Genomic DNA, 121,896 nt, shown 5'->3' with positions numbered 1-121,896 from the left:
ACCGCTATATCTTGTAAAATTCAACATTGATTTCTGCTTTCATTTGGTAGAGAGTTTGGGGAACTGAAACCTCTCGTTTGGTAGAGAGTGTGGAGAACTGAACCCTCTCGTTTGGTAGAGAGTGTGGGGGACTGAAGCCCCTCGTTTATGTTTGCTCTATGTGTTCCAAAATCTCCATAGTTCGCTTTCATAAATTATATATTTTTAACTTTGGCATTGTGCCAGAATCCACAGTGAAGCTTTTCCACACCCAGGATGACTCCCTGTATGCTTATCAAATATAGATCCAAAGAGAAAGTAGAAGTATGTGTACATGAACCAACCCGCTAAACCATCCACACGTACCTCCTGTTTCAGAACAGGTCTAGTAATTGTAAACAGACTGAACAGCTGAAGAAAACAACGGTTTGTGGAACATTTCGCTGGACTTTTCTCAAGTTTCTTTTTGAATTATTCAGTTTTTGCTGTTATTTCAACAATTTATCATCATACAAAAAACTACAAAGCTGTCCATGACCAGGTAAGAAATTTATCTTTCAAAGAATCTGTTCCACTGGTACAAGTCTATGAAATCATGTGCATTATCAGTTTAGTCTTGTGAATGAATGAGTCATTGTAAAGGGCTCACAGAATTTGAGGTATGGGTCTGGGTCTGAGTTTAGGTCTGGGTCTGGGTCTAGGTCTGAGTTTAGGTTTGAGTCTGGGTCTAGGTCTGAGTCTGGGTTTGAGTCTGGGTTTTGCCAGGAGGACCTGACCTGCCTGACTGCACTGTGCTGACTGTAGTTTGGTGGAGGAGGGATCATGCCAGTCTAGACTTTATAGTTTCACTGAAATCTTAATGAATCTTAATATTAATGCTTCAGCATACTAAGACATTCTGGGCAGCTTTGACTGTGTCCCAGTGCACAAATCAAGGCTTATAAACACATGCATGTAGAGTGAGTGTGTGTGTGTGTGTGTGTGTGTGTGTGTGTGTGTGTGTGTGCGCATGCGTGTGCATGCGTGCATGTCCGAGAGAGTGAGTGTGTGCGTGCATGTATGTGAGTGAGTGTAAGTATATGTGTGTGTGTGTGTGTGTGTGTGTGTGTATGTACAGGGTGTATAACCCTATGCTTTTCTCACATTCCTGGTGAACTTTCAGGTAGCATGAAAATGTCCTCACGACTCATCTGCACCAAACTGCTTCTGCTCCTCTTCATCATCCATGCCAGTGTGCAAGCGTTCACTATCATCTCATCATCTTCAAATACCCACCAGAACATCACAGTGGCGGCCATCTTACAGAAATCAGCTGAGGTCTGTTCATCCTTCATCACGCAACAAGGAGGAAACTTTGTTCAGGTGAGACAGCAGTGAAGATACTGCAGAGCGTACTCTAGTGTGGAACAGTACACACAGTGAAGATACTGCAGAGCGTACTCTAGTGTGGAACAGTACACACAGTGAAGATACTGCAGAGCGTACTCTAGTGTGGAACAGTACACACAGTGAAGATACTGCAGAGCGTACTCTAGTGTGGAACAGTACACACAGTGAAAATACTGCAGAGCGTACTCTAGTGTGGAACAGTACACACAGTGAAGATACTGCAGAGCGTACTCTAGTGTGGAACAGTACACACAGTGAAGATACTGCAGAGTGTACTCTAGTGTGGAACAGTACACACAGTGAAGATACTGCAGAGCGTACTCTAGTGTGGAACAGTACACACAGTGAAGATACTGCAGAGCGTACTCTAGTGTGGAACAGTACACACAGTGAAGATACTGCAGAGCGTACTCTAGTGTGGAACAGTACACACAGTGAAGATACTGCAGAGCGTACTCTAGTGTGGAACAGTACACACAGTGAAGATACTGCAGAGCGTACTCTAGTGTGGAACAGTACACACAGTGAAGATACTGCAGAGCGTACTCTAGTGTGGAACAGTACACACAGTGAAGATACTGCAGAGCGTACTCTAGTGTGGAACAGTACACACAGTGAAGATACTGCAGAGCGTACTCTAGTGTGGAACAGTACACACAGTGAAGATACTGCAGAGCGTACTCTAGTGTGGAACAGTACACACAGTGAAGATACTGCAGAGCGTACTCTAGTGTGGAACAGTACACACAGTGAAGATACTGCAGAGCGTACTCTAGTGTGGAACAGTACACACAGTGAAGATACTGCAGAGCGTACTCTAGTGTGGAACAGTACACACAGTGAAGATACTGCAGAGCGTACTCTAGTGTGGAACAGTACACACAGTAGCTACATATTATAGTTATTATATAATAACACCTTCGAGATTCTTACCATTCTACATACTGATCTAGCCAGTAATGGGCGTACTGAAGACCTCTGAATTAGAGTTACATCTTCTGCACTGGTAGGATTGCTTTCTAGATAAGACCTCACAGTCATCAGCAATGTGTGTGAGAGACCAGCAGGGATATGGAATCTTTTATCACATGAGTCACGTCTTACTGCTGCTCTGGGAGTATTGCACAGGCATAAACACTGTCATTATATTCATACATGTGTGACCGGTGTGTTTCTGCATTGTGTAAAATCACTAGTCACATGCAATCTTTATAGGCGATCTTCTTTTGTTTGACCAGCCACTCCTGTAAACACATAGCAAGAGCATAGAACAGTGCTGCAAACTCACTCCAGATCCTCTCTCCCATGATATTAAAATTAAAAGGGCGGTGCACACCTTGCTACACATACCTGTAAACACACAGCAAGAGCATAGAACAATGCTGAAAACTCACTCCAGCTCCTCTACAAGCATAATAAGAAAAATGAGCAAAGCACAAATAAAATGTGCCAAATGTAAATGTGCCATATTTTGTCAATTGTGATTTTTACACCCCCATCAAAATTTGTCCTCCGCTTTTAACCCATCTGTGCAGTTAGAACACACAAACACACACACACACACACACACACACACACACACACACACACACACACACACACACACACTAGTGATTACTAGGGGGCTGTGGATCACACGTGCCCAGAGCGGTGGGCAGCCCTAGCCCGGCGCCCGGGGAGCAGTTGGGGTTAGGTGACTTGCTCAAGGGCACCTCAGTCATGACTTCATGTCTTTGTAAAACATTTCCCCATCACCACCATAACTGAAACCAAATGCCTTCATAAAACTGAATACTTAAACTGGGTGGATAACAGAAATAGCGACATACCGCTCCTGAGATATTAAAATGAAAGGGGGAGAGTTCAGATGGGTGGACACTATTTATACTGGGGGGGGGGCAACTGAAAGGGGAGGAGTCTGGATCCCACATATTCACAAGTAGATAAACAGATAAACAAACATAAATACAGTACATTTTGTGTAATTACACACGAGTGACAGACCAACCTGGTTAAATGATATGTCTGTAGGCCTATATGGTGATTAAAATGGTTTTTAAATTGTTTTAATTTATTTAACGTAAATTAACAAAATGCATTTATTTTTTAGTTTTTCAATAAAAAATAAAACAATGAAATGACAAAAGGATGAATGCGCGTTTGTCAGAGTTCTGATATGTGGGGTTGTTTCTGTGCAGCCCAACGTCCTCACTCCAGGGTCGGTAGCGGAAGCATGCCAATCCCGAAAATCAGCTGCCTCACTAACAAAGGCCATCGTATCCATAGCTGGAAATAACGCTTTGGTTGATGGAATGCACGTCTTCGATCCAGAGTACCATTTTGATGATGAGAGCTTTGTGCAAGCACAGAAACTCATCACAGATGGAGTGGCCACAGTGAAGGCATCACTTCTGCTGAAGAACTATGACACAGCAAGAGAGAAGCTAGGCAAAACGCTGCACACGCTACAGGTGCCACGACACGTCTACACAACACGTCTACACAACACACGCAAGGCGGGAGCAGCACTGTGGGGAAATTATCTATTGTGTTTGTTCATATGTGACTGACATTATTTTCTTTTGAAGGATTTCTACAGTCACAGTAACTGGATAGAACTGGGCAACAGATCACCAAACCCAAACCTTATTAAACCAAACACACCTATTGGAAATATTGCAGGTATCAATATACTGCATATCATGCATTATTGACTGTGTGTGTGTGTGTGTGTGTGTGTGTGTGTGTGTGTGTGTGTTTGTGTTTGTGTTTGTGTGTGTGTGTGTGTGTGTGTGTGTGTGTGTGTGTGTGTGTGTGTTTATATGAGCAAATATGAACAACATGTATTTCCTGGCTGATTCAGATGTGAACACCGAGACATGCAGCAGTTGTGGAGACAACTGCACAAACAACATTCTGCCGACGGTCCTGGCCCAGAACACACTCACCTCAGGATATTTCAACATGCTCAGCTCCAACAAACCCAAAGGTATTATTAATCTGCTGTCTGTGTATTGTAAGGGCTCCAGCACCAGACCACTACCGACCACCAGAGGGAGCCAACAAGCCAACGTAAAATGGACACAGATTCAGTGTTATATCGCCGGTGGATGGCGCCAGAGCTAGCGAACTAGTAACGTATTGAATCATATATGTGGATCTGAGGTAAATAAACTGGATTTTTTTTTTCGGCGTGAGATATCGGAAGTGTGGCGTGAGCGCGTGTGAAAACGGTCAAATGCGTGTGTCTCACGCTCAATGCATGAGAGTTGGCAACCCTGGGTCTCGAGTTGCGTTTCATGTCTTGCCACCATTCTCCTTCTCTCTGACTCTTTACTTATTCGAGTTCTTACCTCCTGCGCCACTTCCTGGCCTTCCTCAAGTTTTCCTCCTGCTGTTATTTTCCTGTCCCTTTCTGGTTATGTTTGGGGAGGGTTATTTGGTTTTTGCGGCGTTTATCTGCCAGGACAAACATTTATTGGTTTGTTGGCTTTACATGTTGTTTTCCGCATCATTTCTGTTTGCATTCTGTATTTTTCTCTGGTGCATTTCCACGGTTGAGCTCTGTTTTGCACGTTGAGTTTTCCGCGTTTATTTGCTGTTTGTTTTTCCCTTTTTCCCGCCCTCTGCCACGGTGTTTTTCCTGTCAGTCTCGCTTGTCGGAGAGATTTATTTTGTTCTTTTCGTTGCAGCCGGCACTTGGGTTCTCGTTCACCTCTAAACCCGCAGTGGATTCCGCTGTTGGATTCCACAACATGACATTTCAGTCGTGAATTCACTAATCAGATTGATGGGGATTTACATTAAAAACCAAGTGCTACCAGAAATCCTGCCTAGCTATCATGCCTGCTCCCAAAACAATGTGTTACCATAATAATGCACAAGGTCCTAAATATCTATCCACAATGAGTAGGGTGAGTTAAACAGAGACGTGCGTAAACCACAGAGACATGCTAAACCAAGTTAGTAACCCACTCCATGGTGAATTATGCCAAACCCCATTTGTTGCTCTAGCTGTCCTGTAGCATTGCTTATAGGTAATAACACAATGCAGCGAAATAACAAATAAAAAACCCTCAATGCATGATGGGAGAAAGACACAGGCCCCGCCTCTCCTACACCTCTCACACACCACGATTGCGGAGTCTTAGTGACGGCCGTCACAATATGTTCATCATATAGATATAAATATGCACAATTACAATTACCACTGCCAGATGTACATATTTTCCTAACTGAATGAAATTCACTAGGAAAGTGCAGCCATGGAGGAACGGCTGACAAAACGAGTTTTGTGGAGCCCAAAGGCGGCATCAACAAGGACAGCACCAGCTCCCCACATGGCAGCCTCCATTTTGTGGCAGCAGATGTTGCCATAGCAGCCACGAAGGACCTGCTGCAGGACATTAGAGAGACATCAGGAGACAAAGAATTTCTGAGGTACATGAGGAAACATAACATTACATTACGGGTGTAAAACAAGGTTAAACTGATACTGGACCAGTAAAACTGGCAATTGTTTTAGTGAAGTTCCAGGTGAAATGCATAAGTTGGAGATAAAGAACACTAGTTTAGATTTAAATCGATTTAGACACTCATGCACTGTCTCTTCCTCTTGTGTTTTATATGCCAGATTGATGGGCATCTTTCCGTCATCCTCAGGCCTTTGTTTCGTGATTGTCACCTCAGTGAGTACAGCAGATCTTATCAGTGAAGTCAAAAGTCTGACTGCCTTCATCATTGACAGCAGACAGGGCACCACAAATGAACCTTCATCCTACATCCTTGTCCCATTCAGTGACACAGGTGAGGAAAGATGGTTGGGGTTATGACCCAGGTGGGGATGACGGATGATGATGGGGTGGGTTATGAGGTATGGTTCTGGGTGGTGACGGGGTAGGTTATGAGGTATGGTTCTGGAACCTGGAACAGGTGGGTGGTGACAGGGTAGGCATGGTTCTGGGTGGAGCTGGGGTAGGTTATGAGGTACGGTTCTGGGTGGTGACGGGGTAGGTTATGAGGTATGGTTCTGGGTGGTGATTGGGTGGGTTATGAGGTATGGTTCTGGGTGGAGCTGGGGTAGGTTATGAGGTACGGTTCTGGGTGGTGACGGGGTAGGTTATGAGGTATGGTTCTGGGTGGTGATTGGGTAGGTTATGAGATATGGTTCTGGGTGGTGATTGGGTAGGTTATGAGGTACAGTTCTGGGTGGAGATTGGGTAGGTTATGAGGTATGGTTCTGGGTGGTGACGGGGTAGGTTATGAGGTACAGTTCTGGGTGGTGATTGGGTAGGTTATGAGATATGGTTCTGGGTGGTGACGGGGTAGGTTATGAGGTACAGTTCTGGGTGGTGATGGGGTAGGTTATGAGGTACAGTTCTGGGTGGAGATTGGGTAGGTTATGAGGTACGGTTCTGGGTGGTGATTGGGTAGGTTATGAGATATGGTTCTGGGTGGTGACGGGGTAGGTTATGAGGTACAGTTCTGGGTGGTGATGGGGTAGGTTATGAGGTACAGTTCTGGGTGGAGATTGGGTAGGTTATGAGGTACGGTTCTGGGTGGTGTTTGGGTAGGTTATGAGGTACGGTTCTGGGTGGTGACTGGGTAGGTTATGAGGTACAGTTCTGGGTGGTGAAGGGGTAGGTTATGAGGTATGGTTCTGGGTGGTGATGGGGTAGGTTATGAGATATGGTTCTGGGTAGTGACATGGTAGGTTATGAGGTATGGTTCTGGGTGGTGACGTGGTAGGTTATGAGGTATGGTTCTGGGTGGAGATGGGGTAGGTTATGAGGTATGGTTCTGGGTGGAGATGAGGTAGGTTATGAGCTATGGTTCTGGGTGGTGGGGTTAGTGTCAGCCATATATAGAGAGAGCAAGCAATGTCAACAGTTCAGAATTCATGATCATCTCATGATCGTATCAATTTAAGTTCCATGAAGTTCTTGGAGTGCAGTTTGAATATGTAAATGTAAAAAAACAATGTAAATAAATAGCACACACAAGTGTCTTTTGGAAATAATCACTTCACTTTGAGGACTAGGTAGGACTATCTAGCCTTTCCCTGGTGTCCTCTGTCCTTAAATGTCCTCCAGCTTCTTGTAGGATCACCAAAATGCTATGAAGGATGTTAAAGAGGAGCGTCCTCACAAGGGAGGCACCAGGACAGTTTTTTTTTTTACAAAATAAACGCTCATTGGTGCTTCCATAAATTAAACTATGGTACTTGCTATTTGAACTGAAAGTTGCTTGGTATGACAGTTAGCTAGTGGCCACAAATAACCACTATGTTTTGTAATGCAATTAGCCTCAAATATTATATATTATATCCCCACCATCTAGGGACTTTTTCCTTGGACCCATATGATTGTTAAAACTTGTAAATCCTGTAAAGCTGCTTTGTGACAACATGTGTTGTGAAAAGCGCTATACAAATAAATTAGATTTTATTTGATTTGATTATTATATAATGTACACACCCTGATCATCTCAACTGATGGTTCTGGGGTGTAGACTCAGGTGACACCACTTCAGAGACCCTCCCCTTACATTACAGCATCCTGGCTACTCTCTCTACACTATTTGTGGTTAGGTTAGATAGGGGGTGTAGTATTGAACCTGAAACTGAGATGCTGACCTGCTGTTTAGAGTGTTAAGAAGAATGTTAATGACTCTGTGAGTTGATGCTCATACAGGTTTTGGACCATTGACACAAACAACAGACTTTCGTGATTTCAATAAAACAATCAATGCTCTCTCAGCCAGCGGAGGAGGAAACAGGTCTGAAATGAGTCTTTCTGGACTCTGGGTAAATGTCATTCATTACATCAGGGGAGACTCCTAGTTTAATGACATAGTTGAAACTGAAAATATAAAAATAAAAATGAGGTAGTCAACAAATATTAAAAAGTGATTTTGTAAATGGATTTATTTAAAGTTATTGTGAAATGTGGATTAAATAGAGTGTGACTGCAATGGTTCTGAAAGTTTAGTCCCTTATAAGCAATTCTAACATGAGCCTGATGATGGATGGTCTGTCAGACTGTCTGTGTGTACTGATTGTCTGTGTCTGTCTGCCTGTGTCTGGTTGTTCGTCTGTGTGTCTGATGGTCTGTCCATATTGTTTGCCTGTGTGTCTGGTTGTTTGTGTATCTGATGGTCTATCCGTATCTGTCTGCCTGTGTGTCTGATGGTTTGTCTGTGTGTCTGATGTTCTGTGCATATCTGTCTGCCTGTGTGTCTGATGGTTCGTCTTTGTGTCTGATAGTTTGTCTGGGTGTCTGATGTTCTGTCTGTATCAGTCTGCCTGTGTGTCTGGTTTTTCGTCTGTCTCTGGTTGTTCCTCTGTGTGTCTGATGGTTTGTCTACGAGTCTGATGGTTCGTCTGTGTGTCTGATGGTCTGTCCATATCTGTCTGTATGTGTGTCTGGTTGTTTGTCTGTGTGTCTTATTGGTTTGTCTACGTGTCTGATTGTTTGTCTGTGTGTTTGATGGTTCGTCTGTGTGTTTGATGGTTCGTCTGTGTGTCTGATGGTTCATCTGTGTGTCTGATGGTTGGTCTGTGTGTCTGATGGTTTGTCTACGTGTCTGATGGATCGTCTGTGTGTCTGATTGTCTGTATCTGTGTCACCCAGCTGTATCTGATGGTCTGTCCATATCTGTCTGCATGTGTGTCTGGTTGCTCGTCTGTGTTTGGTTGTTCGTCTGTGTGTCTTATTGGTTTGTCTACGTGTCTGATGGTTTGTTTGTGTCTGATGGTTCGTCTGTGTGTCTGATTGTCTGTATCTGTGTCACCCAGCTGGCTCTAGCAGCAGCACCTGCAGGGTCTGAGATCTTTCTATTCACCAATGCAGAAGCGAAAGATGTCGAATTGAAAAGCACCGTTCTTGCACTGATTGAGAGCATGAAGTTCACAGTGAGTGTTCATCTTCAATCATAACCAACAGCTCCATCAGTTCACTGAAAACATCAATGATATTGAAATCAGGTGATTAATGTAACATTGGCCCTGGTTGGAATAATAAAGAGATGATAAACAGAAGGGGATGGGGACATAGATGAGTTCTGTAGAGGTTTAGGTACGATATTTACACACATCATATACACACCGATAACCAAAATACAAACACAATAAGTATGAGTGTGGGTGGCTGAGTGTGGGTCGCTGAGTGTGGGTGGCTGAGTGTGGGTGTATGATTGTGGGTGGATGATTGTCACAAACTGGAACCTTTTGCAATTTATTGATGCTTAAAAGACCCAAAAATAATCACCTTAACAGTTTTAACCCTCTACATGTGCACCACAAAATAAACTTCAGCTGCTTTCATTGGACATCAGGTGAACGTTATGCTGACCAATGCTTTGAGCAACACTGGCCTCTTGAATCCAGTGAACCAGCTCTATGAGGACTTGGCTTTGGCCTCTGGAGGACAAGTCATGGTGCTCACCAAAGATCTGCTGACCAACGTCACCACCTTCGTGTCCAACTCCACCATTTCTGCCCTGGTAATTGTACTGATATACAAACGTGGTTTATGAAACGTTTAGTGTGTTTTTAAAAGCAGACATGTATGATATAATAAAAAATGGATTTAGAAGGAAAGAGTGCAGCAGTAACCATGGCTACATGAGCTTTGAGTAGACTGTAAATGTTCACTGGAACATTACTGGGTTTACTGGAACATTACTGGATGATCGATTCGACTGTGCAGTGTGAATCACAAGTCCATTTTATATTTCAACTACAATCTTATTTTAGCTCTTCTTATAGACACAGCATATATAAAATAATATATGCAAGAAAATACATATTCACTGACTATTTAAAACCCTAAAATTTATTACTGTGACACTCACCTGTATGCACAGTAGAACTGACCTCTCGGTGCCTTTGTGATATGTAGTAATAAATAATAGCAGATCATTAACAATAACCTGCTTTTGTTTTCTCAGGTGAATATATTTCAGGTTGTGAGAAACCCTGGCAGAGAAGAATTGTTTTCCTTTGTGGTGGACTCCTCTGTCACAAACTTGCAATTCTACATAAGGGCAAATTCAACAAATTTCACCATCACTTCTCCCTCTGGTGATCTGGTTTATTCTTTCTAGCACACTTTGCTAAAACGTTTTTATGAAATATTTTCACACATCAAATAATGGCTACTAAACTAATGATGCTCAGTGAAAGTTTGAAGAACAGCAGATAAATCCATGTGCTGATGCAGTAATGTGTGCTGTGTAACTACAGTTGGGTTCTCCTCCGTTTACAGAACAGTCCCAGAAGAGTCAGGAGATCTATGGTTCCCTGGGTGTGATTCTCACTATCGGAAACATCTACATAGTGCAACTCAAGAACTCCAGCCAAGCAGGACGGTGGTTCATCTACTTCAACTCATCTCAGTCCTACACTCTCAAAGTTATTGGTACAAGTTAAAATTCACCTTTCATGGGCATTCAGTGACATTTTATATCTTTGTTTGTGTATTAGCACTGTATGTATTTACAGGACTTTTGTGTGCAGACGTGTTTGGATATAGAAACTTTGGGTACTTCACCAAACCTTTGAATATATCTACATCTCTTATGACAGTATATATGAAATGTTATAGGAGGTGGAATCTTTGTATAAATAACATGAAATTCCCATCTCACTGTCCCCTGGTCATTTTCCTTGAAGCTTGGGTCCTCTACCAGAAGCCAAGGAGCTTGAGTCTCCTGTGTTGTATCTCAGCTGCATCGACAGCACCTTTCTGGATGTAGATGTTTGATGATGTTCCTGTGATCTGCTGGAGCCATTCTCTCAGGATCACAGCCCCTATGAGGGCTGTTGTTTCCTTCACCTTCCACATTTTTATAGATAGACGATAACGATAGAGGATAGGATGTTGGCCACTGGGACTCCCGAGGCAGCTGATAGGTATCTGCAGGCCAGGCGTGCGGCGGCTCAGGCAGTGGCAGAAGCAAAAACTCAGAGCTGGGAAGAGTTTGGTGAGGCCATGGAGGAGGACTATCGGTCGGCCTCAAAGAGATTCTGGCAAACCGTCCGGCACCTCAGAAGGGATAAGCAGTACTCTGTCAACACTGTTTACAGTGCGGGTGGGGAGCTGTTGACCTCGACTGAGGATATTGTCGCAGGGTGGAAGGAATACTTTGAGGATCTCCTAAATCCCTCTGTCATGTCTTCCATGGAGGAAGCGGAGACTGACGACTCAGTGGTGGACCCGTCCATTACCCAAGCCGAAGTCACTGAGGTGGTTCGCAAACTCCCCAGTGGCAAGGCAGCGGGAGTGGATGAGATTCGTCCTGAGTATCTTAAGTCTCTGGATGTGGTGGGGTTGTCTTGGTTGACACGCCTCTGCAACATCGCATGGCAATCTGGGACAGTTCCTCTGGAGTGGCAGACTGGGGTGGTGGTTCCACTTTTTAAAAAAGGGGACCGGAGAGTGTGCCCCAATTATCGGGGTATCACACTTCTTAGCCTTCCTGGTAAGGTCTACTCTAGGGTACTGGAAAGGAGAGTTCGGCTGATAGTCGAACCTCAGATCCAAGAGGAACAATGCGGTTTTCGTCCTGGCCGTGGAACACTGGACCAGCTTTATACCCTTCATAGGGTGCTCGAGGGTTCATGGGAGTATGCCCAACCAGTCCACATGTGTTTTGTGGATCTGGAGAAGGCATTCGATCGTGTTCCTCGTGGTATTCTGTGGGGGGTGCTCCAGGAGTATGGAATTGGGGGTCCTCTACTAAGGGCTGTCCGGTCTCTGTATGATCGGAGCAGGAGTTTGGTTCGCATGGCCGGCAGTAAGTCGGACCTGTTTCTGGTGCATGTTGGACTCCGTCAGGGCTGCCCCTTGTCACCGGTCCTGTTCTTAATTTTTATGGACAGGATCTCAAGGCGCAGCCAAGGGCCGGAGGGAGTCCTGTTTGGAGGCCACAGGATTTCTTCTCTGCTATTTGCAGATGATGTTGTTTTGTTGGCAGCTTCAGGCCAGGACCTTCAGCATGCATTGGGACGGTTTGCAGCCGAGTGTGAAGCAGCTGGGATGAGAATCAGCACCTCTAAGTCCGTGGCCATGGTTCTCGATCGGAGAAGAGTAGCTTGCTCCCTTCAGGTGGGTGGAGAAGTTCTGCCTCAAGTGGAGGAGTTTAAGTATCTCAGGATCTTGTTTACGAGTGAGGGAAGAATGGAGCGTGAGATCGACAGACGGATTGGTGCAGCTTCCGCAGTAATGCGGTCGCTGTACCGGTCCGTTGTGGTGAAGAAGGAGCTGAGCCAAAAGGCGAAGCTCTCAATTTACCGGTCGATTTACGTTCCTACTCTCACCTTTGGTCATGAGCTTTGGGTAATGACCGAAAGAACGAGATCGTGGATACAAGCGGCCGAAATGAGTTTCCTCCGCAGAGTGGCTGGGCACACCCTCAGAGATAGGGTGAGAAGTGCGGTCACTCAGGAGGAGCTCGGAGTAGAACTGCTGCTCCTCCACATCGAGAGGAGTCAGTTGAGGTGGCTTGGGCACCTGTTTCGGATGCCCCCTGGACGCCTTCCTAGGGAGGTGTTCCAGGCATGTCCCCCTGGAAGGAGGCCCTGAGGAAGACCCAGGACACGCTGGCGAGACTATGCCTCTCGACTGGCCTGGGAATGTCTCAGTGTTCCACCCGAGGAGCTGGCTGAGGTGTCTGGGGAGAGGGAGGTTTGGGTTTCCCTGCTCAGACTGCTACCTCCGTGACCCGGCTCCGGATAAGCGGTAGATAATGGATGGATGGATGGATGGATGTTACTATCACCTGGGATTGCTACATCTATCACTACAGCCCTCATCTGCTCTTTGTCTATCGTTACTATGTCCGGAGAGTTAGCCAGTCACACAGCACAGCTTAGTTGTTCTCCAGTATTTTTGTGGGTGTATCCCACTCTGACCATGGATCACATACTTGCGCATATTTGGCACAGATGCTTCTCTTTACTATTACTATGCTTGCTAGCATTTTGTATCCCACTGTTATGTGTTTGATTGTTTCAGGGGTATCATTGAACTGAGCTTGTTCATGTGCTGTCATGAGTAGTGCCACCTTGTCATGAGTAGTGGTCTTTCAAACCACCTTTTTTCTAGTTATTTTTCTATATCAGCCACTTCCACTATTTGCCGATGGTATGTACTGTGCAGGGGTTTGTCTTCACCCTTGATACTTCAGGATCAAGACGTCAGTTAATAATCCAGGACTGGATCGATCTGTTAGCAGCTAGCTCATTTGCGCTGCCAGGTACTCATGGAATGCAGTCTGAAGGTATGGACCATGTCAGGACCTGGAGCTCTTCAGCTCTTCACAGCTGTCCAGTTTCTTGGGCATCCTCCTCTAAATTCTCTTGTACTTCTTAAAGGGTACAGCCAAGGGTACAAGGCTTCCTTTATAGACAGCTGTGATGGCTTCAGGTGCCTTCTGCCATTCTGCAGTCTAAATGCTCTACGTGTTGCAATTATCTTGGCTTCCAACCTCTTTCTCCACAGAAGACCCTTGACGATGTTCATCTTGTATCCAGGCATCTGATGAATCACTGTTGCTGTGGTATACATGAGATTTTTGGTCACTGTCATCTTCCAGCTGTCTTTCGAGTAATCACTTTGTCCTGGTAGTGTGAACATCTGGTGTTCTGCAGTTTCAGATGTGCCTCTTTGTTGTTGGGCTTGGTGCATGAACTCATTGGGTCTTGGTTCCCAATTTGGAGGTGTCGTGATTGAGAGCTCCCCTCTAATCTGTGTTCTGGTGTCCTTTTGCTGTAGCATTTGTGATGTACTCAATGTGTTCTGACAGCAGTTGTTGGTACACTGAGCTGCTAGATGTTTCAATCGTAGTCTTCAGTGATTTGTGACCGATTCATGAGGGACCTCTTGACAGTTCCACAGCTTTGCTCTGTCCAAGGTCTTCCCAAGGTGATAGACATCGCAGTTGCCTTGACAACACATTATCAAAAATGTGGAACTGTCAGTTGGGCCTCAAGGACTAAGAAACATTGGTCCAGTAGATGTTGGGTTTTAAATTCTCTGAATTTTTCTTCTCACATTAGGTTGTTTGTGTTAGGTGTGTTGTGTGTGTGAGTGTATAGATATTATATATCTGCTCTTCTAATTTTATGGATGTACTGACGATTAATTATATTATTTTTCTGCTTCCAGGTCAAAGTGCAATAGACTTCCAGTTTAATTTTGTGACAGTATTCCAGAACCCTCACCCAGGCTACACGGTGTTGAACAGCAGACCTCCTACTGGTGAGTCCACTGTGACGGAGGAGACAGGAGGCGAGATGGGAGCTGTTAGGTCTTTAATGTCCAAAACCGCAGAAGATAACAAGCACTACAGCTCACCAGCAAACAAAATGGAGCAATAAGCACTGCGATAACGGCTCACAGCGTTTAAGAGCAAAAATAGTAATGAATTTTAGCACAGCAAAGAGAGTCCTTAGGAGACACACTCAGGGCATGTAGCATGCTGGCTCGGGGCTTGATGAATACACAACACTGAACGGCGGGACCTGTGAGTATTCAAGGAAGAAAGTAAAAGAACAGGTGCAGGTGATAATGAGGGGCGTGTCAGTATGTGGGGGACTGGAAGCGAGAGAGTGGCAGTGTGGAGGTGTGTCGGTGAGTGGGCGTGTCCCATGTGCTCTGGGACCAGCCTACTGTGATGTCATCACTCACATCTGGACCATTTGTTGTGTCCCAGGAGATCCAGCAGTTTCCTCTTTCCATATTAGTTCAAGGCCTCTTATAGTAGTAGACATCAGGATATAGGAGCAACTCGGGAGTTCTCAAGGTGTCTGGATATAGGAGTATTTCAGGAGTATTTCAGGAATTACATAATGTGGTTTTTACAGCAACACTTTAGTCTCCAGTAGGGGTGACCTGCAATAGTCGCTGATTCGACTATAGTCGACTAGACCCCCTAGTCGACTATGAACGTCATAGTCGAATGTACCATTCTAACTGCATGGGGGTACCCAAGGATGCAGCTAAGCATTAGTTGTTACATGAAATGTCTTTGTTTTCGTTATATATAGCCTTTTGTCAAATAAAATCATCCTAATTTCTGTTAATAAATATTTAAAAATGATGTTTGCACATTAACAATAGGCATCTTCCTTACTACACATTAATAAATCACAAGCTGCAGTTGCACAATCCAAACGAGAGGAGCTGAACACGCTACAGAAAACGCAGCATCTGCCGAGATTATAATGGCTACTAAAAAACTTCAAAAGTATTTTGATAAAGATGAATCAAACAAAGTAAAGTGTAAGTTATGTCATCAACGTCTTTCATTTCACACGACAACAATCAACATGGCATACCATTTAAAACGCGTAAGGTGAAAAAAAAAACAGTTCAGCCGTTTGTTGTTTCGGTCGTGTCGTGTCGTCTCGTCGCATATTTTGGACATTTTGCACAGTGCCTGTCTGACAGTTCGATATACGCACTGCGCACTGACAGTTAATGTTCTCTAACGTTTCATAAAAAATAAGTAAATAAATAAAAGCTGAATAAAGGCAACCTACCGTATTTATTCATTTATCTGAGTGTTTTAGGTTTTTACTTTGAAGAGGAAAAAAGTCCTGAATGAGAACGGGATCCCGTTTACGGTGCTCAAAAAAATTAATAATAAACCCGATTCGACTTTTAGTCGACTAAAGGGAAAAGCTGACGAATCAGATTCGACTATGAAAATCCTTAGTTGAATACACCCCTAGTCTCCAGTACAGCTCAGATAAAAAAAACTTAATACAAAACAATTTTTATTGTCTCTCCCTCTCTCTCTTTATGTCTCTCTCTCTCTCTCTCTCTGTATGTCTCTCCCTCCCTCGGTAGATGGAAACATCACTTTGTTGCTCTCCATTCTTGGTTCTGGTGTGGTGAAGCCTACAGATGTGTCCCTGGTTGAGGCATTAGACTCCACAGTCCACACAAGCGTTCTGCGGGACGTTGGCAATGGAGACTATTTGGTGACAGTGAGCACAGTGCCTTTGGGAGCGTTTTATGTCCGTGTCATAGGATACACCAACTCTTCATTGATCTCAAATAGTACCATATTCCAGAGGCAATACTTTGGCCTTCTCAGAACCTCCAACATTACCGTCACTGTGAGTCAAAACCTTGAATTCTGAAGTTCACTGATAATGACACATGGCACAGAGAACTGTGTTCTTTATTCCCCTAATGACACAAAAGATCTGTGTTCTTTACGCTGCTAATGACACAAAAGATTGTGTTCTTTACTCCCCTAATGACACAAAGATCTGTGTTCTTTACGCTGCTAATGACACAAAAGATTGTGTTCTTTACTCCCCTAATGACACAACGATCTGTGTTCTTTATTCTCCTAATTACACAAATATCTGTGTTCTTTACTCTCCTTCTCTCAGGCTTTAGGAAATGATACCTGGGCTCCTGGGACATTGTTCACACTTCCGTTCACTGTGGCAACAAGGAGCGGTTGGCAGAATTACACCATTACTGCCAGAAACAACCTCCAATTCAGCATGACCTTTCCCAGCTCCCTGACAGCAGGGGGCGATGGTGTTGCCAATGGTACTGTGTACCTCACTTCCCCGACCAATGTTAAGCCTGGGTCAGAGGTGATCCTCACCATCGAGGCAGCACTGACAGGGGGAGATGACTACAACTACGCTGTTCTGCGCCTTGCTGTGTCCAAGGGAGTGGCGCCCTCTGCTGGCCTTGTTCACAGCCTGTGGATTAGTGGAACTGCTCTGTTTATCAATATCTTACTCAATATTCAGATATAGTGCAATTGCTGAGATGTTTGGTTTTATTTGACCGAACACTATGTTCTCCTTTGCTCTATAATTACTATATGACAGATTTAACCATTTGATCAGATTGAACTATATGACAATTGAATTCTGCTTTTGATTCTGTATATGTAGACCAGATGACCTGATCTGAGAAAGCATATTGATTCACTTAATCAAGTCCACCTCGCTAAAATGTGTTATAATCTCTAAAGCATAGTTTGATTGTACTTCGTAAATAAATTTGATTATTTTTAAACAGCTTCAGAGAGAGGTATACAGGACTGTACTTAGGGGTGGGCGATATGGTAAAAATATCATATCACGATTTTGTTTTTTCAGGATCACGATTATGGTTGATCGCGGGGTTTTTTGTACAATGAAACTAATCTCCAAATTTTTAAATAAAAGCACTAAAAAAATAAACAATTTTGGCTAAATCAACTTTTTGAACAGATTTTAATGTGTGCAATTTTAACACTGGTTAAAAAAGGTAAACAAATAACTGTGCTTAAAGTGCTTAAGGTAAAAAACTTATTGTAAACAGCCAAGGCATCACTTATTTAAAAAGTGACTTATTTAATCCTGAAAGAAACTGTAATATTGAGTAATATAAGAATAAAAATAGAATGTCAAATACAAAAATGCTAAGATACAGTGCATAAGTGCTTAACAAAATAAGCACGTACAAAGTAAGCCATATAGATAAAATATACTGATTTTAGACTTATAGTGTGCATGTGAGCACAAAAAATAAATTTTTTGAGCATAAAAAAAATTCATTTGAAAATATGGTTGTAAATTGATCATTTAATACAATGTAAACAAAACATTTTAATATATAAATTATTGTAGATGAGCCTCAACAGTTTAATATTTACTTTGTGAAAATTTATTTTAATTGTATTTAATTTGAGGTTCCTTTAATACAATGGGTATTATTAATTATCATTATTTTAGTTTATACTATAGTTTTACTAGTTTCCTATTATCAATTAAATGAACCATCAGACTTAAACACGGTTCTGAAGTGCAGCTGGACCAAAGATCACTTGTTGTTGCAAAAAAAAACTGACGTTTCGAACTGTTTTCTATCTTGGCACGACATTCTGAGCACATCCGAGGCACGGCCGTGTTGCAGAAGTATTTGCGGCTGGGTAACTCGTATCGCGGGTCAATAACTTTAATGAGGTTTTGAAAGCCCTCGTTTTCCACTATTTTTAAAGGGACCATGTTTTTTGCAAAGTAAAACGTTACAGCTTCCTTGTTTTCTCGTATGGAGTGCCTCTTTCAAATACCTGTGTTAGCGTTATTTGTTTGGGTCTGTAGCGTTAGCCTCTGCTAGCTGCGATGTATTTACTCTTTTGGCTACTTGACTTTCCGCGTATTGTTTTGGATGTCGCCTTTTTAGATAGTTGAAAAGGTTTGTCGTGTTACCATCCGATGTAAGAACAACCTCTGTGCAAAATTTGCAGAGAACCGTTCTTTGTCACGTCGGCTTGTGAAAATCCGAACCGATGACCAACTTTTTTTTGGGACCAACTCTTCAGCTGTGTTTTTGTTCATGGCATTCCACTTGCTTGTGAAAAGGGAGTGGGTACGTAATCAAAGATGCTCCGGGTTTTTCTCCGGGAGAACTAGCAAATTGTGTGCAGTGGCTGAGCACAGAACTGCTGTAGCAGATAGAATTTGCTTAACAATCCAGCGATTATAATCCTTCACGATCTATTATTGTCATATCGCTCACCCCTAACTGTACTGACCCCTCCTCCCCCCCATCATCCTATCAATCACCCATCAGCCTGTCAATCATACATGTTCCTGTCAAAATTAACCAATATATTTAATTATGTTTTTAAATAACTTTATAACAATTTTGATCTTCATCTCTGGTTCTCAAAGAGTTCCGTGCTACCCAAGCCCCCAACTCATGACCTACACCCCTAGTCTCACACACACACAGACACTCCCTTAGATCACTTCTGTCAAAATGATAAAAAATTAATAAATGCCTTGATCTTAAACTCTTTCTGACTCTTTCAGAATGTCTAGGACCACTACCGTCAAAATGAGTTACAATTATCAGATGTGTATACTTTTGGGGTCTCCTTTATTGTTCTTAAACTCAGTCTGTGACTGTTTCATTCCCGTCAAAAATGATTAACAATTAACAGTTGCCTTAATCTTCACCTCAGACTATTTCAGAAACCAAACCCCTACCCACACCGAGACCCCTCCTGTCATACACAACAAATGTGTATACTTCCACCCCACCTCTCTAGCTCATCACAGAATAGAATACTCACTTAGCCACAGTTAGGACTTCTGAAAGTATGATTTTAAAATGAATCATCCTATTGCTACATACATTGCTACATTTAATTCCTAAACCTGCCTCTTTTCGAGAAGAATCTTTCTCAACTAGCCAGTCCTGGGCAAGCTTTCAATCTCCTTCTATTGAGCCAGGTTTTTTTGTGACCCTTAAAAACAGGAGGGCACTTTTGGCAGAAAACCTGACGATCAAGAGGGAAACGTTTTCTTGGAGGAAATCTTTCATTGAGAAATAACTCTGAATTAAATAATGTGGTCAGCATGCGCGTGTCCGAACAATGTTCCACTGGTAAAAGAAGAATCAAAGCAGTTGTCTGGGGAGACACCCACGTCACTGAGTATCTTACAGAGAGAGGAGAACTACTGTATCTGACTTTTAAGGAGTACGGACTGAAAAGTCAAAGGGATCCACACCACATATTCAACATCCAAGCAGGTTTGGTCTCTGAGGAAGAAATAGACCTCTGTTTGTCAGGTTTGGTCTCTGAGGGAGAACAGACCTCTGTTTGTCAGGTTTGGGCTCTGAGGACCTCTGTCAGGTTTGGTCTCTGAGGGAGAACAGACCTGTTTGTCAAGTTTGGTCTCTGAGGGAGAACAGACCTCTGTCCGGTTTGGTCTCTGAGGGAGTAGTAGACCTGTCAGGTTTGGTCTCTGAGGGAGTAGTAGACCTCTGTCAGGTTTGGTCTCTGTCAGTGACTCATTAACGTAAATGCTCTGCACCTGGCACAGGTGTCGGGGAAAAATGCTGTGGTGAAGCTGGAATACCTCAACTGGTACCACATGCTAAAGTATTTCAGTTGTTGATAATCTGTTAAAGATGATGACGGATAAAATGGATATAGAATCTATAAAGGCTAATATTTACGACATGTGTAACATTAGCCTTCTGAGCAAAGGAGAAAGAGACAGGGCTCTGCATGAAACAAATGAAGACTCTTGACGAACAAGACTCCTCCCACACATTTATATATTCTTAGCTATAAATGAGCTAAGAATAGTTGACCAATACGCAACAACCAACATGACGAGCCTAGAGGAAGAAGAGGATCTTGCAACGTCTCCTACTACAAGCTCTTATGACAATGAAGCAACTCTTTCAACTCTTTCAGGCCTGGAAGATAAAGTGAACCGACCCAAGAAGCATGCTTAAATTTTAAAAAGACTGATGATGTGAACATTTATGATAAAATATGATAAAATTATCAGCACGAAGATGCTAAAGATCATTCGAGCTGTGACCGGAAACCTGCTGCATAGTTATTGATTAGGATATTAAGCAAAACTGCAACAGATGCTCTGTTGACCATACTGTAAAATAGTGATGCGCGGATCGATACTGAAATATCGATTCCATCGATACCAGGTCTTTATGTTCTAAAATCGATTTTCAAATCAAAATATCGATACTTTTGATACTTCAGTCATTTGAGGTAATGCAAAGCACTAACAGGAACACTGTGGAAGTAACTAAAATATTGAGATCTTGTCTAAATTATATGCGGTTGGTGGGAACTACTTTTTCTTCCGCCTGGGTCAGTGCATAATGCGTAAGTACTGCGGCATGCTCACACAGATGCTCACTCAATCTACTACGGCGCTGTACGTACGCTATGGCGGAATGCAAGAGAAGTCATGTGTGGAGCTATTTCAGCCCCACAAACAGCCAAGATGCTGTTTGTGATTTGTGTACAAAAACTATAAGGAGTTGTGGCAACACAACAAACCTTGTTAAACACCTTAGGGTAAACCACAAGGCCCAATATGAGGCTTTCATGCTTAGGCGGACAGAAGAGGAGAGCACTGTGTCAGATGCTGCTAATGCTAGGGCAAGACAGACATCTCTAGCGGAGTCCTTCGGCTTCGGTGCCGCAGGTAGACACTATCCAGGTACAGAGGGAGAAAATGTGAAGCCTTAAGCAGCACTAAGCGATGTTACTGTTTAGAGTTGTTCAAATCAATACCATAAATATGGTTATGAAGTAAATAACGAAATAAATAAATGATTCAACAAAAAGCTGCATAAGTTTAGCTTAGAGTAAAAAATATGTGCATCACTGGGTGATTTATTCAGACAAGGTTTGCTAACGAATTGACAAGTATTTATAATTGATTACATAAATTACATATACAAGGTCTTTTCAAAGGCAGGAGAGGTTCTGAGCAAACAATGGAACAGACTAAAGGGGAAAACTGTAAATATGATATTGTTCCTCAACAAAAACCTGTAAATTAAGTGTTATTTAGATATTCAGTATGTTCATGTTAATGCAATATTTCAGGAGTTCTATATAATTAAACACTAATTTATTTTAATTGTTTTATTATTTTACTTATTTAATTTTTTTTTGCATGTTTGAAAACAATTTGTGTGAGGGTTCTCTGTTTTTTCTGTTGAATTAGTTCTGTTATAGTGTAAATGAGGCTGCTACCTCAATATACTTTATTTAAAATAAATAACATCTTGTATTTTTTTTATGATGCTATGACTTGAAATACACTACTTTTTTTAGATTTACGAGACACATTAAGTGTAGTTGCACAAGGTATCTGTATCGGATCGGTATCACCGATACCAGCCTGAGTTTTACTCAGTATCGGATCGGAAAGGAAATCGCTGGTATCGAACATCACTACTGTAAAAAAAATCTGTAAAATTTACGGTAAAAGACTGGCAGCTGTGGTTGCCAGAACTTCACCGTAAAAAAATGCTGACAATGTAAAAAACACTACGGTATCTTTTTTGACAACCGTAAATTTAATCATTTAGAACTGTTCTTTTTACGGAAAATGACTTTTTACAGTTTACAATAATACGCTATAAAATTAACAACTTTTTATAATAAACCTATTTACAGTGAATCATTTTAAAAACAACTGTTTTACTGTTTATCTCTATGATGAATACATTACAACCATTATTATTTTACAGTATTTTATTGTGAAGTCCAACTTCACAGTAAACTACTTGTAGGCTGCCATCCATCACTCGGGCCGCCCAGTTGTTGCCGCATTTTAAGACAACAAGGCACTTTTATTTAAATTGCCTTAGAATCATAATAGAGCATAATAGAGACAACACGTGAAACATGAGGGCAGGTCATTAGCACTGTAACATTACAAAAACACGGTAGGTAGACTCAGACAATGTACAACACTAAACGAATACAGGGTGACTTAACCTAACAAAACACATAATCAAATACATAATCAACAACAGCATGTCGTAACACTTACACATAACGCGTGTCAATAACGGAACCGCGGGGGCTCATGGGAAGTAGCCCCGTCCCCAAAGTGGACCGACGCCACAATTTTCCAGACTTAAGCAGAAAAGCCTTAAATTTTCTCAAAAATCAGCAGTGCGCCTTGTGTGTGCACTGAATTCAAAAATATGTCCCTGACACAGATACGTAATGTGTACAGTACATACGCTGGCAGCGATAAACTAATCAGAGAACATTACGTAAAACGTAATTGAGTAAAGAACAGCAGGAGAAGCGTCTCTACAGTCACCATTCAACTGAAGGCAGCAATGATAGCGCAAGACTTGAATATCGAAAACTTTTAAGTGCATCTTACGGTCCAGAAAATACGATATTCCTTATATGTATAAATATTTGACCCATATTTACAAAGACAATTTCTAAGACGGCAGTACATTGTCCTATATTTCAACATGCTTTAACTTACAGCACTGGCCATATTTTTAGCATTGTCTTTCTGTAGAAATCAAGGTGCGATTTTGCTGATTGATGAATGGTTTTCACTATAAATTGAAATGTAGGCTACTCATCAGCAAAATCTGTAATTTAGACTGAATATTTTTTTTAATTTTAGGGTAATTCCTTGTTTACTACATTACGGAATTTTCCAATATATTTTACCTAAAATATTGAAATTAACATAAAAAATTTGTGCTTTCTACATATTATGACTGTAAAAAATAATTTTATATAGGCCTACTGTTTATTTTTTAAAAGTAAACTATTGCATCTGATAGTGATATACTGTTTTCTACTTTATGATCTTTTACTGTTGCTATTTTATAGTTTATTACCGTAAATTCAACAAACATTTTTTACAGTGCACCCCAGAAAATATCAACACCAATGCCTGAATGACAATGACAAGAGATATTTAACCTGACTAAGCTGATTAAGAAAGTGCTCAAGCCATATAAACACGCATCCCTGTCATTTGCCCGGGGAGCATTGGTTGGTACAATGTCCCCACGGAAACCCTCCAAACTATGAACTCTTTCCTCAAACTTTAAATTTTTTGATGAAAAAATTAATTAATTTATGAAAAAGATCTATAAAGAAATAAAACATAACTCTAAGCAAGTTCATAACTTTGATTCTGTTTGCTGCGGCCAACACTGCATGTTCTTTTTATGTAAAGAGCTGAAGGAAGATCTTTTAATCAAGATATATCAAATTATACAGACAATGTAAAAATCAATGATAAAATGGTTGTAGGATTTGTCAAATATATTGGACATGGGGCATTGCTGGGCACAGCCCGAAGGAGATACATGGGTTCATTCTCCCATGGGCCCACCACCTATGGGAGTAGGGGTGCATTGTGGATTGTGCGCTGGCCGAAGGAGGGGGCCTCGGCTTACCGATCCTCGGTTACTGAAGCTGGCTCTTGGGACACGGAACGTAACGTCTCTGGTTGGGAAGGAGCCTGAGCTGGTGTGTGAGGATGAGAGACACCAACTAGATATAGTTGGGCTCACCTCAACACACAGTTTGGGTTCTGGAACTAATCCTGTCGAGAGAGGCTGGACTTTATTCTATTCTGGAGTTGCCCAGGGTGAAAGGCGAAGGGCTGGAGGGGGCTTACTCATAGCTCGCTGGCTCACTGCCTCTGTGCTGGGGTTTTCCCTGGTAGACAAGAAGGTTGCTTCCTTGCTCCTTCGGGTAGGGGAACGGGCTCTGACTGTTGTTTGTGCTTATGCAGTTAGGAGTACCCGGCCTTCTTGGAGTCCCTGGAGGGGATACTGGAAGGTGCCCCTTCTGGGGATCCCATTGTTCTGCTGGGGAACTTCAATGCTCACGTGAGCAACGACAGTAAGAGCTGGAAGGGTGTGATAGGGAGGAATGACCTCTCCAATATGAACCTGAGTGGTGTTTTGTTATTGGACATCACAGTCTGTCCACAACAAACACCATGTTCAAGCACAGATGTGTCCATAAGTGCACATGGCACCAGGACACCTTAGGCCACAGCTCGATGATCGATCGACATGTCCCCCCCACTTTTTCAAAAGCCGGTTTTGGTCCCCCCCCCCCAGTTTTTACAGTTAAAACCAAATATTTAAATAGCGACAAAGCCATGTCCCCCCCCACACTTTTTAACAGTTAAAAAACAAATTATTTGTTTAGCACTAGGACCATGCAGAAAACTACCGTTCCGAGCTCCGCTCCAGTAACACTTTACTCGTGATCGTGGAAGCAACTCGAAGTTAACTCGACAATGTCAGCAGGGAGAAAGATAAGAGGCAATATATGGACACATTTCTCCTTTGACTTTGAGAAAAACAAGATGGTTTGTAAACCATGTGGGACGATGATGTCAGGAAAAATACAACAAATGAAACAACCTCTGCAGGCTATGGCATTGCTGTTTTTACGGCTCCCAGTTTTATATACTGGTCGATTTTTTGTTATCGTTATGCTAACTAGCTAAGTTCAGGTCAATAAAGTTGTTTGCAAACCTGTTTTTGTATATATTGCACAAACAAACAATAATATTCTGTAACTGGTTAATAAATGTTTCATTTTGTGCAAGTGTATATAAATGACTATTACACCATTTATATTTTAGTCAACTAAATTCTTAATAATTAGTTGACTAAAACTAGACTAAAACTAAAAACAACTCCAATGACTAAATTATGACTAAAACTAAATGACATTTTAGCAGGGGTGGAAAGTAACTAATTACATTTACTCACATTACTGTAATTGAGTACTTTTTATGAGTAATTTGTAATTTTCTGAGTAGTTTTTGAAATGTGTAATTTTTACTTTTACTTGAGTACATTTTGACCCAAGTAGTTTTACTTCACTACATTTGAATGCCCTCACATTACTGAGTAAAAAAATATTGATGGTGAAAAATTAAATGCGGGCAGAAATTTAAACTTCTGAGTCCCAGAAATGAAGGCCAATTGCGCGGCCTTGCCTTGCGCGCGCCCTTTCCATTGTCTCATAATCAGGTCGTAATCTGCTGCAGTTTTTTTCCAAAAGGATGAGATTGTTCTATCTATCAGGTTCTGTGGAATCCTGTGGGCACTTTATTTTGAATAGTTGGATCCTGTGAGCGTTTTAAATAGTGGAATCTTGTGCACATTTTGTTTTATTTTGAGATGTGGGATCCTGTGGTCATTTTATATTTTATTTTGAGTTGTGGCAACCTGTGGGCATTTTATTGTGAATAGTGGGATCCGGTGGGCACTGTATTTTGAATAGTTGGATCCTGTGAGCACTTACTTTTAAATTGTGGGATCCTATGAGCATTTTTAAATTTTTGATGTGGGATCCTGTGGGCATTTTATTGTGAGTAGTGGAATCCTGTTGCATTTTAGTTTGATTTGTGGCACCTTGTGGGCACTTAATTTTGTGTGCATTTTGTTTTTTGAATAATTTGTAAATTAAATTTCTTTATTCTTATCATAGTGTTGTCCGTTGGACAATAGGACTGAAAATTGTTTGCACTTTATGGTACAGGTTGTGACTGTCCTTGTGCTGTGAGGAAGTATGTTCCTGAGCCCAGCTGATCTTTTTGCAAGTATGGATGTGCACTTAAATACGCTTTGAAATTGATTAAAACAACTTGTGCTGAATTTGGTTCATGATTCATCCATGCATTAAATAACTGAAAGTAACTAAGTAACTTTTACTCAAATTACATTTTAAATGAAGTAATTTTGTACTTTTACTCGAGTAAATTTTGAGATGGGTAATTTTACTTTTACTCTGAGTAGATTTTAGGCAAAGTAATGATATTTTTACTCAATTACAATTTTTCAGTACTCTTTCCACCTCTGGATTTTAGTCAAAAGACTAAGACTAAAACTAAATCAAAAATTGCTGTCAAAATTAACACTGCGCAGGTGGAAACACTAAGGACAGGGGTGTGACAGACAGAGGGAACTATGGCAACGGGGAAACAAGGCGGGACAAGGGAGGAGGGCGGAGTTGGGCATGACAAAAACATAGATAATACTACTAGGATAGCTTTTCTACATCCCCGCAACATTACCAAGTTAAGAAATGCATTATCACAGTATGCAGAAAAATTGGACACACGTTTGTTAGCTCTAGACTAGACTACTGTAACTCATTACTGTCAGGATGCTCATATAGGAATCTCAATAAACTTCAAATAGTTCAAAATGCACGGGCTTGCTCCTGATTACCTCCAGGAACTTCCTATTATCAACCCCCACGTCCACTAAGATCACAGGGTGCTGGCCTCTTAATAGTTCCAACAATTAATAAGGTAACAGCATGGGGAAGAGCCTTTTCTTATAAGGCCCTCCAACTTTGGAATAACCTTCCAGAATGTGTCTGGGACTCTGACACAGTCTCAATCTTTAAGTCTAGGTTGAAAACGTACTTATTTAGTTTAGCGTTCAATAACTAATTTGCCCCCTTAGATAAAGGTACAGATCCAGGGGTTCACGGGTGAAGGCTTTTATGTCACTGCTCGTGGTCACTCAAGTTTGTTGACAGTGCAGTGCATGGATGCCAATGTCTCAGAATGCTGCCAGGTCTGTGTTACCTTCTGGTTCTGCCTTTTTAGCAAGGCTGTAATAATTTAATTTAATGCCGGAGATGCTACTACATTCTAGAAATGTTTAAATTTCATCTGTCTCGCATATGATCCCATACAGAGCTAATTTTCCGTTGTACTTTTCCATATTGCTGCCCGCCTACCTGAGAAAAACTGAGACAAGAGGAGACTTTTCCTGTGGTCCATCCTGGGCCAGCCACCTCCTGCCTAACCAGTTATGATGACAGATCAACCCACTGCCCTAAATAACCAGTGTGGATGGAGGATAAACCCACTACCCTGGACCCTCTCACCACCACAAATTCTCCTCTGCTATGACTACCATTCCCAACCAAGACGTTTAGGACTGAATAGGAATTACATAGAGAACTCATGTATATAAATACACACCAAGATGAGATTTATTTAACCTGGAGGATGGGTTCCCCCCCTGAGTCTTGGTTGCTCTCAAGGTTTCTTCCTCTTGCTCTTGGGAGTTCTTTCTTGCCACTGTCACCCTTGGCTTGCTCACTGGGGGCTAGGACTTGGACACTTGTAAAGCTGCTTTGTGACAACAACTGTTGTAAAAAGCGCTATATAAATAAATGTATATATATCAGTCACATGCCGCTAGTTGGCTTATACTTGACGCGGCGTGACCGGCGCGAGGTTCCGCACGGCAAAAATGACGCAATCCGCCTATGTGCAAGGGCTCGAATTTTTTAACTTTCCGCATGCCGCGCTTCAGCGCAATGAACAAAGTCATGTTTGCAGGGTTCATACACCTTTAAAAGGTGGAATTAAAGCACTTGATCGTCACTTTCAAGGTCCATTTTCAATATTTTCCAGCACCTTAAGCTTAATTAAGCTACATATCTATACATATACTCGAAATTATACGAAATCATTTGCTTTTTTATGACATTATTGGTGCTACGGTCACTCGCGAAAGTACAACTGAGCCTTTAGTTGCAGTTGTTCTTCAATGGGTTTTTTTATAATTTTGAGGCTGTGTATTTTTTTGTTGTTTTTGTACTGTATTAGACAAGAAACATGAGTCCCGAGAAAGACAGCAGAAAAGCAGAAGAGGAAAATTGTAAGAACAATAGAGTTGAAAAAGGCGATCATAGAGAAATCAGAGAGATGAGCTCATTATTAGTATCAGTTAAAAGGTAATTCAATGCTAATACAAATACCAGTATCCCATCTGTTGCGCATGTTTATAATAAACCTCTGACAAAACAGGCTATTGTTTATAGTGTGATGGAAATTTGGTGATTTCCATTTAGATCAGGCTTTCTTAGTATACGTTAAACACATTAGAAATAAGGTTTTTACATACGTGTGTTAATCATGCCACTGAAGCCATTCTGGTGGCTTCAGTAGGCCTCAGAGATGTGTTTATGTGTGCCTGTCTGGGACATTTAATCTGATGTTCCTCTGGATGTTCCTAAACTGACCTCGCGGGAGACGCATAATCTCAGCTTGGAAAGGACTACGGCGACACTCAGTCTGCCATGCCATCACGAGGATGCTGAGCAGGGAGGGGGCACGCATCATATGCATCTGTCAAATCAGAGTTGATGACTCCTTACTTTGTCCAATCATATTTAGTTAATAACCGTGTGTTCACCTCGTGGACACCGTGTGTATTGATGATCAAGGGTATAAAGGATGAGAGTTCGGAATGGGGAATTAGCTCTCTCTGTGACAGACACTTGGGTGTTTGTAACTGAGATCTCAATTATTTTAATCCACGGTATGTTTTAATAAATCATTGTACTTATTATCTAACCCAACTGCTTCTGACTTATTTTGTACTCACCATTGAAGGGTTTCAGAATTTCTAAGACATTTTGGCACCCCAGATGGGACTCCACGACTGAGGACGGCACACCTGAGGGAGAGACTAAGCGCTTAGCTCCTGAAGGCCTTACTTCAGTCAGCCAACGACAAATTCCGTTGAGCGGGACTCGCAGGTGTGTGTGCCTCCTCGGCGTCGGAGTTTTCCCAGGAACAGACGAACATTTAAGTTAACTAAACCCTGGTGAGTACAAAGTGTTGATATAAACTTATTGCAGAGGTTGGGACTTCTCTCCTGGTGCGTGTATACACGGTTATGGTTATCGGGCGGGGTAACTGAATGATTAAGTGTTTCACCCTCGGCTAGGAGTCGAGGAGCAGAGTATCAGGGAGAGTGAGAGTCAGGTTCTGCGTGAGTGTGAGTGTTGTGTGAGAGTTGTCATTTTTTTTAATCCACGAAGCAGCAAAATGGGCGGATGTGGTAGTAGTCATACTGACAGGGAGGTCAGTGAGATACTGCACGCACATCCTAGAATAAGGTACATGAAAGAACGGTATGGGCCCGAAAGTTTAAAACAATTTCACATGTGGGTTACTAAATGTGATTTCCCAGAGGAAGGGAGTTTTAACATGAACCGAATTGCAGCATTAAAACGAAGTCTGATAAAAGAACAATATGATGGGTTCAAGGTAAACTGGGAAGCTTTTGACTTGTGGGAGAGGGAGGCGAAACGGCGGGATTATAGATTGCAAACACAAACTAAATATGAAGTTCAACGGGAACTTAAGAATCTCCAGTCTGTTGAGTGTGTTGCAGATCCAGACCTGGACGGATGTCCCAGGCGACCCCCAACCGCCCTGACGGCCCCACCCAACCCCACCGACGTCAAGCCCCAGGAACCAGTCAGACGGAACAAGCCTCCTCCAGCACGTCCAATCAGCCCAGTGGCTATGCACACAAGATCGCGAGACGGGCAAGACACAACTGCCGGACCAAGCCAAGGACGGATGGTCCACGTCAGCGAGCCGCCCCTGTCCCCTCTTCCGGAAACAACCAATGATCAGGTGATGTGCCCAATGGTAGAGGTGGCTGGTCAGGATGGGCCTATGCTTGTTATGAGAACATGGACTGTTGCAGATTTACAGGAAGTGGTGAAGCAGTTCAAGCTCCCTGGTGACATTGGGGGGCGTAAGTTTGCACATGAACTGGACATGTTTTGCCGTGAGTTCAGGCCGACGTCACATGAGCTGCGACGACTCCTGGGCCTGAAACTGGGAGTAGAGGTTACAAAGATCCAGATGGACTGGTCAGTCAAGAACATTCAGTTGGTCAACAGTGAGTGGTCACATGAAGGTAACAAACCGTATCGGACAATGTTACATGAACTATGTGCAGCAATACGGGATGCCTTTCCCCTTGTTATGGATTTAACCAAAATAGCTATTTGTAAACAAAATGACTCAGAGACTGTGCAGGAGTTCCTGTATCGACTCACCCAGGTGCATGATGCTCACTGCGGCATGGACAAGCCCGACAGGATGGACAACGGGCCAATCACACCCTATGAAGCTCATTTGCGGAATGCTTTCATCAATGGACTAAAGCCGGAGATTTCCGAGAAGCTCAAGGACACTTGCATCACGTGGGAGACAGCCAAGATGGAAGTGATTGTGCAACATGCTATCCACGCGGAAAGGCGATGGAAGACGGTGAGTGCCTGGAAGCAAGACAAAGAACCGCGGCAAACACAACTTTCCATGGTTCGAGTGATGAGGGGCGATGAAAAAGGTAACTGTGCAGGAGGCAAAAGCGGGAAGGAGCAGAAGAGGACTAAAAAGGTGAAGAACCGCAGGAGAGAAGATGACGACAACGCTTGTTACATCTGTGGAGAAGACGGACACCGGGCAAGAGGGTGTCCACAAAGACAGGATAAGCGGGAGAAGCAAGGTCAGCAGAGTACTGGTGGGGACTGATGGTCGGAGGGGTCGACTGGTGATGTTCCGGAAGGGTCAGGTAAGACACAAATTTTTCCCACGCTTTGCAATGAAGAAATGCTTCCGCTAACTCATACTGATGCTGTTTGTAGTGATATCATTGATAGTGATAAAATGCCTTGCAATGAAGAAATGCTTTTGCCTTTAAATGTTAATGAGATAAGTAATGTGCTTCAGTCTGATACTGAGTTGTTACAAATTGATGTTGATGACAGTGATAAAATAACTGATTCTGCTACTGGATTTATGCAAAATAATTGTGAACTGTCATGTGGGGGGACATATGCTGTTTTATGAGACAAGTGCTGCTGCTGAGCGGTTATGGTTTTTGGGGTTAACTTGGGCAGAGCAGGTTAGGTTTCAAACAGTAAACGGTGTGGCTGAGGCAGGGTTTGTGTGCGCATGGCTGTGGGAGTGGGTGTGATGGTGTGCGGTACAGTCCGTCAATGGACGGGTTTTTCTAAACCACTGATTTGGGAGGTCAGAGTGAGCAGGGGAGTGCAGCTGTATCTGGGCGAGTTGCCAACATTCCAATGTCCAAAGATAAGAGGGTGTGTGTGTGTGTGTGACTGAAGGGAGTCCCACAGACTCTGTGGTCCCAGGGGAGTGTGACTTAGAGAAACACATCTAGGTCAGACCGTAGGCCTTGCAAACCACAGTACCCCTTGAAGCGGTCAAGGGGATACGACCAGTCTTTGAGACATTGGGAAAGGGGGGGGGGTAATGGTTCCATATGCTAATTCACCAGTGGGAGTTCCAATTTTTTTTCCTGAGTGAAAATTTAGGGAGCCTGGTGTACCGAGGAGTGGAGGTTGATAAAAGCTCTCCAGGCGGTAAAATTTAGATGTGGTAGCAGTAGGGTTGCAACGGTATGAGATTTTCACGGTATGATAACCGTCTCAGAAAATACCGCGGTATCACGGTTATCACGGTATCATAGTTAGTTTGTATATTATTAAAAGATACACTGACCCTTAAAGAAATTACAACAAGTTTTTTTTTTTGTTCAATTAACTATTTATTGTAGAAACCTGCAACTATTGTATACAAAATGTCTCCTTTAAAATAATAAGCTGTAAACATGTTTATATAAATACTGCAAAATTAGAGAAACCTAAATCATGGATTTCATTACAATTATTTAAGTTTAAATTATTTAATATCTGACAAACTCAGCCTGGGTCAGTGTCTGATCAACAACTGTTGTAAACGCCCGTTGTACTGCCAAGTTAGAATATAACCAGATACTGCAGAAAGAGAGGATTTATTTCTGATATCATCACAATAGAGATTTCTATTTTAAGGCTTTCACACCGAGTCTGGTTTTAACATATGAAAAACAGGCACGTTAGAATTTGAAAATGAACGCATGTCAATTAATGGCGTCTTTCACATCCAGTGAAAGCAAGGACCTTAAAAAGCTAGAATTATACTTTCACTAGTGACCGTAGCGCGCGACTCCGCACAGTTCTTTTGTATTACGTTAACAAATACGAGCCTCTTGTAATTCCAGGACTAAACGTGAAGAGAAACGTGGAGAGAACGTGAAGACGTTAAGATTGGGCATTTTGAAAATAAACAACCATTAAATAATGTGATGAAAAAGCGAATTATTTCGAGTATATGTATAAATATGTAACTTTATTAAGTTTAAGGTGCTGGGAAATATTGAAACGGACCTTTAAAATGACGTACAGGTGCTTTAATTCCACCTTATAAAGGTGTATGAACCCTGCAAATATGACTTTGTTCATTGCGCTGAGGCGCGGCGCACGCAAAGTTACAAAATTCGAGAGGTGCACGACCTCGCTAATCGACAGCGCGTGAGACCCTCGCGCACGGGCGGAGCCACCGCGATTACGTTATTTTCGCCGCTGACATTAGTTTAGCTTTTTTTTTTTTGTTAAAAAATTTGTTAAGTCTGATACACGTTCTGCCATTCTCACCGCTGTGCTGAGTAGCTGAACCAGAGCGGAGTTGCGCATGCGCGGGTCAGTTTCTCCGCTGGCTTGCTTTTTACCGGTAATATGCAAACGCACACGGTATGATAACCGTGCATTTTAATACCGTGGTATACCGTGAAACCGGTTACCGCTGCAACCCTAGGTAGCAGGAGCCCCGTTGGTACCGAATCCCTTAACAGTTCTGTCACAAGTCTCACCTGACAGTAAGTGGGTTTTTTGTTGATTTGGCTAATGCCTTCTTTTCTGTACCGGCACATGCAAACTCACAGCTTTGGTTTGCTTTTAAGGTTGATGGTCAACCATACACTTTCACTCACCTAAGCTAAGGCTGTCGACAGGCCTTTAATGCATTTAAAAACAAGCGTTGCACACATCCTTAACATTGGGCCTGGCTAACTCTGTATTTCTGTTTGTCCAAACAGCAGATGATAAGCGGTGACTGAGATCTATTCCCCAATGCCAGACCTGAGGGAGGTCTGGAGCTATTTGTGGACGGATCGGCATCACGTAATCCAGCAACAGAGAAAAACTGTGTGGGGTATGCAGGGGTTTCGCAACACAGCACTGTTGAACCTGGACCACTGTCAGGGCACCATTCGGCGCAGGCAGCTGAATTGGTGGCTCTGACTCAGGCATGCTGAGTGGTTCTAGGTAAAACAGTGGCGATTCGCACAGGCAACAGATATGCCTTTGAAGTAGTGCACGACTTCGGGGCTATCTGGACACACAGGGGGGTTCTCACTTCATTGGGGAAGTTGATCACACATCGTAAATCAATTGCTGAACTTCGTGATGCCATTCTCGTCCCGAAGCAAATAGCGGTATGTAAATGTGATGTATATATTCTGACAATAAAGATTCTGTTTCTTTGGGTAATGAACGGGCAGATTTGGCTGCAAAGCAAGCAGCTGGGCAGTCATTTAAGCAGGATTTGGACACCATGTACACTCTGTGTGCTGATAACACCGTTGTTTCCACAACAGCTGAGATAAGCGAGCTCCAGAAGACAGCAACCGCCTCGGAGCTGTCTGCGTGGCAGCGGGCGGGTGCGGTGAAGCGGGGGGGCCTTTGGGTTGGGCCCAACGACAAACCATGTCTTCCTAGGAGCATGTTTCCTGTGTATGCACAATTGACACACGGTAAAGATCATGTGTCAAAAGGAGGGATGTATGATAGCATTGCACAACACTGGTTTACAAAGGGTTTTACAAATTACTCCCAGAAGTACTGTGAGAGATGTATGATATGTGCTAATAACAACATAGGGAGGGGGGTGAAGGCGCTTCAGAGCGCTCACCCAGCATCTGATCTCCCTTTCCAGCACTTACAGATGGACTTTATTGAATTAAGCCCAGCTGAGGGGAAGAAGTATTGTCTGGTAATAGTGGACATGTTCTCCAAGTGGGTTGAAGCCTTCCCCACGTCAAAACAGGATGCGTCAGCTGTGGCAAAGGCACTCCTCACGGAGATTATCCCCAGGTGGGGAATCCCCGAGAGGATAGGTAGTGACAACGGCACCCCTTTTGTAAATAAAGCTCTAACACAAGTAAGCGAACATCTGGGTTTTGATTTGAAACAACACTGCGCCTATCACCCGGCGAGTGGTGGGGCAGTAGAAAGAGAGAATGGAACGTTAAAAAATAAACTGGTAAAATGTTGTGCTGACACTGGTCTGTCGTGGGTAAAAGCATTGCCTTTGGTGTTATTCTACATGAGGACGAGGACGAGGGGGAGAACGGGCCTGAGTCCGTTTGAGATCTTATTTGGCAGGCCGCCAAATACAGGCATCGGGAGAGGACAACCCTCTGCACTCACCACAAGCGAGTGCAATGATGTCATGTTGAATTATTGTACAAACCTGTCCTCTGTCTTGTCACAAGTTCACAGGGCAGTGAAAGAGGCGTTGCCTAAGCCACGGGAAGGTCTACAACACAACCTGAAACCCGGAGACTGGGTGGTTGTGAAAGACTTCAGGAGGAAGAACTGGAGGGCACAGAGGTGGAGAGGCCCATTCCAGATCCTCCTGACAACCCCAACAGCAGTGAAGGTGGCTGAGAGGGCAACGTGGATTCACGCCAGCCATTGCAAGAAGGTTCCAGTACCTGAGCAGACGAAGAGCAGCCCTGAAGCATCCCAGCTTCTGTAGGGTGAAAGGAGGGTGTTTGGGCGCCTCAGTCGAGTGGGTGGAAGTGCAGAAAGGGCGTGACCCGCACTCCAAGCACAACGGCTGTCAAGAATGGTCAACGATCACCCACCATGAACCCTGTGCTCTTGCTCATGCGGTGATGGAGCTCAATGGCGATTGTTGTTGATGGTTTTCTGTGTGCCTTGTTTTCTGTCACTTCTGAGGAGTTGTGTCTTGCAGGCTGCAGACACGACGCTAAACCCAAGGACCTCACGATGAGGACGGATCAAGGCCACCAATCTACTACCTGATGTTGATTCATTTAATGATGATTATGTTTAGTTTAATTACTTCGTTGAACAATGTTGTATTCTGTTTGTAATCAAATGTAATTTGCTTTGACCATGCATGTACTTCCTGTGAGTGTCACTACTATCAAAAGCCTGTACTGGAATGATCTGTAGTTGATGTAATTTGTCCATAAAGGACAAAAAGGAGGGAAATGTGATGGAAATTTGGTGATTTACATTTAGATCAGGCTTTCTTAGTATACGTTAAACACATTAGAAATAAGGTTTTTACATATGTGTGTTAATCATGCCACTGAAGCCATTCTGGTGGCTTCAGTAGGCCTCAGAGATGTGTTTATGTGTGCCTGTCTGGGACATTTAATCTGATGTTCCTCTGGATGTTCCTAAACTGACCTCGCGGGAGACGCATAATCTCAGCTTGGAAAGGACTACGGCGACACTCAGTCTGCCATGCCATCACGAGGATGCTGAGCAGGGAGGGGGCACGCATCATATGCATCTGTCAAATCAGAGTTGATGACTCCTTACTTTGTCCAATCATATTTAGTTAATAACCGTGTGTTCACCTCGTGGACACCGTGTGTATTGATGATCAAGGGTATAAAGGATGAGAGTTCGGAATGGGGAATTAGCTCTCTCTGTGACAGACACTTGGGTGTTTGTAACTGAGATCTCAATTATTTTAATCCACGGTATGTTTTAATAAATCATTGTACTTATTATCTAACCCAACTGCTTCTGACTTATTTTGTACTCACCATTGAAGGGTTTCAGAATTTCTAAGACAATAGCAAGGTACTTTATAAAGTTTATAAAGTTGATTTTTTAAATGATATTCTAGTTTATTGAGATGCATCTGTATATGAATGACTCATATGAATGATTCACATCTTGTGTTCTGATTACATGTTTCTACAAATGCAATGCCAATATTGGCCACAAAGGACCTAGAAAAAGCTCCACGGTGCCAGAAGACGCAGTGCCACCATCTCAGAATCTGTCCACCCAGCCTGACCTGCATATGAACCCTGGTCCCACTGAAAAACCTGAGGCCCCACATCTACAATTTTGGTTGTTAATCAATTAATTTTGGTTTAACAGATGGATTGCCTCATTACGGGTGGATTCTTGTATGTGTGTATGTGTGACGATGGGTGCGAGGCGAAGGACGAGACACAGATTCTTGCTTTGAGCAGACGTCACGTTTATTAACTACAACTATTGCGCAAGACAGCGCACGTAGAACACATTAACACTTACACAGAAACGTGTAGACTTTGACAACGACGAGCACACGACACTGCGCGAACGCACATTAAGTAGACAAACCACACAAGCCCCACGTGATGACGATACAAGCCACAGGTGCGACGACTAATCACAAGCCATAACCACAACCACACAGTTCCACAGACGCAGACGAGTACACGTGGACAACGTAAACACACGCCCAAAGGGGAGGGGCCGGGGTCCTCACCGTGACAGTATGTGTGTGTGTGTGTCCTTTGAGAAACTGTAGCTCATGATTCTCATGTGAGAGATGAGGGTTTGTGTGATGGCCTTTGTCATGTATTGTCATGATTAGAGTTGTAAAAATCGCCACCATGTACTAAGAGCATAGCAGCATGTGCGCACTCATATATGCACTCACGCAGGTATGTTTTGTTAGAAACACTTTTGTACTTTTGTTTGAGATTAGTTAGAGCAGTAGATATATTTTCTTTATTTCTGTTAGTAAGGTGTGAGTCTTGCTTTGTTACCCTAGTGTAGTATATTTTGTTTGTTTCTTTTCTTTGGTGCAGTCTACTGCTCCTTTCCTTGGTTGGTTGGTTTATGGGTTTATATAGTTAATCCTGTATTTTTGTATTAAGCTCTTCGACTTAATACCACTCTGCAGTAAAGAGTTTTTTTTTTTACATATCCGTCTGGTTTTCGCGTTCTTCTTTAATTCCATCTTGTCCACTACGCACATGCTACTACCCCACACCCCAAACCTAGACCCATGACATCGTGGGGTCGTAACAGGGACTCTTCAGTCTAGCAGCAGAATGGGGTACTATTAACTGGGCCACCCAATGGAGGATGGCTTCCCTTTTGAGTCTTGGTCCTCCCAAGGTTTCTTCCCAAACAGTCTAGGGGGTTTCTCCTTGCCACTGTCGCCCATGGCTTCCTCATTACGGATCTGGACCCGTGCACTTGTAAAGCTGCTTTGTAGGGGTGCACGATATGGACTAGAATTGCGATGTGCGATAACATTGTTGGATATCCCGATATCGATGTGAACCACGATAAATTAAGATTAAAATACAGAAATGTAGTGTCTCTCTGAACAGCAGCACGTTAATTTGTTTTGTTATTTACTGTGTAATGAATCCAGAATAATTCCAAATATTTTGCAGGTTTATTCAACAATAGATTCAATCTAGGTTTATACTTTCACGAGTGAGCGACTCCGCACACCTCGTTAACCTCCGTGAACGGCGGAAGCGTTTAATCTTGCCGTGTCACATTCTTTGCAGTGTTGTCCGAAACGATATGTAGGCCTAGTAGTATAAAAAAAACACCCCTCAAATACAGGGGAATGAACTTTTACCTGACCAATTTTAATGTTTTGTGTTTCAGGTTTGAAAAGTGCTGGAATTTAGGTGTAGCCCCCACCAGGGTGCCTATGAATAAATAAAACACTCACTCCAACCTATGGTTAGATGATCACATTTATTGACAAACGCTTTTCCACCCTCGTCACTTTAATCGAAGCAGGGACACACCCCGTCTGGAAATTTCATAGGAAAGGAGGTATCCTTTTTACACACCCACACACACCAAGGTAAGACACTCCAAATTTTAAAACCACACACATATAAAGCTCACTCCAAAAAAAATTATCACACAGTGCACGCCAATCCCACACAACTACGCCCTCTAGAAAGAGGATTCTACGAGGGAAGATCCCCGCCTCAACCAAGGCACGTAGGGAGGAAACAGACAAACAAACAAAAACAAACAAGAAAACAAAAAAAACGAACAAGCCAGTAGTCCACCGTCCTGCCGAACCACCCGCTAACCCACTGGCTTGTTCTACTGTCTGGAACCCCTGAGCAGCCCTGATCATGCTACACTATGTCAGCTAAAATCTCATTAAGTTTATTTAAGAATATGTTGTTAAAATACCCAAAACAAGAACAGCAGGTGGCAGTTACACACTCCATGCGCACATCTAATAAAACAATACAACAAAACACAATTTACAATTCATCAAAATACACATCCAGCCCAAAAGAAATTACATACAAATCCACAAAAAAACATACCATCCGTTCCGATGCGATGTCATCTGCAGCTGTCCACACGCCGATACGCCTTAAACCCCTAGCCGTCGTACCCAACGTCGAGCCTTCGCGCACTCCAACCACCCGATGCGCCACTACTCCGCGTTCCTTAGCATGCACACGATACTGCTGTATAAACTCATAGCATAGTGCAGCATATTCTTAAAAGTGACCACTTTTCCTACCTCACAACGCCGACAGCTCCATGTGCTCCTACCATCGCATTCGGAAGGACCCCTAGCTGCCCCATTACTGCCAACCTAAATCCTATATAGCCGAGGCGCATGCGCACAACGTTACTCCTCCTGTCACCCCGGCTACATAGGCTAAAGTACTTGAAAATGTAACTACTTCATTTCACAACAAATATCTGTCTGACTGAACAATTCTCTTGTATTACATTAACAAATACGAGCCTCTTGTAATTCCAGGACGAAACATGAGAGAACGTGAAGACGTTAAGATTGGGCGTTTTGAAAATAAATATCCATTAAATAATGTGATAAAAAAGCGAATTATTTCGAATCATTTAGAGTATATGTATAAATATTTAATTCAATTAAGTTTAACGTGCTGGGAATTATTGAAATGGACCTTGAAAGTGACGTACAAGTGCTTGAATTCCACCTTGTATAGGTGTATGAACCCTGCAAACATGACTGTTCTCATTGCGCTGAGACGCGGCGCGCGCGAACTTACAAAATTCGAGAGGTGCACGACCTCATGAATCGACAGCGCGTGAGGCCATTGCACACGGGCGAAGCCACCGCGATTACGTTATTTTCGCCTCCCGGACCCTCGCGCCGCATCAAGTGTAAACCAGGCTTAAACCAAATCGCATGTCTGATGAGCGTGTTCACCTCACTCCAGGGTTGCTAGGTCCTACAAAAATTTTCCGCACAAAATCTGCGAGTGTAAGTTGTCGGGGATGGGGGGGGGTGGCGAGTGTGAAATGGAGACAAATTATGTATTATATCGCGATCGATTCTTAGTGTTGACTTGTAACTTCCGCAGTAGCCCAACTCAAAAGTAGTCCAAAAAACCAAAAAACCGCACCCCGCGGCCCCAGATTTTTTACCCGCGGCTTGATTTTCAAACAAGCCCAATTTGGCGTGAAAACCGCGAACCTGGCAACTCTGCCTCACTCTGCCTCTTGCCTACTTACGTCACGTGATCATAGTCTGCAGCGCGAATAGCTCCCTCTATTGCTGGACGAGGATAATGCAATTTGAGTTTGCTGTTATTCAAGGAGTTATCGTGGCTCTTTCGATGTGTTTATCGTGAAACTTCACATCGCGATAACAATAAAAATACGATTAATCGTGCAGCCCTACTGCTTTGTGACAACATATGTTGTAAAAAGTGTTGTGTAAATAAATTTCACTTTAAAGCAGGAGTCAAACAATCATGTGAGCACATTCTAGCTAGAGCTGGTGTTCCTCCTCGGCTACCAGTTATGTAGATTTTACACTCCTCCTGTCAGTGCTTTTCCCACTGAGCTCTGAGCAGAACCTGCTCCTGTAGTTCATCTGGTTTAGACAGGCAGATCAAGGTGTTCACGTTCCCATGATTCTTACACTGATAATTGATTAAAGATGTCTGCTAAATGCTGAAAGTGTAGGCTGGCAGGTTGATGGCTGAAAATGGAGAAAGGAATCTCACTGTTCATGTCTGACTGCCTTTTCCTAAAGAGGTCATAGAAACTGAAAGTTTCCTTGGCATAAAAGACTTCTCTATTTTATAAAATGTTTATGGAGGATCACAAACCAGAAGTATATAAATGACTGGCACAGTTCCAGAATCCACACAGCGATGCTTTTCCACACGCACTTTCATCATGGCTGAGTTAGTTAAAGAGAATTATTGTTTTGCTGTTGAATGAAATTTAGCATAACACAAAACAAAAATAGAAAATGCACAGTACTGTCCTCCTGTAAGGAAGGTCTCACTGTGCTGTCCTGTAAGGAAGGTGTACACACCCAGCCCTTTGGAAATACACTGTCCTGCTGACCACTTTAGGGGTTCACCCTTTCATGTTTCATGTTTGAAACATTTTATTTCCAACTTATTTCTCATATTCATTCATGTCTCAATACACCACGGTTGGTTTTCATTTACACAGTAATTCATCATTTTAACAAGTATATTTACCCTTTAGTTGTACATATAGGCTTCCAGTCCCTTTATGGTCAGATTTTAAAACTTGATAAACTTGAAACTACACTACACTTTATAATTTTATTTTTTTTCTTCTTCCAGCATTCATGAGAGGCGGTCACACTTATCTCTTGCTCCTGCACTCCCTTCCGCCGGCGTGTCTTAGATGTACCGGCTACTCGGGGCTCCCGGTGCTTTAACACTGGGCCCCATGGAAATATTTAGTGCCTTATACTAGTACAATGTATGACAATAAAGTCTTTCTGTATCTGTTCTTTATTCTGTACTGAATCTTCACACCCAGTTTGATGTCTGGAGTGTCTTAGAGGTGGACACCTTACACCTTTGTTAGTGTTCAGTCAAGTGGTCTCTAGACTCTGTTCAGTCTAGACTCTGTTCAGGCAAAAAACAACACTCCAAGTAACTAACACTCAGGAACAAAACACCACACAATCAGAAAATCCAGTTCTCAAGATGGAATCCAGAACTTCACCACCCGTCAACAATTTACGTTCGCTAACACTTTACATCCACTATGACAGTATTGGTATAGTATAGTATAGTATTGGTATAGGTCTGATAATTGTCTGGCCCACAGGTCAGAGCTCTCTGCCAAATCTGGCCCGCAGAAAAATATAGTTGAATAGCCCTGCTCTAGGGACAGTGTGTGGGAGTGAGAGTGTCCACACACACAGGAAGTGGTGGTGTCACCTGTGCTGCAGGACGTCTCTGTCCCCTGCGTGCTGATCAAGTATAGCACTGAAGTGAAAGTAAAAGTATGTGTAAATTACATGAACAAAACCCGCTAAACCATCCACACATACCTCCTGTTTCAGTACAGGTCTAGTAATCTTAGACTATTACAGCTGAAGAAAACTACTGTTAATGGAACCTTTCACCAGACTTTTCTCATTTCTTTTTAATTCATTTCTTTTTAAATTCTTTTTAATTCTGTTTTTGCTGTTATTTCTGATGATAAAATTACAATTAAAAATAAAATTCAATCTAAACACAACAAAGCTGTCCATGAGCAGGTAAGAAACTTATCTTTCAAAAAAACTGTAATTATTTGATCATAAGGAGTTGGGAGAAATATATAAATAAATAGTGGATTAGTGATTAAAATTACTTTGCCATAAGAATTTTTCAATATACACTAAATGAACAAAATATGAGGACACACAATGTGATTACTGAATTCAGGTATTTCATTCAGTTTCACTGCTACAGGTGTATGAAATCCTGCACATAACCAGTCTAGTCTTATGACAGAATGACTCATTGTAGAGAGCTCACAGAATTTGAGGTCCGAGTCTAGGTCTGAGTTTAGGTCCGGGTCAGAGTCTGGATCTGGGTCCGAGTCTAAGTCTGGGTCTAGGTCTTGCCAGGAGGACCTGACCTGCCTGACTGCACTGTGCTGACTGTAGTTTGGTGGAGGAGGGATCATGTCAGTCTAGACTTTATAGTTTCACTGAAATCTTAATGCATCTTAATCTTAATCTTAATACATCAGCATACTAAGACATTCTGGGCAGCTTTCTGTTCCAGCATGACTGTGTCCCAGTGCACAAATCAAGGATTTAAACACATGTTTGGTTGAGCTGGTGTGGAGGAACTTGACTGGGTAGCACAGAGTTCAACCACATAAAATGAATTTACAATGAGATGTTATAAAGGCTCCTGTAGGTGCAATGTGTAGGTACCCTAATATGTTTCATGCATTTAGAGTGTGTGTGTGTGTGTGTGTGTGTGTGTGTGTGTGTGTGTGTGTGTGTGTGTGTGTGTGTGTGTGTGTGTATGTGTGTGTGTGTGTGTGTGTGTGTGTGTATGTGTGTGTGTGTGTGTGTATAACCATATGCTTTTCTCCCATTCCTGGTGAACTTTCAGGTAGCATGAAAATGTCCTCACGACTCATCTGCACCAAACTGCTTCTGCTCCTCTTCATCATCCATGCCAGTGTGCAAGCGTTCACTATCATTTCATCATCTTCAAAAACCCACCACGATATCACAGTGGCGGCCATCTTACAGAAATCAGCTGAGGTCTGTTCATCCTTCATCACGCAACAAGGAGGAACCTTTGTTCAGGTGAGACAGCAGTGAAGATACTGCAGAGCGTACTCTAGTGTGGAACAGTACACACAGTGAAGATACTGCAGAGCGTACTCTAGTGTGGAACAGTACACACAGTGAAGATACTGCAGAGCGTACTCTAGTGTGGAACAGTACACACAGTGAAGATACTGCAGAGCGTACTCTAGTGTGGAACAGTACACACAGTGAAGATACTGCAGAGCGTACTCTAGTGTGGAACAGTACACACAGTGAAGATACTGCAGAGCGTACTCTAGTGTGGAACAGTGGTGGAACAATACACACAGTACATATTATAGTATAAATCACATTTTCATATCTGCATGAAACTAATTTTCATGTCAACAAGTAGTTGCAAGTCTGCGTCTCAATTGAGTTGCACTCAATGTTAACACCTTCGAAATTCTTACCATTCTACATACTGATCTAGCCACTGATGAGTGTACTGAAGACCTGATTTTGAGTTACATTTTCTGCACTGCTAGGATTGTTTTCCAGATAAGACCTCAGTCATCAGCAATGTGTCTGAGATGGTTGTGAATCCAGTTATGATTCTAGATGCTCTGTCTCCTAACAATAGAACAGTTGTTCATGACTAGGAATCATCTTTTGTCATACGAGTCACACGTTTGTCAGAGTTCTGATATGTGGAGATGTTTCTGTGCAGCCCAACGTCCTCACTCCAGTGTCGGTAGCGGAAGCATGCCAATCCCGAAAATCTGCCAGCTCATTAACATTTGCCATTGTAACCATAACTCTAAATAACGCTTTGGTTGATGGAAGGCACATCTTCGATCCAGAGTACCATTTTGATGATGAGAGCTTTGTGCAAGCACAGAAACTCATCACAGATGGAGTGGCCACAGTGAAGGCATCACTTCTGCTGAAGAACTATAACACAGCAAGACGGAAACTAGGGAAAACGCTGCACACGCTACAGGTGCCACGACACATCTACACAACACATCTACACAACACATCTACACAACACATCTACACAACACGTCTACACAACACATCTACACAACACACGCAAGGCGGGAGCAGCACTGGGGGGAAATGATCTAATGTGTTTGTATGTATGACTGACATTACTTTCTTTTGAAGGATTTCTACAGTCACAGTAACTGGATAGAACTGGGCAACAGATCACCAAACCCAAACCTTATTAAACCAAACACACCTATTGGAAATATTGCAGGTATCAATAGAGTACCCATCATGCATTATCAACTGTGTTTGTGTTTACATGAGCCAATATGAACGACAATTATTTCTTGGTTGATTCAGATGTGAACACTGAGACATGCAACAGTTGTGGAGACAACTGCACAAACAACATTCTGCAGACAGTCATCGACCAGAACACACTCACCTCAGGATATTTCAGTGTTCTTCGCTCCTACAAACCCAAAGGTATTAATCTGCTGTCTGTGTATTGTAAGGGCTCCAGCACCTGACCGCCCAGAGGGAGCCAACAAGCCATTCAAGCCTGATTTGCTACAGCTGCTCAGCTGTCTTTACAAGGAGCTCTAAGAGAGATTGTGTTGTTGAGTCTTTAACAGTGTTTTGCCAACAGACTAGTTGGTAACTGTTGCGCTTAACCTTCTTACCTTAGCGCAGCGTGTTCGTTGATTGCAAAAGAAAACATTACCAGTCTTGTCTTTAGCCTTTTATTAAAAAATACACATAGGCCTATTAATTAATACAGAGATCTCTGGAGAGCTCACATTACCTAATCATGTCACCCCATGTGCAGCTCTGAAGCTGTCTGCTCTCTTCACCATTATATATGCTTTCCTTCCTAAACATAGGAACTGCACATTCCATTGTTCAACCTACAGCTGTCTCTATTCTGGAAGCGAGGTCTTACTACCTGGCCTTACCACATAAGGTCACAGTGAGCCTCCTCTCACACATCCCATTTTTAGCCTACTGCAAACGCATGGAGTATTGGAAGTGGCACACAAGCACGTACACAGTCATTCTTACTAACAAGCAACTTAATCCTTAATATAATGTAAGCAAAACATATAGTAATTAATATTAGAGATTTGATTAATACTTTATGACTAGTCAAAATATATAAATTATGATAAGCTGTTGATTCAATACTGTAATGTAAACAAACTATGAAGGGATTAAGATGAAAACCACAACAATTCCCCCTTTTTGATCTCTAAATAGATCAAACTTTAAGTTAATCCAAAACTACCTTTTCATCTTCTGACTCCAACTATGACATCATACCCAAACACCTTTGTGGTTCCTGCTTCTCAATCTTACTGCTGATTAAGCTTCCAACTAAGCTTCTTCTACATTGGACAACAACATTCACCTGTAATCATAAGTCAAAAGTATTCCCACAGAAGTTAACACAGACATAATAAGACAGTCAATTCAATTATCTGCTGTCGTGTCCATTTAGTATAATCTGATCCATGAATGCCTTATATCTTAATTTCTGACGTATTTTCCAGTGATGGTCCCAGTGTTGGGGCAGGTCTAAACCATACTATGTTTATCCTAATTAGGCCTAAGGGGTCTTAACCCAATTGGCCCACTCCTATTACTAGATATACAGTACACGACCTGTACTAGAGATGTGCCAGTACTCCAAATGAAAACATCCCAATTCTATTGATAGAATAATTAGGTTCTTGGTAGGATGTGCGTCTCTCTGAAAATTAATGCTTACCTGTGAACTTTATTATTGCTAAATGGCCGTCCCAGCCGGCCGGTAGTATGATTATCAACTCCTAAAGCTTTATGTGAAACTCTCCAAGGGATCTCAATTATGCAGCTACTATTACAACAATATTGGCCTTGACCCACCATGGATCCATATGCACAGGGGGCAGTCCCCTGTAAGGTCCTTTAACATGTTGTTAAATACTAACAATCACATTGCTACTACTTTCAATGATAATACAAAAACATATAGACAAAAACAATGTTATACAAGGCCTGTAAAACAACATTAGACAATATTACTGAACATCCAAATACATCACAAAACTTTTACTGCAGCATCATCTTTTCTTCTGCCCTGTTGGAGGCAAGATTATCTTCTTATCCCGCGAAGGAGGTCAGGGTGGACTACCTGATTGTTGAACCTCCGCTCTCAGGTGTTATTTTGACCTGTCGTTTGAGAGCTCCGTATCTCGGCGCGCTGGTTCTGATGCTCAGTACCGGCTGAGGTGGTACCACGTTTCTCCTTTGCCCTTTAATCGGACAGTGTGATGTTCTCTTTAGTGACCTTGAATGGACTGGTCCACCTGGGCTCTGACCACTTTCTTTTGATGACCTTAAGCAGGACCCATTTGGTTACCGGCAGGTCCGTTGGTTCTAACTCCTCTCCTGGTACCTGGACAGAATAAGCTTCACAAATTACTTTTTTAGTTCACTGTAACCTTCCTTGTACGACCCCGAGTGTACCTGTCAGGTTTCGCAAGCGCATTGGGGGACCCCCGAAAACTTCTCACTGTCATGAGCTCAAACGAAGTGAATCCTGCAACAAAATTCACTGAAGATCTTCTGGCCAACCATATAAATACCTTTGTGCACATACCTTTACCTTTACCATTATACTTACCATTTATAATCTCCATTTTTAGCCTGAGATTGAGAATGATAAACCAACCCACATTTGTGTCTCAAACCCAAATTTTGTTCCACAAATTTTAGCTCCTAGCTAGTAAAGTGCATCTCATTATCTGAGCATACTTAATTTAGTATACAATGGTGCAGTATCCAGTAATTTTTATCAACATTCTGCAGACTGACCTCGAGTCATCTGCCCTGGTGGAAATGCTTCTACCCAACCTGAGAATTTATCCTCAGCCACTAACAAATAGCTTAATCCCCGTATTGGTATTTCCATACCCATGTAGTCAATCTAAACTTCATCTCCTATATTCATTGCATTTGTACATAGTCTTACATATGTGTATTTCCTTACACAATTCTCTGCTGCTGTAACAATGCAAATTTCCCCACTGAGTGATTAACAAAGAATTATCATATCCTATCTTAGCTCCTTTGGTCCAGGGAGCCTACTCAGACCTTTCCTTAAAGCATGACAGCTGTTATGCATATTTCAAATATCACATTACTCTGTCCAGTCTGCTATTACGTCAGTATAGGTACCATCAGTTAACCAAAATTTTGCTTCATTTATTTCTACCCACATGCTACCCTGTGTGCCTCAGTTAACACTGGATTGATCAATAGATTCTATATAATTAGTTTCCCATTTGGTCCTTTCCAGAGTTCCTTATTTCTTACCATATTTACTCAGCAATGCTATTTTATTTTAATAATAAAATTTTATTTAAGTACTCTATTTCTTAAATTTTTTCTCTGGGGTCAATTTTCCTGTACTTTACATAGCTCTAGGTCCTGTGGTCTGCCTTGCAAACCATCTAATGTGCTCCTATTTGCCTCTGTCTCTCAGCTTACCCCCTTTTGTTATCTTGTCACTCTGTACGTACAACCTCTGCTTCATGCTGTGTGCATGGTGTTTTCTAACAGGTGTATCTCCCCCTTTACTGAAATATCATTCAGGAATGTATTTCAGAAACTTCTAAAAAGAGTAATAAGTTTTAATCAGTAATTTGCTAAGTCCACAGCCTATGCCAATGTCTGTTTTTGTTTAATAAATTAAACTTTAAGTCCTTAAACTTAAAATAAGTCCTTCTTTGAGATGGAAAATACTAGTCAAATGAAGTTATTTTAATACACTAGTTATTACAAGATTTAAATTAGCTCACACTCAGAAAGTTAGTTGTTACCCGATGCCTTGTTGTACTGGTTTCCTATCATGTTTACCTACTCCTTACCATGTGACCATGGTGTGAAGATAATTAGATTTGTGGAGTGGCGGAATCTCCCATTATCTACCAGCACTGTTGCGCATGTCTCAGCTTTGCAGGGTTGCCGCCCCTCAGGCCCCAGTAACCTAGTTTACTTGATCCTGTAGCTGTTCTTCAAATTCCTCCCATGAATTGGATCCCCTCCTATGTCATAAGACAAAATAACATGAAATGGGTCGGGTGGCAGGACAAAGGTTCAATCAAAGTGATCTGGCTTCCAGGAAATGAACTGGGAGTGGACGCCCCTCGCGGCTCATGAGTGAGACTTCAGGAAACCCCTGTAGATAGCAACCGTGGAGGCCAGTCTGTGGACTTCAGGTGCATCAGGTGTCCGCTGTCTGTGAACAGTGCATTTGTAATGTCTCTTTCACAGGTTAACAGGTGCAGTCTTTGATCTCAGGAACCTGTGTTTAGTGGCCTGCTGGCCACATTGTACAGTCATTTGAACAGTTCTGTGCAGACTTTGATATTCTCCAGCCAGAAATGATAGTCTTTGAGTACCGCCAGTGAGGGACAACATAGGGTTTGCCGTAGCTTTGCTGTCCGAGTTCTCATCAGGGCCCCGCCATTGCCCTGGTACTGCAGAAGGGTTTGGTGCTGGACCTCTGACCTCTGGCCCTCCTTCATCCTACGGTTCTGTGGGGACTCTCTTTCGCCCAATGACTCTCCTGAACACAAAGAGAACATCCACCCCACCTGCCACAACGAAGTTGCCAGGATCACTGTGACCTTCCTTGCCCCTTCCCAAAACCCCTTCCTCTAAAATTTAGGTTAAACCCAAACTGTTAATACTACTGCATAAAATAATACACTTAGGGGACATATTGAGGTCTCTAGGGCGGATCCCCTGTGCTCTGAGATCTTTTAGATTGCAACAGCTTGCTCAGAGACATTTTATCTCTGCCCAGCTTCAAGAAGAGTCTCAACACCTTCCTGTTTAGATCTGCTTTTAATTAAGAAACTCCAACTTTATTCTAATTGCCATCTTACTTTCTTTATTGCAATATTATTTTATAATTTGTCACTCTATTACATTCTTTTATTATGTTTGATTTCTTTTTATTTTTAATTTCTTTTAACATTTTTCTTTTTTGTCTATTCTATAAAACACTTTGAGTTGCATGTATGTTTGAAAGGTGCTATCCTAGTCACTTTAACTGGCATCAGGTTTCTCATATTAAACTGACAACATACAGACCTATTCCAAAATTAGAAAAACATAGAAACATTGATTATAATTCAAAAAGCTACTTTCCTAGATTATCTTTTTAAGGCCCTCAGTGTAAACGATTTCACGTATTTATCTTTATTATTATAATACTTAACACCACAAGTCTGCCAGAGCCAAGCTCTCTAGCTGCTGTCAGCTTGTCCAGTTTTAGCTATCCAAATACCTCACCGTTTCACTGACATGTCTACCTCAGTCAAGTCACTTCGCTGTGTGTGTGCTATTTATAACCACTCCATCCAAGTCTCTTTTAAAATGCAGTTTACACTTCACCCCACGGCATGCGTTCCTTTTTTTTTTTTTTTTTTTTAGCCTTAAATACTAATATTCAGTGTCAAGGGTAACTCGCGCGTTTTAAACTCCACGTCGTCGATTTTTTTTCTATTTGTACGATTCCTGTTTTTACATTAATTCCTGGATAACTTAGTTAGTGGGCATTACCGAGTTTAACTCATACGGTGGTGGTGTATCTTCCTGAATATCTGCTGTGTAGACCCCGCTCATTCTAGTTGGTTATGAACAACCCCCAGCAAACAGTATTTGTACATGTGTCACAGAGCTAAATCTTCTCCGCGTTTGATAATTTTGCGAGTTAAACGTGTGCACTTTAGCCAGTTGGTCTATTTTGCGATGATGTAACAATTCTCGGTTAAGAGGCGGAGGCAAATACACGAATGAAATTTTACTTTTTGCTCGCTTGTCTGGGCACACTGTCCCTACGCAACAGGTGCGCGCTGAGGCATTTCTCTAGACGTTCAACTAAGATTGATTACTGGTTACTAAATACAGAGGAGAGACAAAACCCATACTGTGTACAAACAATCCTGATTTCAATACTAAATGACATAACCTAGCGTTAAGATATAAGAAATTATGAGGAAATTAAATACACCCACTTACAATCAAAACTAGAACACCTCAGACAAAGCACATACTATGCTATTTGTTAAACAACGAAGGAAGAAATTTATCCGATGACTTATAGCCAATATATATATGGGATACAGAGAAACAACTGTCATTAACAGGACAAACCCAGTGTTAGCAGGTATGTGTACGCAGCAGCTATGCATGCATCTCCAGGTCTACATCGAACTTCTCTTCCTGTGGGAAATAACCGAGGGACATCAGTCTAGTTTGCGACTGGGAACTTTTTATTATAACCCCAACATACGCAATAACAACTTCCGGTATTTATTGAATCAGAATCAGGAAAATGAACGCCCACACATCATCCTTCAAAATAAAAGGACCTTAGAGCGTACATATTAACAAACATTAACACCCAGCAACCATTTAAAGTATAACAAAGACCGTCAGCATAGCGAACCCAACTTATTCAACACAATAAACGACACACGAACTTATTAACAACCGGACTTGTTTTATGATCCCTAAAGTATAGTTTTAGACTATGGGTTGGCCTGAAACATATTCAACACTTAAACAATGACAATATATGAACCTACAAAGTATAGTCTGAGACTAGGGGAGGGTGCGAAATTGAGAAATTTAACTCAGAAGTAAAACACAAGTAATCTCAGGACGAGAAAATAACCACGCACGATCACTAAGCTTTACCGACCAAGGAGAACTTATATACAATATGCAAGCAATGCATGGAACAGAAACAGATGCAATAGACTTAATTATACAAAATGACTCACAGCACGCCTTACTTACTATGCAAATGAATACTCAACGTAATCGCCAAAGACACAAGGTACAGCTGATACTAAATATATGCAGGACCAAACCAAAGGGGAAACCTGAATAAATTAAATACAAATGAGGGAGGAGTCACATATTACATACGAGACTCTAATGTTTTATTTTGATCAATTAATTACATCTGAGGACACACGATTCTGTGTTGGTCACCCATACTGTCACATAACAGCCAGCCCTTCAAATATCACACTGCTTATGATATTCTTCAATAGTATAATCACTTTACTAGTCACACTCATCTGTTCCACTAAGGTACTCCATACCCTTAAAACCAACATTAATTCTACTTAAAACCATTTATAAAACTTGCATTTTCCTCACCAGTTACATACGTTGATAAAAACAGATACTCACCCGGAAGTTCTAAATATAGAACGAGAGTTCCGTTCTGACACCGTGAGGTTTTACCATCCTCAATCAATTCAGGTGCATTATCCGGCTTTTTGCTTTATCGAAATAATATTAATTTATGGACTCCTTAAGATCCAAAGGTTAATATCAATACCCAGCTCGCAAGACTCAAACTTGCGTAGGTCTCGTTCCTCTCGTCAAAGGAACGGATCGGTCGCCACACCACGGAATAAACCTTAAATAAAAACTTGTTAGTTTTCATTATTACACAAAAACTTGTTAGCTTTCATTTTGCCGGTAGGGACTCGAACCCTAAAATCACCTTTATGGGACTCAAACCCATTTTCCATAGTATACTTATACCTTTTCAGACAAGACTGGATTTAATTTAGAATCATCCAAGTACTGTCAGTTCACCACAATTTAGTTGCAATTCAAATTTTGCAGATTTGTTTTAACAGGTTCTGCTTTACCACTATTGTTGTGCCGGCACGGTCAAACTGTCAGTCATTAGATGAAAAGAAAAAAGTTCCAAATTATTTTGCAATCACGTCGGGGCTCACCAAAATGTTGCGCTTAACCTTCTTACCTTAGCGCAGCGTGTTCGTTGATTGCAAAAGAAAACATTACCAGTCTTGTCTTTAGCCTTTTATTAAAAAAATACACATAGGCCTATTAATTAATACAGAGATCTCTGGAGAGCTCACATTACCTAATCATGTCACCCCATGTGCAGCTCTGAAGCTGTCTGCTCTCTTCACCATTATATATGCTTTCCTTCCTAAACATAGGAGCTGCACATTCCATTGTTCAACCTACAGCTGTCTCTATTCTGGAAGCGAGGTCTTACTACCTGGCCTCACCACATAAGGTCACAGTGAGCCTCCTCTCACACATCCCATTTTAGCCTACTGCAAACGCATGGAGTATTGGAAGTGGCACACAAGCACGTACACAGTCATTCTTACTAACAAGCAACTTAATCCTTAATATAATGTAAGCAAAACATATAGTAATTAATATTAGATATTTGATTAATACTTTATGACTAGTCAAAATATATAAATTATGATAAGCTGTTGATTCAATACTGTAATGTAAACAAACTATGAAGGGATTAAGATGAAAACCACAACATAACCCAGGTAGAAGCTCTCAGGTATATCTCTTGGGTATCTCTCTCAGGTATCTCTCTCAGGTATATCTCTTGGGTATCTCTCTCGGGTATAACTCTATATGACACTTTTTATTGGCACACAGTTCTTTCACCAATACAGAAACAGAAGACCCTTTTAGTACGTCAATCACAGGGATGTGCTAAACCACGTTAGTAACCCGCTCCATGGTGAATTATGCCACACCCCACTTACTGTAAACTTAGCTGTCCGGTAGCATTGCCTATAGGAATCAACAACAAAACAATGCAGCGAAATAACGACAATACCCACAGTTTAATCCTGTCTGTGCATGACGGGAGAAAGACACAGGCCCTGCCTCTCCTGCTACCTCTCAAACACCAGGATTGTGGAGTGTCACAATCAGACAGAGTAGCAGACACTCACAGATGTGGGAGGACAGGATTTATTACAAAGAGACTTACCAAAAACAGGACTGAGAAACAGTTCAGATCAGCAACGACAGACAGAGACCAAACACTAGAGCACCAAACAAAAGATGAATGAAATCAACAGGAGAGCAAGGATGAAAATAAATCTAGACAGACTAACGCTCTGAAGAGATCTCTGCAATACTCAGCAAGCAATGACTGAATATTCACAAAATATATGGGGTGTGTGACAGGTGAATTCAATTAATAGACTGGTAAGTCCGAATGCTGAGGAGTCATGTGATCCTCTGCAATGTTCTGGGTACTGTAGTGTTCTGTAGTGCTTTGTAAGCAGGTGGAACATCATCCAGCAACCTGAAACGAGGTAGCAATGCGGAAATTAAGAGGCAACTCCAACCGAAAAGTAATTTAATTAATTATTTCAGTTATAGGAAACGGACCGATATACCTGGTTGGAGCTTTCTGCATCCCTCCTCAAACCTGAGATCCCTAGTCGAGAGCCAGACCCAATCACCAGGATAGAAAGAGGGTGTATCTGTCCTTCGCCTGTGCGCCTGCTCCTTATAATGGGACAGGGCATTTGAGATGTTTTGATGTGTTTCCTCCCAGACCTCCCATCCACCACAGGGACCCCGGATGTTATGGCTGTCCAGGGAGCCAAGGGTGGTTGGTAAACTAGTATACACTGGAATGGACTGATCTTTGAGGTAGAATTAACTAGGGAGTTTTGCGCTATTTTTGCCCAAATGAGAATATGTATTATTCATCTGATACGTATTAAATTGTATGCACTCCTGAGGTCGAGTTTATGTGCATCCCTAAGTTGCTCCAATGCTGCTGGAATTAGCGGTAGCGGGTAAGCAAATTTCTTGGTGGCATTGTTTAGTACCCGATAGTCGATACATGGCTGCAAACCATCATCCTTTTTCTTTACAAAAAAGAATCCGTAAGCAACAGGGGTTTGGGACGGGCGAATAAAGCCCTGAGCAAAAGCTTCATCAATGTAGTCCCCCAAAGCCTTCTGCTCCTCCTGATTAAGAGGATAAATGGGGGATTTTGGCAGAGAAACACCATCTATGAGCTCTATAGCACAATCATAGGTTCTGTGTGGAGGCAACTTAGTGGCTTGAACTTTACTGAACACCTCACTGAGGTCTGTGTATACCTCCGGTATAACTGATTGTTTATGGGACTGAGCAATCTAAACGGATGTAAAGCGAATACTCAGAGGCATTTTTAAAAACACTGTGACAGACAGAAGGCGGACCAATACAAGAGTTCACGCTCAGTCCAAGAAATGAACGGGTTATGTTTCTCTAGCCACAGCAGGCCTAAAATAATAGAAAAATCCGTAGGGAGCACTAACATGGGCAGGTCTTTGAAATGCAGAAAACTAGTCTGCAGTCCAACAGGTACTGTGACGTGAGATATGGGTTCACCTCCAACCAGTAACCCATCCAAAGCACGGAATAGAGTTGGGCAGGGACTCCACTTCTATGCCAAGCTGGTCTATGATTGGTTTGAAAATGAAGTTCTCTTTGGCCCCGGAATCAATCAGGGTTGAAACAACAAGCGAAGCAGTTCGGCAGTAAACCACAACAGGAATCAAAAAAGATTTGGAAACTAACCCCTTTGTGGGAACACTCACCACTGGCCAGGGGTAGATGCTTGATTACGTAGTGGACGCCGTCCACAGTCATGCCTAACATGACCCGAACCTCCCCAGTATAAGCATAGCCCTTCATGAAGATGATGCAGACGTTCCTCGGGCGACAGACGACCAGAATCACACTGCATCGGTTCAGCTGATGGGCTGAGTCAGGGAGGGGAACTGGCGGCAGATTCTCGGTGAGCAGAAAAAACTGGTACAGATGCACAGCGCTTACTGACCGGCTGAGCAGTTGATCAAGACGGATTGACAGCAATAAGTTGATCTAGAGTTTATTTCTCATCTCGACAAGCTAGTTCAGTGAGAATCTCAGGATTAAGACCATTGTGGTAGACATTTTTAGGAGCCGGCTCATTCCATCCACTCCCAGTTGTGATGGTACGAAATTCAAGAGCATAGGCACGGATATAATAGGACAGACGGGTATAATGAGCCTGACAGGAGTCCACGTGATGGTCATCACTACATGTTCATCATTTAAGTATGCACAATTACAATTACTACTGCCAGATGTACATATTTTCCTAACTGAATGAAATTCACTAGGAAAGTGCAGCCATGGAGGGACGTTTGACAGAACGAGTTTTGTGGAGCCCAAAGGCGGCATCAACAAGGACAGCACCAGCTCCCCACATGGCAGCCTCCATTTTGTGGCAGCAGATGTTGCCATAGCAGCCACAAAGGACCTGCTGCAGGACATTAGAGAGACATCAGGAGACAAAGAATTTCTGAGGTACATGAGGAAACATTACGGGTGCAAAACAAGGTTTAACTGTTGCGTTTAGTTGATTACAGGATACTGGACCAGTAAAACTGGCAATTGTTGTTTAAGTTCCAGGTGAAAGTTGGAGATAAAGAACACTAGTTTAGATTTAAATCGGTTTAGACACTCATGCACTGTCTCTTCTTCTTGTGTTTTATATGGCAGACTGATGGGCATCTTTCCGTCATCCTCAGGCCTTTGTTTCGTGATTGTCACCTCAGTGAGTACAGCAGATATTATCAGTGAAGTCCAACGTCTGACTGCCTTCATCATTGACAGCAGGCAGGGCACCACGAAGGAACCTTCATCCTACATCCTTGTCCCATTCAATTACACAGGTGAGGAAAGATGGTTGGGGTTATGACCCAAGTGGGGATGACGGATAATGATGGGGTGGGTTATGAGGTATGAGGTGTGGTTCTGGGTGGTGACAGGCTGGGTTATGAGGTATGGTTCTGGGTGGTGACGGGGTAGTTTATGAGGTATGGTTCTGGGTGGTGACGGGGTGGGTTATGAGGTATGGTTCTGGGTGGTGATGGGGTAGTTTATGAGGTATGGTTCTGGGTGGTTACAGGGTAGGTTATGAGGTATGGTTCTGGGTGGTGACGGGGTAGTTTATGAGGTATGGTTCTGGGTGGTGACGGGGTAGGTTATGAGGTATGGTTCTGGGTGGTGATGGGGTAGGTTATGAGATATGGTTCTGGGTGGTGGGGTTAGTGTCAGCCATATAGAGAGAGAGCAAGCAATGTCAACGGTTCAGAATTCATGATCATCTCAATCATATCCATTTCAGTTCCATGAAACACTCAATGCTGCTTTCAAAAATAAAACTATGGTACTTGCTATTTGAACTGAAAGTTGCTTGTTATGACACAGTTAGCTAGTGGCCACATATGACCTCTCTGTTTTGTAATGCAATTAGCCTCAAATATTATATAATGTACACACCCTGATCATCTCAACTGATGGTTCAGGGTGTGGACTCGGGTGACACCACTTCAGAGACCCTCCCCTTACATTACAGCAGGGGTGCCCACACCTTTTCAGCTTGCGAGCTACTTATAAATTGACCAAATAAAAGTGATCTACCTACAATAAAAAACAAATATATGCAAAACAAATATATTTATCCTATATTATCATTATTTAAGTTATTATTACTGTGAAATATTGTGTATTCTTTCTTTCCTTTTCCTTTTAGGATAAATAAAGTATTTTATTAATTTTTTTATAGAGTATTTCAAAGAATCACTAATTGTAGCGATACTTGTAATTGTAACTGTATTCCTCAATAGCTGGAGAGCTTTGATTGAAGATAGTATTTCCGATTTGTTTTTAAAGTCTCGGAACAAGGAAGTAGCGGCTTCAACAGATGCCTCTTTTATCATCTCTCTGTCTTTGGAGGACTTCTTGTGCTTAACAATTAAGTGACTACCCGAAATTATGCTTGAACAGTCCGAAAATGATGCTTTGGTTTTAGGTTTCTTACTCGGACCAGCTACGGCACTCATTTTTATACCCTTTGTTGTATTTAGTTTAAATAAATTGGAGGTTAGCTATGCAGCAAGGTAACTGAACAAGTTAGCGTGGTTTAACGCACATGCTTAGGTAGTCAGAAGTTCAGACGCCAGATTGGCTACAGTCAGTGCAGATGAATCAAAAAAGCCTGTCATTCATCTCCAACTTTTGAATGCGATCTACCCACAGTTCCTTCGCGATCTACTGGTCGATCGCAATCGTCATATTGGGCACCCCTGCATTACAGTATCTCTGGCTACTCTCTCTTCACCAGGGGTCACCAACCTTTTTGAAACTGGGAGCTACTTCTTGGATACCAAATATTGTGGAGGGCTACCAGATTGATACACACTTTCGAACGAAAGTTGTTTCGTGGGGATGGTGGGGATGGCGGCGAACTAGAGTTGTTGAGTGGGGGGGGGGGGGGGGGGGGGTGCAAACGAAAGTTGTTGAGCGGGTGGGGGGGGGGGGGGGGGGGGCGTTGAGTGTCAATTGCTAAGCGGAAAGACCGCTAGCAACTGCAGACAATCTCTAATAGTAGCGGAAAAAAAAAAGGATGCAGCTCATTGGTGCATAGCACTATAGTGAGCTATTTTTAGAACAGGTCCGCGGGCAACTCGTAACGTCCTCGCGGGCAACATGGTGCCCGCGGGCACCACGTTGGTGACCCCTGCTCTACACTATTTGTGATTAGGTTAGATAGGGGTTGTAGTACTGAACCTGAAACTGAGATGTTGACCTGCTGTTTAGAGTATTAAAAAGAATGTTAATGACTCTGTAAGTTGATGCTCTTACAGGTTTTGGACCATTGACACAAACAACAGACTTTGGTGATTTCAATAAAACGATCAATGCTCTCTCAGCCAGCGGAGGAGGAAACAGGTCTGAAATGAGTCTTTCTGGACTCTGGGTAAATGTCATTCATTACATCAGGGGAGACTCCTAGTTTAATGACATAGTTGAAACTGAAAATATAAAAATAAAAATGAGGTAGCCAACAAATATTAAAAGGGCGATTTTGTAAATTGGTTTATTTAAAGTTATTGTGGAATGTGGAATTAAATAGAGTGGGACTGTAATGGTTCTGAAAGTCCCTTGTAAGCAAGTCTAACATGAGCTTGAGTATGGTTGGTCTGTCAGTCTCTGTCAGACTGTCTGTGTGTCTGATGGTCTGTCTGTGTGTCTGCATGCGTGTCTGATGGTTCATCTGTGTGTCTGATGGTTCATCTGTGTCTGTCTGTCTGATGATTTGTCTGTGAGTCTGATGGTTTGTCTGTGTCTGATGGTCTGTCCGTATCTGTCTGCTTGTGAGTCTGATGGTTCGTCTGTGTGTCTGATGGTCTGTCCATATCTGTCTGCATGTGTGTCTGGTTGATTGTCTGTGTTTGGTTGTTTGTCTGTGTGTCTTATTGGTTTGTCTACGTGTCTGATGGTTCGTCTGTGTGTCTGATGGTTCGTCTGTGTGTCTGATTGTCTGTATCTGTGTCACCCAGCTGGCTCTAGCAGCAGCACCTGCAGGGTCTGAGATCTTTCTATTCACCAATGCAGAAGCGAAAGATGTCGAGTTGAAAAGCACCGTTCTTGCACTGATTGAGAGCATGAAGTTCACAGTGAGTGTTCATCTTCAATCATAACCAACAGCTCCATCAGATCACTAAAAACATCTATGATATTGAAATCAGGTGAATAATGTAACGTTGGCCCTGGTTGGAATAAAAAAAGAGATGGTAAACAGAAGGGGATGGGGACATAGATGAGCTCTGTAGAGGTTTAGGTATGATATTTACACACATCATATATACACCGATAACCAAAATACAAACACACTGAATGAGTGTGAGTGGATGAGTGTGGGTGGATGATTGTGAGTGGATGAGTATGAGTGTGAGTGTATGATTGTGGATGGATGATTGCCACAAACCGGAACCTTTTGCAATTTATTGATGCTTAAAGGACCCTAAAATAATCACCTTAACAGTTTTTAACCCTCTACATGTGCATCATAAACTTCAGCTGCTTTCATTGGACATCAGGTGAACGTTATGCTGACCAATGCTTTGAGCAACACTGGCCTCTTGAATCCAGTGAACCAGCTCTATGAGGACTTGGCTTTGGCCTCTGGAGGACAAGTCATGGTGCTCACCAAAGATCTGCTGACCAACGTCACCACCTTCGTGTCCAACTCCACCATTTCTGCCCTGGTAATCGTACTGATATACAAAAGTGGTTTATGAAACGTTTAGTGTGTTTTTAAAAGCAGCCATCTATGATATAATAAAATGGATTTAGAAGGAAACAGTGCAGCAGTAACCATGGCTACATGAGCTTTGAGTAGACTGGAACATTACTGGGTTTACTGGAACATTATTGGATTTACTGGAACATTACTGGGTTTACTGGAACATTACTGGATTTACTGGAACATTACTGGGTTTACTGGAACATTAATTCTACTGTGCAGTGTGAATCACAAGCCCATTTTATATTTCAGCTACAATCTTTTTATTTTAGCTCTTCTTATAGAATAATGCAAGAAAAAAAATATACATGTTCACTGAAGGTATTACAGTCACACTCACCTGTATATACAGTTGAACTAACCTCTCGGTGCCTTTGTGATATGTAGTAATAAATAATAGCAGATCATTAACAATAACCTGCTTTTGTTTTCTCAGGTGAATATATTTCAGGTTGTGAGGAACCCTGGCAGAGAAGAATCGTTTTCCTTTGTGGTGGACTCCTCTGTCACAAACTTGCAATTCTACATAAGGGCAAATTCAACAAATTTCACCATCACTTCTCCCTCTGGTTATCTGGTTTATTCTTATTCTTTGTAGCACACTTTCCTAAAAAGGTCATGAATGCACAATAGTGCATTTTTATGAAATGTTTTCACACATCAGGTACTGGCTACTAAACTGATGATCAGTGAAAGTTTGAAGAACAGCAGATAAATCCATGTGCTGATGCAGTAATGTGTGCTGTGTAACTACAGTTGGGTTCTCCTCCGTTTACAGGACAGTCCCAGAAGAGTCAGGAGATCTACGGTTCCCTGGGTGTGATTCTCACTATCGGAAACATCTACATAGTGCAACTCAAGAACTCCAGCCAAGCAGGACGGTGGTTCATCTACTTCAACTCATCTCAGTCCTACACTATCAAAGTTATTGGTACAAGTTAAAATTCACCTTTCATGGGCATTCAGTGACAGATTTAAAATCTTTGTTTGTGTATCAGCACTGTATGTATTTACAGGACTTTTGTGTGCAGACGTGTTTGGATATAGAAACTTTGTGTACTTCACCAAACCTTTGAATATATCTACATCTCTTATGACAGTATATATGAAATGTTATAGGAGGTGGAATCTTTGTATAAATAACATGAAATTCCCATCTCACTGTCCCCTGGTCTTTTTCCTTGAAGCTTGGGTCCTCTACCAGAAGCCAAGGAGCTTGAGTCTCCTGTGTAGTATCTCAGCTGTTCCCATGACAGCACTTTTCTGGATGTAGATGTTTGATGATGTTCCTGTGATCTGCTGGAGCCTTTCTCCCAGGATCACAGCCCCTATGAGGGCCGTTGTTTCCTTCACCTTCCCCATCTTTACTAGCTTTTCTTTAAGCCCTTGACTTTTTCCTGATGTTCTATCACCTGGGATCGCTACATCTATCACTACAGCCCTCATCTGCTATTTGTCTATCGTTACTATGTCCGGTTAATTAGCCAGTCACACAGCACAGCTTAGTTGTTCTCCAGGATTTTTGTGGGTGTATACCACTCTGACCATGGATCACATACTTGTGCATATTTGGCACAGATGCTTCTCTTTACTATTACTATGCTTGCTAGCATTTTGTATCCCACTGTTATGTGTTTGATTGTTTCAGGGGTATCATTGAACAGAGCTTGTTCATGTGCTGTCATGAGTAGTGCCTCCTGCCTTTCAAACCACCTTTTTCTAGTTATTTTTCTATATCAGCCACTTCCACTATTTGCCGATGGTATGTACTGTGCAGGGGTTTGTCTTCACCCTTGATACTTCAGGATCAAGATGTCAGCTAATAATCCAGGACTGGATCGATCTGTTAGCAGCTAGTTAATTTGCGCAGCCAGGTACTCATGGAATGCAGTCTGAAGGTATGGACCATGTCAGGACCTGGAGCTCTCCAGCTATTCACAGGTGTCCAGTTTCTTGGGCATCCTCCTCTAAATTCTTTTGTACTTCTTCAAGGGTACAGCCAAGGGTACAAGGCTTCCTCTAAGGACAGCTGTGATGGCTTCAGGTGCCTTCTGCCATTCTGCAGTCTAACTGCTCTACATGTTGCAATTATCTTGGTTTCCAACCTCTTTCTCCACAGAAGACCCTTGATGATGTTCATCTTGTATCCAGGCATCTCATGAATCACTGTTGCTGTGGTATATATCAGATTTTTGGTCACTGTGATGGTCACAGCTCACCTCTAGTGTTGCATTTACGTCTTCCAGCTGTCTTTCAAGTAATCACTTCATCCTGGTAGTGTGAGCATCTGGTGTTCTGCAGTTTCAGATGTGCCTCATTGTTGTTGGGCTTGGTGCATGAACTCATTGGGTCTTGGCTCCCCTCTAATCTGTGTTCTAGTGTCCCTTTGCTGTAGCATTTGTTATGTACTCAATCTGTAGTTCTGACAGCAGTTGTTGGAACACTGAGCTGCTAGATGTTTCAATCGTAGTCTTCAGTGTTTTGTGACCGATTCATGAGGGACCTCTTGACAGTTCCACAGCTTTGCTCTGTCCAAGGTCTTCCCAAAGTGATAGACATCTCAGTTGCCTTGACAACACATTATCAAAAATGTGGAACTGTCTGTTGGGCCTCAAGGACTGAGAAACATTGGTCCAGTAGATGTTGAGTTTTAAATTCTCTGAATTTTTCTTCTCACATTAGGTTGTTTGTGTTGTGTTGTGTGTGTGTGTGGGAGTGTTAGGGGTGCACGATATGACAATATAAAATCGTGAATGGCGATGACGAGTGGAGAATCGCAGGCGATCTACCAAATTAGAGAAACCATGTAGATCGCCTTTGCCAATCAGTGCAATGACTTTTTTATGCTGGTTCCCACCGATGCGGCAGATGTAGGGCGTAGGACTGACCAATCACAGCGAACTGTGTGTCTTCCACGCCTCCATGTTGTGTTTGTAAAAACTAAAAACTGCGTGGACAACAATGGCTGAAAGCCAAACCGAGGAGCTGGTAAACAAGAGGAAATCCACCTCTGTAATCTGAAATTGATTCGGATTTTCTTCCACTGACCAAGACCAAACTACAGCGATATGTAAAGTGTGCAAAGAACACGTGAATACGTCCGATGCCAGTACAACAAATTTATTCAATCACTTGACACGTAGGCATCCCAAGTAATGTGCCGAAAGTGAAACTATGTGGGCAGCCGCCTCACAATTGACCATAGTGCGCGACTCCGCCACACCTCGCGCGAACAATGTGTGGTAGTATAAAGAAACATCCCTCAAAAACAGGGGAAGGAACATTTACCTGACGAATTTTAATGTTGCTTTGTGTTTCAGGTTTGAAATGTGCTGGAATTTAGGCTAAGTAGCCTACTTGAAAATGCTTGAAATTGAAACTACTTCTTTCACAACAAATATCTGTCTGACTGACTCTCTTGTATTACGTTAACAAATATGAGCCTCTTGTAATTCCAGGACGAAACATGAGAGAACGTGAAGACGTTAAGATTGGGCGTTTTGAAAATAAACCACCATTAAATAATGTGATAAAAAGCGAATTATATCGAATCATTTCAACTATATGTATAAATATTTAACTTTAAGTTTAACGTGCTGTGAAATATTTAGTGCAATAGTGCACTTTAACAGTGTAACGAACTGCGTGACGCAGAGCAGGGAGGCGGACACAAACGCTGAGGAGAGCGAGATTTATTGAAGGGAATTCCAAAGGCAGAGTCGTAATACCGGGCAGGAGTCATAACAGGTAGGCAGTCCGAACATGAAACATAAACGGGCATGGTGGCACAAAGAACAAAACAAGGCAGGGGAAACAAAGACTAGGCTGAACGTACTTACGATGAAGACTAAACAGAAACAGTTAAATCCACTAGAGCACGAACGAGGCAAGAGAACAAACAGGTAAGTAGCACAAATTAACCGATACCGACATGGGAGACACAGGGACTATAAATACATTGAACTAGACTAGAAACAGGCAGGGTTGCCAGGTCCTAAAAAAATATCCCGCACAAAGTCAGTGTAAAACCCGCCCTTCAGCAGCCTAAACTAGCCCAAAGCCCAAAGTAGTTGAAGGGGGGGGGGGGGGGGGGGGGGGTGGCGAGTGTTTAAAATGGAGACAAATTAAGTATTATATCGCGATCGATTCTTTGTGTTGACTTGTAACCCCCATGGTGGCCCAACTCAAAAGTAGCCCAATGAACCGCACTCCGCGAACCCAGAATTTTTACCCGCGGCTGGATTTTCAAACAAGCCCAATTTGGCGTGAAAACCGTGAACCTGGCAACTATGGAAACAGGTGAAGACAAACCATAGAAACACACAACAAGGCAGTCTCAAGGAGCAGGGAACAACAGACACGAGGAACCGGAAAACCAGAGTGACAGCTAGGAGAGGGGGGCGTAGCCCTATGTGACAAACAGTGTCAAGTGTGTTGTTTACATTTTTTGTTTACAATGTTTGCACATGGAAAATTGCAATATCATTCATTTAAATCTGCTTAAAAAGAAAGCTTTGTAGCCCCAATTTTTTTATTTTTTTTTGGATGGAAGATCGTGATAAAAAATCGAAATCGTGATATTATGAAAAAAATCGTGATACAATTGTTTTCCCATATCACCCACCCCTAGTGAGTGTATATAATATATAACTGCTCTTCTAATTTTATGGATGTACTGACGATCAATTATATTCATTTTCTGCTTCCAGGTCAAAGTGCAATAGACTTCCAGTTTAATTTTGTGACAGTATTCCAGAATCCTCACCCAGGCTACACGGTGTTGAACAGCAGACCTACAGCTGGTGAGTCCACTGTGACGGAGGAAGCAGGAGGCGAGATGGGAGTTGTTAGGTCTTTAATGTCCATAACCGCAGAAGACAACAAGCACTACAGCTCACCAGTGAACAAAATGGAGCAATAAACACTGCGCTAAGGGCTCACGGCGTTTAAGAGCTAAAATAGTAGTGAACTTTAGCAAAGCAAAGAGAGTCCTTAGGAGACGCACTCAGGGCGTGTAGCAGGCTGGCTGTCTCGGTGCTTGAATACACAACACTGAACGGTATTTAAGGAAGAAAGTAAGAGAACAGGTGCAGGTGATAATGAGGGGCGTGTCAGTATGTGGGGGACTGGGAGCGAGGGAGTGGCACTGTGGATGTGTGTCGGTGAGTGGGCGTGTCCCATGTGCTCTGGGACCAGCCTACTGTGATGTCATCACTCACATCTGTACCATTTGTTGTGTCCCAGGAGAACCAGCAGTTTCCTATTTCCATATTAGTTCAAGGCCTCTTATAGTAGTAGACATCAGGATATAGGAGTAAGTCAGGAGTTCTCTAGATGTCAGGATATATGAGTATTTCAGGAGTTATCTAGATGTCAGGATATATGAGTATTTCAGGAGTTCTCTAGGTGTCTGGATATAGGAACATTTCAGGAGTAATTCAGGAATTACCTATTGTGGCTTTTACAGCAACACTTTAGTCTCCAATACAAATCCGATTAAAAAAACATAACAAAACATTTTTAATTGTCTCTCCCTCTCTCTCTGTGTATGTCTCTCCCTCTCTCTCTCTCTGTGTGTATGTATCTCTCTCTCTGTATGTCTCTCCCTCTCCCTCCTTCGGTAGATGGAAACATCACTTTCTTGCTCTCCATTTTCGGTTCGGGTGAGGTGAAGCCTACAGATGTGTCCCTGGTTGAGGCATCAAACTCCACAGTCCACACAAGCGTTCTGCAGGATGTTGGCAATGGAGACTATTTGGTGACAGTGAGCACAGTGCCTTCGGGAGAGTTTTATGTCCGTGTCATAGGATACACCAACTCTTCATTGATCTCAAGTAGTACCATGTTCCAGAGGCAGTCCTCTGGCCTTTACAGAACCTCCAACATTACTGTCACTGTGAGTCAAAACCTTGAATTCTGAAGTTCACTGTTTCACTTGATAATGACACATGACACAAAAGTCATGTTCCCCTAATGACACAAAAGATCTGTGTTATTTATTCCCATAATGAAACGAAAAATCTGTGTTCTTTACTCCCCTAATGACACAAATATCTGTGTTCTTTACTTTCCTTCTCTCAGGCTTTAGGAAATGATACCTGGGCTCCTGGGACATTGTTCACACTTCCGTTCACTGTGGCAACAAGGAGCGGTTGGCAGAATTACACCATCACTGCCAGAAACAACCTCCAATACAACATGACCTTTCCCAGCTCCCTGACAGCAGGGGGCGATGGTGTTGCCAATGGTACTGTGTACCTCACTTCCCCGACCAATGTTAAGCCTGGGTCAGAGGTGATCCTCACCATCGAGGCAGCACTGACAGGGGGAGATGACTACAACTACGCTGTTCTGCGCCTTGCTTTGTCCAAGGGAGTGGCGCCCTCTGCTGGCCTTGTTCACAGCCTGTGGATTAGTGGAACTGCTCTGTTTATCAATATCTTACTCAATATTCAGATATAGTGCAATTGCTGAGATGTTTGGTTTTATTTGACCGAACTCTGTCAATTCCAGGTGCCGCGATTAAAAGTCCTCACCAGGGTGGTGAACGTACATTGTTGAGTGGGGGGTTGTTGAGCGGGGGGGGGGGGGGGGGGGGGTGAACGTAGATATGGATCAGAGGTAAATAAACTAGATTTTTTTTTTGCGTGAGATATCGGAAGTGTGGCGTGAGAGCGTGTGAAGACGGTCAAATGTGTGTGTCTCACGCTCAATGCTTGAGAGTTGGCAACCCTGTGTAAAGCATATTATGAACTTTGATTGTACTTCGTAAATAAATTTGATTATTTTTAAACAGCATCAGAGAGAGGTATACAGGACTGTACCGACCCCTTCGACCCCCATCTACCTGTCAATCACCCATCAAAATTAACCAATATGTTTAATTATGTTTTTAAATAACTTCATTACAACTTTGATCTTAATCTCTGGTTCTCTCACTCTCACAGAGTGCCGTGCACTATAACTTATCTGACCTTCTACCCCCAGCTCATGACCTACACCCCTAGTCTCACACACACACACACACACACACACACACACACACACACATACACTCAGAGAATAGACCTCTGTTTTTCAGTGACTCATTTGCATAAAGATGCTGTGGTGAAGCTGGTACCTCAACTGGTACCACATGCTAAAGTATTTCAGTTGTTGATAATCTGTTTAAGATGATGACGGATAATGTGGGTATAGAATCTATAAAGGTGTAACATTAGCCATCCGAACAAAACGGAAAGAGACAGGGCTCTGCATGAAACAAACAAGGATTCTGATGAACAAGACTCCTCCCACTCCTCATCGTCCGATATAAATGAGCTAAGAATAGTCGAGGAACACTCAATGACCAACATGACAAGCCGAGAAGAGGAAGAGGATGAAGAGAAAGAAGAGGATCTCACAACGTCTCCTACGATGAGCTCTTATGACAATGAAGTAACTGTTTCAGGGCTGGAAGAGAAAGTGAAACGACCCCTGAAGCATGCTTAAATTTAAAAAGACTGACAATGTGAACATCGATGATAACATAGACGCCATTATCAGCACAAAGATGTTAAAGATCATTCGAGCTGTGACCAGAAAACTGCTAGATAGAGTTATTGATTAGGATATTAAGCAAAACTGCAACAGGTGCTGCATTGACCAACCCAGACCATAACGAGAGATATTTCTACCTCAACCTGACCAAACTGATTAAAAAAGTGCTCAAGCCATGGTTGTTGCACATGGTGACCAGAGGGTTGAAGATGTGCGATCTCATAACACCTCCATCCCATAGCAAGATCTCAGTTATTGCCGAGTTGATGATGATCAACCTAAAACATGAAAGCAACAGGATATGTGTGAGGAGGAGGACTCACTGTATCTGTACTTTACTGGAGTATCATTTTTTTCTCCTACTTCCACTTCACTACATATTTTCCATTAGTTTAATACTATTACTGCAATACATTTTTTATGTGCTGTATAGTTACTCGTTGCAATTATAAACATGTTAGCTAGGAATCAAACCCATATTAGCATCACTGCCAGAGCGGTAGACGGCGCTGTCACCGGATCAAGCGATCGGTCTCATGAGAAAATGGTGCATTCTCTGGTCACGCCTTTTACTGCTGCCTTCAGTGTTGGGTAAGTTACTTTAAAAATGTAATTCGTTACAGTTACAAGTTACCTTGTTTAAAATGTAATTGTAGTGTAACCGCGCGCTTGCTGCTCGAGCACAGAAACATGCGGGAAACAGCGCATTAAATATTTTGCAAAAGTTTTTGTTTATATTTTTTAAATGTAACTAAAATTGTAATTATGTAACTGAATTACATATTTTCTCATCTCTCTGGCTGCCTTCACTGAACACTTGAGCTTCATAAGCCTAATAGTATTCACATGTGAAACACTGACCTCTGCTGGCTGCAAAAGTATCTGTATATGAAGAATGTCCTGTGATGTTTCTATATTTCACTGCATGTAAGTAATGTTATTAAGATATTAATGAATACCATATCTGTGGTCCTCCCCCCAGAGTATCGGCTGGTCCACAGATCTGAAGATGCTGGAAGGTTCTCTGTATTGAAGGGTGGGACTAGGAGTGAACTGACCCATCTCTCACATCATTTCATCTACGACTAGTGGTGGTGATGGTTCTATGTCCTGTTACCTCTCTCCTGAAACCAGCTGTTTCCATGGAGATCAGATGGTTTAAGGGGACATACTGTGTTTAAATGGTCAGGTGACTGAGGGGAGGGGCTACAGGGGCAGATTGAGTCTGATCACCTGAGCTGCAGAGAGGACATGTATCTCTGACTCTCTGAGTCTGAAGGAGTCCACAGGTGTGAAGTTACTACAGGAGATGAGAAACTGGAATCTTGAGTTTGTCTAGACCAGCGGTGTCAAACATACGGCCCGCGGGACGGAACCGGCCCCCAAGGAGGTTTGATCAGGACCGCAGGATAATTTGAAAGTGGAAAAAATGCATAAAAGACATGGAATTAATATTTTTAATTCGCTGCAATTCATGGATTATCCGCTAAGGGGCGCACTCTTTCCATCAGAGTAGAAGACAAGCCGCATCACTGAGACAGACTGAAAACAGCAGACGGTATCAATGCGCCATCCGCTGCTTGTTAAGACGTTGTTAATTAATACCTTGGTCTCTACCTCTCCGCTACACCCTCATTAGCCAAAATGTATGTATGAAGTTTACAGATTTACAGGACAGGCGAACACTTTCTTCATTACACATTTAAAATCACTCTCCTTAGTTTGTAAGGTGTACGCAGGGATTACATTTAGATTTTATATGCGTATGTGTAAGTGGTTTAAAAATTCCTTTCTTTAAAAGTCTCATTTAATCTTAAAGTGCATTACTATATTTTTCAGTACCAATTAAAGTTTTGTGCCTTTGTACAATCAGTGGGATCAGTTGCAATGCATATTTGTGAATGATAAAAGTAAATTGCACATTTGTCTAAGCCTAAGGAAATATGAGGTGCTTCATGAAATGTTTTGTAAAAGGAAAGTTCATTAAATTTCAATATTTTCCTAATGTTCTTGTGCTTCTTTACACCAAAACAAAGGAAAGACATAATATTTTGGTTATTTATAGCAGAGTATGGTATAATTTTAATGGTCCGGCCCACTTGACATCTCCCTAGGCCGTATGTGGCCCATGATGCGAAATGAGTTTGACACCCCTGGTCTAGACTTTCCTAGTGAGTCCAGTTTCATGTTATTCACTAAATTATAATATACCATTCACATGATACAGAGACCTTAATGAGAAAACCTGTAATGGGTGACGGGGTGCTTTAAACTGAATAAACAGGAAAGGTAACTTTCATATTAAACCCCATTTCTCACATCATTAGTTTCCATTATTTACCAGATTGACTATCTGAATTTCCAGTGTTATTTCAACACTGTTATGTATTAATTCAGAAATGAATCGACATCTACTGCTTCTGTCTGTTCAAGTGAACTGCATCTGAATTGAGAGGAAACAACACTTGAGGAGCAGAGACAGTTACCCATGAGAGCAGCTCGTCTCCAAACTGTGACAGACGTGCTTTGATTCAATATCAATAATAGTATCAATATATCAGAGTATCAATAAATTCTGATATTTAACTCACAGATGAGCACTCTGTCATATATATATATATATATATATATATATATATATATATATATATATATATATATATATATATATATATATATATATATATATATATATATGTCACGTTGAGGACCCCGGCCCCTCCCTTTTGGGCGTGTGTCAACGTAGTCCACGTGCTTTGTCTGCGTCAGTGTATATACGTGGGTAGGGTTTTGTTGTGTGATTAATAAGTCTCACCTGTGAATCGTCTCGTGATCACGTGGGGCTACTGTGGTTTGTCTATTTAATGTGCGCTCGCGCAGTGTCCTGTGCTCGTCAATGTCTAAAGTCTACACGTTGCTGTGTGTGTGTGTGTATCGCTGTTCTTCGTGCGCTATTGCGCAATAACTGTGATTAAGTAAAGTGACGTATCTGTGAAGGATTGTGTGTCTCGTTCTTCGCCGCGACCCCACCGTCACAATATATATATATATATATATATATATATATATATATATATATATATATATATATATATATATATATATATATATATATATATATTTTTTTTTTTTCCTTTTCTCTCTCTTGGGTTCAAACAACAGAAACCAGACGCTGGCATATATTAACCAGGCAGCTTTATTAGCCGCAGGGACCCTGGAGATCCAGGTGCAAGTGGCATTGCAGTGATAAACAGTTAAAGTAGATGAAAGTTACTCAGTAAATGAAGTTACACACAAAAGCCTCCAAAATTCAGAAAACTAAATTACAAATTAGCAAATTACGCTTCAGGAATTATTGTTCATGAATGACAGGACAACTCATCTTGTGCATAGATGAACGTATGTTTCTATTAATCATAATTTGTGAGGTTAATACAAGTTTAGCAACCTTGCTTGCCTGTGCCTCAGCAAGCAGAACGGGGTATCACAGCTTAAAACGTGCTTGAAACTGTGACGCGCGACGCGGGGCGAAGGACGAGGCACAGATTCCTTCCGTTCACTCACGGTCACTTTTATTTACTTTCACAATTATAGCGCAGTCAGCGCACATAGAACATACGAAACACAAACGTGCAGACTTCGGACAAAGACCAGCACGGGACACTGCACGAACGCACATTAAATAGACGAACCACATAAGCCCCAAGTGATTACGAGACGAGCCACAGGTGAGACCAATATACACTCAGACACAACCGCACCCAAGGAGATACACAGACTGCAGACGACTTGACGTAGACAACGTAAACACACGCCCAAAACGGAGGAGTCCGGGACTGTAACGTGACAGAAACATTCCAGCTAATTCTGTTTTCCCTGAATCCTTTCTTGTTTTCCTGGTAAATCACACCATCATTTCCTTTGTATGCCCGTGTCAGTTCCAAACTGGTTATGTACATCATACAGGTGATCGCTCGTGTCTTTTCCCAACATTGATCCCTGAACCTGAAAAAAGAAACAAATAACTTAGACAACTTATAATACATTTTATAGAACATTTATTTGTCTGTTGTTATACAATAAAGGCTAAAGAAAGTGTTCTTATACAGCAGCACATACCTGTGTAGAGACACCTTGACCTTCTCCGTACCTCAGATCTGAAGCTGCCTTTTCACAGTTAAAACCGTCAAGATCATAGGTAGCTTTTTCCCCAATCTTGGCCTCAGCATCTTCCAGAATCTTTTCAGGGGATTGAGGACTTTTCTCGTCATCTTGATTATTACAGACATAGTACCCGTGTGTGGCCACATCCTCAATGGGCTCCTTTTTGTAAATACCATCAGTGTTTGAAACTCCTTGAGGGGCAAAAATCATTATAAATCGGGAGGAGGAACCGTCAAGATGCATCTATGACACTGAGACAGAAATATAGCTGGAACACAAATGCAGCATTTGGATAATTACCTTTGCTCTCAGGTCCAAAATGAATCACATTGTCTTCTCCATCACTGACTCCATAGTGGGTGTACGGTCCTCGGGGGAAGGCAACCATGTCCCCCTTTTCAGGTTTCTATGATATTTTTGTACACAATATAATGCATTCAGACTCAAATGTCTCAAACAGTAAGAGTGTAATCTCAAAACCAGCAAACACATACCATGTAGTAGACAGTAAAAAAATGAAATGCAATAGGATTAACACAAGGAATTTTGTTTTAATATGGGAACGAGTGTACACACAGTTTTATCTGCCATCCTGCCTCTTCAAGATTGGCTTGATGTAGAATAGTGTGCTTCAAATGAACTAGAATAAAATATATTCCAGTGTAAATTAGTCACATAAGAATACATTTTAGAAATAATAAGGGTGCATCTGTGTTTGTGTTGCATTATGTTCAAACGGAAGTACCTATTAAAACAGCCATCCAAGTTTACATTAAAAAGTTTAATTTAAAAAAAAGTTTTATTTTAAAGAATATTCTTTATCTACACTTTTATTTTAAAGTGTATATAGCCTACAATGTAAACACGCAGACGACTTACCAAACGTAGCGACAGCGGAGAAAATAACGCGTGGTGAGGAAGTGTGAGTAGGTTGAATCTGAGAGGCGCTGACCTTTTATCCCGGTTCATATCGGCAGGAGCGCCGGTGGGCGTGAAGGGCAGAAGATGTCGGTCATTTTCTACAGTAGTCAATTACACAATTACTCGGTCAAACATCAGCAAGAGTTTTTTTATTCATCTTTATCTACCGCAGCCAACAGATCTGATATTTCTTCGTGCTGGGCAGCGCGGTGTGGTCCCTCCTGTTCCGTCCGATTAAAGCCGAAAATAAGACTCTTGGTGTTTGGAGGAATCGTCTGACACATAAAACAGATTAAACACAGATGGTAACGCTGAGTGTATATAGTTAGAGGACCCAAAAAGTCGGGTTATCTTGCTTTCACCCTGCAGCCAGACTCTATGTATCAGTTACCTTGAATGAGTCCGTTCTCATTTTTATTAGGCGTAAAATGTGTTTCACGTATTTTTACTGATTACATCAATATTAGTATATCAGAATTGACCCACATTCCTCCACATATAGTATTATTTTCCACATACAGTAGCCCCCTGACCCCCCTTTGGCCATGTGTTGGTGTGGTCTGCGTTATTGTTACGGTTATTGTTATAGTTATTGTCCATGAGTGTGTGTGTGTGTGTGTGTGTGTGTGTGTGTGTGTGTGTGCAGAGCCTGTTATAATAGTAATAATATTTTACACATACAGTAATATTTTCCTTTGAACTAAGGACGTTAATCACTAACACATGTTCAGCATGATAAGACAGTAGCAGTATCTCAGGATGTTCTGGTCTAGAAGATAAGACCCTTGAAGTCAGACGTGCTGATCTCATGGACCATGACATACAACTTGCATGAGAAGAAATGAGGAAATGAGAAGATTGGCAAAGCAAATTCTGTACAAGGTGCAGAAGGTTCCATATTTGGTATTATTGTAAAAGAAGACTTTTCACAGGCAGATCTCATCCCCTCTTAGAGGAGCACACTGCGTTGTGTTATGAGATCTCATCCCCTCTTAGAGGAGCACACTGTGTTGTGTTGTGAGATCTCATCCCCTCTTAGAGGAGCACACTGCGTTGTGTTGTTAGATCTTATCCCCTCTTAGAGGAGCACACTGCGTTGTGTTGTGCGATCTCATCCCCTCTGAATATTAACAGCTGATTCTAATATCTATATGTATATAAACTCTGCACTTCCTTACTGCCTTTGTGAAGTATTGCCAGTTTTCTTTAATCTGTATGCTGAGTGTTCAGTCTTGTATCGTTTCACTGTGAACTTACCAAGATTGTTTATTAGATATCATGTCCATCTTGGGCCTTTGGTTTGTCTGCGTTCTCATGTCTCCTGCCTCATGACCTTCGATCACCCTCCTGATATTACAGTTCTGCTAAGACACAAAAGGTGGTCCATATAGCACAATTTCAGAAACAACTAACGCATGTAGCCTATCTATTGACCGGGTGCACTAAACCTTAAGCACAGTCTCTGCCTTACACTCATGTAGAAATTCTAAAACACACTTTATGCAAAACATTATACACAGTTGTTCACATAAGACTGCCACGTGATTGCTACACTCATCTACCAAAATACCATACCCAGTTCTCACACGTTACAACACTTCTAGCTAATTTTTACAAATCGTTTTCCGAACTTGATCCCTAAAAGGAGGTCACAAGTTGCAAATCTTGGTTTGCACAACAATGGAGGCTAATACTTCACAGAGAGGATGAGGACGAGGAAGAGGAAGAGGACGAGGAAGAACATGAACAACCATCACGGATGAGATCCGGGCCACTTTTGTTGACCATGTGGTCAACCATGGGTTGAGTTTTCGGGAGGCTGGGCAAAGAGTCCAGCCGAATCTGAGCCACTACACTGTAGCATCATCCGGACCTTTCGTCTTGAGAATAGGTAAGTACACCTATCCTGTATACCACACTACTGTATACTGTAGTATACCACACTACAGACCTGAACTGTGTGTACCACTGTATTACTGCTGTCTAGTTTACTGTAACATACAGCAACAACTCATTTCATGCTAAAAATCATTCACGTCATGTTTTTGCAGAACTACTAGACTACCCCATGATGGGGGAGGAAGGATATTCACCCCTGAACAGGAAGAGGCCGTCGTGAACATTGTCATGTCAAACAACAGTATACCTTTACGACAACTACAACAGCACATCATTACTGACAACATCACAGCAACATTCAGTCAGTGAGCCTATCTGCACTGGGCCGACTCCTGAGAAGACATCAAGTGCATATGAAGCAGCTATACAGGGAACCATTTCAGCACAACTCTGACAGTGTGAAGGAACTGCACTATGAATATGTATATCCTCTTACTCGTACTTTACTCCAGTGTCCTGTGCCACACAATGTTGAGTATGATATATGTCCATTTCATTCGGTCATATACAGTACTGTAATACTGTAATGTTTGGTTTCAGAGAGTAATGGAGCTAGATGTTGCAGCAGTGGAACACAAGTTCCTTTATATTGATGAAGCTTCAACCTTGACAAAACAAGACGCAGAGGAAGAAACGTCATAGGACACTGTGCCAGTCAGTGTCCCTGGAGCGTGGTGGGAACATCACAATGTGTGCAGCCATTTGCCATAATGGTGTTGTCCATCATCATGCTACTTTTGGTCCTTACAACACTGCTCACATCATCACCTTTCTCAACACACTACAACATACTCATTCTACATCACCAGGGAGATGGACAAGAACAGACCAGGGATGTTGTCATCTGGGACAACGTAAGTTTCCACCGTGCTACACAAGTATAACATTGGTTGACCGAACATCCACAGTTTGATGTGCTTCACCTCCCACCATACTCACCTTTCCTCAACCCTATTGAGGAGTTTATTATGACATGGAGGTGGAAAGTTTATGAGCGCCAACCCCACCATCACATACCACTTGTGCAGGTGATGGAGGAAGCTTGTGGGGACATTGATGAGGGTGCATGTCAGGGCTGGATACGTCACTCAAGAAGATACTTCCCCCGCTGTCTTACCAAAGAGGACATCACCTGTGATGTTGATGAAATCTTGTGGCCAGACCCAAATACAAGACGAGATACACCCTAAATTTGTCTGTTATTGTACAGTATTTTTGTCCTTTTTGTTTCCATGTGTACTGCTCAAGCAAAAAGTAAATAAACCATCCCCTTGTTACTATTTTACTTCATGGTGTTTATGAACGTGCATAAAAACCTCTGTATATGTAAACTATGGTATACTTTTGGAACAGACTATACACTGAACATTCAAAAAACACATTGTTGTAGTGTTTTCTATTTATCACATTAGTGTGTAGTCACATATATGAAAGGCTAATCATCTGATATTTGTGTGTAGCGTTTAGATGCAAAAATATGGTTTTGGCGAGAGTTGCAAGAGTTTTGGTTGAAGTGTGTGCTTTTTCCAAAAGTGTTGTATGTGTAGCATTGGCTGCTGTGTGTTAAGTTTCGACAAAAGAGCCACACTTTCAGAAATTGTGTCTTAGCGTCTGCAAAAAACTGTAAATGTGTCTGTGACTGGGTTTCTCTCAATGTCACACACACGTTTCACATGGAGATCTGGGTGAGCTTCTACTGCCAACATCAAACTAACCAACAACAGGTTAGTGTTAGTGTTAGTGTTAGGGTTAGGGTTAGGCAGGGCTTAATTTGTAAATCAAACGATGCCGGAACGCATTTTAACCTGAGCGGGGGGGGGGGGGGGGGGGGGGGGGGTTGTGTGGCGAGCGTAAAATGGACACAGATTAAGTGTTATATCGCCGGTGGTTGGCGCCAGAGCTAGCGAACTAGTAACTCACGCAATGCGTGAGAGTTGGCAACCCTGCGGACAACAGAAAATGTTACCGGATCGAGGCAGACAGTTACCGGAATGCACGCTTCAAAATTAAAGAGTTCCCGGATCCTGTTCCGGCAGGATCCGGCTCAAATTAAGCCCTGGGGTTAGGGTTAAGGGTAGCGTTAGGGTATCCTCTCCCTTCCTGTGGAATCAGCACAGATGTGCACATTGATGCATGTGTGTGATATTCAGTAACCACGAGCTTAGTGCTTAGTTCATGTGAGCTATGAGTCTTCACTCAAACGATGGCCCTGTTTCACAGGACCTGCAGCTGTGTATGAGAGCCAGCAGGTGGCGCTTAATGGGAGAGAGCATCACCAGAAACAAGAAGTGTTGGTAAGCCACACACACACACACACACACACACACAAACACACAGGGCAATCAGGAAATAATAGCAAGCATAACTATGTTAATGATGATATGATGTTATGTTTATATATTATATTTTTACAGCCGCCATTGCAAATAGCCTTTTTCTACCTCACCCATTGTAGTGAGTTTTCTTCACCACTAGGTGGAGAGACAGAGGTTTACTTGACATTACCTCACTTCACCCTGCAGCCATTGTCTCGTATATTTTCTCTATCTATGATGAGGTTAATGGCACCTCAGTGTGCATTTCTACCATGTGATTTATTACTTGAAAGACCCTTAACTGAACATTAATCTGTCCAGTGTGGTCTTCACACACAAACTAAGACACAACCCCATTGTGATGGATCTTAGCCTTACATGAAGTGTATGTGTGTTGAGTTTAGTTTGAGTGGAGAGTTTACAGTTTTTTACGACTGCTAACATGCGTTTCCCAATACTTGAGATATATTTTCAAAACTCTAAACACAGCAACACATTTATCTCATACAAATAGCCAAATAGTTAATAATTTTCTTACTAAATACTTACTAAATCTTACTAATTTAATAACTAAATACCAACAAAAACAAAGTTTTCTCTTTATACACCAACTTTGTTAAAACACAGCAAACCTGGTTCAGTATCCAATCATTCTTTCAAATACTAGCACAGATTCTCTATTCGAGATGAACATAGTCAATCAATGCACAACCACTGTAAAAAAAACTAAGATTTGATGGCAATACAGTTGTGATCAAATTTATTCAACCCCCAATGCTGTGAAGGGTTTTATGGAATTCAGTGCACATTTGTAATTGTGTTCATAATGAAATCTTACAAGGACTTGTTAAAGAACTAAATGCAACTAAGATAGCATCAATTTTTTTTGTCATAAAGTATTAAATGGCCTTTTTGTGATTTCTATATTGACACAATTATTCAACCCCTTTACGACTACCACTCCTAAGAACAGAGGTTCATTCCAGTGTTTTCCATCAGGTATTGAAAAGATCTGTGGATGTCAACGAGCAGCAATCAAGCATGATAAGCACCAATTAGGCAGATTTAAAAGGACTGTGATACTCAGCTCCTTCTAGACATCTACTGGTGTGTTTACAAGCATGGTGAAGGCAAGAGAATGGTCCCAGAAGACAAGAGAAGAGGTTATTGCTCTTCACAAGAATGGCAATGGATATAAAAAGATTGCGAAGTTGTTAAATATTCCAAGAGACACTATCGGAAGTATCATTCGCAAGTTCAAGTTAAAGGGCACAGTGGAAACGCTACCTGGTCGTGGCAGAAAGAAGATCCTGACCGTGACTGCTGTGCGCTACCTGAAGCGTAATGTGGAGAAAAATCACCACGTGACTGCTAAGGAACTGAAAAAAGACCTGTCAGATGTGGGCACTGAAGTTTCAGCTCAGACAATAAGGCGCGCACTGCATAACGAAGACCTCCATGCCAGAACGCCCAGAGGCACCCCCTTGCTGACTCCAAAGAACAAGAAAAGTCGACTGCAGTATGCCAAAAGTCATGTGGACAAGCCACAAAGGTTTTGGGACAGTGTACTGTGGTCAGATGAAACTAAATTAGAACTGTTTGGGACAATGGACCAGCGCTATGTTTGGAGAAGGAAGAACCAGGCTTATGAACAAAAGAACACCTTGCCTACTGTGAAGCATGGCGGGGGGTCAATTATGCTTTGGGGCTGTTTTGCTTCTAATGGTACAGGAAAGCTTCAACGTGTGCAGGGTACCATGAATTCCCTTCAGTACCAAATCTTGCAACACCATAATCATAGATAACTTTACCTAGCCTGTTCAACTTACTTTCTGCTGTTCCCTTTAACCCTTCCAACATCCCTTTTAAATCATCATTAACACTCCTCCACAACATTTTATCACCTGCCCCAGGCCATTTAACCTTCGATCTGTGCCCTAACCCTTTCTCTCTTCCCTTTTGCTTTCCACTAACACCTGGCCCATCACCGCTATCCTCCTCTCCACCTCCTGTGCTTGAGTTGGCCTCTATAGTAACAAGGGTGTTGATATCCTGCGGACTGTGGTAACTAACCTGCCGCTGGACTTCAGCCGACTGACTCGAACAATTCTGTGCAAGGTATTGTTCAATGCGGGGCCCCTGCACTTCTTCACTCAAACATTTCATCTTCCCTTGGTGAATCCTCAGCCCTCTCACTGACGTGACCTTGCGCCACCCACACACGCAAGTCTGCAGCGCCTTTTCCCCTACCACCCTGCCTGCCTGTATGCTCAACCCACTTCTCGTAGTCATGTCCGTTCCAAAGTCCGTAACCGTGTTATCCACCTGTGAGTCATCTTCCACCCCTGCTCTCGCTGACTCTTGGGGTATTGCTTTTTTATTCCTCAATGTAGCTTACTTGGTTGCACACACATGGGTACCATGGTGGCTGCTGCCATGAGTTGCTAGCCCATGGCAGCACCGTTAGGGTCTGTTCCCTCTTGTCAGCTGTCTTTCCAAGCTGTCACAGAGTCTTTCCCCTGTTGTCAGCTGCCCTTTTCACAGCAGTCACTAGTTTAACTAGACACCAAGTAACATAAAACAGGAAGATGATAAATCCTGCACCTAACATCCGGAGTCATGCAACAGGCTTGGCTAGGATGTATTAACCAACCAACAACCATGATCTAATAATACCTACACAATACTACTGGACAAGATAGATTTCACACACCCTATGCACACACTAGTTGCTTGAACAGAACACAGCAGCAGCTACAATCTGATACTGGCTCGACAAGGATCCAGAAGCACAGCGCACTATGTTCATGGTCCATTGCCTCAACTGCCAAGTACTCAGACCACCAAACAAACCTGGACTGACCTTCAAAACAAAGTGACATGGACACACACAATACCTTGCAAGCTTTTCCTTGGGGTCATCAGGAAGGCACCTCCCTTCGTTGGTGTTTCGATGAATTGAGCCCCCAACACCTCCAGAAGGCTCATCAGTGGAGTCTGGCGTCCCAGACCCACCCCCCTCCAAGCTCACAATGTAGCCCATCGCAAAATTACCAACAACCCTGCTACCCGACGGCTATCGGAAAAGCCAAGTGACAATCCTACCCATATCTCAACATCACACCCACCAAACAATTTATCTCTTCAAGTACTATCCTTACCCCACCTACCCTCAGCCCTTCTTAGCCACACCCACTGACTAGATCTCTCAGCTACCTCTGACAACTCCTTTACCACTGCTCTCATCACACAGCCTCTAAATCCAAACTCAGCCAGTAGTCTTGTGGCAGACTTCGCCACGAAACCCCTAGCCCCTACCTCTACAGGTCTAATATATGCTTATCTCTTATCTCTTACCTCAGCCACCAAATCTGCATACTTCAACCTTTTCCTTTCATATGCTGCATCAACTTCGTCCTCAAATGGAACAGTTAGCTCTATGAAATTTATTATATTCTTATTGTGCATTACTTCAGACCAACACGCTGTCACTAATACACAATTAAAATAACGATATGGCGGATTGCCAGCAAGGTCTTCACCCCAAACCTGGCAAAAAGCCTTAACTGGTGTGGCAGGGGACACAAACATGTGGACAGCTTATTATTGGTGAGTATATCGGAACGACTCACATGTTACATTATTAGCTTTAACATGAAGTGCATAGCGTTTATGGACGCTTATAGGTCATGTGATTTTCACGCGTTTTTAAAGTTTTATGACAAAATGATCGATAAATAACACCTTTGGAAAATTTTTGAAAATACTAGTCCCCCTCCAATTAATTACTATGCTTGTAGCCTAATAACTTATTTCTTACATGCAGTTACACGTTTGTTGCATATTGTTGATTTTTTGTTAAATAAACATCCCTTTCACTTAATTTTGTTTTGGGGTAATAATATTAATTCCTTACAAAAAATAATATAGCATAATTTTTCCAGTGTAGATTTCTGTTTGAGTCTTTAGGCTTCATACGACCTCGCTGTTTGTGTATTTCATAGCTTTAACTTAGGGAGTAAGAAGAATATAAAATCTAGCTTTAAATGTAATTTAATCTAAGAAGGTTTGATTTTAAATGCCACATTCAGGTATTTTCAGATGCTGCATTTTAGCTATACTGTACATATAAGTCTGGAATGCAGCGTATGAACGTCATTTTGGCATCCAAGCCTGCAGTTTAAAAGACGTAGGGGAGAGTGGGGACAGTTGCAATGTGTGGCAGTTGCAACACTGCAGATTTATCAAATCAGAAACAACCTAGAGTGTTGACAGTCATACTGCACATGCTCAGTTGGACCCTCCTTCTTTCTGCAAGATTGCAGCCACTTTTGAACATGTCTTCTGGGTGAACAAAAAAACGGTAAAAAAGTAAAACATTTTATGAACAGAAATTTTCTCATAGTGTCTAATCTGTTTGCATTAAGTATTGGAAAGTTATGTCATTTTAATCTGCAGTTTCTTAACTTTTAAAAGACACAGCTACCATTTGTCAACGCTAATGTGCTAAGCTATTATAGCTAGTTTTAAGATGGCTGCCAGTGTGGGGACAGTTGCAACATGTTGTTGCAACTGTCCCCACACTGTGTGTCCCTCATGACAATAATAATGGAAACTAGATAAAATATAAATTTAACAATTTTATTGGACTGATCATGAATACATAATCAGACTTGGGTGCAATATTTTGCAATTTATATGTTCTGTTTTTTCAGTATGCCACGAGACGGGAAAAGAAAAACAGATAGGGGTGTCCCTCTACACATACAAGGCTGTTTGGACTTTCCCACTTCTTATCAAGTCAGTAAACTCATTGAACACTGTCAGATCACAATTAAACAAAACAACATGAATAATAATTCTCAAGAATAATCTTTGATTACTTTTTTATAAGTGTTACAACTGTCCCTCGGGACTGTTACAACTGTCCCTTTATATGGGGACGGTTGCAACATTTCACTTTCTCCATTATAATGTAATTTACTACAATACAATAATATTTAGACATGTTGCATCAGTATGGCTGGATAGGTGACAGATGTGGGTTTAATGTATTTAAAAAATTGTCTTTCTATGTCTTTCTATGTCTTTCTAAAAAATTGTCTTTCTATTAATATGGTTTCACTTTTTACCTATTGTTTAATTTATTTAAAGACTACTGCTACACTGAATTCGCCAGTAAAACACAGGAGACTCATATTTTGAAGGTGTAATCTTGGAGGTGGGGCATTGAAGCATCAGCTTCGCCCTCCTCTGTTTTACATGCTGATGCGCGAGGTAGTCTCTTCCATTTCTCCTTCCTATTGTTCATAAGACCTATATTGATATATATATATATATATATATATATATATATATATATATATATATATATATATACAGACAAGAAAATTTCATGTGCCCCCCCCCCCCCCCCCCCCCCGCTTACGTCAGTTGAATTTCCTCTGTAGCAGACAATATAGTATATAATATAGCCACACATCAAAGCTGTTTCTGACAGCTGACTGGTTTATACTTGACGAGTCGTGGCACGAGGGTATTTTGTATGTGTTTCAGCTCTTACGGTGATTGAATGGGTATGGTGATAAAATGATAGCTGAAATTGAGATTCAGAGAAGTTCAATAAACCCCATAAAAATCATCAGTAAGTCTCATCCTGGTTCGTGGGGGTATGCTACAGAGGGATTTCTGTACTTCTCTTCCTCTCGGACATTTCAATACTCCTGTGGTGTCTCTCTCCGTAGCCTACTGTGTCAAAGGAGAGCGCTGATTGGCTGGCGCCACTAAGCCACTTGATGCAACAACAAAAGACGAGAGGGGGGCGGTCGTTGTTCCGTGCTGTGTGACTCAGCACTGCTCTTACAGAGAGGAGACTTGATGAATCCGCGTGCACAGCAGTCAGTGCGTGCGGGAGAGAAAAAAAGCTAGAGTATCGATCTTTTTACACGCGTATTGTTCAATATCAATACCAGCGTTGGTATCGATATTATCGATATTTGGATCGATCCGCCCACCTCTAGTTCATACACCTTTATAAGGTGGAATTAAAACACTTGTATGTCACTTTAAAGGTCCATTTCAATATTTCCCAGCACGTCAAACTTAATTAAGTTAAATATTTATACATATTCTCGTAATGATTCGAAATAATTCGCTTTTTATCACATTATTTAATGGTGGTTTATTTTCAAAACGCCCACCAATCTTAGCGTCTTCACGTTTTCTCATAAATTGCTGGGCTCTTTGATGGGCCCCCCTGGCCTTGGGGCCCGGGACAACAGACCCGGTTGTCCCCCCCTGTCGACGGGGCTGTATATATATATATATATATGAGCAAGAAATAAAAATACAATTAAATAAGCACTTAAACCGGAGTAATATTACTATACTTTATAATTATTTAAGATATTTTGTGGCGATTTCAAATTCAGTACAGCATGGCCTGTTGTAAACCACAGACACGCTAGACATGTTAGCACGTAGTGTTTCGAGGTTCTTCATTGTGTATTGCACAAAATGTTTTATAAGTTTAATACCATTTGTAGTGTTGCAAGTTCATGTATATATAGAGTTAAAAGCATTGGTTGTATCTCCATACATACAACGCAGAGTCGGGCTAAGAAAAGTGCCCTGGTTACACTGGTGCCGTGACCGTTCGACATCCTCGTGCCACGGAAAGGGAAAAAAAAACCCAGAGTACTTAGGCAAACACAAATTGCACTACTTAGTCTTATGGTGTGGTTCATGAGGGTATTGGTCCATTGTTAATTTGGGACTTTAGATTATTCAATTTGGTCATTTTATTGACATTGTTTGAATGAATTATTTTTATTTTATTTTTTTCTTTTTGTTGTATCAGTTGTTATGGAAAAGGGTGGCATAGACAGTTCACCTAGCAAATTTCCTGCAGGGAGAGAAAGAGGCACTCTTGCATTTAGTGGCATGTTAAGCCCTGGTAGTTATCATGAATCTGATACTTACAATGCTGGGAAAAGATTCTCCACTCCCATAACTGAAAATATGCCTCCACTTGAATTTGATGTTGTAAATACCACAGTGGTAATGAACAGTGAAGTAGAGAGAACAATGAACAATGAAAACACTGATGCTGTTGGGAGAAATCCGATGTACAACAGAGCGTCAGGTGCTGTTAATTCTGAACATGGTTGTCAGCAGTGCCATCATTCTAGTCAGTGTGGTGTTACAACCATAGATGCCTCCAAACTTAACATTGTCTTGAAAGCTGAGAGGATGACTCCTCCTTTCTTTCGAGGGGACAATTCAGATAAGTACTCTGTCCATGAATGGGAAGAACTAATGAGAGTTTACCTTAAAAAGGGTGAATGCAAACACCAGGAACTTACTAATGAACTAGTTGACAAACTCCTTGGCCGTGCAAGAGACGTAGTTAAAGTCAGGGGCGCAGATGGCACTGGGGACGGGGGGACATGTCCCCTCCAGATTTATATTGACCCCATCCGAAATCTAGCATCTACAAGCATAAACGTATATATTGTACAGCTTGGTCCCCCTCACTTCAGAATTTCCATCTGCGCCCATGGTTAAAGTGTGGCTACGCAGTAATAAAGCCGTCTCTGATGCTGGTGACATAGATGCAATATTTCACATTCTAAGACAACATTTTGGTGCTGTTGTTTCTTCTGGAATGCCCCTAGCTGATTTTTATTCCACAAAGCCATACGCTACTGAGGCTCCACTTGATTATTGGATACGGTTAAATAAAGCAACTGAATTGGCTGAGCAACATCTCAAAAGTGAGCGCAGAACTATGTCAAATCAGAGTATGAAGTTAGCTGTTATGTTCATCAGAAATTGTCAGGGGTGGAAAGTAACTAATTACATTTACTCACATTACTGTAATTGAGTACTTTTTATGAGTAATTTGTAATTTTCTGAGTATCAAACACCGTGTCCGGGTGTTTGAAATTTCTAGTTCGTGTTTCTCGTGTTTTAGTTTTCTTTTGGTTATTTATGTTATCGTTGTGTGTTAAGTGTGTGTGCAAACGATGTGAGTTATGCCTCGCCGGTCTAGCACCGTCCGCGTTGACGCAGTTAGGCTGCGAGCTGTTACCAACAATAAATCAACCTCTCTCCAGCAATTGTGTCCGTCTCCTAATCCAAAAACTTTACAGTTCTCAAGTCTCATGCTTTGAGCAAGTTAGACAAAATCTCCCGATTTTGTAGAATGCGCGCATATATGTTGCATATTTGTTGTTATGCCAGTCGTATCATATTTCGTCGTAGTTGAAATATGCACAGCAGCTGCTGCTGCCGCGGTATGCACAGTGACACATAAGGAGCATTATCTCCTTATTTGCACTGCTTTTTCACTGAACGATGGCGAATAAAAGGGAGCGTTCAAATCTACAAAAAAAGTAAAGTTTGTTTCCTAACTTGTTGGCAAGTTAATCATTTTACGCTAGCTTTTGGACTCCCTGCAATGTAAGCTATGCTAACGAGTTAGCCTTAGCAAGCGCAGCCGACTGAAAATACTAAATAACTCTTGGTATCTGGGCTATAACTATCAGCTCAGTCATTTATAATCGCAGATTACTGGGTGTATCTTACCAAGAGCAACCATTAACAATAGTGAGAGCTGAAGGAGAGAAAATAATTCTTACAATTTTCTCTGATGAGACAGCATTGAGATGCAGGTTGAATGCTTGTACTCCTGTACCTGTGCTTTCACTGATGTCTTCCTGTAAGTGGCAAAATGGACACAAAGGGACGCTCTACCAGTCAGAATGACAGAGCTGCCCACAGCATTGCCTGTGTGCATTGTGTAAATATCAGCCTTTTGGTCTCATATATCGGCCGATGCCGATAATCTAAAAATGCCAAAAATCGGCCCGATATTTTGGCCGGCCGATATATCAGTCGATCACTACTCTGGATATTATAACATACCTCTACACGAGGATGACAAGAAATATACTGCCTTCTCCTCCCCTCTAGGACTTCATGAATATAACCTTCTGCCTCAGGGGTTATGCAATAGTCCTGCTACATTTATGCGAATGATGCTTATAATATTTGGCAATCAGAATTTCCTAAGCTTCCTTTGTTATCTGGATGATTTGTTGGTGTTTGCCAAATCTGAAGAAGAGAGTTTAACATGGCTTGAAATGGTGTTTCAAAGACTAAAAGAACACAACTTAAAATTATCTCCTGGCAAATGCCAATTTCTAAGAAAATCTGTTAAGTTTCTGGGACACATGATTTCCTATGAGGGTGTTTCAAGCGATCCTGGCAAGGTACAAGGTATTACTAGAGTGTCACGCCTGGCTCCGCCCCCTCCCTGTCTGTCTGGCCTGGCTCCGCCTCCTTTGGTCTTCTGTTTAGTTCTGCCTGTTTTTGTTTCATTGGTTTCAGCTGTTGCTTGTTTTGGGTGTTCGTTAAGGTTTGTATAAAGTCCTTGTGTTTTGGGTTTTCTTTGTGGGTCAATGTTCATGGTGAAGTCAGGGTTTTGCTCTACTGTGGTTTACGGTTCGGTTTGAATGTTGCGAGTAAGTCGGTTGGTATGTTTGAGTCTGTTCTCCACTTGTTTAAGTTTGCCTGGTGCTTATATGGTTAGTCTCTGAGTCGTCACGTTGCTTTGTGTTGTATAGGGTTGGTAGTGTGTTAGTCACGTTTCCTTGAGTTGTATTCTGGCTGTGTGGTGTCCTGTGCGTTTGTGTTTAGTTAGGTATCCTATGTATTCTATGGTCTTCGTTTTTGTTGATTCTGCTTATGTTTCGTGTTTAGTCCCGGTATGCCTGTATTGCCCCTTATCTTATGTTTTGGTATGTTCTTCTTTGTCTACGTCTTGTAAATATAGTGATTTGAGTCAGATCGGTTCTGTGTAGTGTCCTTCTATGAGTTATCTATAGTCTGTGTCTCGGTGCGCGTGTTTAGAATGTGTTACGACCCCATGGGTCCCCTTCAGGTTCTAGACTGTCAGTGCACGGGCAGGGCTGGGTCTGATTGGTCTAATTAGATAATTGAGTACACCTTGGTGGTACTGTTTATAAGCTGGGGCTTTTTCTTTCCTGGGGGGGGGGGGCATTTATTTTCTTTGTTTGGGCACGTTGTTGGGCTGCTTGATTTCTCCTTCTCTCCCTCTCCTACTTTTATCCAACCTTATTCTTACTCCTCTACATTGATCACTTACTGACACACTCAGATACACCCACTTAACCACCACTAACATATATTCATACCCTAGACATTTTTTGGAATTGACTTATTAAAGATTACTTTGATACTTGAACCCTGTTGTTGTTCCCTTCTTATGTTGCGGCGTGTGGACGAGCCCAGGCCGTAACATAATTGGGGTTCTCGTCCGGGATTGTTTTCTAAGCAGGCAGTAGAACGGGATCGCATTCCGGGGCATTCAGGTGAGCTTCTGTTGGTCTTGCAATTAGTGTGTAGTCTCTGGTTAGACGTGCTTCAGCTGGGGTTTCCCTTCCAACGGAGCACTGTGTTTTTTTATTTTAGTTTGTTGTTTTGAGGGGTAATCCTGGTCTGGAGTTTTATACTCCTGTTGGGGGCACGCTTCGCGCAGTATATTGTATGCTGTAGCGAGTTCAGCGTTAACCAGCCGCCCCGAGGCCGGCAAGCCCTGGAAGACTAGTTAGATTAATTTACCGGAGAACTACATGGGGGAGTTTAGATGCGACCAACTGAGGTTTCGGCTGGATGTGTGGAGTGTTTTTGCCTGGCTTGTGGATGGTGAGTAGTCGGTAGTGTTTGTTTAGTATCTGTGTTAGTGGGTTCCCGCTTTGTTTAAAACGCGCCGATTTATTTTTTTTATGCGCGTTGTTTTGTAGTCTAATGGACGAATACGAGTTACATACGGACATGTAGATTACTTAAGCATGTGTAGAGGCTAATGTGGTTGCTATTGTGTTAGAGTAGAGGAGGTTTGCTTGCAGTTAAACGGTGGTAAATGCAGGCGTGAACTATAAATGTTGTTGGGAGGAGAGGTGAGCTAGTTATTTCAGTCTGTTTGGTTTGTATCCCGTTGTAGAAGTGCAACCTGCATGCGGTGGAAGAGGAGGATCATTGTAGCCTGTATTATGCTTTATTCTTATTAATTTTCCTCAAGTACATTCGGTTGTATGCTCCATTTGCTCTGGTTATTGAATGAGACACATTGATGATTTTTATATTGGGGTTGTGCCCATTTGAAAGGATAGGTGGCTTGCATTTAGTTAGTGTCTCTTGTGGGTTGTGTGTTTAGCTACTTGTGTTGCATAGATTACTATTAATGTTATGGCAACTTCCGAAGAGTTTATTGCTAACCCGTCCGAAGAGTCTTTATGGCGGTTAACTAAAGATCAGCTATGGAAGGTGGTTGAATATTTTGACTTAATAATCACGGCTCAGGAAGGAAAGTTAAAAGAAACACTTGTTCTGGCTATTAAGTCAGTTAGTCCAGAAAGCTGTCCTTAAAGAGACAGTAGGCTTATCTGGAGATGAAGAGTCAAGTCAACCACAGTATTCAGGTGAAAGCTGGGAGTCTGAGAAATGGAAGGCAGAAATAGAAGTTAGAGCTTTAAAAGTAAAAGAACTTGAAATAGAGAGGGACTTGGAGCTTCGTAGGCTTGAACAGCGCTTAGAGCTTCAACGCTTGGAGCATGAACGGGAGCGTCAGCAGCATGAGTTCACTATTAAAAAGCTTGAGCTTGAGGTAGCAATAAAGCGAGCCGAGTCTCCAACTGGTGCTACCCATTCTCCCTTAGTATCCACTTCTTCTGTGTTTGATGTTAGTAAGAACATCCGCCTTGTTCCACCCTTCTTAGAGAAGGATGTTGATAAATATTTTGCACACTTTGAGAGGGTGGCTACTACGTTAGATTGGCCTAGGGAAATGTGGCCACTTATGCTACAATGTGTACTTAGTGGTAAAGCACGGGAGGTTTTCTCTGCTTTGAGCAGTGATCAGGCTAAAGTATATGAGGTAGTGAAATCAACCATACTACATGCATATGAGCTAGTACCTGAAGCTTATCGCCAAAGGTTCAGGAATCTTAAGAAATCAGATTCGTTGACCTTTGTTGAGCTTGCTAGGGAGAAACAGGGCTTGTTTGATAGATGGTGTACAGCACGAAAGGCTGACTCTAGGGAGGAATTAAGACAGCTGGTTCTCTTGGAGGACTTTATGAATTGTATCCCTGAATCTGTTGCTGTTTATTTAAATGAACAGGAAGTAAAGGACTTGGACGAAGCTGCTGCTCTGGCAGATAAGTATGTGCTAACACACAAACGGGTTCCTGATATCCACAGAGGTAGTTATCAGGGCAGATTGAGAGATTTTACTAGAAGTAGACCACATCCACCTGGTGGGGAGAATTCTCCACGACCATCTTTCTCTTCTAGTAATATTAGCCACACTCTTGCTGGTAAGTCCGACGTGAGATGTTTCTATTGTAAGAAGTTGGGACACAAGGTGACAAACTGCGCAGTTCTCATCAACAAGGGGAAAATGACTAAATCTGTGGGGTTGATTTCGTCTTGTGACTGTAGTTTGCTACCCTTAGGTAATGTGGGGAAGGTTGTTGGGTCTACTTTGACTGGAGTTGGTGACAAGGGTGATACTGATTACACCCCTTTTATGACCGAAGGCTTTGTGTCTTTATTAGGACAACAACAGCGTGTGCCAGTTTGTGTACTACGAGATACAGGGGCTGCTCAGTCATTTTTGTTAGCTGGGGTTTTGCCACTCTCTCACCAAACAGCCACAGGAACTCATGTTTTGGTAAGGGGTATTGAAATGACATCGCTTCAGGTACCCCTCCATAAGATCCATCTAGACTCTAAACTCGTTTCTGGTGACGTTGTAGTTGGAGTGCGGCCGTCACTCCCCGTGGCTGGAGTTTCTTTTATTTTGGGTAATGATTTAGCTGGGGGAAAGGTGTGGGGCAGTACTGAGGTAGTCTCACTGCCTATTGTAGGGTCTGCACCTGAGCTGTTACAACCACCTGACCAGTGTTCACGAAAATATCCTTACGTTTTCCCTTCGTGTGCTGTGACTCGTGCTATGGCTAGGCGTGGGGGTCTTGGTGCGGATGTATCTTTAGAGGACACTTTTGTTGCTAGACCAGAAACAGTAGACTGGAGTCCCTCACAGTTACCTGTAGCTGAGATACTACCTACTGTTGACAGTCCTGTAGAAGGCAGTAAAGGTTCCGAACTGCCGGATAAGTCCAGTGTGGATCCTCTGGTGGCAGAAGGGAGCAAGGACCGGCTTCTGTTAGCAGGGGTGGGTTCTGAAGGAATGGACAGTTCTTTGTCTGATCTATTTGAGGTGTCTCGGGAAGAGCTGATCAGAGAACAGTTAGCTGATTCCACCCTTCAATCCTTGTTTGCTTTAGCCGCAACAAGAGATGAAGCATGTGACTCAACACCAGGATATTATTTGCAAGATGGGTTGTTGTGTAGACGATGGACTTTCCGGTGTGACACATTTACCAACACGGTGTTACAGGTAGTAGTACCCTGTAAATTCAGGAAAGCCATCTTGGAGCTAGCTCATAATGGTATGGCTGGACACACAGGGGTTAGGAAGACGTACGATAGAATAACACGCAGGTTCTTTTGGCCCAAGCTAAAGCGGGACGTGTCCGTTTTTGTTAGAACGTGTCATGTCTGCCAATTAACTGGCAAGCCTAACCAGAAGGTTCCTGTGGCTCCATTATGTCCGATCCCAGTTGTCTCTAGTCCCTTTGAGCATCTGCTTGTTGACTGTGTGGGACCACTGCCTCAATCCAAGAGTGGGCGGTCGTATCTGTTGACTGTAATGTGCCAGTCTACGCGTTATCCTGCAGCTTACCCTCTCAGATCGATTACAGCAAAATCTGTGCTTAAAGCACTCATTAGTTTTATATCTATTTTTGGCATTCCCAAAGTTATTCAAAGTGATCAAGGCTCTAATTTCATGTCAAGACAGTTCGCTAGGGCTTTAAGTCAGCTAAAAACCAAACATAATATTTCAAGTGCTTATCATCCTCAAAGTCAGGGTGCCATGGAACGCTTCCACCAGACCCTGAAATCTCTCCTAAGATCTTATTGCGTTGAGCTTGGGGCTGATTGGGAGGAAGGTTTACCTTGGTTACTCTTAGCTATTAGGGAGGTTGTACAAGAGAGCACTGGTTTTAGCCCTAATGAACTTGTCTTTGGACATACAGTGAGGGGGCCAACAGTTGTTTTAGCTGATGAGTGGAGTGCTACAGAGGTTCCAGTTAATGTCGTGGATTATGTTTCTGGTTTCAGGTATCGTCTGTATGAGGCTAGAGCGGCTGCCAGGCGCAGGTTGGGGAAGGTACAGTCTAAAATGCAGACTTTATTTAACTGTAAAGCGGAACATCGGCAGTTTAAACTTGGTGACCAGGTGTTGGCGCTGTTACCATTGCCGACCAGTCCATTTCAGGCTAAGTTTAGTGGGCCTTATGAAATCATTAAGTGTCTTCCTGATTATAATTATTTGCTGAGTACTCCTGATCGGCGTAAAAAGGGGCAAGTTTGTCACATCAATCTCTTAAAGCCTTACTTTCCATCTGTTTTGCCAGCATCTGGTGGATTGGCTCCTGTTGTGCCTAAGGGCTCTAAGGAGGGTGAGCCCGCTGTGGTGAGGGATTGCTGTTTGAGTATTGTCAGTAAAGAATTGGATGAAGGTGTTGGTGGACCACCCTATGAAATTGTGGTCGGGCGCCTTCAGAACTCTGAGGTTCTGGCAGATTTGTCTCGGTATCTTTCCCATCTCTCTAATGAGGAGAAGGATGATATTGTTGGCCTCATTAGTGAATTTCCATCTCTCTTTCCCGATATCCCAACTCGTACCTCGCTGGTTGAGCACGATATTGATGTGGCTGGGGCATCCCCCATTAAACAACATGCCTACCGTGTAAACCCAAGGAAGAGGGAGTTGTTGTGTAGGGAAGTGGAGTACTTGTTGACTAATAATCTTGCTGAGCCCAGTTTTAGTGCCTGGAGCTCTCCTTGTCTACTTGTTGATAAACCGGATGGTACATATCGCTTCTGCACTGACTATCGAAAATTAAATGCTGTTACAAAACCAGACTGTTTCCCTTTACCCAGGTGTGATGATTGTGTGGACCGTGTAGGATCTGAGACGTATGTCAGCAAGTTTGACCTTTTAAAGGGGTACTGGCAAGTTCCTTTGACTGCTAGGGCAAAAGAACTCACTGCCTTTGTAACACCTGACAATTTCCTGCAGTACCAAGTGATGCCTTTTGGGGTCAGAAATGCCCCATCAACTTTTCAAAGGCTTGTTAATCGTGTTTTAGCGGGTATGAGAGGGTGTGATGCTTACCTGGATGATCTGGTGATCTATAGCACCACCTGGAGTGATCATGTGAGTAAGATAAGAGAACTGTTTACCCGTCTTTCGGAAGCCAATCTGACAATTAATTTAGCTAAATGTGAGTTTGGGAAGGCCAGAGTTACATATCTGGGTAAGGTTGTTGGAGGTGGACAGGTTCGGCCTGTCGAGGCAAAGGTTGAGGCCATCTGTAATTTCCCGGTGCCAAGAAACCGTCGGGAACTCCGGAGGTTTTTGGGAATGGCTGGTTATTACAGGGCTTTTTGTAAGAACTTTGCTTCTGTGGTTGCGCCTTTAACTAACCTTCTCAGTCCTAAAGCTCAGTTTCAGTGGTCTAGTAATTGTCAGGAAGCCTTTGATAATGCAAAATGTCTTTTAGCTACTGCTCCGGTGTTGCAGGCCCCAAACTTTAACTCTCCCTTTTGTTTGGCTGTAGATGCCAGTGAGCATGGTGCTGGTGCTGTGTTGATGCAGAGTGACTTGGGTGGGGTAGAGCATCCAGTATGCTACTACTCTAAGAAATTTAATAGTCACCAAAGAGCTTACTCCACTGTGGAACGTGAGGCTCTTGCCCTGATTCTTGCTGTGCAACATTTTGAAGTTTATTTGGGGTCTTCATTGGTCCCCATAACTGTTTACACTGATCACAACCCACTGGTTTTTATTGATAAAATGAGAAACCAGAATCAACGCATCATGCGGTGGAGTTTAATTCTCCAGCGTTACCCACTCCTAATTCAGCACATCAGGGGTAGGGATAACGTAATAGCTGATGCATTGTCTCGAGTTTAGGAATTGTTTGTTTTTGTGTTTTTCTCTTGGACATATTTTCTTTCTCCTAGGCGCCAGGATTAAGGAAGATGTGTTTCTGAAGGGAACACACGTGGTCTTTTCTTTAGGATTTTGTTGAGCTTGGCTTGTACCAACCCTCTTTTAGGGAGGGAGGTGTTACGACCCCATGGGTCCCCTTCAGGTTCTAGACTGTCAGTGCACGGGCAGGGCTGGGTCTGATTGGTCTAATTAGATAATTGAGTACACCTTGGTGGTACTGTTTATAAGCTGGGGCTTTTTCTTTCCTGGGGGGGGGGGCATTTATTTTCTTTGTTTGGGCACGTTGTTGGGCTGCTTGATTTCTCCTTCTCTCCCTCTCCTACTTTTATCCAACCTTATTCTTACTCCTCTACATTGATCACTTACTGACACACTCAGATACACCCACTTAACCACCACTAACATATATTCATACCCTAGACATTTTTTGGAATTGACTTATTAAAGATTACTTTGATACTTGAACCCTGTTGTTGTTCCCTTCTTATGTTGCGGCGTGTGGACGAGCCCAGGCCGTAACAAATGCCACTAGTGATGTGTCGGTCGCGAACGAACCGGTTCAAAGAGCCGGCTCTTTTAAGTGAACGACGAGAGCTGGTTCCCCTCTAAGACCGAGCCGGTTCCCCTCTACATTCAGCAGCAAAATTAATTTTTCCAATACTCACTTTATTGGAAGTGCATTTTTAACAGTAACAATGTATTGAAACAGGTTCGGTAACCGAGGCAGAAACTGCTTAATCCAAAAATCCCGAGGAGGGAAACTTTATTGATAACGCAACGCTGGCGCGCTCAGGCCCCGCCCCCCCCAGTGTCACTTAAAGGGCCAGACTCCTTGAGTGGCCAAGTGTCCGTTAGTGAATTCACCGTGAGGAGTAGTAGTCGCTACAGTATCTCCTGACATTACGTTTTTGTAGCTGCGTGGTATTATTTGTACATTTATTTGTAAACGTAATACAAGCGAACTGTTCAGTCAAACAGCTACTTGTTGTGAAACGAAATACCATTACAATTTAAAGCATTTTATAGTAGACTACGTTAGTCAAAATTCCAGAACTTGCAACACAAAGCAACATTAAAGTTCGTCAGGTAAATGTTCCTTCCCCTGTTTTGAGGGGTGTTTCTTTATACATATCGTTACGGGAGGACACTGCAAAGAATGTCTTGTAAAACGTGCTCGCGCTCTCACAGGGTCACGCACAGCGTGCGGAGTCGAGCGCTACGGTCAGACGCAAAAGTAGAATTGAGACAAGAAGAAAGCAAAATATATATATTTACTAGGGAAAATAAAAATAGTAACGCACAGTTATTTGGATAAGTAACTTTAATCTGATTACTGCACTGGAAATAGTAGCCCAACCCCCCCCCCCCGTCAACAAAGTACGTTCGCCACCCCCCCTAATAACGAGCCATTTGGGAGCCGAAAGAGCCGACTCTTTATGAGGAGCTGAGCCAAAAGAACCGGCTCCCTAAAAAGAGCCGAAATTCCCATCACTAAATGCCACGCAAGAACAGAGTGCTACGTAACAACACTACCCGGTTAGCCGGAATAGCTTAGAGTCTCGCTCTCCAGCGCCTGTGCGTCCGCCCCCTGGTTGTACTCCCCCCCCCCCCCCCCCCCCCCACACGTTACATAGAGTTTCTGAATCTGATCTAATGGAGCCTGATGGTGTTACTCCATCTGTTTCTTGGTATGGTAGTGTGCTACCAACACTTCATTGAAAATTGTTCTGTGCCTGCCAAGCCACTGTTCTTACTTACCTCTGGCAGCAAGAAACCTCGTAGAGCAAAAGGGAAGAAACCAGTGAAGACTGTAAGGAAGCTTCACCCTAGTGATCCAGGTGTTAAGTGGCATTACAGAGATACACAGTTAAAGCAGAAGTAAATGAAGTTACACACAAAAGCCTCCAAAATTCAGAAAACTAAATTACAAATGAGTAAATTAAGCTTCAGGAATTATTGTTCAAGAATGACAGGACAACTCATCTTGTGCATAGATGAACGTATTTTTCTATTAATCATAATTTGTGAGGTTAATACAAGTTTAGCAACCTTGCTTGCCTGTTCCTCAGCAAGCAGAACGGGGTATCACAGCTTAAAACATGCTTGAAACATTCCAGCAAATTCTGTTTTCCTTGAATCCTTTCTTGTTTTTCTGGTAAATCACACCATCATTTCCTTTGTTTGCCCGTGCCAGTTCCAAACTGGTAATTTAAATCATACAGATGATCGTTCACATCTTCTCCCAACATTGATCCCTGAACCTGAAAAAGGAAATAAATATTAATTTACAAACAACTTATAGAACATTTAATAGAACATTTATTTGTCTATTGTTAAACAATAAAGGCTAAAGAAAGTGTTCTTATACAGCAGCACATACCTGTGTAGACACACCTTGACCTTCTCTGTACCTCAGATCTGAAGCTGCCTTTTCACAGTTCCCCGATCTTGGCCTCAGCATCTTCCAGAATCTTTTCAGGGGATTGAGGACTTTTCTCGTCATCTTGATTATTACAGACATAGTACCCACGTGTGGCCACATCCTTGATGGGCTCCTTTTTGTAAATACCATCAGTGTTTGAAACTCCTTGAGGGGCAGAAATCATTATAAATCAGGAAGAGGAACCGTCAAGATGCATCTATGACAAACACTGAGACAGACGTATAGCTGGAACAAAAATGTAGCATTTGGATATTTACCTTTGCTCTCAGGTCCAAAATGAATCACACTGTGTTCTCCATCACTGACTCCATAGTGGGTGTACGGTCCTCAGGGGAAGGCAACCATGTCCCCCTTTTCAGGTTTCTATGATATTTTTGTACACAATATAATGCATTCAGACTCAAATGTCTCAAACAGTAACAGTGTAATCTCAAAACCAGCAAACACATACCATTTAGTAGACAGTAAAAAAATGAAATGCAATAAGATTAAAACAAGGAATTTTGTTTTAATATTGGAACAAGTGTACACACAGTTTCATCTCCCATCCTGCCTCTTCAAGACTGGCTTGATGTAGAATAGTGTGCTTCAAATGAACTAGAATAAAATATATTCCAGTGTGAATTAGTCACATAAGAATACATTTTAGAAATAATAAGAGTGCATCTGTGTTTGTGTGTTGCATTATGTTCAAACTGAAGTACCTATTAAAATAGCCATCCAAGTTTACATTAAAAAGTTTACTTAAAAAAAGTTTTATTTTAAAGAATATTCTTTATCTACACTTTTATTACAAAGTGTATTTAGCCTACAATGTAAACAAGCAGACGACTTACCAAACGTAGAGACAGCGGAGAAAATAACGTGTTAAGTGAGGAAGTGTGAGTAGGTTGAATCTGAGAGGCGGTGATCTTTTATCCCGGTTCATATCGGCTGGAGCGCCGGTGGGCGTGAATAAGGGCAGAAGATGTCGGTCATTTTCCACAGTAGTAAATTACACAATTACTCAGTCAAACGTCAGCCAGAGTTCTTTATCCATCATTATTTTCCGCAGCCAACAGATCTGATGTTTCTTCGTGCTGGGCAGCGCAGTGTTGTCCCTCCTGTTCCGTCCGATTAAAGCCGAAAATAAGACGCTTGGTGTTTGGAGGAATTGTCTGACACATAAAACAGATTAAACACACATGGTAACGCTGAGTGTGTATAGTTAGAGGACCCAAAGAGTCGGTAACGATTTGTAAAAATTAGCTAGAAGTGTTGTAACGTGTGAGAACTGGGTATGGTTACACTGCTAACATAACTATGATATATTTTTAAATGTATTATTTTGCTGTATTTATTCGGTGGATCAGCATTTGGAGGGTGAGCTATCAAAAGTTAGTAGCAGTGAAACAGCTTTGGCAGGTAACAGTGCAGTGGAAGACCAGAGATGCAGCAGCTACTGAAGTGGCTGAGGATGTGAGAGTGAGACAGGCAGCAGGATGTGAGAGTGAGACAGGCAGCAGGATGTGAGGTAGCCCAGCCAAACTCTATACTTGACAGTCACCTTGGATTTTTCATAGATGCAACAAAATCTATTGAGGAAATAGCATAGGCTGTGTGTCAGATGTCTGATGACCAAAAGTACAATTTGCTGAAAAACCATGTCAGACCTTCGAAAATTTTCATTTTCCCAACTACATTCATTGGTGGGTGCAACAGGACATTCAGGTATGACTGGTTTGAGGAGCATGGATAGTGGCTGGTTTACAGCATAACTCAACAGTTAGCCAAAATACTAAAATCTGAATATTAAAAAACTTTATTTTTTTTAAATGGTCTATATTTTTAATTTAATTTGCAGTTTTGGAGTTCTACCTTGTCACTATAAAGGGCCTAACTGTTGAGTTCAATGTTGTTTGTGTACACTGTAGAGCCAGAAAAGAGCTTTCAAACAGCATCAAAACCATCTGTTTATCATTTAAATTGACATAATCAAGGTTGAATGTGTAGTGCCCTACCCTCTTACTTAAAACGTACGTAGGAACGTTTGAGTAACACTTACATTTATATCAAATTTATGTTAACAGTGGGGAGCAACAGACGAACAAATAAGGACAGCAAAAACAGACTCACAACAAACTTATAATGAATAAAATATGTCTAAATTAAAAGGTTTGACGTGTGCTCGTGTATTTAGGGGGCATTGGAGTAGAGAGGCAAATGAAGTCCACTTTTGGGGGAAAAAGATCCCCCCCATCACAATGCTGGCTACGGGCCTTATATATATATGAGCAAGAAATAAATATACAATTAAATAAGCCCTTAAAGCCCTTCTTTGAGAACATGTGTGTCCATGTGTGAGTGACACAAGACAAACAAATATAAGAACTGAACAATTAACAGGAATCTGCAACTTTAGACATTTCAGTAAACTATTCTGCATTGCATTTGCAAAAGACCAAACTGGCCAAAAGTCTGTCTGTCATTTGTGCACGATGAGACCGTAGAATTATGCCCCCATAGCTGAAAACTCGCTCCAATTTTGTCAATAAATTTTTTTTCTAGATGTCTTCAAATACACAATCCATGCTGAGATAGAACTGGATATTATGATGGTGACAGAGAGAGGCTCTCTTCCCTGAGTTCAGATACAGAACCTGCTTTCTGAAACAGACCCCCCCCCCCTCACTATCCACAGGCAATCATGACCTAACACGCTGCACAATAATCGTGGATGCACTTAAAGGACTGGATTTATATAGCATGACTAGGCTTGTCACGATACTAAGAATTACAACTTCGATACGATACTTAAAAAAATATTGAAGTTCGATACCATTTTCGATACCAAAGTCAGATACTGTGCTAATTTCCGTTTTAAAGCCTTTTTATTTTTTTCTAAACAAACAAATGAATGTTGCTTTGTGTTTGAAAATGCTTGAAATTGTAACTACATTTCACAACAAATAGCTGTCTGACTGATCAGTTCTCTTGTATGACGTTAACAAATACAAGCCTCTTGTAATTCCAGGATGTAATGTATTGAACAGGCAGAGAGGGATCCAAATGCGGAAGAACACCGCTTTTATTGAAATGAGACGCTGGTACAAACACAGGCAGGTGTATCACGAGCACTATGACTAGTAGCAACTGCGTTCTCTTGGTGTGGTCAGGACGGTCCAGGGTCATACCGAGGGAGCAGAAGTCAGGAGGTACAGAGGAACTAGGCAGGAGACAAGGTCGGGGACGTAAGCGAGGGTCGGAACACAGGAAAGCAGACAGGTAATAGAAAGGCTTGGTACGCGGCATGAGTCGGCAATACTTCGCGACTAGGAAGTGGAATGTGGGCGTATAAGTAGAGATATAGGGGGTGTGGTGATGAGTGTCAGGTGAGGCTGATTAGGTGGAGATCAGGTGGCCTTCCTTACAGTACCCCCCCTCAAAGGAGCGGCTCCTGACGCTCTACGACGAGCCGGGGGTCTACCGCGGCGCCTGGGAGCGGGAAAGTTGGGGTGCGCTGCGTGGAAATCTGCTATCATGGCAGGGCAGAGGACATCCCTCGCCGGAATCCAGGCCCGCTCCTCGGGGCCATATCCTTCCCAGTCCACGAGGTACTGGAGCCCGTTCCTTCGGCGCCGAGACTCCAGAAGCTCTCGGACGATGTATGCTGGTCGACCGTCGATTTCCAGGGGATCCGGAGGGCTAGTGGGCACAGGGGGAGTGGTGAACGGACTATAGTGAACTGGCTTAAGGAGAGAGACATGGAAGACAGGATTGACACGATAATGAGCAGGCATAAGGAGCTTATACGAGACAGCGTTGACTCTGCTGAGTATCTTGAATGGCCCGATGTACCGTGGGCTAAGCTTTTTACTACGCTGTTTCAAATGCAGGTTTTGTGTCGATAGCCATACCCTCTGTCCCGGATGATAGATTAGAGCAGGAAGACGACGGCGATCCGCGTTGAGCCGGCGTGTGTGCAGGGCGCGGCATAAATGGACATGTGCCATCTCCCAGGTGCGGGCACTGCACTTGAGCAGATAACGTGAAGACGTTAAGATTGGGCGTTTTGAAAATAAACCACCATTAAATAATGTGATAAAAAAGCGAATAATTTCGAGTATATGTATAAATATTTAACTTAACTTATCCCAACAAACATCCGACGTCAGAAAGACGTTAAAATCATGTCTGTATCACGTCGGTCAGTCCAGACCCATTTTGCATGTCTGGTGGACGTTTAAAACTGGTTCAAAATCTGACAGTGTGACTAGGACCTTAACCTTAACTTAACATGGACATCTATGACGAGTTTTCTATCTGAACGTCTGACTAGGACCTTTATTGGATGTCAGTGAACGTGCAAAAACTGAAACTGAATGACAGTAATAGACGTCAAAAGACGTTTAAAAAAGACGTCGCAAAAACTTTCATTCTGGCTTTTCAGTGGACGTCTTTTGAACATCTGACATAGTGTCTTTGCTCGTGCTGGGAAATATTGAAATGGATCTTGAAAGTGACATACAAGTGTTTGAATTCCACAAGGTGTATGAACCCTGCAAACATGACTTTGTTCATCGCGCTGAAGCGCGGCGCACGCGAGGTCGTGCACCTCTCGAATTTTGTAACTTTGGGCGCGCCGCGCTTCAACGCAATGAACAACGCCATGTTTGCAGGGTTCATACACCTTTATAAGGTGGATGTAACGTGCAAGATCTAGGAGAAGGACACAGATGCTGCTGAGAGTCAGATTTATTGGTAGGAGTTTCCTCCCGTCTCCTAACACGGACTAGTTACCTAACACCTCTCAGACACGACAAGGAATACAAAAATACGAACGAGTTATTACACAAACAGTAAACAAACAAACGCATTCAAAAATGACAATACAATAAACCGGACTAACGCAAAACAGACCTGGCGAAATCAACTAACTTCACTAACGAACCATCAGGAAACAATAATGCGTTGACTCATTAAAGAGTACAAAACCAAACATAGTGTAATGAACCCCCTTTTATCCTTCTCTCTATGTAGCTAGTTACGTAATATTCCCGCTTACTGCCACTAGAGGGCTCTAAGCCACTGGATCATTTAAATAGCTGCCACCACCTTTTTTCCTCTGGTATGGTCCGGACGAGCCTGATAAACCTTCCCCCCTGTCCGAACTACACAATCAACATGGGTTTAAGCCATATAACAATATTTATTAATAATCACCATTTAATTACACACAGCACGACTGACATCTCCTCTAATAGGCCCATGACATCACTGCACACACACACTCCCCCACCCCTATTAAGTAATACCTCTTTAAAATATCACGGGAAAAAAACCCTTCATCAAAACACTCCTAAAAGACACGGTGTATCACCGCACACCCCCACGGGCTATTTAAGAAAAGATCGTCGGCTGTCCTCACAGAATACACCAGTAGGCACTCCCTTCCCACAACTACCTACCCCAACTCATACAATGTTTAGAATAGCAGTCTCTACCAGCATTTCTGATCACACAATCACGTGCTACTGTATAAAACCCAAAAATCACACCACAACACACATTAATTAAGGCACGTCACCTACTACCACTTCACACACACACACACACCCAATAATCACACTTAATTCATTAATGCTGGGAGACCTATACTAATTCATCAAACGGTTTATCTCCCACCCTATCCCCAGTTCTCAACTGACACATATACACATAAGTTTAGTTTTAAAATAACAAACTTCCCTCGTTCTGGTGGCCGTCAAGATCCCCCCGTGTGGAGTCGGATGTCTTCGTTCAGCACGTTAACCAACACACATCGCGCAACACTCAGCAGTCTCTCAGATTCCTCTGGTATGTCGCGAACACCTCCAAAGTCTCCAAGTCGTGTTCGCGTTCTCTTTAATCTCGACAAAGTCCCTCAGAGTGCACCCACACAATCCGGATTCACAGGACAGTCCAGTCCCAAACAAAGCGTCGTCATGCACCATCGCCCCCTCCCACCGCATCTCTCTTCCGTTTTAAATCCCACTAAACCCCTCCCCCTAATTAACCCACCCTCTTTCTCTACGTTCATCACAATAGGATGATCTGCGAAACAACTTGAAACAAATCTAAACGAAAGGACCAAACGCTGAACATACAATGATCAAAGTTAAACACCAACATGATTCGCACTATTGCGCTTTTTAATCACATTATTTAATGGTTGTTTATTTTCAAAACGCCCAATCTTAACGTCTTCACGTTCTCTCATGTTTCGTCCTGGAATTACAAGAGGCTCGTATTTGTTAACGTAATACAAACTGTTAAGTCAGACAGCTATTTGTTGTGAAATGAAGTAGTTACAATATCAAGCATTTCAAGTACTTTAGCCTACATTCCAGCACTTTTCAAACCTGAAACACAAAGCAGCATTAAAATTCGTCAGGTAAATGTTCCTTCCCCTGTTGTTGAGGGATGTTTCTTTTATACTACCACATATAGTTTCGGACAACACTGCAAAGCGGAAAGTATAAACGCCTCCACCGCTCGTTCGCGCGAGGTGGGCGGAGTCTAGCGCTGTGGTCACTCAACCAGGCTTTAGCGCCCTTCGTTGAAATGTTCCAAAAGCACCGCTTGCAAACTGGCTTGTTCATGTCCTTCGGTTTTCCATCTTTATCTGCTTCGAATCCAACAGCACTGCGTTTGCTTTAGCTGCCATTTTAGCATTACAAACTGTCCTGTGCATTACGGCAGCTTGGGTGGGTCAAACGAAAGCGCATTTTATGTAAAAAGAATCGATACTTAAGAGAAACGAGTATTGTACCGTTTCAGAATGTGCAGTATCGATACATATCGATATATCGATTTTTTTGACAACACTAAGCATGACACAACACTGCATACACGTGAAAGCTAAGCGGTATCAACGTAGCCAAGAGAATACGAAGTTAGCTAAAGTCAACTAGCAAAGGAAAAGTAGCAACTACCGTTCTCTGTGCAACTTCAAATGTCTTCTTGCAGGTTTTGCATGTTGCACTTCGTTTTTTATTGAGTACTTTGTAATTTATGTACCCAAAAGAAATTACTCTCGGTAGTTTTTCTGCCTTTAGCGTTTTTTTGTTGTCTTTTTAATTTGATTGGTTGTGCTGCAGCTCATGCACACACACACACACCATATACACACACACGTACAGAGTGTGGAAAAGCAGAGGACCGGTAATTAAATGAATGGGGCGCACTTTATAAATATTAACATGCGTTTTAAAATTTAGATTTGGGGTAAAAAAAAAATCAAGTCTTTGCAAGTAAACAGGTTCAAGTCCAATTCAAGTCCCAAGTTATTGGTGTAAAAGTCCAAGTCAAGTCTAAGTCTCTGAATTTTTTCAAGTCAAGTCAAAAGTCTTAATATTAATGACTCGAGTCTGACTCGAGTCCAAGTCATGTGACTCGAGTCCCCATCTCTGGATCCAGGTGTAAGTGGCATTGCAGAGATACACAGTTAAAGTAGATAAAAGTTACTCAGTAAATGAAGTTACACACAAAAGCCTCCAAAATTCAGAAAACTAAATTACAAATGAGTAAATTAAGCTTCAGGAATTATTGTTCAAGAATGACAGGACAACTCATCTTGTGCATAGATGAACGTATGTTTCTATTAATCATAATTTGTGAGGTTAATACAAGTTTAGCAACCTTGCTTGCCTGTTCCTCAGCAAGCAGAACGGGGTATCACAGCTTAAAACATGCTTGAAACATTCCAGCAAATTCTGTTTTCCTTGAATCCTTTCTTGTTTTCCTGTTAAATCACACCATCAGTTCCTTTGTATGCCCGTGTCAGTTCCAAACTGGTCATGTACATCATACAGATGATCTTTCATTTTTTTTCCCAACATTGATCCCTGAACCTGAAAAAGGAAATAAATATTAATTTACAAACAACTTATAATACATTTAATAGAACATTTATTTGTCTGTTGTTGTACACATAAAGGTTAAAAGAAAGTGTTCTTATACAGCAGCACATACCTGTGTAGAGACACCTTTACCTTCTCCGTACGTCAGATCTGAAGCTGCCTTTTCACAGTTAAAACCGTCAAGATTATAGGTAGCTTTTGTCCCAACCTTGGCCGCAGCATCTTTGCTAATCTTTTCAGGGGATTGAGGACTTTTCTTGCCATCTTGATTATTACAGACATAGTACCCATGTGTGGCCACATCCTTGATGGGCTCCTTTTTGAAAACACCAGGAGCATTTGAAACTCCTTGAGGGGCAGTAATGATTATAAATCAGGAAGAGGAACCGTCAAGATGCATCTATGACAAACACTGAGACAGACGTATAGCTGGAACACAAATGCAGCATTTGGATAATTACCTTTGTTCTCAGGTCCAAAATGAGTCACATTTCCTTTTCCATCACTGACTCCATAGTGGGTGTACACGACGCCTGCCGGGCCTCGGGGGAAGGCAACCATGTCCCCCTCTTTTGGTTTCTATGATATTTTTGTACATAATATAATGCATTCAGACTCAAAAACCAGCAAACACATACCATGTAGTAGACAGTAAAATAATGAAATGCCATAAGATTAAAACAAGGAGATTTGTTTTAATATGGGAACGAGTGTACACACAGTTTTATCTCCCATCCTGCCTGCCGGGCCTCGGGGGAAGGCAACCATGTCCCCCTCTTTTGGTTTCTATGATATTTTTGTACACAATATAATGCATTCAGACTCAAAAACCAGCAAACACATACCATGTAGTAGACAGTAAAAGAATTAAATGCAATAAGATTAAAACAAAGAGATTTGTTTTAATATGGAAACGAGTGTACACACAGTTTTATCTGCCATCCTGCCTCTTCAAGACTGGCTTGATGTAGAATAGTGTGCTTCAAATTAACTAGAATAAAATATATTCCAGTATAAATTAGTCACATAAGAATACGTTTTAAAAATAATAAGGGTGCGTCTGTGTTTGTGTGTTGCAATATGTTCAAACGGAAGTGCCTATTAAAACACCCATCCAAGTTTACCTAAAGTCCTTTTTATTTTAAAGAATATTCTTTATCTACACTTTTATTACAAAGTCTATATAGCCTACAATGTAAACACGCAAACCACTTACCAAACGTAGAGACAGCGGAGAAAATAACGCGTTAAGTGAGGAAGTGTGAGTAGGTTGAATCTGAGAGGCGCTGACCTTTTATCCCGGTTCATATCGGCAGGAGCGCCGGTGGGCGTGAATAAGAGCAGAAGATGTCGGTCATTTTCCACAGTAGTAAATTACACAATTACTCGGTCAAACGTCAGCCAGAGTTTTTTATCCATCATTATTTTCCGCAGCCAACAAATCTGATATTTCTTCGTGCTGGGCAGCGCGGTGTGGTCCCTCCTGTTCCGTCCGATTAAAGCCGAAAATAAGACGCTTGGTGTTTGGAGGAATTGTCTGACACATAAAACAGATTAAACACAGATGGTAACGCTGAGTGTGTATAGTTAGAGGACCCAACGGGCGTAAAATAAGTGTTTCACGTATTTTTACTGATTACATCAATATTAGTATGTCACACATTCCTCCACATATAGTAATATTTTCCACATACTGACCCCCCTTTGGCCGAGTGTTGGTGTGGTCTGCGTTATTGTTACGGTTATTGTCCTTGTGTGTGTGTGTGTGTGAGTGTGTGTGTGCGTGTGTGTGTGCAGAGCCTGTTATAATAGTAATAATATTTTACACATACAGTAATATTTTCCTTTGAACTAAGCACGTTAATCACTAGCACATGTTCAGCAGACGTGTGATAATACAGTAGCAGTAGCACAGGATGTTCTGGTCTAGAAGATAAGATCCTTGAAGTCAGACGTGCTGATCTCATGGACCATGACATACAACTTGCAACATATGAACAATATGAGGAAATGAGAAGATTGGCAAAGCAAATTCTGTACAAGGTGCAGAAGGTTCCATATTTGGTATTATTGTAAAAGAAGACTTTTCACAGCAGTGAGTGTCAGATCTCATCCCCTCTTAGAGGAGCACACTGTGTTGTGTTGTTAGATCTCATCCCCTCCCATACGCAAATGTAATATATGTACATATATGAGATTGTTTTATATGTAATATATGTTCATATTAAGTAAACACATATATAAAACTTATTAGAAATTGGAACAATTTCATACATTGACATATATATCTGGACCGTAAATATTTGTATGATTATGTATGTATAATACATTAATATATATATATAATATATACATATAAAATGTGTTGTATACAAATATATTGATGCACAATATATGTTCATATATGTTGTATGAGGGTGATCAACATATGACTGCAGTACACATACTGATTGTATATGTGACATATATATCACATACAGTTGTGATCAAATTTATTCAACCCCCAATGCTGCGAAGGGTTTTATGGAATTCAGTGCACATTTGTAATTGTGTTCATAATGAAATCTCACAAGGACTTGTTAAAGAACTAAATGCAACTAAGATAGCATCAATTTTTTTTGTCATAAAGTATTAAATGGCCTTTTTGTGATTTCTTCATTGACACAATTATTCAACCCCTTTACGACTACCACTCCTAAGAACAGAGGTTCATTCCAGTGTTTTCCATCAGGTATTGAAAACATCTGTGGATGTCAACGAGCAGCAATCAAGCATGATAAGCACCAATTAGGCAGATTTAAAAGGACTGTGATACTCAGCTCCTTCTAGACATCTACTGGTGTGTTTCCAAGCATGGTGAAGGCAAGAGAATGGTCCCAGAAGACAAGAGAAGAGGTTATTGCTCTTCACAAGAATGGCAATGGATATAAAAAGATTGCGAAGTTGTTAAATATTCCAAGAGACACTATCGGAAGTATCATTCGCAAGTTCAAGTTAAAGGGCACAGTGGAAACGTTACCTGGTCGTGGCAGAAAGAAGATCCTGACCGCGACTGCTGTGCGCTACCTGAAGCGTAATGTGGAGAAAAATCCCCGCGTGACTGCTAAGGAACTGAAAAAAGACCTGTCAGATGTGGGCACTGAAGTTTCAGCTCAGACAATAAGGCGCGCACTGCATAACGAAGACCTCCATGCCAGAACGCCCAGACGCACCCCCTTGCTGACTCCAAAGAACAAGAAAAGTCGACTGCAGTATGCCAAAAGTCATGTGGACAAGCCACAAAGGTTTTGGGACAGTGTACTGTGGTCAGATGAAACTAAATTAGAACTGTTTGGGACAATGGACCAGCGCTATGTTTGGAGAAGGAAGAACCAGGCTTATGAACAAAAGAACACCTTGCCTACTGTGAAGCATGGCGGGGGGTCACTTATGCTTTGGGGCTGTTTTGCTTCTAATGGTACAGGAAAGCTTCAACGTGTGCAGGGTACCATGAATTCCCTTCAGTACCAGGAGATCTTGGAGGAAAATGTGATGGAGTCAGTCACAAACCTGCGGCTTGGGAGACGTTGGACCTTCCAACAGGACAATGATCCGAAGCACACATCCAAGTCCACTAGAGCATGGTTGAACATGAAAGGCTGGAACATTCTAGAGTGGCCATCGCAATCACCAGACTTAAATCCAATTGAGAACCTCTGGTGGGACCTAAAGAAGGCAGTTGCAGTGCGCAAGCCTAAGAATGTGACTGAACTGGAGGCTTTTGCCCATGAAGAATGGGCTAAGATACCCATAGGTCGCTGCAAGACACTTGTGTCAAGCTATGCTTCACGCTTGAAAGCTGTCATAACTGGAAAAGGATGTTGTACTAAGTACTAAAAAATAATGTCACTAGGGGGTTGAATAAAACTGATAATGATGTGAGCACAGTAAAGACATTTGTGGTTATTCCATCATAAATATTATGTTATGTTTGTCTAATTTATAAGTGCCTCTTTGATATAATTGTAAATAAGATGACTGAAATGATCAAAATCAATGTCAAACTGGCCAAAACACTTTATTTCAGTGGGGGTTGAATAAATTTGATCACAACTGTATACATGTATATATATATGACCTATATGTGACATACATATATATATATATATATATATATATATATATATATATATATATATATATAGTGGTTTAGTCTTTGGTATATGTGGGAAATATACGTGTTAAATATAGAAATTATATGTAATACACACAATACATGCTATATATATACCATATAAGATCCTGTTTGTGTGTGTATATATATATATATATATATATATATAGTGCAATGCTTCATGCAAATGCATGTGACATACCTTTAACCACGTTAAATGTTGTAGTTAGCTAAAAAGAGTAATCTGTCTTTACTTAAAGTCTTTATTTTATTTTTTATTTTTTTTAATTAGATTTATTCATTTCATTATAAACAAATTAAAACTTATGCACAAAAGAAGAAAGTATACAATTCACTAATAAAATGAAAGGCAGCAGAAAGAAGAAAAAAATCTTATAATATCTGCCCCTTATTTCCCAAGAAGTTTCAACTATAATATTTTGTAAAAAAACAAAACAAAAAACAAAACATAACTAAACATAACAAAACAAAACTAAACAAAAAACAAACCAAAATCAACAATCTAACAATCAACAATCTAACAACAGCTTATCACACTATTTCATATTTTTTAAACAAACACACTTTTACCATTCTTTTAAACATACATATAGATCTAGCATTTTTAACATCACTATTCAAGTTATTCCATAATCTTATTCCTTGTATCACGGTACACTGCTCCTTTAAGCTAGTTCTAAATTTAGGTTTTTCAAACAATTCTATCCCTTTTAGGTTATAACTGCTCTTTCTCTTTACAAATTTTAATTGGATGTTTGATGGTAATATGGTTTTATGTGCTTTATACATTAACAATAAAATATTCAGATCAACCAAATCATTTAACTTCAATAATTTTAGCTGATAAAACAGTGTATTTGATGGGTGACTGTAATGTTTTCTGGTGATTATTCGTACAGCCCTTTTCTGTAAAGTTATTATAGGATTGATAATTGTTTTGCATGCTTTACCCCAGACTTCAATACAGTAGTTCAGGTGTGGAGCAATTATTGCATTATACAGCATATACAGAGCTTTATCATTAAATAAATCCCTTACTTTGTACATCAATGAAATAGATTTGGCAATTTTTGTTCTTATATGATTTATGTGTGGTCTCCATGTTAGCTTTTCATCAATGATGACACCCAAAAACTTTACCTCACTAACTCTTGTAACGTTTGCGACGGGCAGGCATGACGCAAATGCAGAGTTCTTTGTAGATTTTAATGAAAAGGGAGGCAAACACGATAAGGACACGGAAGACAGAGGGAGCTAAGCAAACTAACGGGGAGAGAGCATGAACTAAACGGGAACGTTAAACAACTGGGAACAGGCATACGTATGAACACACAACTAACAAACTGTAAACACATAAGCAACAATGAACACCGGGGCAACTAGACATAAGAAACGCTAAAGCACAACAGTAGGGTAACCCAAACAGACAGCAAGATAAAATCATATAAGAAATACCAACGAGGGAACATACACTCAGAACACAGGCGTAGACACTGGGAACAACTAACAAACAGACAGGGAGCGAAGTCAAGGGAGAACAAGAATAGCGGGAGGAACAGGTCTGGAAGAAACGAGATATAGAAGGAGCGAGGGATTACCGTGCAGGGAATGACCGACACCGGGGTAAAACACGAGGGGGTTTTTATACACGGAAACACGACGGTGGAACAAGACTCAGGTGTACGAGACTGACGACGGGGGCGTGACAGACAGAGGGAGGAACGAATGGGAGCGGGGAGCTAGGCGGGACCAGGGAGGAGGGAGGGGCTGGACGTGACATAACCCCCCCTCAAGGCGTGCAACTCCGGGGCACGCCAACCAGGGAGGACCGGACAGACGTTGGGGACAGAGACACCACGGCACAGAGGGAAACGAGAGGACGAGGCCGGGGCGGGGACAACAGACACGGGGCAGGACGGACACGATGGCTTGGGCACCGAACGCACGGGAGGACCAGGACAAGGAACGGGGCCAGACGAGACAGGACAGGGGGTCGACACAGGGGGCGAGACCAAGGGGGCCGGACAAGGCGCGGTCAAGGGTACAGGACTGGACACTCGGGAAGGCTGGGACACAGAGGCAAACAGACGGAGGACGACGGAGACAGGGACGGGAACAAAGTGGGTGACTACCTGGGGAACAGAGACTGGCACAGGGACATGGAGGACACCACCAAGGACGGACACAGGGACAGGCACGCGGACGCGGACAGACACGCACACAGGAACGGGGACCAACAGGAAGCCAGGGAGGGGACAGGGCAAAAAAGGGAACACAGGTGAGTGTAAAACAGGGTTAACAGGAGGGACAGTGTCCGGACAGTTCAGCAAAAAACCAGCTCCAGGCCCACAGGCGGGCGAGGCAGTCTCTGTGGGGGCTGGCGTGGGCTGAGGAGGGTACTGGGGAGCCGGCGGAGCTGGAGGAGTTCCCAGGGGAGCCAGGGAAGGGTCCAGGGGTACCGGCAGGTCCGGCCGAGGAACAGCGGAGGCCGGCGGAGGGGCCACAGGGACCGGTCGACAGGCAGCGGGAACAGGTGGGGCCCGCTGACGGGCAGCGGGAGCAGGCGGGGGCCGTTGGCGGGCAGCGGGAGCAGGCGGGGGCCGTTGGCGGGCAGCGGGAGCAGGCGGGGGCCGTTGGCGGGCAGCGGAGACAGGCGGGGACCGTTGGCGGGCAGCGGAGACAGGCGGGGCCCGCTGGCGGGCAGCGGAGACAGGCGGGGCCCGCTGGCGGGCAGCGGAGACAGGCGGGGCCCGCTGGCGGGGAACGGGAACAGGCGGAGCCCGCTGGCGGGGAGCGGGAACAGGCGGAGCCCGCTGGCGGGGAGCGGGAACAGACGGAGCCCGCTGGCGGGGAGCGGGAACAGGCGGAGCCCGCTGGCGGGGAGCGGGAACAGGCGGCGTCGCCGTGAAGACGTCATCGGAGGGCGAGGTCGCCGTGCAGTCGTCATCGGAGGGCGTATCCGCCGAGGCGACGTCATCGGAGGGCGTGACCACCGAGGCGACGTCATCGGCGGGCGTGTCCACCGAGGCGACGTCATCGGCGGGCGTGTCCACCGAGGCGACGTCATCGGCGGGCGTGGCGGCCGGAGCGACGTCATTGGCGGGCGTGGCGGCCGGAGCGACGTCATCGGCGGGCGTGGCGGCCGGAGCGACGTCATCGGCGGGCGTGGCGGCCGGGCCGACGTCATCGGCGGGCGTGGCGGCCGGGCCGACGTCATCGGCGGGCGTGACCACCGGGCCGACGTCATCGGCGGGCGTGACCACCGGGCCGACGTCATCGGCGGGCGTGGCGGCCGGAGCGACGTCATCGGCGGGCGTGGCGGCCGGAGCGACGTCATCGGGGGGCGTGACCACCGGGCCGACGTCATCGGGGGGCGTGACCACCGGGCCGACGTCATCTCGGGTCCGAGCTGGCCACTCCTGCGGTGAGTGGCCACTGCGTCCCCCCAAAAAATTCTTGGGGGGCCTTCGGGGAGTGGCTTCCGGGATGCGGTCATCGTAGGTTGGGACGGCTGTGCAGGCGTCGTCGGGAGGCCGGGCGGCTGTGCAGGCGTCGTCGGGAGGCCGGGCGGCTGTGCAGGCGTCGTCGGGAGGTGTGGAGGTCTCGATCCCACTACTGACCAACAGGTCAGCAGGTATCTCCCGTCGACACTGAGGGGCAGACTCATACACACCTCCACCAAACCTTTCACATAACGTCCGGCAAAATCCCTTCACAGTCCAAGCATCCGTAACCCGGTGCGCTAGGACAATGTTAGCCCACTCTAGGGCTTTTCCCTTTAATAGTGACCGCATGAATACGACCTGTATGCTCTCGGGTGGTGGGGGTACCGTGAGGAATCGCAAGTAACCCTCACATTGGAGGAGAAAGCTCCTGACTAATCCCTTCTCACCGTCGTACACCTCAGGGACTAGACAGAGAGAGGGTAGTGCCACAGGTTTCCCATCAGCGTCTTTACCGAGCATGGCTTGGATGGAATCCAACTGCTCGTTGAAAGCTTCCCTGTCAAACGGTTGTGTTGACATAATTAACGTGTGGTCGCTCTGCTGCGTCGCGTTAAACTGGTCGGTCATTCTGTAACGTTTGCGACGGGCAGGCATGACGCAAATGCAGAGTTCTTTGTAGATTTTAATGAAAAGGGAGGCAAACACGATAAGGACACGGAAGACAGAGGGAGCTAAGCAAACTAACGGGGAGAGAGCATGAACTAAACGGGAACGTTAAACAACTGGGAACAGGCATACGTATGAACACACAACTAACAAACTGTAAACACATAAGCAACAATGAACACCGGGGCAACTAGACATAAGAAACGCTAAAGCACAACAGTAGGGTAACCCAAACAGACAGCAAGATAAAATCATATAAGAAATACCAACGAGGGAACATACACTCAGAACACAGGCGTAGACACTGGGAACAACTAACAAACAGACAGGGAGCGAAGTCAAGGGAGAACAAGAATAGCGGGAGGAACAGGTCTGGAAGAAACGAGATATAGAAGGAGCGAGGGATTACCGTGCAGGGAATGACCGACACCGGGGTAAAACACGAGGGGGTTTTTATACACGGAAACACGACGGTGGAACAAGACTCAGGTGTACGAGACTGACGACGGGGGCGTGACAGACAGAGGGAGGAACGAATGGGAGCGGGGAGCTAGGCGGGACCAGGGAGGAGGGAGGGGCTGGACGTGACAACTCTACGTACCTCAACACTATCAACTCTAAATGGAATATCTATAGTTTTCTTTCTATTACTGAAAATCATAAAATTAGTTTTATCCAAATTCAATGATAATTTATTGAGTTGAAACCAAGTTTGTATTTTTACAAATTCTTTCTGTGTCATATCCAGCATGCGTTCTATATCATTCCCTGAACATAAAAATGTGGTATCATCTGCAAATAATATGCATGTAAACAGTCTTGATACATTCACCAAATCATTCACATATAAAATAAATAGCTTTGGACCAAGTACGGAACCCTGAGGTACTCCACACGTAATATTGCAAAGTTCAGATCGTATATCATTTAATTGTACAAATTGTTTTCTATTTTCCAGATAGCTAGATACCCACAGTAGTGCTGTTCCTCTAATCCCGTATTTATTCAATTTTCCAAGAAGAATATTATGGTCAATGGTGTCAAATGCTTTCTTTAAGTCAACAAATACGCTAACACAGTACTGTTTTTGATCAACAGCCGTTGTTATCTGTTCCATCAGCTCAATGAGGGCCATTGATGTTGAATTATTTGTTCTAAACCCATACTGACTGCTACTTAAAATATTTTGTCTATCAATAAATTGATCTAACCTTTTCACAAATAATTTCTCTAAAATTTTTGAAAATTGTGGCAACAATGATATTGGTCTATAGTTTTCAAAGAGAGATTTGTCACCATTCTTATAGAGAGGAACTATCTTAGCTAACTTCATATTATCAGGAAATATTCCAGTTGAAAATGATAAATTACATATATATGTAAATGGCTCTATAACACAATCAATTATATCCTTCACTAACATCATATCCATGTTAGCCCCATCTTTTGATCTTTTATCTGTAAATTTTTTAACAATGCTTAGTATTTCCTCTTTATCAGTTTCACCAAGAAAGATGCTGTTGACACAACCCCTGACTGTGTGGCTTGTACTATTATCATCTTTTGGTATTTTATCTGCAAGACTTGGGCCTACATTCGCATAGTAATGATTAAATTCATTCACAATTTCACTTTGATCAAATATTTCTTTATCATCCTTTACAAAATACTGTGAAACATCTGAAGTTGTTTTATGATTTTTCAAAACACTATTTATTACTCCCCATGCTGCTTTCATGTTACCTTTACTTTTATTTAGTAAGGCACTATAATGTTCCTTCTTATGTTTTCTTAAAATCCATGACAACTTGTTTTTATACTTCTTGTATCTCTCTTCTGCTTCTTTTGTTCTTAATTTCAGGAAGCATGAATACAAGTAATTCTTTTTCTTACAGGCGTTTCTTAATCCGTTCGTCATCCATGGCTTATCAACAACATTTCTCTTAACACAAATTTTTTGCATACAATTTTTTTCATACAGTGTTTTCAGAATATTCATAAACACATCATATGCTCTATTTACATCATTAACATACACATCTTTCCAATTTTGTTTTTTTAAATCATCTTTTAGTTTATCCATAGCTTTTTTTTTATCTATTTATCATTTGTTTCTTAATTAAAACTATCTCTTTGCTGTGCTGATTATTTTTACAAATTGTAAACACTGGCAAATGATCACTTATGTCAGCTATCAGGATCCCACTTAGCACCTCTTCATTTCTTATATTTGTAAAGATATTGTCAATCACTGTATCACTGCGAGTTGTAATTCTTGTTGATTTGGTTATTAAAGGATAGAGTCCTAAGCTATACATTGTATTGATAAACATACTAATATTATTTGAATCATTTTGACTTCTTAGATCAATGTTAAAATCCCCACACAGAAAAAGTGTTTTATTACAACTACTTTCCAGGAGCTCAGTGATTTTGTGTGTAAATACGTCAATATTAGAACCAGGTGACCTGTACACACAACTAATTATTATATTTTTGGAATTGTCATTTATTATTTCAACTGTAATCATTTCCATTATACCATCAACACTCATCGACATTTTTTTTCAAATTTTACACTTCAATTCAATATCAATATATAACGCAACCCCCCCACCTCTTTTATTGCTCCTATTCATATAATATAGTGTATATCCTTCTATTTCATAATTATTTATATTTTCTTCATTGAACCAGGTCTCTGATATTGCTATTATACTGAAGTGTCTGTTTAAATGTTTTAAATAGTCTGTTATTTTTGAAAAATTTGAATTCATACTTCTACTGTTAAAATGATTGATTGAGAAACCTCCATTTACCATTTCATTGTCATTGAATTGCTCCTCATTATAATATTGACAATCTTCAATCACTGGAAAAAAATCTGATTCACCCATAATATCAGCATCATATATTTTATACTCTGATTCTCGATGAGTATTCATATTTTATTTCATTTTTATATTTATCTAAGTTTAATAACACAGTACCATATTTAATTTTTTTAAAGAAGAATGAGGGGAAAAAAATGAATGGTTGTGTATCCAACTACTTATCATCTTCTAACTTATCTAGTTGCACTAAGGATCTAATCCATAGACCCTTAGCATTCTCAGGGGCATTTTTTGTTTTTATAAAAACTTTACAGTTTGTTGTCCATGTTGACTGGATTTTATTCTGTTTCTTTAGTAATCTGGCTTTCTTAGCAATGTCTGCATTCTTTTTGGTGAGATGTTCATTAATATATACATTTGTACCTTTCAGATTTCTTCCCTGCTTCAGTAAATCAATCTTATGTTTTCTGTTATTGAATCGAATGATTATTGGTGATACAGCAGACTTTCCTCTCTGACTTTTGGTTGATAGAGTATGACAGGCTTCAATATTCTCAATTTCAATGTCAATGTCTTTACTCTGCAGGAATGTGACTACCTGCTCCTCTGTTGTACTTTCATGTTCTGAAATGTTGTCAGACCTGTTCCTTCTCACAGCCTGTGAATAGTTCCGTGGTTTTATTACTAGTCCTGTTATTATGACATCATTCACTCGGGAATACTGCTCCAAATCAGCTACTCTGTTTTCCAAAGACTCTATTATTTTAGATTGCTCCATGTTTAGCATTTTAAGCTGCTTGATTTCATTTAGTAGTTCAGTTATAATTGTCTGTTGTTTAGTCAGTGTAGCCAACTCACCGGACATCATGTTCATGGAGTCTTTTAGTTCCTCTATGTCTTTTTGTATCACTTTCATAGCCATGATCTCTCTCACTCCACCACGGGGATCGCTGCACCTCACCGCGGGCCGTTCTCACTCCACCACGGGGATCGCTGCACCTCACCGCGGGCCGCTCTCACTCCACCACGGGGATCGCTGCACCTCACCGCGAGCCGCTTCTCACTCCACCACGGGGATCGCTGCACCTCACCGTGGGCCGCTCTCACTCCACCACGGGGATCGCTGCACCTCACCGCGGGCCGCTCTCACTCCACCACGGGGATCGCTGCACCTTGCCGCGGGCCGCTCTCACTCCACCACGGGGATCACTGCACCTCACCGCGGGCCGCTCTCACTCCACCACGGGGATCGCTGCACCTCACCGCGGGCCGCTCTTAAACAGATCACTGTCAGCGTTCAACACCGCCGAGCCCGCTGTACGTCCTCACAAGAAATTATAAAAACTCTCATTTATTCAGATGCTCCTTCACTCATCCACGTGTTGAATCTGTAACAGCGTTGCAGCGTCCCGGTGCCTCGCGCACTCATTTTAAAAATGCTGTTCAATGCATTTGTTAACAAACAAAATTCACCACTGATTGCTTCTTTTTTTATCAAAAACCAAACAAAAGAAACATGACAAGTCATCACTGGCAGTGGTTGTAATAAGTCTCTTCAGGTTTCTTGAACACTGAACAAGAAAAAGAAACACAACAAAAAATCTCCACAGTAATGATGCAGAAATGTAATAAATAACATATATGGCCTTATATCAAGAGTGGGTTTTCTATTCATGGGTTTTCTACATTTTTTTTTACGCCCGTAGCTCTGTTAATTTTTGGTTTAGTGCAATGCCTAGTTGGCTCCTGGTGGTGCCAGGAAATTTCTGGATCACTGCATCTGCAATAAATCAGAAAGTTTCATTTCAATTTTTATGTTTTACTGTAATGGCAAAGAATATGGCAACGCAACTCCAACAAACATGATGAAATCTTATGAATTTAAGAGGGCCAACATTTTCTACAGATAAGTTTAGGCCTTGTACTCATTAATACAGATCTTTTACAAACTGAACATTTTGCCTGAGTTGGCATCTCATTCACATAAAAATGACAAATATTGATAAATTTGAGAAATTGTGTGAAGTTCAACCCAACAAGTAATACAAGTGCTTCTGGTAAGCAACTTTAACAGATGAGACCCAATGAATTATGAAGCTTGTATCATGACACATAACCTTTGACTTGCCAATAAACAGGACCCTAATTGTGCTTCGGGACATCCATACAAAAATAACAAGAAATACATTAAGGGACATACTCATTAAAGCATCAACTTTGGTGACATCCAGGGCCTCTTTTGCCTCACCAGGGCCTGCCTTTTTAGATTTGCCACCTAAGATACAACAAAATATCAGAAATTTGATAAAAAATTAAAACATTTTCCCACCCTATATGATTATGCTACCATGAACTTTACTTTTTGAATCTAAATCTGGAGATAACTTGAGTAAAATCCAATTTTGGCAACAAGTTTAAGTCTAAATGTCAAGTATCGCATTGCTATATTTCTGTAATTATGCCAAAATTAGCTAAAAGCGTAGTTTTCAAATGTGTTTATGCCCTTGCCTATCTGTACCCAAAGAGAGTCCATCCTATATAAGTAAAACACATTTCTACCACCAATGCCATACCTCGGAGATTGCTCTTCAGAAGTGTATCAATGTTAAATACTCCAAGGAGGAGAACCCGTGCCATGGTTGTGGGGCTGTTTGCATGACTGGCTGACCACCATACATTTTTTGGCACATACACTCCTGAGCCAGGGTACATTTCGAGCTATTAGACAGAGGACAACGGTTATTTTTCAGAATATTGAAAGAAAAATAATCTAATATAAAAACAATAGATGAGGAAAGGAAACAGAGTTTCAATGTCTATAAGGTAGTCATACTCACAGTTTCCTGATTGGTGGGAAGCGATGCCAGCTGTGGTTGAGGGCTCTGGCCCTTGGTGTCCAGCCATGCTTCTAGCTTTTCCATTATACTGATTATATTTTCCATTATATATTTGGCATGTCTAGAGAGCCAAACAGTGAAAATGAGGGTTTCAGTCTAACTTTAAAAAAAATCGCTTTAGAATTTTTTTTTACATGAAACGTACAATTAAACACTTACAACTGACAACACTTGTGTTCAGTTTGTCTGGGTGTCTTTAGAGGGCCTCATTTTCTGCCTGTAGGTGTAGTAGAGCAGTGGAAGATGAGGCAGGTGAAAGTGGAGCAGGTGAGGGTGATGCAGAAGACGAAGCAGGTAAAGATGGAGCAGTCGAGGGTGGTCCAACAGGTGAAGCAGGTGATGATGGAGCAGTTGAGGGTGGTCCAACAGGTGAAGCAGGTAATGATGGAGCAGTTGAGGGTGGTCCAACAGGTGAAGCAGGTAATGATGGAGCAGTTGAGGGTGGTCCAACAGGTGAAGCAGGTAAAGATGGAGCAGTCGAGGGTGGTCCAACAGGTGAAGCAGGTGATGATGGAGTAGCTGACAGCAGTGCAGAAGGTGAGGCAGCCAAAAGTGGAGTAGCCAACGTTGGAGAGACAGGCCCATGGGTTGATTTTATTTTTTCCAACAGCTCCTTGTCAAACTCTACCCCACATGTCTGCCTCTGTATAAACATGAAAATAAACATTTTGAGGATGTAATGATTACTATTAGGTTGTAGTAAACTAGACCAGTTCTCCAAAATTTGCTAAAAAATACCATTTGACAATGTCAAATGACACATTGTTTTAAATCCCAAGGGAAACTTAAGGGAAATGAGCACTGATGGCACTGGATAGTCAAGGAAACTGTCCTGTACAGAAAACAAATAGCTGCATCTCAGGTTAAACTACAAAGCTATGGAGCTTCCACTCCTTTGGAATGTTTGATTTTAAAGTGGGAAAACCAATTAATTTACATTTATATTAGATGATAGTTTTAGATTCATTTAAAGAGTTGATGTCACCTTTTTGGGGATGGCTGCTCCTTCATCCACACCAAACTTTGGGTTTGGCCTGCATTTTCGTTTACCACAAATTTCTGGACTTTGTTGTTTGTCCTTCATTGCATTCTCTAGGACAGACTGCTTCTCTGTGAGACATGCAAACAGAAATAGATAATGTTTGCTACAGTATTGTTTTACAATTTAAGATAAACTGGCATGACAGTATTGAAAGTGGTTCCATTAGTAAAAGGTTTAATGGCATGAAAAAGTATCAAGGAATTAGGAATAGGGCTGCAGTTTAATTTCAAAGCCCAGGAATAACAGGTTATAAATGCAGCTTCACTAGAAACTAATGCCACTGAAACTTCGCTAGCAACACAAAATTAAGTATATTCTCACATTGGTATTATCATTATTTCTCAGAAATACAGAAAAAACATTTAACAAATGCCTTCATTTAAACAACGTAACTGGGACCGCAACAGCGACAGGTTCTTTGGTTCCAAACGATATAGTAATAATAGCAGACGAATAGCATTTTAGAGGGATGACCTATTACGTAACCCTGTTGGCCATTACAGCTGCGTTAGCTAGCTATCTTACATGCTTAAAGTATATGCTATTTGGTTAGGATTTGCTCTTCTAGCTAGCTTAGCTACCAAGCTAGCAAACATTTTTTCTTGTTTATTTTCAAAACGCTTCAAGCACTAGCTCTCACATATCGCGCTGGAATTACAGTGCAGCACTCGAAAAATGGAGACGCGTTTTGAAAAACATCGCTATAGTTACAATTTCAAGCATTCAAGTACTTAGCCTAAACACTTTTCTAACCTGAAAAATGCAAGTTAAGCACACGAACTCTGATGAAAGTAAGACCGAAATATCCATCACAATTCACCCGCGATACTTATAATAAAAATAAAAACGTTATTGATCGGGGAGTAGTTATTTTAGTTTGGTTATATTTAACCAAATTAACTGTTTACTACTCAATTAAGTCAGTGGTAGCTAGCTAGACTCATCACTAAGCAGTCCACGTTACACCACTTAGTTTGAGTACAATATCAGTTTACAATACAGTTTACTACATTACCTGCTAGTGATGGGATTTTCGGCTCTATTTTGAGATGCGGCTCTAATGGCTCTTCTTACTGTGGAGAGCCGGTTCTTTTCGGCTCCCAAACGGCTCCCTATATATATTTTTTACATCATTAATTAATTAATAGCTTAAACCTAATTTTATAACATTTTGTTTCATTACTGACATTGTTAAGCAATTGTGATCAGTAAAAATGCTGCATAACAATGCTTTATAAATGAAACTTTTATTATAACCAATTATTAAATTATCACAAAATAGCACCAAAATAGAACGCAATACAGCTTGGCTAATTGCCTGCCGTTTCCACAAAAAAAGTGGAGATAACTTTTTTTTCAGTGTTTTCCCACCACATTATTAACTGAAAGCTTCGTGTGATTGGTCAGATGTGTGGAGCACACGCTTGACATGCGGGCAGTGGAGACATTCTTCGCAGTGTTGTCCGAAACGATATGTGGTAGTATAAAGAAACACCCCTCAAAACAGGGGAAGGAACATTTACCTGACGAATTTTAATGTTGCTTTGTGTTCCAGGTTTGAAAAGTGCTAAAGGAGGCTAAAGTAGGCCTACTTGAAAATGTAACTGTATTTTGTTTCACAACAAATAGCTGTCTGACTGAATTGATGTGATAAAAAAGCGAATTATTTCGAATAATTTCGAGTATATGTATAAATATTTAAGTTTAAGGTGCTGGGAAATATTGAAAAGTGCTTGAATTCCACCTTGTAAAGGTGTATGAACCCGGCATAAGCCGGGTTTCCATCCAAACCTTTCGAAAAAATAATGCGCAATTTCCAAGTTTCGGCAGAAAAAAATGCGAATTAAGCCTTGTTTCCATTCATTACAGTTATGCGAATAAACTTTAGATCACGTGAGAGGACGCCAAACAATAGTGGTTTTACGTCCATCTGGCAGTTACGCATTTTTGCACGTTGAGGTTTTGAAAAATTTTTTTCTTTTTCTTTTCTATACATGGAGAAGTTAAATTCAATTTTTGCTCTCTCCAGAACTGTTTTTGTATGCATTTGCCATTTTTACATCGCGATCGTGTACAGAACCACATGACTTGAGGCATGATACGTCATCGTTTATGCGAAAAACCCTTTTCCATCCAGTTTTTCCGAATTTTGGCGATGCGATAGTCTAACTTTTCCACCTCCCCCTAGCGTAAAAATCTTTTTGCGATATTTGGGGCTTTTTTCTAATTTTGGTCTTTTTCCATCCAGTTTTTTTCATGCGCATTTTCAAAATGCGCAAAAACTCGGTGGATGGAAAACCCTCTATTCACGCTATTTTCCTGACAACGCTGGGCGGGGCCATATTGGTTGACTTTGTGTTCGAACTTCCGGTGCTACGGATACGCTGATACCGATTACAAGCAAAACGACAACAAACACAATATGACTAGCATAATATGTTCAGTTAGAGCAGAGGTGACCAAGTGTAGGGGGGGGGGGAGTGTAAATTATTAGCGGGGCGGATGTAAAATGGACACAAATTAAGTATTAAGTAAAAAAAACCAAGCACAAACTTTGATATAAACATATGGCGTGATATGCTTCAGGACTTTGTCACGTTTGGAGCACACTACGAGCTCTGTTATGTACGCAACTGTTGTTTTCTATGTGAAAAGTGTATAAACTCCGTTATTAACACTCGTTACAACGCCACTGACCTGCGCTCATCTTTAGGAAGAAGAGAACAGACAGTGTCAGTAGTTTTGAAGCTCCCTCAGTCGTCTGCGGTGCCTTTGCTGCACCTCGTATGTGGTTTATTCCAAAACGTGTGACAGAAGCGTCTTACCAACGAGACTCAAAGTACAATCACAACAGCACAGACACTTCATGCCACTAGTCTCCCGTTTTCCACTACGCCAGTTTTAAAAGTGTTAGCGGCTCGCTGCTTGTAAACACACCGCGCACCACGAAGGTGTAGCAGTGTGTCTCCCTCAGAGCTGATGAGGTAACCGGGCTTCCAAAGAAGAGGACCTGCGTATAAGGCTGAAGGCGCTAAATTTAAAATATCCACCCAAACGTCCATACGTCTGCTCTTATCATTTTGTGGAGGGGAAACCAACACCAGATCACCCTTATGCCGAGACATGGCTCGGTTATGAAGCTCCGATGAAGCAAACGTGTCGGGTGCTTGTGATCAGAAAAGTAACTATTTTATAATCAGTGGCTACATCTTTTCCTTGCATTCATTTTGTAATTTTAGGAAGTAAAGAAGTAAATAGACAAGAATGCCTATTTTATGAAAAAAATCATTAAAATGTAGTAGTGTACACTAATGCAAAAATAGCTGACCGGAAGTTCTAACACAAAGGCGGAAGAAACATACACTTGAAAGTGGGCGTGGCGAAATACGGTGAATACATAGCTTTGTTCATTGCGCTGGAGAGACCTCGGGTCCTCACGCAGGGGCGGAGCCACCGCGGTTGTGTCATTTTCGGCGCACGGACCCTCGCGCTGGTCGCGACGCGCCAAGTAGTATAAACTTAGCTTAGGCACCGACTGAGGAAATAAACTCTCCGCTCTCTACCACTGGCAGAAGCAGAGGAGGGAGAGGAAGAGACAGCGAGGCACCGAAGGACAAATAAAAACGATGTTGGAAAACAACTGTGGCACTTGCAGAGCACAAGCGCAATACTGAAGGAAAAAGCGGCTCCCAAATAGGATCCTAAAACGGCTCCCATTGTGGAGCCGGTTCCAATCGTTCACTTCAAAGAGCCGGCTCTTAGAGCCGGATCGTTCGCGAACGACACATCACTATTACCTGCAATTTTGTGCACTGCGGCCTCATACAAGGGCCATCCGCCTCTGGGTTTCTTCTTCAGCCCTGCTCTCCACTCGATTATGTATGTGGCGCTATCATCAAGTCCATCTATGAATTCATTTAGATCAAAATTCCTTATATGGGAGGTTGGAACAATACTCCAACTTCCGTCATCTTTTTCATCCTGCCACTCCACCAGAGCAAACATGTTTAGCTGTGTTGTTCAGCAGCAGGATCGCTCTTCAGTCGTTTGGCGTGGGCTGACGATTAGATTTGAATTTTTTGGCGCGCTCTCCCACAGAACGCGTCACTGCCCAGAACTAAAAATATATCGCCATCGCCAACTCAACCAGTTTGCACTCGAAACGAAAGAGAAAATAAAAGGTTGTATAGTTTAGATTATAATGCAAACTTTACGTTCACGAAAAAAAGTTTGAAGTAACATTAAAGTAGTATAAAGTATGATTATATCGTGACTTTTCTTAATTCCTATGGTGTTTAAATATTTCAAGTCTGCTGCCCCATTGCCCAACTGCTGCTTCATCCTTCATTTCTGTAGTAGCCCAAACAAACAGTGACTGTAGAGAGGGCTGTCAGTCCTTTATCACAGCCATAGTAGTTTCTCCTTATACAGGCAAGGAGAGAGTGACACACTATTCAGTTGATTGCAAATATGCAAATGATTTTCACAGTTTTCAAATATATACT

The 121,896-nt window shown here is 42.2% G+C and overlaps 3 protein-coding genes and 2 long non-coding RNA genes across 9 annotated transcripts; 2 read left to right on the top strand and 3 right to left on the bottom strand.

Annotated features, from left to right (window-relative positions):
- The first annotated feature begins 318 nt into the window (after nucleotides 1–318).
- On the top strand, nucleotides 319–65,527 carry LOC143487674 (von Willebrand factor A domain-containing protein 7-like). Of its 3 annotated transcripts, none has more exons than XM_076986734.1 (15): nucleotides 319–520; nucleotides 1,142–1,341; nucleotides 3,567–3,839; nucleotides 3,957–4,050; nucleotides 4,232–4,357; nucleotides 5,622–5,808; nucleotides 6,002–6,174; nucleotides 57,556–57,668; nucleotides 58,252–58,368; nucleotides 58,792–58,959; nucleotides 59,434–59,566; nucleotides 59,776–59,928; nucleotides 63,707–63,799; nucleotides 64,622–64,893; nucleotides 65,079–65,527. In XM_076986734.1, the coding sequence occupies exons 2-15, from the start codon at nucleotides 1,147–1,149 to the stop codon at nucleotides 65,457–65,459; spliced, it is 2,478 nt and encodes an 825-aa protein (XP_076842849.1). In that variant the 5' UTR covers nucleotides 319–520; nucleotides 1,142–1,146; the 3' UTR covers nucleotides 65,460–65,527. The 3 variants fall into 3 exon arrangements, with proteins under 3 accessions (XP_076842849.1, XP_076842848.1, XP_076842850.1); XM_076986733.1 differs by lacking the exons at nucleotides 57,556–57,668; nucleotides 58,252–58,368; nucleotides 58,792–58,959; ... (3 more) ...; nucleotides 64,622–64,893; nucleotides 65,079–65,527 and adding exons at nucleotides 8,061–8,173; nucleotides 9,164–9,280; nucleotides 9,703–9,870; ... (3 more) ...; nucleotides 16,224–16,495; nucleotides 16,778–17,581; XM_076986735.1 differs by lacking the exons at nucleotides 319–520; nucleotides 1,142–1,341; nucleotides 3,567–3,839; ... (2 more) ...; nucleotides 5,622–5,808; nucleotides 6,002–6,174 and adding exons at nucleotides 41,775–41,998; nucleotides 42,852–43,051; nucleotides 43,841–43,997; ... (2 more) ...; nucleotides 55,024–55,210; nucleotides 55,406–55,578.
- On the top strand, nucleotides 29,537–34,240 carry LOC143487720 (uncharacterized). The gene is made up of 2 exons (XM_076986835.1): nucleotides 29,537–31,097; nucleotides 34,026–34,240. The coding sequence occupies exon 1, from the start codon at nucleotides 29,552–29,554 to the stop codon at nucleotides 31,055–31,057; it is 1,506 nt and encodes a 501-aa protein (XP_076842950.1). The 5' UTR covers nucleotides 29,537–29,551; the 3' UTR covers nucleotides 31,058–31,097; nucleotides 34,026–34,240.
- Nucleotides 65,528–69,919: 4,392 nt separating the features above from the next.
- LOC143487675 (phospholipase A and acyltransferase 1-like) lies at nucleotides 69,920–71,687 on the bottom strand. The gene is made up of 5 exons (XM_076986736.1): nucleotides 71,580–71,687; nucleotides 71,277–71,340; nucleotides 71,001–71,106; nucleotides 70,656–70,891; nucleotides 69,920–70,541 (listed from the first exon to the last, which is right to left on the bottom strand). Exons 2-5 carry the CDS (start codon nucleotides 71,289–71,291, stop codon nucleotides 70,449–70,451), a joined length of 450 nt encoding a protein of 149 aa, XP_076842851.1. The 5' UTR covers nucleotides 71,292–71,340; nucleotides 71,580–71,687; the 3' UTR covers nucleotides 69,920–70,448.
- A 22,300-nt stretch (nucleotides 71,688–93,987) lies between these two features.
- Nucleotides 93,988–99,277, bottom strand: LOC143487728 (uncharacterized). 3 transcript variants are annotated; one of them, XR_013124341.1, is made up of 6 exons: nucleotides 98,349–99,277; nucleotides 95,289–98,136; nucleotides 94,986–95,049; nucleotides 94,710–94,815; nucleotides 94,390–94,596; nucleotides 93,988–94,270 (listed from the first exon to the last, which is right to left on the bottom strand). It is a non-coding gene; the product is annotated as an uncharacterized LOC143487728 (long non-coding RNA). The 3 variants fall into 3 exon arrangements; XR_013124342.1 differs by having other exon boundaries at nucleotides 93,997–94,270; nucleotides 95,289–95,609; nucleotides 97,863–99,277; XR_013124340.1 differs by having other exon boundaries at nucleotides 93,997–94,270; nucleotides 95,289–99,277.
- Nucleotides 99,278–102,046: 2,769 nt separating this feature from the next.
- Nucleotides 102,047–103,631, bottom strand: LOC143487691 (uncharacterized). The gene is made up of 5 exons (XR_013124332.1): nucleotides 103,549–103,631; nucleotides 103,260–103,323; nucleotides 102,794–102,911; nucleotides 102,445–102,680; nucleotides 102,047–102,323 (listed from the first exon to the last, which is right to left on the bottom strand). It is a non-coding gene; the product is annotated as an uncharacterized LOC143487691 (long non-coding RNA).
- Nucleotides 103,632–121,896: the final 18,265 nt, after the last annotated feature.

Source organism: Brachyhypopomus gauderio, unplaced genomic scaffold (genome assembly GCF_052324685.1).
Source record: "Brachyhypopomus gauderio isolate BG-103 unplaced genomic scaffold, BGAUD_0.2 sc49, whole genome shotgun sequence".
In the NCBI taxonomy this organism is placed as follows: domain Eukaryota; kingdom Metazoa; phylum Chordata; class Actinopteri; order Gymnotiformes; family Hypopomidae; genus Brachyhypopomus; species Brachyhypopomus gauderio.
Note: the sequence above shows the minus strand (reverse complement) of the source record. Positions and strands in the feature narration are given on the sequence as shown.

Excerpts from the sequence above, each read along its gene's own strand:
- LOC143487675 (XM_076986736.1), bottom strand. Across the intron at positions 70,892-71,000 it reads TTTTGGACCTGAGAGCAAAG|GAGTTTCAAACACTGATGGT; the intron begins GTAATTATCCAA and ends TTGCCCCTCAAG. Across the intron at positions 70,542-70,655 it reads GTCAAGGTGTCTCTACACAG|GTTCAGGGATCAATGTTGGG; the intron begins GTATGTGCTGCT and ends TTCTTTTTTCAG.
- LOC143487674 (XM_076986734.1), top strand. The coding sequence starts at position 1,147 with ATGAAAATGTCCTCACGACTCATCTGCACCAAACTGCTTCTGCTCCTC. Across the intron at positions 1,342-3,566 it reads AAGGAGGAAACTTTGTTCAG|CCCAACGTCCTCACTCCAGG; the intron begins GTGAGACAGCAG and ends GTTTCTGTGCAG. Across the intron at positions 3,840-3,956 it reads AAACGCTGCACACGCTACAG|GATTTCTACAGTCACAGTAA; the intron begins GTGCCACGACAC and ends TTTCTTTTGAAG.
- LOC143487720 (XM_076986835.1), top strand. The coding sequence starts at position 29,552 with ATGGGCGGATGTGGTAGTAGTCATACTGACAGGGAGGTCAGTGAGATA.